Source organism: Sprattus sprattus (genome assembly GCF_963457725.1).
Source record: "Sprattus sprattus genome assembly, chromosome: 15".
Classification (NCBI taxonomy): Eukaryota; Metazoa; Chordata; class Actinopteri; order Clupeiformes; family Clupeidae; genus Sprattus; species Sprattus sprattus.
Window position 1 is genome coordinate 20428081 of NC_137913.1, and position 120922 is coordinate 20549002.

The 120922-nt window shown below is 41.7% G+C and overlaps 3 protein-coding genes across 5 annotated transcripts; 1 reads left to right on the forward strand and 2 right to left on the reverse strand.

Annotated features, from left to right (window-relative positions):
* Nucleotides 1-19573: 19573 nt before the first annotated feature.
* kcnt1b (potassium sodium-activated channel subfamily T member 1b) lies at nt 19574-67331 on the forward strand (the record flags this gene model as incomplete). The annotated part of the gene is made up of 33 exons (XM_080852945.1): nt 19574-19604; nt 20618-20663; nt 21641-21811; nt 39396-39475; nt 42663-42765; nt 43103-43159; nt 43309-43357; nt 44072-44131; nt 44463-44537; nt 48455-48538; nt 49079-49173; nt 51083-51263; nt 51491-51655; nt 52041-52177; nt 52717-52780; nt 52901-53009; nt 53176-53284; nt 55795-55968; nt 56250-56485; nt 57073-57289; nt 59661-59766; nt 60373-60545; nt 61078-61149; nt 61446-61580; nt 61859-61970; nt 62079-62180; nt 62339-62422; nt 62504-62632; nt 63142-63439; nt 64479-64541; nt 65599-65631; nt 66820-66904; nt 67214-67331. 33 exons carry the CDS (start codon nt 19574-19576, stop codon nt 67329-67331), a joined length of 3753 nt encoding a protein of 1250 aa, XP_080709071.1.
* Nucleotides 67332-76305: 8974 nt separating this feature from the next.
* Nucleotides 76306-106817, reverse strand: camsap1b (calmodulin regulated spectrin-associated protein 1b). The gene is made up of 18 exons (XM_080852413.1): nt 106542-106817; nt 105239-105396; nt 97615-97877; nt 92884-93045; nt 90102-90182; nt 87992-88133; nt 86441-86580; nt 86239-86335; nt 85765-85933; nt 84549-84640; nt 84192-84264; nt 81593-83864; nt 80922-81058; nt 80301-80533; nt 79486-79588; nt 79233-79354; nt 78979-79097; nt 76306-78479 (listed from the first exon to the last, which is right to left on the reverse strand). The coding sequence occupies exons 2-18, from the start codon at nt 105393-105395 to the stop codon at nt 78183-78185; spliced, it is 4659 nt and encodes a 1552-aa protein (XP_080708539.1). The 5' UTR covers nt 105396; nt 106542-106817; the 3' UTR covers nt 76306-78182.
* Nucleotides 106818-107353: 536 nt separating this feature from the next.
* Nucleotides 107354-118577, reverse strand: ubac1 (UBA domain containing 1). Of its 3 annotated transcripts, XR_013968917.1 has the most exons (11): nt 118117-118577; nt 117484-117604; nt 117295-117368; nt 117043-117150; nt 114706-114808; nt 114349-114457; nt 113427-113682; nt 112950-113036; nt 112167-112305; nt 111423-111630; nt 107354-107575 (listed from the first exon to the last, which is right to left on the reverse strand). XR_013968917.1 is itself a non-coding variant. In XM_080852871.1 (10 exons), the coding sequence occupies exons 1-10, from the start codon at nt 118252-118254 to the stop codon at nt 111515-111517; spliced, it is 1248 nt and encodes a 415-aa protein (XP_080708997.1). In that variant the 5' UTR covers nt 118255-118577; the 3' UTR covers nt 111236-111514. The 3 variants fall into 3 exon arrangements, 2 of the variants coding, with proteins under 2 accessions (XP_080708997.1, XP_080708996.1); XM_080852871.1 differs by lacking the exon at nt 107354-107575 and having other exon boundaries at nt 111236-111630; nt 117043-117147; XM_080852870.1 differs by lacking the exon at nt 107354-107575 and having other exon boundaries at nt 111236-111630.
* Between the last annotated feature and the right edge of the window lie 2345 nt (nt 118578-120922).

Sequence of the window (120922 nt, forward strand, 5' to 3'; positions counted from 1 at the left end):
GTTACAAGGTTATAACCCACATGTGAACAAGCTAAATAACTTAACAACTCAGTCATGACGCCAATAATGACTATGCACGAGTAATCAGCCCCTCACATTACTAAATACTTGCACTAACAGTGGCTTACTAATGGAGTATGAATTGATCATGAAAGGCTATCATGTTGTATGGATGGATGTGTATGGATTGTTATGACAGTTACAAGTACATATTTCACATAGCTGTGTAAAAGCTTATTTTAATGTATTTGAAGTGCAGACAAATTATTCATGATGTGTTAAAATCTTAATCTGCAACAGTAATAAAACGCAATAGTGCACAGTCACAAAGTTTTCTCTAAACAGGATGGAACTAGACTAAGTGGTTTGTTTTGAGGTACTAGAGTATTTATGTTGCTCTGAAGGAGCTGGAAAGGCCTCTTGTCAGTTCGACCTTGAGAGAGATGAATAAACACAGTCAGAGATAAGAGAAGGAGATATGGAGGAGGTTATCCTTAGGGCTCAAAGTGTCCATGCAGCAAGAATATAGAATGCATTCTTAATTAAAAGGGCTCTTAATTTAAAACATTTATATTTTGCCCCTAGGGTCGGAAATATTTTAATGCTCTAGATTTGCATTTTTTCAAAGTCAAATATTGAAAATACAAAGTACAGACCCAGGGATTTAGACTGGGATTTTAGCACTCAAAACGGTTCCCTCAGCTTTTTCTTGTGCTAAACTGCCAACTCAAAAACCTCAGGCCCAGTCTCTTGCTAGCTGCCCGCGTGATGGACAGCTGTTATATAGAGCCCAAAATAAAAATGTCTCTCTCTCTTTCCCTCTCTCCCTCTCTCTATCTCTCTCTCTTTCCCTCTCTCTCTCTCTCTCTCTCTCTCTCTCTCTCTCCCTCTCTCTCTGTACACTCATAGCCTTTGGGCCCAGGCTAGCACACTCTCTGGTCTCCACAGCTGAAATGTGGGAGAGGGAGAGAGGGAGCGTTACTGAGTGGCTGTCCATTGTTCTAGACGTTCTTTGGTTCTGATTGCGGGCCGAGAGGGGAAGTGTCTGCGTTATGTGACCCCCACCTCCCCTCTGAAGCCGAGGCTGCTTCCTCTCCGACCGAACAGATGCCGTCTCTGAAACCACTCACTTGTTCCCTCATCGCTGGTGATCGCCTTATATAGAATAAGACTATGTAGCGCATCACATGTCATCCCCTTTGACAACACTCTAAGAGCGTAGCTGTTTAGTCAACTATCAAGTCCATAGAGGCCAAGTAATACTTTAAGTATTTTGACTTAATATCAAAGGTGGGATAGATTGATACTGTAATAGTTTACATCTGGGTTAGCACATTGTACATCGATTACTGAGGTTAAGTTAGATCGTGAGAACTCAGATCATCCATTGAGACCTAAGCCATCTTTTCAAACTGGATTCCATTCAAAGCAGAGAACCCCTGGGATAGATTTCCGACTTGGCTTCACTGTTTCCGGAACAAACATGACCTCGCTGGAGGAGTGGAGGTGAGCGAAATTAAACACAAGAAAATACACGAGTGAGCAAGAAAGTCTCTGGGAACAAAAAAAGAAGGCCGTGGGGCAGGGCAGTTTGTGGAGCAATAGAGAAACTTCATTTATTTATCATCTGCACTTCACATCAAAATATAATCCATCGGCCAGACCACGTCCACCAGGCAGCAGGGAACAATGTGGGCCTTGGCACGACAGCAGGCAAAAAAGAATCGCCGTTCAAACTGTATTTGCGACTTGTTTATGACTGAATTTTACTATGGGGGGAGGGAAAACCTCAAGAAGAAAAGGCTTGTACGTGCCATGTGCCCGTCCCAGTTTCTTTTGGGCCGTTTGTTGAGGTAAAGGCTGCAGGAGGGGCAGCTTAAGTGGAGGGATGGGCTCGGTCCGCTCCCCACCCAGAGAAAAAGCCTCCATCAAATCAAACCACAGCTGGAGGAAACCACATGTGGCAGGGCGCTGCGGCCACTGGTCCCTCGCTCACGTCGAGCCAGAGATGCAGGAAAGCTGACACCGTCCCAGCAGGCACCTCTTTAGTGGGTAGAGAGAACCGAATATACAGAAGGGGAGAGAGAGAGAGAGATTTTGGACAACACTCAGAGAGAGAGAGAGAGAGAGAGAGAGAGAGAGAGAGAGAGAGAGAGAGAGAGAGAGAGAGATTTGGGACAACAACACTGAGATCCAACTAAAAGTACAAGGCCAGTGGAGGAACAGGAGAGTTCAGGGATGGAGAGCACAGAATAGACACACAACACAACACACACGCACACACAAATGTACACCCTCACACAAAAACACACAATAGATAAAGCAAGCACTATTATGCAGTTTGACTCATGGACACGTGAGGGAAGTCATTCCTCCATTCAGACAGGTTGCCGAGGCAAACTGAGGATTCATGAGAACAAATAGCAGACATGTCTAGGCCCAGTGCACTCATCTCCATGAAAAAAAAACTTTACAGTAACTTCCTGTTAATGAAGTAATGTCTAATACCTGGATGCTGGCTGGGATCAATGGGGCTCCTAACTGTAAGCACAGAGAGGCATTCAACTGTGGCTACATGTTCATTCTAACCTACGCTTACCCTTACGCTTTAGGGTAGTGGCTGTGCTGCATACCACAGACACACAGCAAATAAGTCTGTGTACCAATGTGGAAATGCTTGTGTGCTTTTTGATAACATCAGCCATTGATTCTTCTCCAGACCTCATCACCCACCTACCTCAGCAATGTGACCCTACTTGTCCCATGTTTCATGTGTCCAGCTGAACAAGACACTGGGAGCACAGACCCCCCCCCCCTCCCCCTTCACTGTGTATTGTGACCATGGCTGAGGTCATACCCATTAGTTCACACGCAAGCTCCTTGCGTCTCCTGGCACTAAAGGCAGCCAGGCAGAAGGGATCTCTTTCAAAGCTGTGCCACTGTGTGTTCTTCATTGATATGCCACTGGCTGCTCGGTGGCACTGAGGCTTTGCATAGCCCTTGGCTACAGGTTTAGCTGGGCAGTGCCATGGCTAGTTTGGAGGCATTCAAGGGCTGCTCTTTGGATATCTTCAACGTTGGCCAACAAAAGCTCAAGCACACTCTCTCATTAAATATACATGAGAGGCTGAATGGAGACTGGGGTTGCAGGAGGAAGTATGATGTAAGAGAAGTGATTGTAAGAGAAGAAAACTGGCAGGTAACAGATCCTGGCACGCACAGGTTAAGGCAAGGAAAAAGATAGAAATAACGAGCCACGACCCATTTCTGAACATGATTCACTGTGAAAACCTGTGATTCATAGGCACTATGAATCACCATATTTTGAGTGCACCACGCAGTTGCCTCATTCATTGACCCTTGCCAACAGTGTCTGTGTCAAGGCTGCCACTGTTTTTTGTGCATTTATAAGAATGCATATCGAGCAGTACTCTAGTTTTTGTATATTGGAAGAAAAAGAAAATTTGTTTCAGCAATGAACTGATGGTAAGATTACTGGTCCAGCGCGCGCACGCGCACAGACACATATGCTCGCAGTCTGTCCATAACAATCTGAGCAAAATTCCATCAAACCTCGGGTACTAATTCTGGCTGTTCAAAAATAGCACGTGGTTACAGCAAGTTTCTCCGCCACTCCATACACAACTTCAAACAGCCTAATCGTGAACAGATGTTGCCGTGGGAGGTTGCATTAAAGTAAAGAAGGGTGTAACAATTTACTAAGGCCCTTTCATATAATTGCACAGGATGGATAGTTGAAAGATATGACGCTCCATGCAGAATACTGTACTACAAAGCAAAGCTTGTTCTCTTAACTGGACACATGAAGCATAGTAATCGCATCTGACTCAAGCATTTGTTTAACTGTTAGACTTCAGAGAAAAAAGCTACAAAGTAATTAAGCGCAGCAGGCGTTTAAGTGACGTAAAACAACAAAGCAGCGGTGCTGCGGTAACATTAATTTGCATACCCTGAGATTTCATCATTAAATGAACATTTTAACATCTGAAATAGCGGTATAATACAAATTCATAGGCGGCAATGTATTAGTTGAATTACTGTTTTAATCACATTAACTCAGGTCTTACTACACGAGGCATGGGTCCAGGGCAACTTGAAAGCAGCAAAAGTCTGGTTGGGAATTCGGGTTACCATTTAGCCTACCTGTAATGTGTCCAAGAAAATGCTCCGTCTGAATTTTCCTCGCCGTATCTCCATTTCCAAAGCAGAACCACGAGCAATGGTCGCTCTGGCCGTCTGATTTCGGCAAAACATGATGATTATGATATTTTTCGCATCCGAGACGTGCCGCAACTCTTTGAGTGTGGGGCTAAACTCCTTATAGCGAAGCACTTGAAAGATTTCCTCTCAGACTTGGCTGAGATTTGATGCGTAAACGAAGGTGTGTTCCCTTTTAGGAGAGTAGTTGAAGGATTTTCTCATATTATTGAGAAACGAGTGGAGAGTCCAACTTCAACCAGCTTTCTGATCTCACATCAGCACTGCTCAGCTCGGATTTCCAAGGGAACCCATGGTGACTGTTCTATTTGACTTTTCCATTGTAAACCTTTCCGAGGTCTGAAGGGCGGCCCCTACCGGTGGCTGTCTATGCAAGACCATGGTTTATATACAGTACGTGTCTTATGATCCTGACTCTTGATCCCCAGGATCACCCCCCCCCCCCATTTCTCTCTCTCTCTCTCTCTCTCTCTCTCTCTCTCTCTCTCTCTCTCTCTCTCTCTCTCTCTCTGTCAAAGGGTATCCGTGTCGACAGTCTTTTGGGGAAGGCACAAAAGGCAACAGGGAAACAAGGCTCTGTTGTTGTGAAATTATTTGTCCTCCACCAAGTGCATAATCCAAACTGAATAAATATAAAGAAAATGACTGATATAAACGAAAACAAAAAGATATGAACAAACAACTGTATACACTCAATAGTACAGTGCACTGAATAAAGACAGTACAGAGCATTGATATAGTTCACTACTTTTATTCAACATTTATATTTTTGTTTAGTGTACATTCGGTATTATGCTCCACTCTCAATCACAGCAAAAGCTGTAGATAAGTAAGGGAATAGGTTAAAACAGTGGATGGTTATTAAGACACGGTGTGTAGTTTTTAGTGGCATCTAATAGTATAAATGGAATATAGTATTCATAATTGTAATTCATTTGAATTAGTGTACAATTACCTGTAACTACGAATATATGTGTTTTTCATTAGCTTTGTTTGTTGTGTGTTTCATTACCTACCTTCGTATCTACATAGGGATCGGGTCGCCTTCCACAGAGTCCACCATGTTGTGCCACCACATTTCTACAGTAGCCCAGATTGGACAAACTAAAAGACTGACTCGAGATATGGCTTTTGCATTTTAATTGCATTTAAAGGCCACCATAGGACACTTGTAAAGGGAAGGGTATTCAGCAGATTGCAATTCAGCAACCTCACCACTAGATGCCACTACAAAATACACACAGTACCTTTAATGAATCACTCATTATCATATGTTTTATACTTAAATTTAAACACAACCACTGCATGTTAATGAATGATCTGGTGATCTTAACTGGTTCTTAACCAATATTGCTAGGAGGGATGCTTGTATATCTCTAGGTTGCCATCTAGTGGTAAGAATATGATGGAGGACATGTCTCTAAAATTCCCATTGCACAAATCTTAGACTATGAATATTTACAGGCTTCCAAAAACTCACTCAGACTTTCCAGATTACTCTGTAAACCTCAAGTAATATTTCAGCTTATAAAACATGTCAATCCTTTTCTGTAAATACTGCCAACCAATTGTTTTGTTATGTTTGTGGTTTAGCATTAACAGATACACAGACTCATTCCTCTGATTGAGAAGTTATTTTTGGATGGGTCTGTGGCTTGTCATTTTGATAGTAATGAGCTTTTCTGTACTCTTTGTTATGTGCTTGACAGCACAAGCCCTTGATTAATCTTTGTTAAATGGACAGTTGTCTATGCATTTTTACAACAGCGTTAGATAAGAGAGAAAAAAAATATCAAATGATTTTCACTAAAATCCAAGGATGTGTAATCCTTTATGAGGACATTAAGATTTATCCAAAACTAACAGCAAAAACTCTAAAACCACTGTGAACTGTTCTGCCACAACCTTTTTTCAGTCATTGCTGCATTACACCTGTTGGTGGAAGTAATGGTAGACTGATGTTTTGCACTGCAGGCCAATCGGCCTGAACTTCTTGTAAGATCTTCACCATGAGGGCTGTACTGATAAAATTCCCCTCCTCCATGCTGAGGTGCTGGAGGGGGGTTTGTTTCCGACTCACGAGTGCATCCAGGATCGCACTGCCCCCATTGTCGTGAATGCCATTCCCATCCAAGTCCACTTTCTTTATGGCCTCGTTGGCCCTCAGCGTTTCCGCGAAAAGCTTTGCCCCATGATCCCCGAGGTTGCACTCATCAAGGACGATGTGAGTGAGCTCGGTGTTCACCTTCAGGCTCTCAAACAGCATGGTCCACATGGTTACGTCAGGGCCGCCGGTCTGTGCCAGAGCAAGATAACGCAGCTGGGAATGGTACCGCATGAAGGTGGCCAGAACACGCAGTCCATCGCCGGTTATGCCGTTTCCACCCAAGTCCAATTCAGAGAGGCGAAAGGCAATGGATGGAGGGCCCTGATGTGGAATAGGAGGTAAAGTCATCATTCCTTGTGCTGCTTGAGGCTGCAGTGACACCCCTGTTTCTCTATTTGTGCTCGTATGCAGGTCAGCCAGTCCCATCAACAGCATTTGAACTCCAGAATCACCCAGCCTGTTCCCAAATAACCTACAAAAGAAAACATTCAGAGTATGGCCTTTTAAGCATTTTTCATCATGTATAAGCAAATAAACAGTTTCACATTTAAAGGTACAGTCCATGATTCTGGTGAAAGGTTGTCGATATTGAGCTCAACAGCCAAACTTAATCGCACCCCTCCTTTCCCTGCTCCTGAAGCACTGTGTTGATTTTTTTCAGAGCACACACAGAACACACAGCTAGAGCAGCAATTTGCTGAATTAGGCAAAACATGTATTGGTTTAGAATCACAGACTGTACCCTTAAATCCAATTCAATCTCTCCGCCAAACTGATTGTGACACTTACAAGAGACTCTGGAGTTGTGGCCTGCTTTGCAACAGCTCCAGTAGGCTGTGGACTCCCACGGGGCTGATGAGGTTCAAGTTGAGATTCATGGTGCTCACCACAGATGGGCTCTGTTTCAGGGCAGTGACCAGGCTCTGCAGCAGGTCATCTGTCAGCCCCGTGTTCCTCAAGACTAGCTCATCCACCTCGTCAGAGGTCTGGAGTACCTCCACCATGGCATTGAGCTATTCATTTAAAACAGAGCAAAATCAGAGCAGAAGCTAAATGAAGAAAATGGATTTCTCCCCAGGGCTTGTGAGGCAACATGGCAAAAAAGAATGATTTTCATATCCACCCACTTAAAGAAACTTTTTGAGGTATGGTTTTATTGGCAACCAGTTTTGGTACAATCCTCAAATTCATTTTGATAGCATATGGTCATTTGAAAGACAGATAAACACATATGTCTTCCACACTAGCCGTCCAAGATATGCCCTATGTAGTTCTGTGTAACGGGCTGGAACACCCTGCAAAAACGGTAGAAAAGCTTTCACACCCATGGCATTGCCATCTATACTGCCAAAAGACACCAGTTAGTTTGTTAGCAAGCTTCTATCAGTGTCAGCTGGGTTGTTGGTGGTGTTTGCATGCCTTTTCGGTAGTTAGCTTACTAATTTTGGAACAGAACTCCGTATTGCTGCTTTAAACTTGGCTGCTTTATGGATGTCTGGGGCGTCATTGCGATTCTGTTTTTAACCCAAAGGTGACATCATTGTAATTTTAAGGCCATTTATTCATTTGACAGAAGTGGTGTAATAAACAGAAAGGTTTCTATCTAGCCTGTTTTTTCACTGGTACATTCTTAAGACTCTGTCTGTTAAGACAGTAGAAGTATCCTGGTGTCCTCCTGAAAGGTAATTGAATACATATGCACTGTTCGGTGAAAATGTCTTCATTGCCCACCTTTTTTTAGTTTCTGAGAGTAATGGGCCTTCAACTGGCATGATATGAGCTTCATTTAATGATCTTTGTTGTTTAGGAATGAATAGGGGCTTTGTCTGTCCTTTCCAGAATAGGCCATTTTAGTCTACAGTTTTCAAACAATGTGTTCCAGAGTCCATTTAGTCTGTCAACAAAGAGGCAAGAGAATAAGCTATTCTAAAATACTGTGCCTTCATAAAGTCAGAGGTTTATTCTTCTGTAGCCTTATCGCTCGTGCTCTCTCTTCATCTGTGTGTGTGTGTGTGTGTGTGTGTGTGTGTGTGTGTGTGTGTGTGTGTGTGTGTGTGTGAGTGTCTGTCTGCTTGTGTGAGATATACAGCATATTGATATTTTGTCCTAACATGTAGTCATTTACCAAGGAGCCTACCTGTTTCTGTAGGTCTTCTTCTTCACTGATTTCCTCTTTATTAACAGTTGACCTATTAGGACCTAAATATACAAACCAAATATTGAATTATCTTGTATGTATGTAGGCACAAACAATGAAAAAAAGTTTTGTGGTAAAAATATTTCCTAAGTGCATTTATCTTTGAAATTAAACTCCAACACACAATTCTTATAACATTTGAGAATGAAAATTAAAATTAAAAAATATATATTTTCCTTGTTTTTCTTTTCATGATGCAAAATCAATAAAATAAATCATATTAACCAATTTCATCATCGGGATTGTTTAGTCCGCTATCGCTCTCCTCACTCAGCTCCAGCTCTGAGGCAGAGCCGTCGGCAGAGTGGCCATGTGAGATTCGCTCCTGGACGGCAATCCTCTCCTGTTCTGAGGGACATTAAAGCAGACGCATCAGCGAGAGAGAGACGGACGAAGAGTGGAGACAAAGATGTTCTTTGTCACTCTATGAAAGACGAGTTTTTATGCCTACAAGCGTTCAAAGAGACATGCAGTGGCCTATAGCCACGTCTCTTTCACCAATGCATTATGTGTAAGCCATATCACATGCGGAAAATTGTACAAATTGACATGAATGTCTTTACTACTCACTGTGTACTTTGAACCAGATTTGTTTGTTTGGGATTGTTTCTAGGCTAGAGCTCATTTCAACACATTCTTCATAGAAGTCTCTTTCACCAGCTTGGCTGTTGCCACCTAATTCTTCCTCCATCTTCTTCGTCTTCCTGCCCTGTTTCTTCTTGGCTCTCTCACATTGCAGTGGACCTTTTAAAACACAACAGTGGTGTACTTGCCAATTTGTTTGGAAATATGTGTTGTGGGAACTATGAGGAATAAATTCAGCCTCTTAACCACATCTAAAGACGGGATAAACAAGTGCACTGGATGTCAAACTCACCAGGTGCCTGGGGCTGAGGTCCCAGTAATGGATGACCTTTGCCCTCTGGCCTGAGATTCTGTGGGTTAAACTGGCTCAGAGATTGTGAGTTAGGAGCATTTGGCTTGTTCTCTATAAGATCTGGTTTGTAGTCTAGACTGGTTGGTCTATTCTCTGGAATGTTCTCTGGGACATTTGGTCTGTTATATTGAAGGCTTTGTCTGTTCTCTGAAATGGTTCTGTTGTTTGTGACATTAAGCCTGTTCTCCAGAATACTTGCTATGTTTTCTGGAATATTCTGTCTGTTCTCTGAAAAGCTGGTTCTGTTGTTTGTGACATTAAGCCTGTTCTCCAGAATACTTGCTATGTTTTCTGAAATATTCTGTCTGTTCTCTAAAATGTTGGTTCTATTGTTTGTGACATTAGGCCTGTTCTCCAGAATACTTGTTATGTTTTCTGGAACATTCTGTCTGTGATCTGTAATGTTTGCTGTACTCTTTGGGACATTTGATCTTGTCTCCAGAAAATCATCTGCATTTCTAATGACATTTTCTCTTCCCTCAGAAACATGTGGCCTATTTTCAGGAACGTTTGACCTGTTCTCTTGAGCCATCAGTCTGTCCCCTGGGAAGTTTTCGTCTTTGTGGGTTTGCGAGACCCCTAAGGCTTTGCTGTTCCTCCTAAGGCAGGACTGCTCTTTGTGGCGCTTGGCTTTTGTCCTCCCCCTCCTGGAACCTTCAAGCTCCTCAGTGTCTGTCGATGTGTGGTTCTCGTCTTTAGAGGGCGCTCTCAACCCTCGTAAAGATCTCTCAGTCCCAATGGGTACAAATAGAGGGGATGAGGGACACGACTCTGGAACATCTACAAACAAATGCACTAAATGGGTAACGGTTTTGCCCAGAAAGCTTTTTTTAGAAAGCAACCATATCGATTACTTTTTCACAGAAAATAGAATTTGCAGATCAACAGAGAACAAATTTGTTCCATACCATTTTTTATGAGGGGCTGTGGAGTGGTGACATATCTTGCATTCACACACCTGAGTAAGAGCAATAGAAACTTATCATATAATGGCATTTCACTGCTGCTCTTTCCAATGTGAAAATGTTTTTCACTGCTGAACCCAACTAAAATCTTGTTCTTCCTGATATCTTGTATTTTAGTGTTGTTTGAGATTAGACACTGACCTATAGCAAGGTTTGCCTCCAGCGAGGCGTGTCAGTTTGAAGCAGCTCTTTCTCCCTTGATGAGCTCCAGGGGTGTAGCGATACTCACAGCAAGAGCTTATTCTTCCTGCCATGATGCCGTTCACGTAGAACGTAGCGCTGAAGGGATAGCCCACGTGCCTTTGGGATTTAAAGTCAAATTGCTCTAGAGGACACACACAAGAAGAAGAAGACTGTACATATACAGACAACAAACAGGGGCTCAGTTGTATATACAGCCGCGGAAAAAATTAAGAGACCACTTCAAAATTATCAGTTTCTCTGGTTTTACTATTTATTGGTATGTGTTAAAGTAAAATGTACATTTTAGTTTTATTCTATAACCTACTGGCAACATTCCTACCAAATTTCAAATAAAAATATTGTCATTTAGATCATTTATTTGCAGAAAAATGACAATTGGTCAAAATAGCAAAAATGATGCAGTGTCTTCAGATCTCGAATAATGCAAAGAAAACAAGCTCATATTCATTTTTAAACTACACAATACTAATGCTTACACTTAGGAAGAGTTCAGAAATCAATATTTGGTGGAATAACCTTGATTTAAAATCACAACTTTCATGTGTCTTGGCATGCTCTCCACCAGTCTTTCACATTGCCGTTGGGTGACTTTATGCTACTCCTGGCGCAAGAATTCAAGCAGCTCGGCTTCTTTACATGGCTTGTGACCATCCAGCTTCCTCTTGATCACATTTCAGAGTTTTTTTTATGGGATTCAGGTCTCGAAATTGGGCTGGCCATGACAGGGTCCTGATCTGGTGATACTCCATCCACACCTTTACTGGCCTGGCTGTGTGGCATGGAGCATTGCCCTGCTGGAAAAAACACTTCTCAGAGTTGGGGAACATTGTCAGAGCAAAAGGGAGCAAGTTTTTCTTCCGGGACAACGTTGTACTTTGCCTGGCTGAGGTTTGTAAAAGACCATAAGGATTGAAAAAGCGGACTGGAGGTTCTTCTAAGTTCGTCTTCTCTGATGAGTCCGATTTCACAGTAGGTGCAAGACTCTCTGGCTTGTAGGCCTCTCCAGGTCTCCGTCTAACCATCAGACGACCATGTGTTGGGCAAAGCTGAAAATTGGACTCATCAGAGAAGACGAACTAGAAGACCCTCCAGTCCGCTTTTTTCAATCCTTATGGTCTTTTACAAACCTCAGCCAGGCAAAGTACAACGTTGTCCCGGAAGAAAAACTTGCTTCCTTTTGCTCTGACAATGTTCCCCAACTCTGAGAAGTGTTTTTTCCAGCAGGGCAATGCTCCATGCCACACAGCCAGGCCAGTAAAGGTGTGGATGGAGTATCACCAGATCAGGACCCTGTCATGGCCAGCCCAATTTTGAGACCTGAATCCTATAAAAAACCTCTGAAATGTGATCAAGAGGAAGATGGATGGTCACAAGCCATGAAAAGAAGCCGAGCTGCTTGAATTCTTGCGCCAGGAGTAGCATAAAGTCACCCAACGGCAATGTGAAAGACTGGTGGAGAGCATGCCAAGACACATGAAAGTTGTGATTTTAAATCAAGGTTATTCCACCAAATATTGATTTCTGAACTCTTCCTAAGTGTAAGCATTAGTATTGTGTAGTTTAAAAATGAATATGAGCTTGTTTTCTTTGCATTATTCGAGATCTGAAGACACTGCATCATTTTTGCTATTTTGACCAATTGTCATTTTTCTGCAAATAAATGATCTAAATGACAATATTTTTATTTGAAATTTGGTAGGAATGTTGCCAGTAGGTTATAGAATAAAACTAAAATGTACATTTTACTTTAACACATACCAATAAATAGTAAAACCAGAGAAACTGATAATTTTGAAGTGGTCTCTTAATTTTTTCCGCGGCTGTATATACTGTATGTGTAAATAAAAAAGCATGGTATGATATTATGATATTAAATCTGTACCTCCATGCCGCAGAGACCCCTTGAAGACACAGAGGTTCTCTCCCCCACATATTTGCTGCAAAACCTTCACCTCATCTTGGGAAGTCTTTTTCAGTCCCTGGCCCATGTAAATCATGGTCACTGTGACATCAGACCTCTGCGTCTCCTTCTGTGTCCTGGTCAGATTCTAATAACAACACGCTGACATTATTATGAACAAAATCTTGTTTGTTTTATTATAACTCAACAGCTCTTTATGGTCAGTGTTTTCATTCATGTGAAATATGTTTTTATTAACTGATTAGATCATTTAAACAACCCCCCCCCCCCCACACACACACACACACACATACACACACACACACACACACACACACACACACACACACACACACACACACACACACACACACACACACACACACAAACACACGCACACTCACACACACAAACCCATCTCTCTCATTTCCTGCTTGGACAGAATCTGTTCACCAGCCTGGCTTCTAACCTGCTTGATATTGCTGTTGGTTCTTTGCATTGTGGATGAGGCATTGGAGCCCCGTCTGCTGTTCAAATAAGGGCACGACTGACTAAGTGTGCTTCTGACCAGCTTTCCAGTGATGGATGGTAAGTACTGCTCACCCAGCTGGCCTCGCTGGGGTAGCAGGCTCATCCTGCCAGCCTGGGAACACAGTATAGTGGACTGTGAAGACTGAAAGAGGCAACTGGTTGGTAGGACAACAAAACACCTAGAGTTGTATTTTTATCAACTAACTGCATTATTGACAATTAAGATATGTATATATTAATTGAGAACAAAACATTTTCAGTAACAAAACAGTTTGCATGTAGGAATTCAAAGGCACTCTACAATGAAGATTTTTAGCCATAAATGACCTTGTTAGAGACAAGCTCAAACAAGCTTGGAGAAGTCACTCCATGCAGACTAATCAATATTTCAATGTTATCTAAATTTACAGACACTACTGAGTCCAATAAGCCATAAAGCTTAAATATTAAATTAACATGTGAGTTTACTAGGGCTTGTTCGGTTTCAGTTGAACATTAAGGGAATGTTAACAGTGTAGTTTCAACACGTTTTAAAGGCTGAGAAGCTACAGACAAGTAACATCATTGGATTCTGGTCTTCAGATGCTGCACCTTGGCCACCATTGGAGGGGAGTCCAGGAGGAGAAATCCCCGATTCATTCCATAGCGGTCCGTGGCCAAAGGGTGAAGGTACAAAGGTTTGGACATTTTCTCTCCTCTTCCAGACAAGGACTGGGTCTATTTTCCAGAATAAGAAACAATTTAGTGAGGGTCATGTTAGGGTCTTGAGAACAGAGGTCAGTTTGATCCATGTTTGAGTTTATGTTTCTATTTATATTCGCTCTGAAGGGACTTGAAGTAATCAGATCTGTTTGTTGTAAAATGCCAAAATATCTGGTGACAAAGTATTCTGTGTCCCAATGAAAACAAAATTAATGGAGATGACATGTAGCCTGCTTTGGTCTAACTGAGGAACTGCCAGAGTTGCCCCCCTACCTCCATGCCTTTGTCTTGAGTTTGGTACTGTCTGAGAACTGCATCCAGATGAAGATTCTGGCTGTAACTTCTGGCTCTTCTCAATGGCCTTTTCTGAGACGAGTCCATTGTGTTCAGTAATCAACGCCTTCACCAGTTTGTCTCAATAATAACCTAGAAAATGAAGCCATCCCCTATCAGACATGCATCCACTAAATGATCCATGTTCTTAATTCTTAACCAAAAGTACTGTGGGTTTTTGCTTGCGCCTGAGCATTGCCATTGTTATTCATGATCTGTAACATAATGACAGATTGGCAGGGTTGAGCTATGGCAACAGAAGGCAAGAAGCAGGCAGCAAACAGGCACAGTATCCAATGGAAAATGCATTATGTATGAGGGCAGCTCTCTATCAGATTTTGTCTGACAGAGAGAAAGAACTAACTTTCTGTATAAAGTTGGCATTTTACGCCCTATAAAAGATAAAATTGAAATGGCAATGTGTTCAGTGTTGTCGAGTAAAACCTACTGTAAACAATTCTGTACGAATCTAAAAGTACTCAGAACATTTACAATCACATGAAAGCATCAGACCAGAAAATTAAGGGCCAAGATTAAAGAATTTTAGTTTCAGACATCAGTGTTGTATTGCGTTGTTTGGAAAAGGTCGGGAACAGAAGCTGCCACTTCCCCAGCTTCACCATCCACATACTGTAGATGCTAACAGAATTGATAACATGCCCAGCAGTCCATTACGTAATCCTCTACATTTATTTAATCAGCATCACCATTTCTCTATAACAGTCTACATATGTCACTGTAGGTTAAAAAGATCAAATAAGCTGAAATTCTTACCTAACGAGGTAAAAACGAGTGTTTTTAAAAGTGTTCTCCTTTCTTGTGTGTTGGGCTGAGTCTTATGTGACATGCCTCCCGGTTGTTGATCTTCTCTTACCCCTGAAGCTCTCACATCAAGGTGACATCCGAGAGGCTGACAGCTTGGAGAGCGGGCCCTGCCTCTGTTACACCAATTATTTATGCATCTGCTAAAAACCTCCTGGCCCTCTGTCCTCTCTAAGAGTTCACGGTTGCCAGGATGAAATACAGCACACCAAGAAATTGTTTTGCTTTCTGTCATATCATGCCCATGCTGCTTTGCTGTAAGGTTGTTTAGTCCCCTCTCTAAATGTGTGCGATTACCACCATTTATACCAATTGCAAGTTAAAGTAAATATGCATGGAAAACTAATTCTAAACACCCAGTGTTCATTTTTTTTTTTTTTAACTACATTCACAAATTGTCGATGCTGATATTCTGTATGCAGAGGCTTTCATAGCTAAAATTAATAAAAAAAATGTCTTAAAATTCATAATTTATAACATAAAGAAATACACCCTCTTCCACCAGACACAGGCTATCCCACCCCCAGCCCCGCCACACACGGTCGTTTCTCAGGCATACATCCAAAAATATTACACTGCTATAGAGGGAACATTCTGTGGGAAAGAGGCCACAGAAGGATCTCACACAACAGATGCAAGACATGCCAGAGATGTGACACGGCCTTGACTACTTCTGAACAGAGCAATTGCAGAACACTTGTGACAGTATTGAGGAGGATCCTGTCTTTCCGGAATATAAAAACCTCACGGCATGATTTTTCACATCATCAACTGAAATCAGAATGTTTATTGAGTACAATACCCCTCACGTTTCAGGAAGAGACATGAGACCTAAAACTTGAAACTTTATTGTCATTGTCTGCAAGACAGCATCAGAACAACATTTCTGCTGTTTTTCTGCATTCTGTTTCTGCTCCAGTGTGTGTATGTTGTAGTGTGTGTGTGTGTGTGGGGGGGGGGGGGGGGGGGGGGGGGGTGTCAGGCCATGTTCAACAATACTGTATGACAGCTTTCGGGAAGAAGCTGGTCTTCAGTCTTGAGGAGCGTGGATGAATGGCATCTGTATTGCCTGCCAGAAGGGAGCAGTTGGAAGAGGTGATGGGCAGGGTGGGCTGGGTCACAAATGATGCTGGAGGCGCTGCCCTGACATCGGGCCTGGCAGATGTCCCCGAATGCCAGCAGCTGTGTCCCAATAATGTTTTGGGCCACCTTGATGACACTATGCAGAGCTTTCTGGTCCTTCCTGGTGCAGCTGGCATACCATGCAGTGATGCAGTATGCCAGGATACTCTCCACAGTGCATCTGTTAAAGTTCATGAGAAGGGTCTGTGGCAGTCTGGCTCATCTCAGCTTCCTTAGAAAGCAGAGGCCTCATTGTGCCTTCCCGATGACAGTGGAGGTGTGAATGGCCCAGGAGAACTCCTCAGTGATGTGCACCCCCAGGAACTTTAAAATGGAGATTTTATCCACTGCCTCTGCGTCAATGAACAGTGGACCGGGACCTGTTCTCCCTGTCTTCATAAAGTCCCCTGAAATGTCTTAAGTCGTCTCGAATTAAACTGTTGGCAGAACACCCGTCTGTGACGTTTCGTAACTCGTACCTGTATGGTGATTTGGGGGATTTTTCCTTGGGGATGGGCCTAAGGGTGGTAGTTTGAAGCACGTCAGGACAACAGCCTAGGTCAGAGAGAGGTTGAAAATGTTGATGAAGACCTCTGTAAACTGGTCTGCGTATGCCTGAAACCCTGGGACGCCATCAGGTCCAGTTGTTTTTCTCGCATTGATGCTGCACAGCACCCTTCTGACCTCATGAGTATCCAGTGTCAGTCCGTGGTGATCTGGTGGCTTTCTGTCCATTTCCCTAATGTTGTTATCTTTGTCGAAACAGGCAAAAACATACATTACCGTTCTCTGCCAGTTGGGGGTAGCTGCATATAGTCAGGCGATCCTTCATTTTATAATAAAAAATTCATGTTTAAAGATATGAATGCACTTAAAATATAACTGGCCATTTAAGATCAGACACGCAAAATTAAACATCATTGCTACATTCTTTTATTGGTTAAATCCTCTAAATTGTATGAATGTTTCATACTGGAGACATTAGGATACTTGCTATCAGTAGAACACCTGTCATCTCAAATACAATAAAGTAATGAAAAGGTCTAACCGGTGGGGGGGTTACTGTTTGAAAAGATGGATGATTATATTTGTAAACAATTGGCCTACCTATCACCGGGCACTTTATATCTGTCAGCTAAGGCTATTCCAATGACTATGCAATGCTGCCTATACAATTTTGAAGGATCGTTTCAAAATCAGCATATTCTACTGCATGCTGATTGATTGACAAACATGTTTGCTCTATATGTTTGGCTGTCTTGTAAGAAAAGGGAAATGATAATACTACTATAGTTAGATTTGAAGCTGTACAAAAAATAAGCCTCTGTCAGTCCATACCCTTAACTAACAAAGTAAAGCACCGAATGAAACGATAGGGATGTTTTCTTTCAGGATTTCAATAATGTTTCCATGTATTTTAAATATTAATGCAGTAGATCTGTGAAATTTCTTCTGACACTAGAAATGACTAACAAATTAATGTGAGAATGACAGGTAAAATTGAAGATGAGGTGAACAATGACACAATCGTTGATTATGCAATATCAGCTCAAAAGCATCAGTCCTCATAAGGTTTCCATTTATAATTAGATTTGACACCTTTGGGAAACGTAACGGAATGCTACCAAAGATTTCTTCCGTGAGTCACATTATAAAAACCATCTGGGACCATTTCACTTTCAGACTCGACACCTGCATCTCATGGTGTGATATTGAGTAATCACGATTAGACAGGACCTTTGCACATCAAACTATCCACCTGACGTTACTCAATTTGACGGTTACTGACAAAAGCTGCCCCCCCCCCCCCACCCTCTAAAACCCTCAGTGGGATGCTCAGCATGGTAGCACTTCAGAATTAGTGCAGTGCAGACAGTTGCACTCAATTCACAATATCTGTCAGGGACTGAGACAGGGACTGTCAAAAAAAGTGACCAATAAGCAAATCTCTGTTTGCAGATGACACAACAAATTACAGCATGGTTTCCATATGCATTTGCTTTGTATAGCTAGACATTTTTTGGCAATGTCAAAAAGGGTGCGTAAACATCAGAAGATACGAGTGTTTGCATGGGTAAGCAAGTTAACACAAAGTACTTTTTCATTTAACATATACTTTTTATTGGATTTAATGGAGTTATATGAATGTATGCATGTGCTTCCATACAACTCCTATCAGAGTGAACACAAGTTAGGATAGTTTATCACTAAAACACAACATGTTTGATTTGTTGCTTGCTATTCTCTCTGTAAAGATGTATTATGTTTTATGACATATTCATCTTTGTGGTTCACAGTAGTGTGTCCTTACTGGTAAATGTACACAATACATACAAACCTAACAGGGTAGCTATGATACATACAACATTGATAGTGGATAAGGTGTAGAGAGAGCATTCAAATATTGTAGAACAGCTTAGTGGGTATATAGTATGCTCATAAGGTAACTATTACAAGGGTAAGTAGAGTGATGGAACATAATACTATGTCGACGGTGGCAATTATTTACATTGCAGGTACATGCTAGCACAGAGTATCGTGTACAATAAGAACATGACAGTGTGGTGGGGGTGGGTAGGTGTGGGTCAAGGAATTACTACAAGTAGATCAGATGGAGAGACTACAGCATCATTTCACAATGAAGATAATCTAGACAAGGAAGGCAATAAGGAGACGAAGTGAGTGGGTAGGGTCCGGCTGCCAAAAGCGTATGTAGGCTACTTAATTGATATGGTGATGAGGACCATTTTTTCCACAGCCATCAGCATTTGCCATCAGAGGTCACACTATAAGAGACGGGAAATATGGTATATTACCATATCTGAAAATCGTGGCCAATGATAGTGAGAAAGAGAAAAAGGCATAATTTACTCCTGGGGCCACATTTGCCCCCATACACATAACCTAGAGACTCTGCCACCTGAGCAAACAACCGTAAGCATCACAGCCTCAATGGCGTCATGTAAATGATCTGCCAGTGTGACTGTGTGCGCATGACAAACCCCCTAAACCATCAATGTGGTCAACAATATGTAGAGTTTTATCCAGCATTATCACTGTGTCTTAATGACTGCGGAGGATGAAGGGTCGCCTGCTTCCCAGGAGGTAGCGCCTAGCTGCTGTCCATAATCGTTGAGTCTGCGTTCATTTTCCAGAAAGCGTACTGTACCTCAGAGTGCCGAACCTTGTCGCTAGGATAAAGCCCGTCGCTGGAAACGCAAATGTTAAGTTCCAGAAGTGACTGAACAGAACCAGGTGCATTAATATTAGGGCGAAAGTAAAAGAGCAGTGAATTGAATCTAGCTGCTACGGTGGCAAGGAAGTTCCGTCTCATTTCCCATGGAATACATCGTACAGCATGTGGCGGTATGGCGACCTTCGTCTTTCACGCAATTGTCCAAGGAGGATGGAGTTTACAAGAGGACATTACAATAGGAATCCTTGCACGGTGACTGGGTTGTGGGCATAAGAAGCATGTGCGACGAGTGTCACAAAAACAAGACGTACGTTTACAATGATGGGACTTAACGTTCACACACAACCAGGTAAGGGATATTCCATGTTTAGTTTATAAACAAATTGATACAGATCCGTTCCAGTAACAATGCTATTGTTTACGACATTTCTAGTCTTGGCATCATTGCCTTATCGTTTCTTCAACATTTGTTTTGAGACTGCTGATACCTGCTGAAATCAGTGTTTTGTTGTTATTTTTTCCACACATCTTTTCCTTCCAAATAGATCTTCCCCACTATGGTCAACTGTTAGGCTGAATCTCAGTGTCATTGTAACTTCAGTTAATTGAAGAAATTAAAAATATTGTCAAGTGTTATTTTTAGAAAGCCTGGGAAGACGTTTAAGTCTTGCTGTGCTCATTACAAACGTCAACCGATTTTGAACAATTTTCCGTTAATGCCCACGCTGAAAACCAAAGAAAACCCCTGGCCCCGTTTCTTATCGTCCTCTCTGTGTGTGCAACTGTGCATGAGCCTTTTCAAACGGGCTTTCACAGTGTCTGGAGTGATTGTCCATATTGAAACACTTCTGCTTTCCCTCCCTGCTCTCTGAGCCCAGCAGACCTTGCCAGTGTCAGTAAATTATGCATTTAAATGTCAAGACAATTTTTTTTAAGGAAACAGCTCACCGACTGGGCTGGCCAAGCTTGTGATGGTTGCGTGGGACTCTTAATATAAATGGGAGATTAGGGTATTCATCTTCTGTCGCACTTAAACCTCAGCAGCTGATACAGAAAGGCAGAGCGGTTTATATGTCAAAACAGTACTTGCACATTATTTGAACTTTCATGTGGAACTTAAATGGAAATCGATTGATGCACTAATGTATGCCTTTTGTCTAAATGTCTAAAAAAAATATCCTTTTTTGCTTCCATACTGTGCATACTGTTACAGAGCGCTGTACTAACAACTGCTGATAATGTTTATTATATGAAAGTGAGCATGTTAAGATAGTATAATGAACTAGACACAGTGTAAACCTGCAACCTTAATCTCTGGTGACACTGTTGAGCACTTTTCCTTTTCTCCTCCCAAACGCCTAGACACAGCCACGGCGCTTCCCCACTTGGCCAGTTCCACTGGTGACAGGTAAAACCAACACATGCCCACGTTCATAGGCTGCAGTGGGATCATGCAGGGCCGGGTTTCCCAAAAGCATCGTAAGCACTAGGTAGTTCGTAGTGTCGTAGAGGCTTATCACTGGTATTACCAGCAGGGAAACATCGAAAACATTGTATTAATAAAAAAAGTAGAGAACAGGCTTATAGTGGATGTTTTGAGTAGGCCTAATATGTTGAAACGTCATGCAACAAACACATCTGAATAAGGTGTAATATTATATCTTTTTTAATCTTTAGCATTTTTCGTGTGTTGCATAGGCCTACTCTGAGAATGTTTATTCTTAATTTATATATGCAGATGTTAAAGGTTGTTCGCCTTTACTCAATTAGCATGTATCACTAATCTATCCTGTTTCAGCACTGTTTTCATTGACAGCGTTCGCTCAGTAGCCTTGAGGGCACGGCGTTCGCGTTACGTGCTTGTTTGGGAAACGCCTGTAATAAAAAAAAATGTTTGTAGAATCACTCGTAGATAACACTGACCGCTACGACATCGTTATTGGGACACCCGGACCCGGTCTCCTCAACATACTTTTGTTTACAGCTGTAGAAGTCCATGGCATTGAACATGTAACAGTTAATTACCAGGATACATTTATTTGTAGCACGGTGCTAGACTGAGAGGAGTGCCTGAGATATTACTCCTCCAGGGATAAGCTTAGACAGTGTGACAGAACAGCAGTTACATAATGCAAGCATGGCTGCAGTATTGCAGTGATTGGTATTTGTATTTACATCAATTGATCGAATTGAAGTTGTCTACAGAAGAAGTACATGTGTGTGGTAATTGTCTTTGCTGCCAAATACATTAATGGATGTAGAGTGCAAACAGATTTAAATCCAACAACACCACCAGAACCAAATGAAAAGTATTGATTGAAAAGCTGTGGCTACTTTTGCTTATGGTAAATCACTGCCTATGTCCTCTCCCTCTTCTCCTGTCAGGGGATCCATGGAGGCCGTTCAGAAGAAAAACAGTAGCGGCAGCACGGGGCTGATCCTGGACATCAGCAACCTCAGGATGGGCGTTGGGGAGTCAGGAGTGCCCCCTCTGCCTCCACGCTACAGATTCAGGGACCTGTTGCTGGGAGACCAGTCCTTCCAGAGCGAAGACAGGTATAGTCTTCATTGCTCTCTGCTGCTAAACAGCCTTTCATCATAGCACGGCCACATACCGATGGCTGGCATTGCTGTTGCTGCGGGAGAGGGAATGGCGCCGCACTGCTTTGTGAGAGAGATAATGTGGCCTGAATAGCTCAAGGCCACTGCGGTCTAGGAGTGGGGTAGTGGCCGCTTGGGAGTTGGAAGACGTATTGTGTTGGTTTTAAGATATGCTGATGTGTGGTTACTAAGAGACTTAGGAGGGTGCGGTATGAGTGTCCCTGGCGAATACTGTGGCCGCCACTGTGTCCCTAGATGTTCCCGTAGCAGTTATTAATTAGTATGACATGCAGACAGTGGCTTGACAGGATGAGTTTGAGATGTACAGAAGATATACGTACATGTACAGTATGTATGCAACTAAATATGGTAGATGCCAGCGTATTTCTTCAGTGTTTATTATCCCATATTATATTCATGTAGCACACTTACAACACAGCGTGAAACACGGCACAAAACCTGTATTCATTGGGTATCATGAGTTCATCATTATTATTATGATTATGATGAGTTTAAATAAGGCTGCTTTGTGCCAACATTTGACCATGAATACACAATTGTGGAGGCTTCTTTCAAACATCATAATGTATAGCTATTTTTAAATGGTTTAAACCTTCCATTCAGGGTGCTGATTTGTATTTGAGAAGGAGGGTGGGTGACAGATAACCGTTAATGGCACAGCTTTTGAAGAGCTTAAGTCAGCTGAATCACTGGGTGAAACCGGTAGAGAAGATAACAAATGTTTAATATTCATTCTGTTTCTTTTCAAAGACACTTGGCATAAACCAGCGTATGTAAAACACTGCAAAAGAAGCCACCCTGTCAAAAACCAGCCCTTTTCCCCTATGATAATACTTAATACCGCAGGCAGTGTAACTACCTCTGAGTGTGTGCTATGATGTAAACACCTCTTTGAATGAAAATACCCTCTGACAGCATTAACATTGCTGGAATAAATACTTGTGACAGTGTGCGGAGCTGTTTGCACAGAAGGCCCCTGTGTGTGTGGTGTAGTGTAGCGCATGAGTGGAGAGAGGCTCTCACCACACAGCCCTCCAGTGCTGCCACTGCTCACTGCAGGTTAATAATGGGTGGCCGCCAGTGCAGCTTCCTGCCCACATGTTTGTGAGGTGGGATTCAATTGTGTTGGTTAGGGATTTTATCCTGTGTTTATTCCCCGGGAGCCAGTAGTATGTGAAAGGGTCTTAAAATAAGGGTGTGTACATAAAGTCATTTGTATTGGAGGACATTCTGTGGCCATGGCCTTCCTGTGGCCTGCTTTGTAGCAAAGTGAAAATGCACATCTCAGCAGAATTGGTCTTCCCTGGGAATTGGTAAGACTTAAGTTCTGCTGAGGACTACTAACGTCAGGCTCCTGCTGCTTAGCGACTGTTGGGCTTACATTTTAATGATTGGTTGTTGCTTTGAAATGACGGGCGGAAAAAAGAAAGCTCTGCACGTTGTTTGCCTATTCAAAATCCACAGAGCATGGGAAAAGTGTCAGATTTTATGGCTGAGTGTCGTGCTAATGTACACTATCTGTTTGTTTGAATGTGACTATGGATGTCACCGATTATAAATGGAATTTCTGACAAGTAGGGAATCATCGGTGTTCACCATTTAATACCCCAGCAAGTACCTCACAACAGACAGACATGAGTGCGTCTGTGTGTGTGGGTGTGTGGGCGGCTAGGTGCTAAGAGGATCATTACAAGGACCTCACAGACTAATGCTCCCTCTCTCCTGCTCTCTCTCTCTCTTTCTCTCTCTGCCTTCCCTTTCAATTTCCCTGTCCACCCCTCCACAAACACACACTCACACACACAAAAACACATACCCTCACAACGAGGGTTTTTAACCTCTCATGGCAGTTTTGCTCTTAGCAGCGAACAAAAAAGAAAAAAAGCGCCATTATTATTTATACTTTCTTCACTCATGCATTTTATAATGCAAGTAATTTCCATCTGGCTATTTGGTCATGCACAACCATCCTGATATATTCAGTTGATTTCATTGCACTGTCTGAAGGGGGCATGTTTATGAGTTCCCTCTAGGCACAGAAGGACTGAAAATGATGTAGATGAACTGAATTGTAGTTTGATCAGATAGAAAGATGAGCTTTTCGCATGACGTAAAACAAACAAACAGACATCTCCTCGGCTCGGTTTTCCAGTGAACAATAACCGTTTGTTCTTTTGCTTTGTGGCAGTGCTGCCTGTGCCTGGGGGAGTAACGAGTTGCTCCGGCCATGATACAGCTGTCAGGCGAACGAGCTGCGTATTGACACTGGCCTGCCTTGCAGGGTGGCACTTCTGCCTATTGTAGTCTAGACCAGTGGTTCTCAACCTTTTTTCAGTGATGTACCCCCTGTGAAATATTTTTTCAGCCAAGTACCCCCTAACCAGCGCAAAGCATTTTTGATTGAAAAGAATATGTAATTCACAGCGCTTATTAAACTGTCAACACTGAATATTGAACATGGAACATTGTTGCATTGAACTGAGTGCGTTTGCAATTACATTTTAGTAAGAACCTTGTGCTTGTGCTTCACTGAAAATCTTTGTCAGTCTTGGTGGCAGGAAGGCAACTGCTGGAATCAAGCTCTTCTCCAGACACAGTCTGTTTCTCTGCTTTGTTGTGATCACAGTCATTGCAGAGAAGGAGGCCTCACATAAATATAAGGAGTAAAAGGGTAGTAGCTGCTCCAAAGCTTTCTCTCCCAGGTCAGGGTGCTCCTGCTTCTCACACATCCAAAACTGTGTAAGTGTTGATTTGACAGGTAGCTTGCTTCCGTATGCTTTGGACAAGAGAAATGGGTATCTCACCAAATCCAGCTGTGTAGATTTCTCCTCCATGTCAGGAAATTAAGACATTCGAACATTTAAATTTCGAATCAAATTGGTCAAATGTCCCACGATGACCAACTTGACAGGAGCTCTGTCCACATCCTCACTAGAGAGAAAATCATCCACCTGAGGAAAGCAGTTGAAATTCCCCTGTTAAATCCCCCTGGCTCTTCTCCACAGCTCTGCTTTCTTCAGGAAACCTCCCACCTTGTCATACAGGTTTAAAATGCTGGTGTCCTTTCCCTGCAGACATATTCAGTTCGTTCAATTTGCTAAATATATCTGCCAGATAGCACATATTTGCAAGCCAGTCTGTGTGGCATGCATGGGGAGATTTGTGCTCAATCAGAAAGGTGTGTACACAGATCGTAATTTCAACAGCCGGTTAAGTATTCTCCCTCGAGAGAGCCATCGCATATCTGTGTGCAGCAGCAGTTGTGTGTGTTCAGCTTCCATGTTTTCGCGAACAAATCGCGCTTATTATAGGCTACAGTTACTTGCCAAAATGATAGAAGACATTCCTCCGTGATTTCCCTAAGAAAAAAATAGTTCTTCACGCAAATGCGTAGCAACCCGCATTCTGACTTCAAGTTTCAATGACTTTCCGTTACGTTCAATTACCGGAATACTTGCGGACTGATATGAAAGATGTGAATTAGAAGCACAAAAGCCGTTGCCAATGACAGCGGATATAAACTTTTCGCAGCAGTGAAAATCAAGGAACTACAAACCTGCGAACGCAGACATTTAACCCACATAGGCTAGCTTTGGCCCATACAAATCAACTGAACATTCTGAATAGCCGTATAATAACTATTTTTAAAGGATTTTTGAATGGAGGCTAATTTGGAATATATCTTTTAAAAATCTCACGTACCCCCTGGACTACCTTCACGTACCCCCAGGGGTACGCGTACCCCCGGTTGAGAACCACTGGTCTAGACTATAGTCGAGATTAGTCACCGCAGAAGACTGAGTGAGGGGGTGGATATGTGCTGCTGGATGGTTCAAGCGAGCGTCCACGCATATTTCACCTAGCTCGTCCGACTAACAAAAGTCCATTTCGCTAAATGCAAAGGCAGTGCAAGACGGAACAGAATCATTTCTGGTACAACTGTATGAGTCATGTGCATGCATGGGTAACCTGTGTTTATTCATACAACAGTACTCATATCCGTGTTTCACATATCCTCTTCTCGTCAATTGTTGCTGCACGATCTCAGTGCTCAGTGGGAGGAGTTGCCCACAGCACTGTAACAAATGGATGCACTGGGCTGTCTTGAAAATTAAATTAATGCAGATCCACTTGGCCAGATCCCCTGCTGTTGTTTCTAATAAGCTTCTAATGAGCCAAGGAGAGAGTGCCGCCGTCGATACCCTGTCAAAAACTCTATCCCCCATTACCAAAATGAAGTTTCCTGTTGTTCCCCTGGTCTAGCACAGTGCCGGTAACTGCTTTGCAATAAAAGTGCTTTAATTTTCCAGGTGCTCGAGTCAAGAAGAGATAAATCACAGGCCTTCTCTACATTAAACCAATTTGTTAAATATTCATGGATAAAGGAGCAGCGTGATGCCTGGCTTTACGGCTGGAGCTGTAAATAACAAAAGGACAGATCTGCCATGGTCTGCCATTGCTACTGCTGCTGCCGCCGCCATGTTTGGGCTCTGGTGATTGCTCATCTGCGACTGACACTGTGTGGAGCCACTTGTAGGCACTTCAGCGTGTAGGATAATAGCCCACTTTGGGATCAGGAGGTTTCCTATCTCCTTCTCATAGGACAAAAGAATGAAACGCAATTAAGATCCTCAAAATATGAAGGAAAGACGTAATCTGCACTGCAACAACCTCAGGAATATCAGCAAGTGGCTTTATGACGCTGATTACGTTATTAGTGTTCAGTGCTGAGATTGATCAGCTCACAGTGATTTTCGTGTTGTTTTGCTTAATGCCTCAATAACTGAACACACACACATATGAGCTGCCTTACACTTATGTAGTCATAGATTTAGGATGAACCTCCATGTTATCAAAATTAACCGCTGTGACCACCATATTCTCACCATAACGACGCCATAATGCAGCTTTCTTACAAAAAGGCTCTTTATGGGTATTGATTCCTGTAACAGCCAGTGTAATGAAATCACATCTGGGAAAGACTTTTTCACTCGAGGGGATGATCTGCTGGAGCGAGGAAGATGTCTACAAACAGATGGCAGACAGCCCTCTAACAATACTGACTAAAATGGAACCCTCTCAGCTGTGGCTGGATGAGTCCAGAATATGGTGAGAGGGATTTTTGTAAACAGAGGTAAAACAAGAGGCCTACAAGTTCAATGCTTTGCCTGTTGGGAGGTGGTGGGCAGTATCGTGTGCTTTTATCCCGTGTGACTCCTACTACAGAGGAGACGGGCCTGTCTTCAGATCAAAGAAAATCTCTGATGCTGCACACAGGAAGCCAGGCATTGATGCCTAGTGGTCCTGGGATTTATAAAAGCTTTATTACAAGAGTGTCAAAGGGATGACGCCCACATGGCCCTCCTAGTAGAGGTAGATAAACCAAGAGATATTGTTAGTATGTCAGACTACATGATCCTCTATGTAGTCACTGTGCCCTCTTGTGGAAGAAAGCAGGACTTTACCGATAGAAAGTAACTTACTAAAACATCACATTAAGGGATAGCTTGTTCTAAAAAGGAAATAGCATCATTGTTGCTGTAGTTGCTAAACTACCCTGCTCATGATTATCTAATGGCCCTCCTTACTCACCGTAAGCTCTTGGCATCGCAAACGTGTGCGCGCCACTGGTTAAAGCCGCGGGATCGCCGGGCTGCGATGACGTCCGGTCCACGCTTGGCTTGGCAGCTCGGGTTTGTGTCTCACTACAAGCCTGTGCAGGCGGCAGGGGAACGACCTTCAGCGCCCCGCCGCGAGGCCACCTGTCTCCTCCCTGCTGTTCACAGACACCAGGCAGCGGCGCACGTGGCCACCAGCCAGGGGGATGGCGCAGGGTGCATCCGCGGTCAGCATCTCTCTCTCTCCTGCACACCGGCACCCCATTGCACTGGTCTCTGACTGCGTTATTAAAAGCCAGATATCAGCAAGGTCCTAGTGAGCAGTGTTTACCAAAGAGCTGGTGATAGGTGCTGCTCTGTACGTCTAGTAACTCTGTCTGGTAACTAGTGTTCCTGGAAATCAGCTGGCAAAGCAATGTGCTAACAACACCCAGGTAATGTGCTTGATACCCAGGGAGCACACATGCTAATAAAATCTTTTGGATGAAAGTGTTAATAAATATAATATCCACTGATATCCCAGCTAATCTATGTCCCAAAAGCCATCTGAATAACCCCATGGGCTGCCCCGTTTCATGTCCTCTTTCAATCACCAGGGGTCAGGAGCTCCTCTGTATCTCTGGTGTTGCCAAGTGCTTGCTCCCTGAGGTGTTTCCTGTGCTCCACCTGCCAATGGAATGAGAATATATTCAAATCACGTCGGCAGCCGAGAAAGTGGATCAATGCAATGCATCTGGTGCCTTGGAATGAGTGCAATTGTAGGTCCTTAGCTTTATTTATGGTTATACATTTGGGGATGGATTGGGTCCGGCAGTGTCTGGTTTGGTTTTTACCATTATTGCTGTGGAAAGTGATTATTGAACAGATTAGGGTATTTGTCTTAGATAAAGTGCAGATGCTGTTTGTCTGTATTGTGAGAGCTAAGGGTTTAGCCAAAGAAGTCAAGAGGCCTTCATTTATAGTATACAAAGCCTGTCTTTTCAATGAAACACTTCACTGTTTATAAACCACAGGAAAGGAAAAGATTGGATGCACTTTATTGTTCCCCGACAGGACATACATTGTCATAATGATACACGACATGAAGAAGCCTACTGGATTACATTTCAGTGTCTTCAATGTGGTTTTTATCTTCTCTAGTTGCTTAATTAAGCCATTGAACCCAAGCTTAAGGATTATACTAATATCCACAAGTATACTGTTGTGTACATTCCAGAGATTAAATTCATTTTGCCAGCACAAATAAACCAAGACAGACACTGAGGATCATTTAATGATGCATTCCCATTGTACTATCAGAATAAGATCACATTATTGCAACATGGTCATCATGAGGGATGCTGATGGATGTATGATAGTGCTTCTTACAGCAGTGTAGAGCTGGATCATGTTGAATGTACACTACAAATAATGAAAATGACTACAGATAACATTGGTTCATAGACAGGCCATAGCTGAATTCTGAAGCTGAATTCACTCTTATGTTTGTAGAACCACACTATGGTGCAGAGGAGGCTTATGGTATGGGGAAGTATCTGTAAAATGTAATTTCCTGGACGATTGTTGAAGCTCATATGACCCGTTTGGACGTCCTTTTAAAAGGTCTTCATGGGCTGCTACGCTTTGGTCAGCCAGGATACATCAGTCCAGGCAACAATTCTTCCAGCCCCCTGTGTCCAATTATTGTATTCCTTTGTGTGGCGCAAAAGCAATGACTTGTTTTATTTCAAAGAGGTGTGATGCCTTGTTTGTTTGTGGAGCGATGAGTTGCGCCTTCTTTTACTGGGTGGAAACCATCTGCCCTGCTCATGTCTGTCTCATTCTCACTAATTGGTCCACATTTATTAAAATCAATTAGGATCCTCAGCTTTTCTTCTCATTTCAGCTGCTCAGGCCGTAACAAGGAAAAAACTGAGAATGAAAAGCACTGTTGAATTGCACAGGAAAGCCTCTCACAGCCCTCCCAGGCTTTTCCAATGGTCTGCACTGCATTAGGACATGCATGTTCTCTCTATCCTCTGTCTGTATTGACAGACTCAGCCAGCTGCCTCCTCTTCTGTCATGCCATTATGAATTTGGCCTAGGGACGCTACGGTCTGACATGTCACTCATTGCACATGGTGTAGTACCTTACTAATGACGCCTACGCCCACCTGCTGCATTGAGTGGGTGAAGTGATGCATGACTAATCATTTTGTTGATTAGTGGTACCTGAATTTACCACAGATTATTCAGTAGGCCTATGTGAAGAAGTTTAGGCTATATTGGAGAGACCAGGTACAATTGAAACACTTTTAGCTTTGCCTTGTTGCAAAAAAAAAAGGCAGATGTCCATTTCACATATACCTCTCGTGTAATTTTCACATTTCGTCTAAATGCAACGAGAGCCATTGGGGACAATTGTAGCATGAGTTTGAAAGGGTAAAGTAACATCAACAAAAAATATTGGTTAAGGGTTTTCTGAAAGTCTGTTGTAGTTCAGAGTTTGTTTCCCAAATGCCAATGAGATAGACTCTATAAACCAATGGTGTCATATTTGCGTCGCAGCGCTCACCATGCTAACAGTATGCTTGTCAATTTACTCGATACAACACTTAACTTTTCTTAATCCAGTATGTTTATATTTCTGTCTGTCGTCAATATTTTGTACGTAGAGCAGGCTGAGCATTTTATGATTAAGCCTATTGTACTTTGTATTGTATATTGTACCAGCTTTATTTGCATGCTGAGTCTGCGCTCGCAAAAGTGGCTTGCCTATTTCACTTGCAACCGACTGCATGCAATGCCTGTTACAATTGTTCCAAGGCGACCTCTCCTAATATTTGATAAACTAATTATAATATAACACATTGTTTGCAGATTATAATTATACTGGCATTTAGATCGGAATTTACTGATCACAACGACCTGCTGTTACCTGTGTTCCTGTCAAAACACATCAATTGTACAGCCTTTGCAGAACTTAAAAGTTACAATTAGACACGAAAGACACGACTTCTGTCTATAACTTTTGACAGGATTTGAGACACAAGCTGACATTTTGAACGTAGCATGCTGATGCCATCACACATGTCTGTGAGTTTTATCTGATTATGTTTGGCACGATTTGAGAAATTAAGCTTGTTTCAATGTTCTCTCCATGCTACAATTTGGACTTAGTTTCCCCAAAAATGTGATGGTGTTAATGCTCATGTGTATTATTTATATATATATATATATACAGCCGCGGAAAAAATTAAGAGACCACTTCAAAATTATCAGTTTCTCTGGTTTTACTATTTATTGGTATGTGTTAAAGTAAAATGTACATTTTAGCTTTATTCTATAACCTACTGGCAACATTCCTACCAAATTTCAAATAAAAATATTGTCATTTAGATCATTTATTTGCAGAAAAATGACAATTGGTCAAAATAGCAAAAATGATGCAGTGTCTTCAGATCTCGAATAATGCAAAGAAAACAAGCTCATATTCATTTTTAAACTACACAATACTAATGCTTACACTTAGGAAGAGTTCAGAAATCAATATTTGGTGGAATAACCTTGATTTAAAATCACAACTTTCATGTGTCTTGGCATGCTCTCCACCAGTCTTTCACATTGCCGTTGGGTGACTTTATGCTACTCCTGGCGCAAGAATTCAAGCAGCTCGGCTTCTTTTCATGGCTTGTGACCATCCATCTTCCTCTTGATCACATTTCAGAGGTTTTTTATGGGATTCAGGTCTCGAAATTGGGCTGGCCATGACAGGGTCCTGATCTGGTGGTACTCCATCCACACCTTTACTGGCCTGGCTGTGTGGCATGGAGCATTGCCCTGCTGGACAAAACATTTCTCAGAGTTGGGGAACATTGTCAGAGCTAAAGGAAGCAAGTTTTTCTACCGGGACAACGTTGTACTTTGCCTGGCTGAGGTTTGTAAAAGACCATAAGGATTGAAAAAAGCCGACTGGAGGGTCTTCTAGTTCGTCTTCTCTGATGAGTCCAATTTTCAGCTTTGCCCAACACATGGTCGTCTGATGGTTAGACGGAGACCTGGAGAGGCCTACAAGCCAGAGAGTCTTGCACTTACTGTGAAATCGGACTCATCAGAGAAGACGAACTTAGAAGAACCTCCAGTCCGCTTTTTCAATCCTTATGGTCTTTTACAAACCTCAGCCAGGCAAAGTACAACGTTGTCCCGGAAGAAAAACTTGCTTCCTTTTGCTCTGACAATGTTCCCCAACTCTGAGAAGTGTTTTTTCCAGCAGGGCAATGCTCCATGCCACACAGCCAGGCCAGTAAAGGTGTGGATGGAGTACCACCAGATCAGGACCCTGTCATGGCCAGCCCAATTTCGAGACCTGAATCCCATAAAAAACCTCTGAAATGTGATCAAGAGGAAGATGGATGGTCACAAGCCATGAAAAGAAGCCGAGCTGCTTGAATTCTTGCGCCAGGAGTAGCATAAAGTCACCCAACGGCAATGTGAAAGACTGGTGGAGAGCATGCCAAGACACATGAAAGTTGTGATTTTAAATCAAGGTTATTCCACCAAATATTGATTTCTGAACTCTTCCTAAGTGTAAGCATTAGTATTGTGTAGTTTAAAAATGAATATGAGCTTGTTTTCTTTGCATTATTCGAGATCTGAAGACACTGCATCATTTTTGCTATTTTGACCAATTGTCATTTTTCTGCAAATAAATGATCTAAATGACAATATTTTTATTTGAAATTTGGTAGGAATGTTGCCAGTAGGTTATAGAATAAAACTAAAATGTACATTTTACTTTAACACATACCAATAAATAGTAAAACCAGAGAAACTGATAATTTTGAAGTGGTCTCTTAATTTTTTCCGCGGCTGTATATATATATATATATATATATATATATATGCTTCTGTCGTCCTATATGTTCCTCAATGCATGAATGACTTGGTGATGTCTTGGCTCCCCTGCATATTTGAAAATCATACATTCGGTTGCATCGCCACGGGGAGTCACTGTGGTATAGGCTCTCCTGTTTCTCGATGAGTTTAGTGTTACGTAATTCATTCGGTCTTCAGCGCCTATGGAGCTGTAGTCTGTGTGGGCGATGCAGTTCTTGAAGCAGACTGTTTGGCTTGTCAGATAGTGTCTCTATTTTGGTCAGCTTCATCACCGTCGTCACACGGTCGGATACAACTGATGTTAAGCCAGCCCCATGCAAGACATTTCAACAGCGTGCTGTAGGACGTTCTTGTCAAGAATAGACTGTCACACACCAGTTTTGATTCTCAGTTCGCTTTAAGTACGCACTGGTCCTGTTTTCTATATTTAGATTATGCCATACATTTTCTTTCTTTCCGCATTCAACTTTAATGTGGCGTATGGGAATGAGTTTGATTACTTGCGACAAAAGCGATGTGAATATTTATTAAAACAATGTATACTGATGCATAACATTAATTGGCATGTGTCTATGCTTTAGATTTTCCCCACATTGTTTCAATAAGTCTGAAACCCTAGTGTTTGCGCTTGCACGGCTCGTTCGTCTTGCGCAGTGTAAAGCATGCAGCGTATATAAAAAAAAAAACAGTAGAGCCCAGAGCAGAGATGCGCTTGAAATTGACAGGCTATTTATGTGCGTCTGGACCTTCGAAGACTAGGAGTATATAATACAATATATACCCTAGACTCATCGGTCTCGTAACTTATGTGATAACAGATTTCTGCGCTCGGCTCTTGATGAGCCATGGGATTGCACTAGGTCCACGGGTCTGATTATCCTTGGCTGGTGTGAAATAGCAGACTGAAGGAATGGCCGGTGCCAAGCTCACTGAGTCGCCCTCGGAGATCGACACAGACGTTAGGACCGATACCCAGAAAGCGCCGGATCATACATGGGTCCATCCATCGATGCCTCTTCGAACCATGGGCTCGTTGGGGAGTGATGCTGGTCAAAGGTACTGCAGACCCTTATCCAACTGTATGTATCGGTTTTGGCATCGATCCGTTTGTGTTTCCAAAGCGATCCCACGAACCGAGATAAATCATTGAATTAGTAATTATAGCGCAATAAAACAGCAACCTGTCAACTGTTGTAACGCAGCACTATTTTAGGAATATTCACCCTTCTTTAATCTTGAAAAGAAATTGAGCAGCGTGTCGCATACTGTGTTTGTCATTTCTTGCATTTGATATAATTATGCATTACCACTGACTGTTTTATGGACTTGGGAAATGCAAATACTAATGTGAGGTTATAGTCTAAACTGCCTTCGACTTTCACTCTTTTACATAAATACGAGGGTACTGCAGTTTTCTTTTAGCTCTGCACCAGTGCGAACCGTGGTGGTGGGATTAGCAGCATTTGAGACCCCTTTTCCCATTCTTATTTCAGGCTGTACACATATGTAATTTAATATTATGTCAAAAAGCAAATGACAATAACTATAATTTATTTTTCATGCGTGCGTATTTATTAAGCAATTTGATGGACGAACGCTATATATTTTAGAGCCGTGTTACGAGTAGGTTGGCAGGTGTGTGTCGGTGAGAGATATGTTGTGGGCGGGAAATGTTTCACGCTGCTGGTGTGTGCAGGATCCAACTGGCATGTGCGCCTTATCAAAACAATCTGTAATGAGAGCATTCACTTTTAATGCCCATTTCGCATGCTCTCGTGCTTGTCTCTGGACTGGACCAAGCAGAGAGCTTCTTATGAAGTGCTTATCAGTTAAGGAGCCTCTTGCCATACTAGTCATCCAACATTTTCTGCTTCTTTCTGTACAACCTAAGTCACCAATTTCCAATAGCCTATAAAACTAATCTCAGATGCGCATCCGCACTCTTGATCTGATTAAAGGGCTGTGAAAGCTTTGGATGGATGGATGTGAACTGAGCACATGCATAGAGGGAATATCTCCAGAGTGCATTTCTAGCTCAGTGAATGCCTCTCATGTCTCATGAAAGGCATTATTGAAGTAGCCTATCCGTGTCTATCACAATCAAATATGAATACTGAACTCATACTATTGTTATGTCAAATAATGCTGAGTTCAGTGCTCTGCCCCCATCCATTCCCAACTCTCTCCTGTGCCAGTGGTCTTCAACCAGGTTGCCAGGATCTCTGTCTGGCCTGTAGAAAATGAATGGTGTAATTGAAGGTCCTGTAATGATGCGCCATTATGCAACTCCACCAGGCAACTGGCACCTGTTTGAGTCTTAGGTTATGTCCTTACATGTCCAGTCAGTACAACACAGTAGGGGTCGGAATTGTCGGAGAGGCAACAATACAATGCTATCATGATATTTGGGCCACAAAACAGAATTATTGTGATTCTTTACGTTCTACAATACACCAAGTATTGCGATTCGATTCTGCAAACACATTTCTTCTATGTATTATGTTTCGTATATTAGGGGAGTCTCTGCAGCCATATACGCGCAGTCAATTTGTTATTGACTCTGATTTCATTTCTAATTTCCACTGTGACCCAAGAGAAGCATGAGGTGTTGTGCCATCTTGTGGACTTCAGAAGCTGTGTTATCAGAAAAGTTGCGCGTACCAAAATAATATTAAAATCAAATATTCAATACATACATTTTGCAATACGTGTCACCACTGTATCATAATAAAAGAGCCAAGAATAATTGCTTTACTACACTGTATCCAGTTTTGCCCACCTCTATTGTACAATATGCTTTTACAGCCACAACCAAACCCACCTACAGAATACATATCCTTCTGAGGTGGGTTTTGCTCAAGGTTTCCTTTTAAGAGATGTGTCAGCTTTTTTTCACCTCAGTGTCCATCCAACCCTTACCAACCAATACCATGGTTCATAATGTTCAAGGTCAGAATGTTCTCCCATCCAAGGGGAGCATCAGGGACAGCTGGAAGCACATGTTTTCTACTGTGTCTATGTTGGACACATTGTCCACATGAGAGAATTTTTAAAGCCTGAATATACCTCATGTATCATCCCACATCATATATGCACAGTCCTTCTATACAAGTATCTCCAAAGAACGTGGCTTATTATTATTTGAAGGCAATTAACCATAATCTCTTTGCACACGTAGAGCACATAGTTTCCTCTTTGCATGACACTCATAAGCATCGGTAATGCCTCTTTTGTAGACCTCTACAGTGATCTCTCTAGATCTCTAAAGTGTGACAGTATTTTGTCCACTACTGTGCGGTTTTCCATTCTGGAGCCAGAAGCAAACTGGTGCTGACATGAGTGCGGTGGGGCTGACTATCACACTCCCGTTGACTTTATAAATCCCTCGCCCCTGAGAGTTTAGTCACTGTGCCTTTGCCTCAGACAGAAGACACGCCAAAGTCGCTTGCTACATTTTACCTTTCCTAGTATTTTGTCTGATCAGATATCTTGATGCTCTAGGCAAGAATATGTTGTTCCCAATAGTGATATATCAATATACATGGGGCCGTATTCACAAAGCATTTTATCTTACCACTAAGAGTGCTCCTAACTCGCGCTAAAACATTTTACGTAGGAGTAATTTCTTAAAAGTGATTCACAACGCCTCTGAGACTTACTCATACTAAGGATAATACCAACTCCTAAGCTTAAGATAAAAGCACCGTTGCTATGGATGACGTCGATTCTCATGCACGAGTTTAGAAGGGGTGAGGACGGTGATTGGTTGTTGGCAGGCTCTCTCATTAAAAACTCATTTGTGACATCCCTCTAACAATCCCACTATATCAACTGAAAATAAGAGAATAAGCTAGGCTTCAAATTAAGTCATATTAAATAGTTATGGACAGTGCAGTTAGCAGAATGCACACGCATGATGACAAGTTTGTGCATCCAACGGGAATGACACTTTGCACGTTAAGAGAAAAAGAAAGCGATCAATATAAAATATGGCAATTGCATGTAATCAAGGCAGTAATAATTAAAGCACCCAGCAAACTGTTAGGCTATTATATTTCCAGCCCTTGACCACTTCAAATATCAGCACATACGGCCCTTCAAGCGAAACGAACGTGAAACGTAGCCTAAGCGAAAGCCTACTGGTCCCAGGACCAATAGCCACTGTCACCCCAGCGGCATCCAGCTGGTAAGTTCTCAAAAACCTGGCTGCAGACCGCTCTCCGTTGAAATGCACGAGTCATCGGTACATCCAGGCCACGGTGGGCGAAAACGTCCTCATCTTTTGATGGGGCAATTATTGTAATGTGTGTCCCGTCACTGGACATTCCTGTGATCGCCATGGAATTTACTTTGATCTTGTGTAATTGGCGATTGTCCAAAGGCAACTGGATAAACTGTTGGATGATGTGGGGTCTACAGTGCGTTGATAGTTTGATGAATTAAACGGCTGACTGATGATTCCCAGTGTCGTCATTTGCGTTTTCCGCGAAGCCAAATAGGCTATCTTTATGTTTCCAAACATTTCACTTCGGGACACATCGTTGTTTAAAGGCGTCATTGCATCCCGCACTAATTCTACGACAATACTAATACCTTCACTGTTTAAGCAATGTCTTTTATCAATTCCAAGTCGGCTGCAGCCATCTTACGATTTTTTGTGAATAAGTCTTAGTGACTTAGGAGTCCTCATGAGGAGTTTTAAGCTGTCTTAGACTTAGGTGCTACTTTTAGGGATAAAATACTTTGTGAATTGCTCTTAGTAAAAAAAAATAGGAGTCCTAAATTTAAGACTGACACGTCCATTATTTTTAGGAGTTTCTCCTAAATTCGCCACTTATGAGCTACTTTTAGCCCTAAGATTCTTTGTGAATACGGCCCCTGATGATTATTCATTATTCTAATATTTGAACCCATTTAAAACAATCAGGTAGGAAAGGTTTCACTACAAGATAATTTGCTGCTTGATTACCAATTGAATAGCACAACGGTGTTATTTCATCAGTGGGTGTGATTAAAAGCTTGGTTGAGCGCTTTCCAATACAGTGGAAAAGCTCATGTTCCTTCAAACAAAGACGTATTGATGGTTTCTGTAGAGGTGGCATATTCCATATGCAGACAGCTCTTACATAAACTAGATTTAGGTGAGAGTATTTGTAGTAATTTTACCAGCAGAGATGACAGAAGTTCAATACGAGCGATATTGAGAGGAGTGTTTTTGCCACAAGAGACGCAGCAGGCAGGAATCCACTAAAACAGAAATAAGGATATACAGTACAGCTGCTATTTCCTGATTTTGATCTTAAATCAGTGCATGGCCGCTGAGACAGGAGGGGGCGGAGGTGAAAAGCAAGCTGTCATTTGTTTTTAGTAAGTGTCACTGATCCATCACTGTTCGTGAGCTCTGCATTGAAAGAGATTGTATCCACATTTCAGGGACTACTCCCATATGGGATCATAACTTGTTGTGATTTGGTAGACCTGACTGGCTTGAAAAGTGCATACAAGCCCGTTATTATAAATACACACACGTTAATTTTGTGTTTTATTCTTCCACTGGCTTCATGGACTATATGAACTTTAAGATCAGTTGCAATAAACAATGCTGTGCTTGCTGAAGATATCTACTTTTGTTCTCCAAACATGGTTGTTTGTTTCATTGTATGATGTAATGCAGATAATCTACCAGGGAAAAGATTCCAATCAGTAACATAAATGCTTCCAAGGCACTCATCCACCTGGATGACAATTCTATACCCTGGTGGCTCAGTCACTCTCAGCACACACACACACACACACACACACACACTCACACACGCAAAAAAAGTGAGAGTCATCTTCTCGAAAGTATCCACAAACACACTCAGTATTCAATCAAGCGAGGGAGACAGATAAAGAGACCATTCCATTCAGCTCTTTCTCCATCTCTCTCAGTTCCTTCCCTCTGGCTGGCGAGCCTGTGTGCCTGACAAAAAGCCTTAATTGTACCCTTTACCCCTAAGCAAACCAAACTCACTAGACCAGAACTTTTAAGTCCTGCCCTTGTGGGACCCATGTACCCATGTTCTTTGCCTTTATTTAGATAGGACTGATGTCAGACCGGGATCAGGGGGAGAGAGAGATTAGGAAATTATCGTGAGTCACATTTGAATCCAGGTATCCCCTTCGGCACTTGGATCCGTATATGATTAGGATGCTACCAGGTGCATCACAGCACCCCCTGCACCCATATTGTTAATGTGTCCTTACCTCTCTGGTGTGTTCAGCTAATCAAGAGTAGCCTTAGTGAGTGGTAGTGGTAGACCATGGACAGAGGGAAAACATGAACTACAGGGGTCCCCCAGGAGCAGGAATGGGAAGCACTGGACTAGACCACAGCCCCTCAGGGACACATATACATGTAGACAGGTATGCATGAACACACCCACTCACATCAACCACACACCACCCTACCCACACTCACACATCAACCAAACACCCACCTACACACACACACACACAAACACACCAACATCAATCACACACACACACACACCCCTCTACCCACACTCACAAATCAACCAAACATCCACTTACCCCCCCCCCCCCCCCCCCCCCCACACACACACACACACACACCCACACACACACACACACACACCCACATCAACCGCACATCCACCTTCCCACATACACCCACATCAACCACACATAACCTACCCACACACACAAACACACATTACCCAGTGCCCTCTATTCTTTAACAGGTGTTGTAACTCCTGATGTTTGTGCCGTACTCTGGTGAATGGAGCCAGGAGCCACTACAAACTGTTCTGCTTAGTAATTTTCAAGCTTGACTGAGTATATTTTTTATTTTGTTGATTACATACTTAGAAGTGTATGCTGTTACATATTGAACAAATACAATCATGCAGTAACACGTTTCAACTGTGCAATGTGTTTGCTATTATTTTGACATTGTTTTACAAATGTATTATTTTCCAGGAGACCTGATGGACAATTTCATTATGTTTTTTCTTGTTTGACAGGGTTCAGGTGGAGTTTTATGTAAATGAAAACACCTTTAAGGAAAGGCTGAAGCTATTTTTCATCAAAAACCAAAGGTCAAGTAAGTAAAACTGATTTTTTTTTTCAAAAGTGAAAGTAAGAAAATCATTATGTGGTTTTACCATTTATAAGGTAGTGTTTTAAAGTTTTTAGTGGTAGCTTTTTATTTGTACTGATTTTGTATTTTCATTTTTAATTCATTTGGTGGCGCACCTGTAATTCCCACTAGTCACCCAGACCATTCATTCAATACCTATTAACAAAGTACAACAGTTAGCTAGCTAGCTAGTTTTTATCAGTACCAGTTGTGCTATTGTTGCCATTTTCCAGAGAAGTTGAATGTGAGCTAGTTAGCGCACTAGAGTAACACACTCTGCAATGCCTTTTTAACAACATATTCAATACAAAATAAATAAAAGATTAACATTTTAGAAACTGAGCCAACTAACCCCTTAAAGTCACTGTGATTTATTTATCTCAGAACCATGGTCCAATAAATCAACAGAGAAGTTTGAGTCAGAGAGTAAAGGGTGCTGGGAAGAAGATTAGAAAAACAAAGGCGGTAGCCTCGAGCAATAAAAACGGAGTCACAGTAAGAGTTATAATTTATGTGAGGCTCCAAATCTTCGTCCTGCTCCCTCTCAGGTCCACCCATTAACAAATCCCTTGTGAAAGTGTGAGAGCAGACATGCAGTGAGCTAAGGCCGTGCCTCTTCTTGCATCACCCTTAAAAGCCTTGCGCTCTTAAATGCCCTGGTGGACGGGAAATAGTTCAAGTGCAATAACTGCTCATAGTGCCCCAGTTGATAGCAAGCTCAAATATCCTAATGGCACTCCCCTCCCACCAGCTGTGAAGGGAGAGCCGTGGCCTGAGCTGTGTAATGACTGTAGTAGCGGACTCCAGCTCTCACAGCTCTGTCTGTACACAGCGCTGTCCAGAGTGCTGAAGCTGTGGGATGGGTGGAGCTGCAGCCTAACCCTGTCTATTAAGCCCAATATCATTGTGTCTTTGGCAATGTATTGACAGTTTCAAGAAACCTTTTAATCAGCTTGCTGACAGAATATGCAAATAATTTACTAAATGACGATGATAATGTTGTTGTTTATTTTGTCCTTTTCTGTTTCTACTTCTCTTTGCAGTACAGTACAGTGACCTGGGAGTGTGTTTTTTTTTAATTCAAGATATGTAGTCTCTTCACATAACATGCAGTTGGTCTACTTACCCATACGGTTCGGTATACATAGCAGAATGATTTTACTATTTGAGTCTGGCAAAAGTCAGAACATGTCAAAAGTTAAAAGCATCAAAAGTCCAACATGTCAACCTCAAAAGTCCAACATGTCAACATTCCAGCATGTCAGCTGGTATGTTTAGATGATGAAGATTTTGAAGGAGATCGTTTTGAATGCAGTGAATGGATTAGCTTAGGTTGCATCTTTCTGTAATGTTCCTTTCAGCTAGAGTGGATTGCTTTTGTTATACAAGGTGTTGTAGAATGTAGCACATGGCCAAACATAATTTGTAATTGTTGCACAGCTGTTGGCTGATGGCAGGTGTCCTAAAAAAAAGAACTAGAACCTTTAGAAAACCAGGCAGAGGGAAATGCTGTCCTTTGGATTCTAAAACGATATTGAATAATGAATAAATGTACAGTATGAACTATTTCCTATACAGTAAGGGTAAAGATAAGGACAGAGACAGTGCGGTGTACAGTAGTGATACTTGCTTTGACTATTTGGCTTCTTACTCCAGGCACTAGCCAAGACCAGTTACTATATAAAATGCCATTATTATGCAGAGTCCAGAAGTGATTTAGGGCCTGGGCTCAGTATAAGTGACATAGTACCTTGGGGTTTAAAGCAAATTGGTCCGAGGAACTATGTGACCTTTCCATCACCAAATATGCAACCCAGCCTTCCTGTGCTATAGGATGTTTTGAGCAGCAGACCTGCGTCTTCATAGTTTCAGGGCACTAGTTTCCACAGCCCCATCTGGTTCACAGCCAAACCAATAATTTGATTATTAACATTTCCTCAAGCCACCGGCTTTTCCCCCCATTAGTTTTATTTCAGAAGTCGTTTGCTAGCTTATTTCAGGCTTGGTTAAAAATGCCCACTGGGGTTAAGTATGTATGGATTATAGTGGTGATTTAGAAACAGAGAGAGAGGCATGTGCATGAAGGTGTCTTTTTATGCACAATATCCGATGCAGTCAGATATGTTGGGCCATGGTTAAGGTAGCATTTTGAAAGCTCAAGAGCTAGAACACTGCTTGTGTTTTTCATCCTCCAGTTTCCCAAACCTTGTCAATGCATCTGTCTTTGCTGCACAGAGAATATGGCACAATAATAACAGGTTTTGCTCGTCTTTAAAAATAGATCTATAGTGGAATATATTCCAAGCAGAAAATGGCTGGTTGTCATAGGAAACTAAAGGAGTCCTATTTCACTGGGTGTAGACAAAACTCAAACGACCAAGGCATCACATCATAATGGCATATTTGCCTTGATTTTATAAGTATCTAATAAAACTGAGAGTGGTGAGCTTTACAGCAATTTGTGTTAGACTATCTTATCAGAACCTCATCAACACGGTCTCTGGCCACTTCAAAGAGCCACATAATCTTTTTGATATGTGCTGTAGGGCCTACCAGCCTTCAGGTTTTTTTTGCATTATTGAAGCAGAAATCGGTTTTCTCCAGATATCGGAAGAAAGCGCTTTGGGATGTATAGACCAATTGTCAATTGGTCAATAAACAATTAAAATGAGTGAGGTGACAACCATACAATACATCACACACTAACCATAAATAACCACATAGACGCACATGTCTATGTGGTTATTTATGGTTAGTGTGTGATGTATTGTATGGTTGTGCCAATATCAGTTTTCTGCAGCATATTTGACACACTATTGCAGGCAGCTGCTCACCTCACTCATTTTAATTGTTTATTATTACTATTTTTATGTTTAATTGTTGTCTCTGATAGAATTCTGTAAAGAACCATGTGCGCTCCTCAAGTCATTCCTCAAACGCTCTTTGTCTCTTTATAATTATTATGATTATGATTATTATCATAGCACTTAGCACTTAGTGACTGGAATTCTCAAGTGTTGTTTTTTTTAAAAGGTAATTTCAGGCCGTGGCTGAAAGGCCACTTGGTTGTTGACATTTTGACGGTAAATCAAATACAAATCCCCATGGGTCTAGATGAAAGCGCTTTTGTCTGCTCTCTTCTATGTTCTAGGCCTCAGAATACGACTCTTGAACCTGTCCTTGAAGCTGCTGACATGCCTTCTGTACATAGTGAGAGTGTCACTGGATGATCCCGATGAGGTCACACGTGCAAGGTGCTGCAAAATAAATGTCCACATACACATAATATGCAATGTCATGGTCAGGGTGTTCCTGGGACACAGGTTGTATTTATGTTGGGGAGGGGTTCCAAACTAAATGTTGATGCAAAGTTTATAAAAGTTGTCAAAGTTATGTTTAGCCATAGACATGATATAGCGACACAGACATGAGAGATATGCAGAGATTATGATTCATCATCAGACTAAACAGCAAGTTATGTTTGAACTGTGCCACAGTCACCATGGAAACCCTCTCTTAGATTATCAAGCTTTTTATATTAGAATGGGCTTCTATGCCCTCATTTTCACTGTAATTAATTTGTCTGTGCAGCAGAAACAGCACGCAATCCAACAACACAGCAACCTTTGATCCTTCAAATATAAACTGGTAAGTCCCAGAAACAGGGCTCCCTGTAAAATCCTCCTTTGTCTCTGACTGCTTTATGATAGCAATACACCTACTAATACATGTGTAAACTAAGTCCAGTCTTTCTTTGTTTGCTGTTGTTTTTTCTTTTCTTTTTTTCTTGTCGGAAGGGAATTAATCATCTGGGTAAACAGAAGAACACCTGTGTGGGCTATTCAGGTAAGAGAACTGTTACAAAGAATGAACTGACTCAGTAATGAACTGGACAGCAAACACTGGGAATTGGCAATGCACAATAATTACACTGAGGCGTTCAATTCCCGCCAGAAAGCTCTAGAAGGTTATTAAGGTTATTCCATTGGGGCTGGGGAAGTCTCACTTTATTATCACCTTAAATCACTGACATAGAGATTGAATGCATTCTGGGAACCAATTACCTGCGTGCATTGAATTCACTCTTACTGTTACTGACTGATCATGGCTCTGATCCAGGCCTCTGTAAATCACTCTCATGACTCATGTGGTGTTAGGAGCCTTAACACTGTCCTTATATCACTGCTGTGTGTGATACAACAAAACATTCATTAGTTAAGTTCTCAATTACTCTGCCCCTCCAGCCCTCTCAATCTGGTTGAGATGAAAGAGGCCTTGAAGTAGTCTCCTGGTGGAAATGGTTCTCATGTGTTCTCGTGTGGGTGTGTTATTCGTAGCCTGCTCTCTTAAGCAATGGTATTGATGTTCATCACTGTGTGCCATTAAAGTCACTTATTATTGCTAATGTATTTGTCATAAGCCCCAGGGAAGTAATTACTTAACCTCCCTTTCAATACCCCCTCTCTCTCGCTCTCCCTCTCTTCCTCCTCTCTCTCTCCCTCCCTCCCTCTCTCTGATACTCTCTCTGTCTACCCCCCCCCCCCCAATCTCCTGGTATAGGTGACAGTGGCCTTAATTAGTTTCCTAGAGGCAATGCTCCTCACATATCTAAGTTACAAGGTGAGGCCCATCTCGATGAACTGTTTCATTATGCTGTAATTATGATGAAACTAAATCCCAGATGGATTTATTTTATTGAAAAGTCGGCATATTTAGATTGGTCCAAGCATGAACTGAAATCAACTGAAATGTAAACATTAGTTTGAATTAGTTTAAATTCAGTGTTAAGTAACTGACATAGTATGTTGTGACTCTTTAGTTGGCCATTTACAACCCAGTTTAATTTTGAGAGAAGTTATATTCCAGTTTTGTTGTTGAGGGTTTGGTTAGTCTTACTTCCGTATCAGGCATTGGTGGTGTGATGCTGACTCTTTGTCTTGACGTCTTAAAGGGAAACATCTGGGAGCAGATGTTTCAGATCTCCTTCATCTTGGAAATGATCAACACAGTGCCATTTATAATTACAGTAAGTTTACAGACAGATTGACACTTCAAAACACTTCACTTCAGCCTTTGTTGCATTAGCTGCATCTATTATTTTAACTAGTGCAGTGCCCGTAGGAATTATGCATTCTGTATTGTTAGCAGACGTAGGTGTAGCTGTTGGGTAGTGTAATAGCAAGACATATTTGCACTCCACATGTATGTAGCCTACTGTACTGTATGACTTTGATGATGCTAGCTTTGACAGCCCACTCTCAGACAGATCGTAAGCTAATAATGTCCTTACAATGGGAACACAGTTTAAATACTCTGACTGGAGATGGCGTTACTATCCCCCACCCGAATTCAGTGCAGAACTGGGAGGATAACATGACGACGTGGCCCAACATAATTTACAGCGAGATTTGCGCGTATTTTCGTGGACTCCATAGAAACAGATGGGAAAGCAATGGACAATCTGAAAGCCTCCGAGGCTTATCAATATAAGCTACCATTTGTAGCGGTGTAGTACTCCACTCTTGCGTTGTGATTTGATTGGCACCCAGCCGTTTATTCATACACTCTGACAGGTTTAATGAACACAGAGCAAAGGCGATCACACACAGTATCTTCGGAATGACAACCTCTCCCAGCCAGGGTAAATGCAGACTGAGGTATATAATATTGCAATAATGAGAAAACAAAATACACACGAATTACAACATATACAGCCGCGGAAAAAATTAAGAGACCACTTCAAAATGATCAGTTTCTCTGGTTTTACTATTTATTGGTATGTGTTAAAGTAAAATGTACATTTTGGTTTTATTCTATAACCTACTGGCAACATTCCTACCAAATTTAAAATAAAAATATTGTCATTTAGATCATTTATTTGCAGAAAAATGACAATTGGTCAAAATAGCAAAAAAGATGCAGTGTCTTCAGATCTCGAGTAATGCAAAGAAAACAAGCTCATATTCATTTTTAAACTACACAATACTAATGCTTACACTTAGGAAGAGTTCAGAAATCAATATTTGGTGGAATAACCTTGATTTAAAATGACAACTTTCATGTGTCTTGGCATGCTCTCCACCAGTCTTTCACATTGCCGTTGGGTGACTTTATGCTACTCCTGGCGCAAGAATTCAAGCAGCTCGGCTTCTTTTCATGGCTTGTGACCATCCATCTTCCTCTTGATCACATTTCAGAGGTTTTTTATGGGATTCAGGTCTCGAAATTGGGCTGGCCATGACAGGGTCCTGATCTGGTGGTACTCCATCCACACCTTTACTGGCCTGGCTGTGTGGCATGGAGCATTGCCCTGCTGGAAAAAACATTTCTCAGAGTTGGGGAACATTGTCAGAGCTAAAGGAAGCAAGTTTTTCTTCCGGGACAACGTTGTACTCTGCCTGGCTGAGGTTTGTAAAAGACCATAAGGATTGAAAAAAGCGGACTGGAGGGTCTTCTAGTTCGTCTTCTCTGATGAGTCAAATTTTCAGCTTTGCCCTACACATGGTCGTCTGATGGTTAGACGGAGACCTGGAGAGGCCTACAAGCCAGAGAGTCTTGCACCTACTGTGAAATCGGACTCATCAGAGATGACGAACTTAGAAGAACCTCCAGTCCGTTTTTTCAATCCTTATGGTCTTTTACAAACCTCAGCCAGGCAGAGTACAACGTTGTCCCGGAAGAAAAACTTGCTTCCTTTTGCTCTGACAATGTTCCCCAACTCTGAGAAGTGTTTTTTCCAGCAGGGCAATGCTCCATGCCACACAGCCAGGCCAGTAAAGGTGTGGATGGAGTACCACCAGATCAGGACCCTGTCATGGCCAGCCCAATTTCGAGACCTGAATCCCATAAAAAACCTCTGAAATGTGATCAAGAGGAAGATGGATGGTCACAAGCCATGAAAAGAAGCCGAGCTACTTGAATTCTTGCGCCAGGAGTAGCATAAAGTCACCCAACGGCAATGTGAAAGACTGGTGGAGAGCATGCCAAGACACATGAAAGTTGTGATTTTAAATCAAGGTTATTCCACCAAATATTGATTTCTGAACTCTTCCTAAGTGTAAGCATTAGTATTGTGTAGTTTAAAAATGAATATGAGCTTGTTTTCTTTGCATTACTCGAGATCTGAAGACACTGCATCTTTTTTGCTATTTTGACCAATTGTCATTTTTCTGCAAATAAATGATCTAAATGACAATATTTTTATTTGAAATTTGGTAGGAATGTTGCCAGTAGGTTATAGAATAAAACAAAAATGTACATTTTACTTTAACACATACCAATAAATAGTAAAACCAGAGAAACTGATAATTTTGAAGTGGTCTCTTAATTTTTTCCGCGGCTGTACATCGGACACTAATACATCGGAAAACCTCTCTCATTGCGTCAGTAGATGAATGAACGCATGGTCAGTGGTCTAGGCTCTAGGCTAACCACACGACTGTTCTATGACTATAACATCATTCACGTTGCGCGGGTCCGCCCCTCTTTCTCTGAATTACTACAGTACCCATAAAGCAACGAGAACAGGTAAGAGACATTTTTGTAAGTAGGTAGGCTATTAGTGACCTTCAGGTTTTAGGGGGGAGGGGTGAATAGGGGTCATTCCATTCCATAAAACATAGGTCCCTAACTTTCAAAGAATACGTCCCTATGCAACTTTCAAAATGAATCAGTTCGATGCACGTCAATAGGCTAGCTAATTTCACAGCAATTAACGTAAACGGGTTAAATTTACTTACAGATGAGCAGGCCTACTCCAGACGTCGAAGTGTGTGTTCATCGAAGTGTGTGTTCCTCATGAATAGCCTACACTATAGAATGCTTTACGCCCAAATCGCTGGTCTACGTCACAATGGATTGGCTCCCGTTGAAATGCATTGGGTTTAGAAATCGCGTTGCTAAACCCAATGCATTTCAATGCACGGCAAACGGTAAAATACAAATATCTCGCAAACTATGATTTCAAAAATCTTCAAAATCAAGGATGCACAGGTTCATGACATGCGTAAGCTACATGCGAAATCTCATAACTAACGTAACTACCATCAGGGAGATACGCCCTAGACTGACAGACACACAGAGATTTCTGGATTTATAGATAGATGCTTTACCCCATAGCTTGTGTTCAAAACAGCTCTTTTATTTATGTTTCTGAGCCTCATTAGAATTTCACGCTTTAAGCAGAGTGATTAGCTGTTTGATGAAATACTGTGAAAAGATGAACAAATAAATTATACATCAATTTTTTTGTACATGTTCTTGCAACTGGTTCTACTTTTCTCTTTTCTTTTTGTTTTGCATGTTGTTATTGTCATCTCCAGAAGGATGTTAAGGATGTTATCTTATAGTTTGACCAACGTGACTATATATATTAGCATCTCCTTTCGGATGCACAGCACCATCGTTTACTCAAGTCAAGTAAAGTCACATTTATCTGTATAGTACAAAAACAACAGGAGTTGTACTACAGTGTATTCCAGTCGAGGTTAAATGATTTAAAGTAAACATAGACAAGAACAAAAAACAGAAAAACACAAAAAACATTTACATTTCCCTAAAGGTTCTAAACTGACAGAATTACATGCAGTCCTAAAATCCTCTCTTAACCTTTGTAGTCTGTTGTGTGTCCTAGTGTGTGTCCCTGCCAGTCATAATAGATTGCGCTGAGATTCAGGGGTTATTAATGAGTCCTGAGAGATAATGACAGTTGTAGTGGAAAGGGCATCAGGGTAATGGATTCAGCAGGTTAATGAATTCGTTTTGCCACATTCAATCTCAAATATCTTCTTCAGATGCCCTCTGGGGACTTTCACATGTCCAGTATATAGATCAATCATGTTATATATGCGTCTGTTGGTCATTTCACAAAAATGTCCTATGCTGCTTTTTAAGTGTGTGTGTGAGTGGCATATGACATTAAAACACTTTCTCTCTGCTCTACAGATCTTCTGGCCTCCACTGAGAAACATATTTGTCCCTGTGTTCCTCAACTGCTGGCTTGCCAAGTGCGCTTTGGAAAACATGATTGTAAGTGCTTTTATGGCAATGACCTTTTGTTTTTTATCTGGATCACAGGTTATTAATGAAAGTAGCTTGTGGGAGATTGTTTTTGGAAAACCACCTGTTTGTTTTCCTAATGAGGCGGCCAGCCAGGGGTCATGATCAACTTGGCAGGAAAGCACCGCAGGAACCTATGTGTCTATGTTCCAGCAATAGCACATCATTAGATGTCAGACCTGACAGTGATGCCCAGTGGTGGGTTTTGTGTGGGCTTTTCACAAAGCCAATTAAAAGACAAAAAAATTAAGAGAGAGACAGTTGTACCAGTAAATCCATCCTAATCTACAAGCCCCTTGAGGATGTATTGAAGTCAAATTAAAACCGATTTTGTGTTATAAGAGCACTGTGGCATATAACACATTGTACGTTGACAGAGGAAAGTGAGCTTAACACTCCATACAATTCTTACCAGTAGCCATGTCTTGAATGCAGTGTAGTTAATTGGCAGATTGTGCTTAGACAGCCCCAGAAATGAAACCCCTGGCCTTTTCTCCTCTCCACCACCAGAATGATCTTCACCGTGCCATACAGCGCACCCACTCTGCCATGTTCAACCAGGTGCTCATCCTCGTCTGCACCCTGCTCTGCTTGGTTTTCACCGGGTGAGTCCCGTCATCGGAAATCAAGATCACCCGCCTCCGCAGCCAGCCTTCAAATTGTATTACATTCTCTTGTAAATCCAGTCAATCCTTTGCAAAACAGTGAACAGAGGGGACATGGAAATCAATTAGGTTTTTCTTAATCTCATTTGGTGTGACAGCCAGGCCAGGGCCTTGGCCATTGTTCTTTGTCACAGAATAGTTGAAAGAGCTCCCATTGAAACACTTGACATTGTCCGTTATCAAATCACTGTGTTATGGGTGTGGAAGTATTCTATCGTTTGCTAATATCGTTGCCATATCTGGTCACTGCATAACACTCAACATACAGTGGATTAGCCAACTCCAGAATGACCAAAGGTTTCTGTCAAAAAATGTAGTCGTGTCAGATGTCAGAAGTACAACTGTGTAATGCTGGTTTTGCCATAGTATTGTCTGAACAAAGTTTTGACATTGCCAATTCTATGGCATTCTAGGCTGTGGGTTGGGGTTGTCCATGCTCTCTGCATGCCTCTCTCTTCAGCAGTTTGATGCCTCAGGTTGTCAGCTGCCTGAGTGGCTCCCCTGTTAGCACCAACTGCCTCTTTTTGACACCTCAAGACTCTTTCTAGCTTTCCGTACTATCGTACTCTCTGCCTTTTGGGGTACTTATGGTATTGGTGAGATTGTGTTAAAACTAGGCTGTTGATCAAGCCTCAAAGAAGTATCATAACACTGCACTTGTTGGATATTACATGGCAAATTAGCCATGTGTCTAATATAGCTGGTGTAACCATGGCAACCTTAATACCTTGTGTAGCCATGGCAGCAGTTCTTAATGGAAATGAAGCAAGGCAGTGGGCTGAATTCAGTTTAATGATAAGGAATCTCTGTACAGCCATGCAGAAATTAAATGCAGGTGTATAGAAAACGCCGAAGGGTATTCTCAGGATAGATAGTGGGACAGCTCGCTTTCATTTTCAGAATGTCTCCCTTAAAGTGAAATTCCCATGTGGGTGATAGTATGCAGTTAAGTAGCCTGAGCCTGTTTGAGCTTTTTTGAAAGTGTTCCTTTAACTACATTTGCTATTGTAATATATTCATCAGTGTTGGGTGATAGAACTGGGTTGAAATGAGAAGACTACTTTGTAGTTGGTGATTTCTGAGGCAAGAAAATGTGTCAACTACAAAGGGAACGTCAGTTCAATGTTGTCGCTTATTAACACACTGTTGTTAGTTTATGATTACACGCCTGATTATTAAAAATAGTGAGACCACTGCCCTGGACTAGAACCGTGAAACTAATATGGCATATAGAAAGTAGGTGACAGACTGGTCAGTGGTAGATCAGTTTAAATAGGACACTGCTGCTTGAATCTAGAAACAGAATTGAACATTAGAGTCAGCTTTCATGTATTCTGCAGTGTAGTGAAGTGAGTGCCTCTTAAGATGCATAACATACATAATAACCTACTTCTTAACCTCCCTACTATAACATATCTTCTTCAGGGGTGGACTATTCTCAGCTTCAGTCGAGCTGTTTAAGCCCCATTTTCTTTTGTTACTTAGTACTGGATTTGTTTTTTGGGAGAGGGAGGAGTGGCCCCCAATGTTGAGCTGAAACCTTCATCAGTCTACCCTGACTGCAGTATGTCTTAATATGATTGTGTCTCCAAAATTGTTTACTTAACATGTATGTACCATGATATAAATGTTATATATATATAAGTATACACAGACATTTAAGAATATTATTGATTAAAAAAGATTATTGCTGACATCTCCCACCCTGAAATTGCCAACGACACTGATTCTCATTAAAGGCATTGTTATTCTGTGCATGACAGGTGAGCAAGCCATTCTTGACTCATACTATGCTATTGAATGCTACTATTATACTCATACCATGGTCTTTGGCTGTTACATCTCATAGTGCCTGTGGAATACAGCACCTGGAGAGAGCGGGGAAGAGCCTGACCCTGTTTGACTCAGTGTATTTCTGCATCGTTACCTTTTCCACGGTGGGCTTCGGGGACGTCACCCCTCGGATCTGGCCTTCCCAGCTGCTGGTTGTCATTATGATCTGTGTGGCACTGGTAGTTCTCCCCTTGCAGGTAACACAGCCCCCGCACTGACTGTAGCGACAAGCCTCATTATTTTTGCCAGGTTTTATTCTGCAACCAACCGTTATGAAAAGGTTTCTATGCTAAAGAAATCACCAAATGAATTGGTGGAATGACAATTTCTCTATGTTTAAGGATCTTTTCTATCTGATACATTTTTATATTAAAACAACACGTATACTCAGAAGTATATTCTATAAGTTTTGTGTTTGTATCAGTTTGAGGAACTTGCCTACCTGTGGATGGAGCGTCAGAAATCAGGGGGAAACTACAGCAGGCACCGAGCCCAGACTGAAAAACACGTGGTGCTGTGTGTCAGCTCTCTCAAGATCGACCTCCTCATGGACTTCCTCAATGAGTTCTATGCTCATCCCAGACTGCAGGTACACAGCAGTATAAGTACACAAAGATTGCTGTTGTATAAAGTTGAACACATCTAGCTGCTCTTTAAATCAAGTATGGTTTGTTAGGAGTTCACAAGTACCAGTAGAGAGATGAAAACAGTTTGTATTGTTTTTTTTTGTGTGCCTTTTTTGAACTTCTTGTTTACAAGTAAAGATGAAAAGACAAAAGTTAGTTCATTTTTAATAATGGTCTAATAGGAAAAAGTCAGGTTGAAGGTTGTAAATTTCCACCTTCACAAAGCCTTTTCTGTATATGTAAATGTCGATATGTGGAAGAGGTATAAAGTGTGGACTTTCCCCGAAACTCAAGCTTTGTTAAAACCCATGTAAAACCAGTCATGTTTTAATATCTTTCCTCCTCCAGGATTACTACGTGGTCATACTGTGCCCCACGGAGATGGACATCCAGGTGCGTCGCGTGCTGCAGATCCCCCTCTGGTCTCAGCGGGTCATCTATCTCCAGGGCTCAGCACTGAAGGACACGGACCTGATGAGAGCAAAGCAAGTCATTCATCACATGACTCGCAACCTTTGATTCACTTAAATGCTGAGCTGATGTCACATTCACTGAGTGCTTTTTGATTGTGGCATTAATACAATGAGAGGACTTGAAAAGGGGCCCTACATTGGAAGGCAATTACTCACCTGTTTTGAACAGCTGGCTGCCAGAGTACCACCTGTCTTATAACCATCCATTTAATTTTAACACACACTCAAACACACAAATATACACACACACACACACACACACACACACACACACACAGACACACACACACACACACACAGACACACACAGACACACAGACACACAGACATACAGACACACACACACACACGCCCACACTCACACACACACATACACACACACACACACACACACACACACACACACACATACAAACACACAGACATACACAAACACAAACACGCACATATATTCAACCTCCATTTAAAGTAATAACTGATGAATGGATATGTCTAAATATATCCTTTTCAGTGGAAAGAAGGTCACTCTCTGAATCTCTCTGTATCTGCAGGATGGATGATGCTGAGTCCTGCTTCATTCTCAGCAGCAGGAATGAGGTGGACCGCACAGCTGCGGTACGTATGACAATCAATACAGCCAACCGATAGTGAGCTTGGTTGTGAAAATGGTATTTAAATCCCAAGCTCAGTGCAGTTAGTGGTTTATTAAGGAGAGCGTTTGATTGATTACCCCAGGATCATCAGACGATCCTGAGGGCTTGGGCCGTGAAGGACTTTGCCCCGAATTGTCCGCTGTTTGTCCAGATCCTCAAACCGGAAAACAAATTCCATGTGAAATTTGCCGGTGAGTCCTCAGTAACCGCATGTAATAATAGGCTTTTGTCATGTGATTTAGTCATGTTATATGTGTGTGCGCAACTGTTTTAGTGTCTCTACCAAAATAGCCAGTATATCTATACTTGTTTGTTTGTGTGTGTGTGTGTTTGTGTTTATCTGTGTGTGGGTGTTAGATCACGTGGTGTGTGAAGAGGAGTTTAGGTACGCCATGCTGGCCCTGAACTGTGTGTGTCCAGCCACATCCACTCTGGTGACCCTCCTTGTTCACACGTCGCGTGGACAGTGAGTATATATCAGTCACACACAGTTGAGAATAATATTATATTTCTTAATTTGCAAAGTTCATCTTTTATTATGCCTCTCATTATGCCAGTGTCATGTGTAAACATCCATTTATTTCAGTTTACATTCAAATGTATTCAATTGGCAGAAGCTTTTATCCAAAGAGCTCTTTTTTCTACTTGAAAGGTTTATATTTTGTCAGCAGAAGTGCTCTCTAGACACTGCAGGCAACCCCTCTTAGCTATGGAGTTTCAAAATTCTAAAATAAATGTCAAATGATTCACTACTGTGAAGAGTGTTACGTTTATTTACAGACAAGACTAGAATGTGCCCTTACAAATCGCTCGCCATTTGTGAACATCCCTACATTTATTTGGGAATTTCTGACACTTTCCGCCATGATTCACTTATATTTTTTTTTCAAAAGGACATTGTATGGCCAATAATCTGACCTGCCAACTCAAACAGGTTGCTTTCAAGATATGCTTATATAGTCTTATATTAAAGTAGCTAAAATATAAATTGCACTAAGCCTACTCAGTCAAGTAAAAGAAGTTAGACAGAAAATCTTCAGCCAATATATTTCTATAATACAACATAACAGGCCTATTTTTAAAACTGTGTTATGTGTTATGTTCCATCATGAAGGAGAATTCCATTTTTCCATCCGTTTGTGCTGTAACTAGACCGCCTGTACATCAAACACAAAATACATGGGCTTCAGTCACTACTTACTTTCTGGTAATGGCCAGAGATGCCATAGTACCCTTGCGAGAATGTATCCTCTATCCCTTCTTTCCCTTTATTTATCATCTTTGAGAATCTCACTGATTGATTTGGACTAACATGACATGAAAATAGGCTTTATGTCAGGATATCAGGATACCTGCCATTCGTCAGTCTGTAAACACACCTTTTACATTTGTGAATCGCTTGACATTTATATGTGAATCGGGAAATACATTTGTGAATTGTGTGACATTTATTTATGAATTTTGAAGCTATTCGAACTCCATACTTATTTGACCTGTGGTATAGCTGATTATTTCTGACACAGAAGAATGATAAAAAAAAATCACTCTTCGCTGTTTCATTAACGCTGCATAGTTTAGCCCGGTTTAGTGGATCTGACAGCAGCCAGAGAGTGTTGATGGCTGACTGATGTCTGGTCAGCTGTGTTTGCTGTCTGAATCTCCAGAGAGTTATCAGAGGAAGGGGATTTACAGGGTTATGGATATTAAAGCGCCTCTTCTCAGCGCATCCAATCAATACTAAATGTATCTTTCCAGAGGAAAGAATCTCTCCTCGCTTAAGTATACAGTAACACAAGGCATGCATGGGGAAAATTAGCAATGGTGTTTTAAACACTATTGGAGCCAGTGGTCCTGAGGACTCATCCTGACTTGTATGCCAATCTCTGACTATATAAAGATATCTTGCCTTGTCACTGCTTGAACACTGAATCCATGTTTGTACAGCGGTGCCGCTGGCTCTGCTGTGCATTCATATGAGTATAATTGGCAGCATTCGAAGGTGGGAGACAGAACTGCACTTTTTCTGCTCCTGTTACTATAGCGCAGATTCCCAGTGGTCATCCAGGGCATCAGCAGGTGTAGGTGAGCACACTGGGAGTGAATGAGTGGCACCCAAGCAGCAGGTCTGGAGTCGTGTAAGGTCGAATCTCTTCAGGTGATTCTGAAGATGGCAGCTATAGCCTTCTTTTCAATCAGATAAGAAGGGCTTCTCTAATGCTGTTTATGGCTCCCTGTGACTGCCCGTGGCAAGTTCAAGCCCTTGATGCTTATCTACAAAGCAGGCACCAGTCCTCTGCAACACTCATCCGAGATATCCAAGCTCAAATTTAGTAGGTCACTATGATCTGATAATGAAATAGAGATTGCCATCCCAGTGCGCTATACAGTGTCAGGCAAGAAGCTTCTCCTTTGTGGTCCAAAGCTTGTGAAATTACTAAACCCCCTCTGGTTAGTCTGATGAATCCTTTGCAGGCTCAGTTTCCCCACAGTCACCCCCACATCTGTCAGGCTTCAGGCTTCTCTAGTCGTAAAGAATATTTTCATTTGTTACACAATCCTCTTTTGTATAGTTTGATTTTGTGCAGCTGGTGATTGAGACTTCTACCCACCACTATAAGTTTTAGAACACTAGAATTGGTTGAACTGAAGCGTTCTGTTGCAGCGCTAGTTACACATCCAGCTGATGTTGTTTGTTTCTACTTCAGCCATTTGCTTGTGGTCTACTCGACTGCACTTGGGTCAGCACTTGGGATAAAATCATCAGCCAATTAAAGAAACGAAAATGTAAACATTTACCACAGTTAAACCACAGCACATTGCTTGTTTTAATTTTATTACATTTTCAGTCGGACTTGAGGAAGCAGGTGCGACCATGGGAGCTTTTGTAGTCGTGACCTTCACCTCTGCATTAACTCTCCAGATGTTTCCTCAAGTACTTCTAGGTGGCCTGTAGTTGTTCTCTGATTTTCTTCTCAGGTCAGTTGATCCTTCTCCTTGCAGGGAGGGGCAGCTCTCTCCGGAGCAGTGGCAGAGGACATACGGCCGTTGCTCAGGCAACGAGGTCTACCACATCCGCCTGTGTGACAGCAAGTTCTTCGGGGAGTATGACAACAAGAGCTTCACCTACGCTTCCTTTCACGCCCACAAGAAGTGAGGCTATGCTGACAACAGATTCATACCTCATCCTGTTTCATGGCTTAACTCATTGTTTAATAACACATTAATGTTATGAGTGTTCACAGAGCCATATGTTTCATGAACAACCTTTCCCTTCTCTTTCAATACTTTTATCTGTTTAAATCCATTGCAGTTATGCAGATTCATTTGTATAGCCTGACATCCTTCAATGACATGTTCTGATGTCCCTAGAGAGGTCCTATGTGGGTCGCCTTCTAACTGCATGGACCCGCGATGTTTGCGTGGGGGTTTAGGTACGGCGTGTGCCTGATCGGTGTCAAACGGGAGGAGAACAAAAGTATCCTGCTGAACCCGGGCCCGCGCCACATCATGGCTGCCACGGACACCTGTTACTACATCAACATCACCAAGGAGGAGAACTCCGCTTTCATCTTCAAAGAGGAAGAGAAGCACAACAAGGGCCTCGCGTCGGTAGGGCTGTACGACGCCCCCTCACGCCTGCCCGTCCAGAGCATCATCGCCAGTATGGGTGAGTGTGTGTGCGTGTTTGTGTGTGTGAGACAGAGAAAGTGACAGGAGAGAGTGCCACCTAGTGTCACTAAGATGAGGGCATTCAGATGGGAAATACATATTTTCACAACTGTTTTGTTCCTTTTTTGCAACTCTACTGCATAAATATTTCAATGGTTTTAGTTGTCATTCTGACAGCATTATAATAAATTCATACACCAAAACACTGTTAGGTCGTTTGTTGTTTTTCATTTCAATTATACATGACCAGCTATTCCACATATTTTTCAGACGTTTGGAAAAGGGAAAACAAACTTAACGACCACAGTATGTTTGTATTTACAGACTTTGCAAGCAGTCTTTTAATGTCTACACCTTTGTTCTTTCCCTCTGCATCTTGCGTTGACTGAATCCAGTGCCAGCAAGAGAAATTCATAACTCTTGCAGATTGTTTTATTATGCCAGGACATAACGAGCTCAGTGAAATAGGCTGCGGGAGGGTGGAAATCCTGAGAGCCCTCTTAACTTGATTCATTCTTGAGACCTTGGATCAGCAACAATATTGCATTTTTTGTATTTTACAGTCTTGCCCCTTTGCTGTCGCAGGGACAGTTGCCATAGATCTGCAGAACCCTGTGCCTGCGGAGGACAGCAACAAGCTGGGGGTGCCCACGGAGAACGGGGCAGGGAGCCGACGACCCAGCATCGCCCCGGTGCTGGAGATCGCCGACTCCTCGGCCATCCTGCCCTGTGACTTCCTCGCTGAACCGCTGGAGGACGAAACACCCCCCTCAGACGACGACGAAGGCCTTCCCACCATAGAGTGAGTCGTCCCAATTACACTACTCAGATATTACACTCAGGTTACCCTATAGTGTTTGCATTATACAGACAGAGAGATTAGTAATACATACAGCATAATATTTATGTGCTAATTATGAGAGCTAGAGAAGGCTTGCAAGATGCACTGAAATGTCAAGAGGAAGCCTAGTGTATCCTGGGAAACTGCTGGTCCAGCTCTCCGTCTTGATGAACCCTATAAACAGAAAAAGCTTTTGCCAGGAGGGAATGTTTCCTCTTTCACACTCAGTGCACACTCCCCCCCCCCCCCCCCCCCCCCCCCCCCCCCACCCCCCGTGTTTCTAGCAGATCATCTGTCATTTTGAGAAACTCTTGTTGTGGTGGTTTTCTTCGTAATCGCATCAGTTTAATGAGTGTCAGAGCTGGATGTTAGGGGTGAAAGCTTTGGCCACATGATTTGTGGTTTGGTTTACCCTTCCACTGGTTCTTCAAGGTCGTTGGTTGTCCCTGTAGCGAAGGGAGAAAACACTCGTCACTAACTGCGTCATTAAAGAGCAATACTCGTTAGTATGACAGTCAGATACCATATTCAACTGTAATGAAGGTCACACGCGTTTCCCTTTGGGCACACTCATACGCTTCACGCATCCTATGAAATCCCTCATGCATATTCTACATCGTGTTTTACCCATCACAGGGTGACCCCCTCATGCACCATAGGCCAACAGCCTGTAGACACAATCCCACTTCTGACACCACACCAAATAAATGGAGAAAGCCGCTTCCCTGCCAGGGCACCTGGGGTAATAACCTTTCACTCTGACCATATCAGCAAAGAGCCATCTGGGGTAATAAACCTTCACTCCGACAACATCAGCAAAGAGCCAGGCTTGTTGATGGAGTAGTTAGTAAGGATGACAGTAGTGATGTGTGATGTCATATTCTCTGCCTCTTTACATTATAAATTCAGTCATAGCATTTGTCAAAACAAGCACACAAAAAATGTGATCATTGTTTTTTTAGGGGCTTCAAGCAATCATCAGAACCTAAATATTGATAAAACAAGAAATATGATTCCAGTCACTCACTGGTCTCACACCAACAGACACAAAAGTTTCAGTAGTTGAATTTGTTATTTGGATTGGATTGAATTGGCTGCTTTTGTTTTCTAATCTAGAATCCTTGTGCTAGACAACCACCAGAGAATGGGGTGGGTGTGAGTGCTTCAGTGTGGTGCAGTATGCTCTCTTAATGACTCATTATCTAAAGTCCTTTCCTGCATCTCCTTTCCTTAGCTTACAAAGTTGGTTGTTTTGGCAAAACGATTAAAACTAAACTGCTCCACTTTGTCCTTGGTGAAGAGTGCAAAATGAATCACAAAGTGCAAAACTAGACACAAAGGCTTTGGCTGCTGTTGGACAACAGAGATATTTATTACTCCCAAACCAAGACCATCAACACAATAGGACACCATCTGCTAAGCTGGCTGCGTCTCTCCACTGCACTACGACTCTGACCAACACATTAAGCTTCTGCAGCAATTCAACACTGGCGCTTGAGGGTTTCTTGACAGATCCGCGTGGCGACTTGGTGTGACCCAATAGCAACGTTGTTAGAGCAGGCTTGTCAGGACGCTCCCAGACTGACTGCCCCAGAAAATTTCACACAAACAGCTATAACCAGAATGCTGGACAGCAGGACGCAATTGGAGAAAAAAAGGTGTCACATCAAATCAGAGAATCTGAAGGGAGTTTGCTTTGACTGCAATACATGGTGGCAGCCCTGCCCCAAAGGTCTACAGAGAGGCAGGAGAAGAGCCATGGTGACAGGAAAAGTAGTCAGTTCACATGCAGATATGGCAGATACTGCATCAGCAACCTTGTATCCAGAAATGTCTTAAAAGGGCTCTCAATCTACAGTCTCTGGCCCTGAGAGTCCCCAGGGTGAACCTTCTCATCAGACTCGCTTTACTGCCAACAAAATGCAAGCCATTGTATGTATTCATAAAAAGGGCTTGGGATTTTCCCCAGAGTGGCTGACACAGGTTTTCTAGTCTTTAATGAGCCTCCAGTTTGCACCTCTCCCTCCACGTGCTTCCACTAATATGCCCTATAGGGAGACGGTGACTGTAAAATGGGTTTCATGTAGTGGGGGAAAAAATACACCTTCCTCTACTAATGTGGGTCCACAGCGCCTACCTGTGGTGAAACTTGATCACTGCAGTCAAGTCTTTAACGGGCTTCATCTCTGCTTGCAAAAACGTGGATGAAGTCATAGGATGAAATGCAATAGGAATGCATGTCGATGAATGAAAGAGAATAACTGAAAAGAAGCTGAAAAATGCATCTGTGAACTGATGACAGTTTGTACCTTCTTAATTTTCTGCACCTCAGTTACGTGAAAGGATATCCACCCAATTCGCCGTACATTGGGAGCTCGCCAACCCTCTGCCACCTTCTTCATCAAAAGGCTCCATTCTGTTGCCTGCGACTTGACAAGGTGAGCCACCCACCACATTGTTCTCAATCACCACAATGAAAGCAGCCTTGGGTTTTGTAAGGATAGACTGTAAAAGAGTACACTCAGAAATAATTCAATCCACTGCTCAAGCCAAGCAAGAGAGGACAAATTAGAAACTTAGAAGACTTAAATGTACAACAAAAAACAGAGAGGTGGTGGTGGTCTTACAGCATTTACCACAGCACAGTCATTTAGCGATGTGCTGTTCACTGTCCTAGTTCTTGCACAGCTAACCTACTTGACACCCATAATGGCAGACTGAATAGCGTTTGGGTGGACCATTAGCATTTGTTGTTTGAGTAAACAAAACAGATTCCAATTATATCCCTGTCCCAGCAGAATAGAAATTTTGAATATGAAGGACTGATAACTACATTTAAATGAATCCACAGAGCACCATTAAAATAAATTGGTCACCTGTCTTTCCCTTTACCAGCCAGCCTAACTCCCAGTCCATAATATAGACATAATGACAGACCCCTGATTATAAACCAAGTAACAAAACAAGATAATTGTATGTAACTGTCTTTGCCAGGTGTTTTCTGTGCTGTAAAATGGAGTTTCTGTCTCATTCTCTCCCTGCAGGGTTGCAAGCACAACAGCTTTGAGGATGCCAAAGCGTACGGCTTTAAGAACAAACTCATAATTGTGTCCGCCGAGACGGCAGGGAACGGCCTGTACAACTTCCTTGTGCCGTTGAGGGCCTATTACAGGCCAAAGAAAGAGCTCAACCCCATTGTGCTGCTCCTGGATAACCCGTAAGAGAGTCATCGTACTCTCACTGCTGATACAGGGCTTAGAAAATGAGTCTAGCAACTCTTCAGGGGGTGGTCATGAAAAGAAAGCTTCTTAGTGCATATTGCTTTTGTGAGACTAACTGTGAAGTGTTTAGAGTTTGGTGCAGAGTTGGGGGGACCAGTTGACTTCATCATTAACTCTTTGTTTTGTCATCAACTCTTAGCTATTTATGAGTCCACATTATGCCATTAGTTCAGTCAGTGTAGAATTATTGATCTTGCATGTATGTTGAAGGGCGTATTGTCACCTGTGTGATGACTAATGTGCCCATTGAAGGTTGCCTATCCACAGATAAGAACTAGCAAGGTCTGAACATATTTGAATAATACCCTTTCATACACAGTTCAGCTACATATTCAGGAGGAGTATCCATGGCAACCCCATAGGCAAAATGGGCAGTTAATCATTATTTTCATAAGGGGTTTGGCAATGCTCCATAAATACTAGGTGAATGTGTTGAAATCTCAGCTCCTACCTTATGTTCCCTTGCAGGCCTGATCATCACTTCCTGGAAGCCATCTGTTGTTTCCCCATGGTATATTTCATGGTTGGAAGTATTGACAAGTATGTGTGTCTTAATTGTGTTTAAAAACATTTCCACTGTTATTTGTACTATTACTACCTATTATAATTTAATTACATTTTTGCTACTATCACAATTTGTGTTTAAGCATTAGTTGAAGCATCTGTTGTAATAGCTAGTGCAGTTGTTCCATCAGTAATATGAGTGTTTCTGCTAATGGTTATAGTGTTAGCAGCTGATACTATTTTCAAACTGTAGCATAGCATTGCTCCGTGTTGGTGGCACATATTGGAGGCTTGAGCACTGAATGTTGATTCACACTTGGTGTCATTGGCAGCCTGGATAACCTGCTCCAGTGTGGGATCATCTATGCTGATAACCTGGTGGTGGTGGATAAGGAGAGCACCATGAGTGCCGAGGAGGATTACATGGCCGACGCCAAGACCATTGTCAACGTACAGACTATGTTCAGGTAGGGTAACTGAAGACTGTTCTCCATAGCTCAAACTCAACGCTATGTAGTCTACTACATGGTTCGATGCTAAGACTACTGTCAACATAGGCCTACAGACCCTGTTCAGGTAGCGTCATTGTAAACGCTGTGTAGTTCTACTGAGCTGAGAATGTAACTAATCATTGTAATCAGTGATCACTCTTACAGTGATGTAAGATGTGTTTATCCCCACATCTCTCTCTCTCCCTCTCTTTCTCTGCTCTGCTTCCTTCTTTTCTTTTCTTTTCAAACCTCAGGCTGTTCCCCAGTCTCAGCATTATCACTGAGCTCACCCATCCTTCCAACATGAGATTCATGCAGTTCAGAGCCAAAGACTGTTACTCTCTTGCCCTCTCTAAACTGGAGAAGGTAAATTATGAATGCTGAACACAACCCCTGTGTTCAGTCATGTAATGAGTTTCTCCTCATTCTATGGTAATTTAGCTGGTGTATTAATGATTTTTGCTTTTTTTACAGATAGAGCGTGATAAAGGTTCAAATCTGGCCTTCATGTTTCGTCTGCCATTTGCTGGAGGAAGGGTGTTCAGTATTAGTATGCTGGATACACTTCTATACCAGGTTAGTGAGAAAATAATGTTGTGCTAATTGGTATACACACCGGTATTGCCAATTCATACATCTAAGGGACTGAATGAATTTGTGCAGTACATTTCTGTGTTGTCTTTAACTTCCTCTTTGACATTTCCCATGACCATGTGTCCTGGTATTTTGTGCAGTCCTTTGTCAAAGACTACATGATCACCATCGCTAGACTTCTCTTAGGGCTGGACACTACACCAGGCTCGGGATATCTCTGTGTGGTAAGGGCAAGAGCATGACATGAGTTTCTCTCATGCACAGTATTCCAGGTTTCTTTAAGGGTCTGTGTGTGTGTGTTTTAGATGAAGGTCACTGAGGAAGACCTTTGGATCCGGACGTATGGAAGATTGTTCCAGAAGCTGTGTTCCTCCAGTGCAGAGATTCCTATAGGGATTTACCGCACTGAGTGCCACATGTTCTCCACCTCAGAGGTAAGAAAGGCCCTACAAAAAACAACACTCTCATTTTACTTTTCATTTATGCCTGTGTTTTTTCTTTATTGTACTTTAGGCACAGGCCATTTCAGTGATTAGGGGTCTCATTCTGTGGCTTGGTGGAAGACATTTGTTTCTGATTATGTGTTCAGGCAGTACATTCATTTCCTCTGAAGATGCGTTTTATTCACAGCAAATCCAGTTATATAGCAATTTCCCATCATGGCGGAATGAATAAGTGGCTGTGACATTGGTTATTATTATTTCATGATTGAAAGAAGCTGTCTGCTGGCACATCCCTGGTCTGGGTTTGCTCAGATGTGCTGGTGCCACACTTCCTGCTGCTGTCGCTTTGGTGTTGAAAAAACAAACAGTTTGAATCGGCTTAAGACAATAGTTGGAAATATGTAACACCTCCAGATGTTGCTAACAGTTCTGCGCCATACCTCTGGTAAACCTTTAACTGCACTGTAATATTCAGTTGGGCGTCACCGTTTCCTCTCCAGTCTCAAGTGTCGGTGAACCTGGAGGAGTGCGAGGAGTCTCGGGACCGCGCAGAGTCATGGGGGAAGGGGAAGACCTCGCACCGCTACTCGACGGGCAGCGACTCGGAGCACCCACTGCTGCGCAAGAAGAGCATGCAGTGGGCACGGAGGCTGAGCCGCAAGAGCAGCAAGCCCCCGAGCCGCACCGAGCGCATCAGCCAGCAGCGCCTCAACATGTACCGACGCTCTGAGAGGCAGGAGCTCTCCGAGCTGGTCAAAAACCGCATGAAGCACCTTGGCCTGCCCACTGTCGGATATGGTAATCTAAAGAGGAACACACCATGACTAAAGCTTTATTTCATTATTACAATTTCAAATATTAAATTGTAATTAAATGTTGTAAAATATTAACTGGTAATAAGGAAATAAACCAGATTAGATCGTTTTGCCTCATAGTTTATTTCACTGTGGCATTTTAATCACTCTTCAAACATTGATTTGTAGATTTAAAATGCAATATATATCTTTTAACATTGCCTCATCACTCATCGTTGCGTTACATTCACCCCCATTACATCTTCACTTCACTTTTTCACACATTTCCTTGTCCATCCATGATTAGAGATCAGAGTAAACTGCTAGCTGATAATGAGATTTAGGATTTTATCAGACTACAGACATCATGTTTACTTCAGAAAGTTGATAATTGTAATCATTTTAGCCTAAACAATATACTGAAGAGAAGATTAATACCCTGCAATTTTCATCATTTTATTCTATTTCTTTCTTTGGGAGGACCAGTTTTGAATAACTTTTAGATTACCTTCATAATGACCATATTGATCAACTATTATATTTCTAATCGAAGGAGTAGTATAGTTTATTACATGTAACTCATGAAGTACGGAGCATTATTAGTAGTAGAGAAGCAAAAGACAGCAGATTAGACGATTTTAAAACCAGTGCTTCCCTCTTCACCGTGTGCTGTTTGTTCTTGCTTATGATTTATTTCACCGTGGCCTTTTTAGCACTAAGACCCTCTCGCTTGGCACAGTCTTTTAACATCTCCAGCTTTATGGCATGTTGTGTTTTCTAAACAAGAAAAAAGAGTACACACATCCAACATATTGGTAATTCATAAGTGTCAAAACGACTTAAAGCATGTGCAGTATTTACTGAGTGTGCCAAGCGTGTCGGTTTTAATCCAATCTCGGCATGACATTTCTAGCATTCTGTCCTCTTTCTGTCTTTTTTCTTTGTTATTCACTGTTCACTGTAAAATGTCTGTTGCTTGGCTGACCTTTTCTCTCCTTCTCTCTTCTGCTTCTTGTTTCTCCCTCTTTTCCCCTCTCCCTCAGAGGACGTAGCTAATTTAACCGCAAGTGATGTGATGAATCGTGTTAATCTAGGATATTTGCAAGGTAATACCTTCCAAAGCCACGGCACTGGGGTGCACCAGTCAGAAATGTTGTGTGTGACACTTTTCTATGTTGTTTGACCCCCTGCTGACAGAGACCACAAATACCTTCATAGAACCAGTATGTCCAGTATCCCTTCAATTAACCCCAGTCTTTCATTTTAAATCCACAGTAATCTGATACTTCAGATATGTAAAGTATGGAGATAGCTTGATGAAGCAGTGGTAAATGGTGGGAACACTTATGCGAGCAATTAAAGCATTCTTCTCTGCACTTCAAACTTTATACTCATTAATGAGCATTTTGATTGCATTATTTATTTTTAGTCATGCAGATTATGCCTCATTGTGGTTGTCAAATATCACTTTAGAAAATACAAATTTGCAACTTGCAGAAAAAACTGCAACTCATGTTTGAAGATGGAGTGTGTTGGCTCCTCTTTTTGGTAATAATACAATTGGCTCGTCTAATTGTCTTGTTAGATGACTTCCCATTTATTGCTTCACTTCCCTTGGAGCCTTGAGCTCGTTATGAACTCCTCAAGCAACCAGATGTGATGGCTTGATGATGATGATGAAAGTAAACAGAGGGTTGAAGAGATAACAAGATGGTATCTGGAAAATCTGCATCACTAAAAATGAGCTCTCAGAAAGAAACCTCCTTTAAAATACAATTCTTAACCCCTTTCGGTCAATCTGAAGAGATAGGCTGTGTAGCATCAAATGCAGAAGAGTTACCACTTTGATACAAACACATAAGGACACTAACACACACATAACAGAGGAACCGGTAAGCCTTTCACTAAGCTTCATTTCTGACCCTCCCAAAATGTCATAGTGCCAGTGATCCTTTACCTACGTGCTTTAATCCCCATGGAGGACACTCCTGAAACGGGTCGGTGCAGGTGACGTGTACATACCTGGGTTTTAGACCAGGGTTTGAGAGAGCATGGTTTTTCAGGAAGACCTTCTCAGATCTTTCAGAACAGTGCTATTCAACATTATTGCTCCATTTAGGCTAACGATATATTTGTATTTCCTCTGTTTGGTACTGACTTAAGGTACTGACATGACAAAGGTTACTTACTTGACAGGTACTTGCTGAATGTACCGTCACTCGCAGTACGGACATGACGAGGGTCTGACTGCAGGATGTTTGGTCGGAGTGGAGCAGAACACATTGTGTCTGTTTGAAAGGACACAGCCAAACTCTAGTTTACTGGTCACACACTGGAACACATGCTCATTAGCACCTAACATGTGACGCACTACACACCTTTCCTAGTTGTGAGATTTCAAGCGGATGAGTGTTGTGACTTGCGTGGGTCAGATGGAAGAGAGCGTCTAATAACTCCAAGGTTATGGGCTCATCCCTGCACAAACACTGCTGTATTTTACACTGCCAGTGCACTGCGTACAAACAGAACAAGCTGTTTTATAGAGCACTACACACACACACACACACACACACTCTGCTCACATGTGTACATGGTAAACGTGTCCTGGTATGTGCCCTTACAAAGCTCACACTGAATGTCTTTTGCTTCACTCTGATTGGTTGAGCCTGGTCGACAAGCTTGACTAGGTCACCTGACGAATGCTGCAAGCATGCCTTTATGTTTTTTCTTGTCAGTCGCACTTGTCTGTTCAAAATTGGGAGCTGTGTGTTGGCATGGCAACCTGGCGACTTGGTGACGTTGTGGAATTGGCGAGTGACTGGGGTGTCGGTTTTTCGGGGATGTGAATTTGGGCGGGGGGGGTGGGGCTCTTGTTTCTGTTGTTGGATGCGGACCTTGTCTGCATGCCTCTCAGCGCATGGGAGATCTTGCAGCTGCATGGGCGTCCTGTTTCAAGCTGTGCCCTGTCAGTAATGGTCAGTCCTTCTCTCTTTTTCACTTGGCTTGGCACACGTTAAGTGGCAAACACAGGTGGGTTCAGAGCAGTAAAGTCATTTCCAGTAATGCCAGTTTTGTTTATCTCCACTCCCCACCACTCTCCCACCTTGCCAAGCCACATCTATATAATTCCCAGGTCACCCAGCTTCAGTTCAACCACAACCACAAATATATAGACATACACGTAGACATGCACACACATACACACACACAAACACAAGCGCACACACACTTACATGTCCTTGAACAAACATGATACTTCTTTGCCCACATTGGATTAAGTTATAGAGTGATGTTCTGTATTTAATGTTGAATGCTGGTGTTGGAAAGTAAGGATAAATAACAAATAGATGTCTTTCCTATTCCTGACCATTGGTTCTTTTTCAGACGAGATGAACGATCAACAGAACACTCTTTCGTACGTGCTGATCAACCCTGCACCAGACACGGTCCTCGAGCTGAACGACATTGTGTATGTACCATAGCTAGATTTATCCGCCACTTTAGCCCTGTAACTAAAGCTGCACAAGCCTCAATCAAACATGGGTCATGCCTCGATTTAGCAGCAATAACGCGTTCGTATGAACCCTTTAAAACCTCTCTACCTAATCAGTTTGTAGTTTGGTGACTCATGTAAGTGTATAGTGAGTCATGCTCATGCAAGCAGGTAAAAAAGTGGCAGACAACCAAAAAGTGCTCTTTGATGTGTTGACGTCCTGTGTAATTATGGGTGTATTTATTCTTTTTTCCCCTTTTCTTTTTTTATTTATTTTTTATTTAGTTACATAATTCGCTCTGACCCATTGGCGCACATGCCTGATGACCTGCCAGGCGGGCAGCCAAGTGCCAAGGTACACCAAGAGTACAGCACTAAGACCCACGATGAGACTGATCTCTGAAGGTTGCTAAAATACCCCCAACCAGTCCCCCCCCTCCCTCCACCACCACCACCTCAACCCTGTCGAAACCCCCACAGCCCACCCAGTGTTTCCATAGAGACCCGCCACAGAGCCTTGTTCACTCCCTTCTACAACACTAAAATACCCTGCCCTAAGCCCCCAGTACCAATGGCCATGAGGCACACATCCCAGCTCCAAACCTCACCTGTTCTTCTCCCCCATCTGCTGAAAAGGGGACCTGCTGCTACTGGAGAAGAAGAGGAGAGGCCAACCATTTAGTGTCAATGCCAGCCATCCCATACACAGGTCACATGATTCACACTCCATACTATATACAGTGTACTTACTGAGGATGATCAACCCCATACTATACTCACACCACACATACTACAATACTCACACCACACATGTTCAACCCCATACAATACTCACACCACACATGTTCAACCTCATACAATACTCACACCATACATACTCAACCCCATACAATACTCACACCACACATACTACAATACTCACACCACACATGTTCAACCTCATACAATACTCACACCACACATACTCAACCCCATACAATACTCACACCACACACACTCAACCCGATATAATACTCACACCACACATGTTCAACCTCATACAATACTCACACCACACATACTCAACCCCATACAATACTCACACCACACATACTACAATACTCACACCACACATACTCAACCCGATATAATACTCACATCACACATGTTCAACCCCATACAATACTCACATCCCACTCTGAACCCATGCAATGCATATTCCTACCCAAAATTGCTACAGCATTTACACCCCATCCCACACAGTCTAATACCACACACATATCAAACCACCCTCCATACAGTACTAACACAGCACAATGTATACTATACAGTACTCATGCTACCCCTCTTGATGATGTACAGTAGTACCCAGGTCACATACATTTCATACGACAAGCTAAAAGCTTTTATAGGCATGCGGCTAACACTGGCCTCCAAAGGCTAATGGCAGTTACTTTTCAAAGGAAGAAGAAACACTTTCTAGACCCATTTATCACTTTCATATGAACAGTTCTGGATGGTAAGGGGTTTGAAGGCCCAAATTGGGCAGTGGAGTTCTTTGCTCCAGTACATTTGCTGGGACTTGAGTCACTGAATCAGTGAGGTCTATAGGGGAAGACATAGCATATCAAAGTACATAAATGGAAAAGAATCAGTGAAATGACAAGTGAAGTTTTATTCAAAAAGGCCATTTTCAGTTATTTTTGACCCATTTCACAGATTTCTGTCAATTTAGTAAAGCACAAGTCTTTTAAGAGATTTCAAATCTGCACTTTGAGTCGGTTGAAAATCTATATGAATGTCTCATATTGCAGAACGGTCCCTTATTGCAAAAAATAATAATAATTGAAACTGGGAGATAAGAAAAGGTACTCCTGAAAATCAGTCAAGGCAAGGCTTTTATTTTTGCGCACAGTTCACTTGCAAATATAATGCTGCTACTTTCTCCAACATTCTCCAACTCCAGCTTATTAAAGTTCTTAATTTGGCTGATATAATGCACGATTGTAAACAAAAAATAGGTCTTATTTACAATCAAAATCCTAATAACAGATTGATTGGTTTTGCCCAGCTCCCTTTAGAAAGACGGGAACTGAATCATAGCAGTAGAAAGGCAGTCGAAACATGGGGACTTGCGGAAAAGCTCTGTGGCACAACAGACCATAGAAATATAACTTGCATGCCCAGTGGTCCGAATGCTGTCTGCGTCAGGCTGATTATCTTTCCCCGCAGTGCTGGGCAGTGAGCATGCTGCCCGCTGCTCACCCTGGAGAGTGAGTGTCAGAAGGCCACACTCCCAGGCAGATGGACCAAACAGGACTCTCTATCACTGCAGAAGAGAGACCACTCCTCCGCTCGAGCCAATGCCAGCTCTCTTCATGTGTGTAGGACTGCAGACACATGTGGAGTGGACAGTTTTCTTACCTCATAGGTTACAGGCTGGTGTATGGTACTTTGTATCGGAAAAAAAAAAGAAAGAAAAAAAAACGTTCCTACACATGTGGGGAGAGAAACATTAAGGGCACTGGAAAGGAGAACCAGATCTTCCCTTGTTATTTTTTAAGAATGAATTTGTGAAGTTGTGATGTAGAAGGTTGATGATGTGGATTACATCCAGATCATCAGCTCTATGAAGTGCACTGGTTATATGTGTAAATACTGTCGTGTACAGTTATGTAAATGCTTTGGGTAACACTAGAAATTTGATCAACTTTGATCAAATTGGTAAGCATTTATTTCTTTCAATGTCCATTATAAGCTGTTCTTATAACTATAGTTTGTGATTTTATTCATTGTATATATTCATGAGATTAATTATGTGATCTATGTATGTATGTATGCTTATTTAAATATAATTTCAGTGTTAATTATAGGACATGAAAGGCATTTTAAAAACTCTTGCACTAAGCTCTACCATGAAAAAAAAGGAGTGAAAATTACCCTTTAAGCTAAGAGCACTGGATGTGTATTTTCAATCAATCAAAAGACGCACCAATATAATATAAAAAACGCTCTGATGGAATCATGCTAGACTCTTTAAATGTTTTAAGAGGCCATGGAGGGGAACTATAGGTTAGGAAATGTGAGTGAGGAACCTTTTTTAACAGAACAGTTCAGCAAAGACATCATCTGATGTCTGGACTGGGGATGACTTGAATATCAGACTTTCTGAAACGGTGAATGTGCTTCTATTTCTGTGTGTCTCATTACACAAGTACTTCAGTTATGTGCAGAATAATACCTGCTACCCTCCTACTTCTTTCAAACTGGTGTCTGTTTAGTTTTATTTGCTTCACAAGCCTTAAATGCATATTTTCCCCATCAAACTTTGCCAAAACTACTTCTCTCCTAGGGGGTACACACTAGATTGCCCTTTGCCGGAGATCAAGTGAAGCCTTTTTGGGCAACTGCCATATCCAGTACTGCATGTTGTAGTTGATCAGTAGTCCTTGAGGGTGATTCTGATGTTTCCAAACGTTAGAAGATAACAGTGGCAGCATGTGTGCAGGACAGATAGCCAAGTACAAAAACCTGATGGAAATTCTCTAAGGCCATTCCACCTAGTATGCCATGGAGCATGCCGCATGAACTAATATAGTGCCAAAGCATCAGGTGTGGCCTTTGGTGAGGGCTCTGTAGTTCATTGAAAGCTAAGCCATTTTGCTCAAAAGCATCCTCTAACTATTAAGGCCAGTACTCCACTGAAAGCTCACCAGTGTCTCTCCTCGTGTTCCATTTGTCATAAAGGGTGTGCATCTACAGCATGTTTTGAGGTATAGCTTGCTTTTTTTTGTTGTACAATTCTGTATCACGATCAAGAGGTGATATTATACATCGCCTTTTTTGAAGTACCTTGTGAGTCTATGAGTAGAAATAGTTCACATGGACCTTGCATGTCCATTTGTTGCCAAAATGATCAAAATGATACATTTATAATTACCTATTTATGTTGTTTATTTGTCTTGTTACATTTTTAAATGTCCAGAAAACAACTGTGTCAAAATTAATTTTGTACAATTTCTTATCTGACGTATGTGATCCTCTGACATGCGAGACTGAATTAATAAACGCTGCATGCAGCTAAAAAACTGTTTGAGTGTGAGAGGAAGCATGTTTCATCTTGCAGCCTGACTATGTGAAAAGGTAAGTATCACCGATGGTATATGGCACTAAGGCTCTGCAGTACACTTGTCATAAAGCACATTTACAATCACATTAACTGTTCATGAGAGACTTAATACATGTGTGCCGTGATTTGTGGTGACATTCCTAAGTAAATAAAGGTTAAAACTATTATTTTCAAACTTCTCAATACCATATTCACCTGCAAAACTGAAGAACTATCTGTAGTCATTTTGCTTACTCTTACATATTCTGTTTAAAATAGTTAACTTTCAGTGCAAAACCAGACACAATTTAGATCACTGTGGATGGAAATATGCTGTATTTTGACAGACAATGAAACTATACACAATAAGACAGATCATTCTGATTTTAGCAGAAACTTGTTCTTTTTTATTTTTATATAGCCTTGTCACCGTCAATACAAAAGTGGTCATATTTGCATTAGACTGTGCGCGCCTATAGGAAAATATTAATGTAGTTGTGTAAATGTTTCCACTATTACTGTTGAATATGTAGGCAAGGCAAGGGAGAATGTTCCAGTGTGTGAAATGTGAAGTTCACTAACTACAGAGGACACCATGGATCAGCATTAGGGCTACAGTAGACTTCTACTAGCAATATTAAATATTTTGTTTTGCTTACTGTACTTGAAATGAAAACTATCAAGTTATTTGTGTTTTTTAGTTTGTTGTATTCTGAGTGGCAAAGTAGGCACTACACAACTGTAGTTAAGGCAGCATGAGTCAATTTTGGGTGAAGTATGTGTTTTGGTGGGCGTAATGTATTTTTCACAAAAGGTGCTCAGGTGTGTATTTGTAAAGCACACTGTGAACATGGAATTGAGACATGGAAGTGTGAAAATATTTGTAAAAAAAAAAACGAATTGATAATATTATTTTTAAATGATCAGGATCGCCTCTTATTTCAACTGAAACTTTTTTCTGTTCAAGTGACTCTGCCTCCATCTCTCTCTGGTCCAGCGTCCACGGTTCTCCACCACCTCATGCAGGAGGTCAATGAAGACGTACTCATTGTCCCGCAGAAGGCTCTCGTCTCCAGGGGAACCGGGTTTTGGAAGGACAGAAGCTCCCGTTGTGATTTTGTCGGCCTGTGAGCCCTCTCGCTTAGTTCTGCTCGATTCCTTGGGTCGTCGCTTCGATTGGCTTGTCCCGGTTCTGGACTTTTCCCTTTTCACTTTAGATGATGACTCTTCTTCTGTTTTCTGAGTTGTGATGTCCATTTCTAGCCTCATGCCATTGCTGCTGTCAGCCATACCTCGAGTAGTTTCAAACATGTGTAGTGTGGATTGATCAGGTTCTATTATCTTCTGAGTTGTAATGCACATTTCTAATCTCTCATTGCTGCCATCAGCCATACCTCGAGTAGTTTCAAACATGTTTAGTATGGATTGATCAGGTTCTTCTATCTTCTGAGTTGTGATGCCCATTTCTAATCTCTCATTGCTGCCGTCAGCCATACCTTGAGTAGTTTCAAACATGTTTAGTGTGGATTGATCAGGTTCTTCTATCTTCTGAGTTGTGATTCCCATTTCTAACCTCTCATTGCTGCCGTCAGCCATACCTTCAGCGGTTTCAAGTCTCAGTGTGTTCCGTATCGATTGATCAGGTTCTTCTATCTTCTGAGTTGTGATGCCCATTTCTATCCTCTCAATGCTGCTGTGAGTCATGCCTTCAGTAGTTTCAAGTCTTGGTGTGTTCAGTATGGATTGATCAGGTTCTGCATCAATCACGTTGTAATGTAGGTGATCACTGTCAGGTAGGGTGCCATCACCTTTCCATGTCTCATCATCTAGGCCAAGACCAGGACTTTCTTCAGCTACTCTTGCTTTATCTGTACCACCCAATGGCACGTCCACTGAAAGTGATTCAGGGTCATTGGTTGGAGAACCACCTGATGGACTGACTGGTTGGAAATTCACATTAGAAATCTCTTGCTTCCCAAGCCTTAATTCAGCCTGAAGTTTCTGGAAAAAACTTACGTCAATCACCTCATCTTGTTTAGCCTGTTGCCTTGCCCACTGGATGGCTGTAGGGGGCCACGTTTTCACTCTAACAAATTTCCTCTGTATTTTCTCTGTGAGGTGAGTTTTACCTTCATTGTCATGGCCATGATCCTTACAACATTCTGTGGGTGGTTTAATTCCAATAGTAAGATAGGGAAAGTCCTCTTCTGTGTTCTCTACTAAGTCAGTGTGTTTTTCAGCGCCATATAGAAGGTCTGGGTTGTGTTCTTCTGTGTGTTCAGTTCCATTTCCTGTGACCGCTGCAACATGTGTTCCTCCATCTTCTGATCTGTTTGTCTCTGAGCTCAGATGCAGACCTTTCTCTCTTTCGCCTTTAGAAAGTGTGGTTGTTTCCTTGGTAAGGACTTCAGACCTGCACATCACTGGACCAGCAGATTTTGCTCGGCCTGTGACTAGGTTTCTAGTAATTGCTTCAGAGTTCATTGGCTCCTTCTTCTGTGCAAATCCTGTCTGATGGAGGTTTGACCCTACAGATTGAGCTGTTGCATGTGGCACAACCCGTTTCTTTTTTAGTTTTCGATGGTACAGAAATGACAGTACACAGACCACACACACCAGGATGCACAAGACCACTGTAAACAACAAAGGGAGCAGAAAATATCTGTAAAGTCGTGAACATGGGCCTCCTTTAAGTGCCATAAACACAAGCATTTGCAAGAGCAAAATTCAATTGAACAAGAATGATTTTAAAGGTGAGAAACTTTCAGGAGTGAAAAAGCTCAAAATTGCTTACCTATCAAACAAATGAGAGCAGCGAGTCCAATAACCGGTTTTCCCACGGAACCTGGAGTGTTGACAGAGGGTGTGTGGGGGAACAGTGTGAGAGTGGTAGCCCTAAACGCAGTGACTGATAAGTCAGTTGTTGACCCTCCCGTGATGGTGGGACGGGGTGATGGACATGACACCCTCAAAACAGGTATATTTTGTAAAGGGGCTGGAGTGTTGCAAGTCACTGCCATCTCATTCTCCAGTCGAGATGCAGACTTCAAACCTACAGACAAGAATAACTATTTAGCAAGTAGGCTATATCACAGAAGCTAATATAAGGTGGTGTATGGGACGCCACCGGATATATAATAATAATAATAGGCTATAGTGGAACTGATAAAGTATAAATTACAAATACTTTTAACAAGAAATAAGCAGTCTTGGCCAGAATGTCTCAGTCGATCTGCCGTTGTAATTCCATCCTAGACGGACCGTGTCCGACGCAAATAATTGATCACTGTAGACTACATTTTGATAAACTAAATTAAATAATATACAAAAATATAATCCCCTCCCCCCATACACTTTTACCATTCAAGATCAATCAGTTCGGTGTCATTTCATTTTTAGAATGAAAACCTGCAGTGACAACAAGCTTTATTGGAGAATTCTGTCCATGCCCGTTTTTAGACTTAAATAGGCTACCATTAACTGACCTTGCAGGAATTCGACGAAGTACTCAAAGTCCGGTTTTCCACAGGAGCAATCCCAGGGATTCCCTTCTAGGTGTATTGTTGTATCACTGATTGTTTGGAATGCTTCTGGATTCACATACATCAAAGCGTTGTCTGACAAATCCAGAACTTGCAAATTTCTCAGATCGCTGAAGCTCCCCAGAGAAACGGTGTGGATAAGGTTTCCTGACAGGTTGAGGCTCACAAGGCCGGAAAAATCTGACAAATCAGTCAAGTCTATGTTCTCGATGATGTTGTGGGATAAGGTGATATTCTTCAGAACTTCAGGATGGCTAAACCACACAGGGGACACTTTTTCCAATTGGTTTTGGCTGAGCTCTAGAACTTCAAGTTGTTGAAATTTGCTCAGAGCTCCAGGTAAAATAGCAGTGGTTGCTGTACTACTCAGTATTAGACTAGTCACAGACGATAGAGTTTCACTGGTGAAGACAGTTGAGTTGAGTTCTCCCACACGCGTGGCAAAAAAAAGTATTGATTTCAAGTTCTCAGGAAAACCTTGAATGATACAACATTTAACATAGCTGTTTAATGACCAAATTATATCCACAATTCAATAACAATTGTATTGGAGACATTTAATGGCTTGGACTACTTAGATTAAAATCGATCAGAGAGTAGATTCCATTCCCTTGAAGATATGGTTTTGTTATTCTTAATATAACTTGTGCTTGCAAAGGTTGTCTAGACTCCAGATCAACAATACATTGCAATTATTCACTATGAAATTGCTGGGACTGTTAATGTCTTCTAGGGTGTCACAAAGACTTCAGCTCATTCAATGGGACTCTACAACTCTATTTCCATATTATCCTTTTAGAGCATTCCTAAAGCTATTTTTTAGCTACATTCATAGCAAAGTCCCAAAAATAATACCAGTTACATCTCTTAAATGTAAAAGTTCTTGCTGTGTACTGTGTAGGCTAGTGAAAAAAGAGAACTGATTACATATAAAAGGTGATAAACTTTGCATGATATTGTTGAACCCCCCCAAAAAACAACTTACTTTGTGGTATGCTTGCACAGACATAGACGCCTTTCACTTTTTGACAGTTACAACATGCCAGCTTTACACAGGCAGCCATCAATAGAACACCAAACGAAGCTGTGAGAATATAATAAGCAAATTAAACATATTTGAAATGTTTCTCCTCTCTTCACCTCTGACAATCCCGGAAGAACAAAGTCTTACCCAACATGATGAGTAGAATTCAGAATTTCACAGCAGCCTCAAATAGAATGTGTTCAGAACAACCGTCCTCTGTAGACTACCTAATACTCACCACATGCTGAGAATGGATCACTGGTTGTCATGAAGCGTTTGTCATTTGTTTTTCACCATGGGATACAGTGACTTCCACCTACGACTGGTGTTCCAGTTGGTTGATGAAGAGGATAGTTGGGATGGGACCAGCAAGGAGGCCAACACCACACAGAAAACATAACCTCTGTAGTAGCATAATGCTAGAAACAGAGGACAGTTCCTGCTTCCACTGCAAATCATTTATTGTACTATGGGAAGATGTCTGTAGTATCAAGATCAACCCCATTTCCAGGGCACTATAGAAATGATAAACACCGAAGCTAAAATGTATGCGCATAACTATAAAAAATTGTCTCGAGAGGTACTGCTTAAATAGCATAAGCAACTTAACATGAATGGCAACCCAAAGCATGGAGAAAAAAAACTAAAAAACTAAAAAAAAATCAAAGGGTGTAAATGGTTTTATTGACAACATATTTATTGATTTTCAGTGTCTCTTTTTAAAATAAATAAGTGGTATGATAAAGAAACTTTTAAAATGACCAAGCATGAAAAGCACAGTATTAAAAATGGTGATGGATTTCAATACAATCTTTTAGTGAGTATAAAACAATTAATATACAAAACTCCTATTTAAAAAGTAAACAAAATGCAGCAACACATTAGAATCAAGTTTTCTAAAGCCTTTTTTGGAACCCGTAGTTTGAGAGCTCCTGGAGAACCTTCAGCTAGCTCTTGTCAGTACTACGTCTTAGTGTTTGGTCTGTTAGAAACCTATTTATGTTAAAGTTTCACTTCTGTTCCTGTTTCGTCAAGTGTTTTTATCCAGATGCAAGTCATGACAGTACTAGAATTATTTGAGTGGACCAAATTACTGTAAAAACAAAAAACAGCAAATCATTTTAAAATATACTCAAAATGTCTCATATACATGTAAATCTGGTCTGAGTGCCTCAATGACTCATGTGCTACTCTGCACACATTGACAGACTGAATAAACCACTTATAGTTCCACTACATTTCTTGAAACAGGCCTAGATTAGTGAGCTTGCAGTGAAAATCCCTCATGTCACTTAGTCAGCGTGTATAAAGTGCTTGTGCGACACTTCCATTTGTTCGAGGCCGGCATGTGGCTTCTACAAAGCAAAATAAACAAAATAAAGACAAAAACAAAAATGAAAGAACAAAAAAAAAGACAAAAAAAAATAAAATAAGGGATAGATGCAACAGTGTTGACATAGTTACGGAATGTTCTACGTGCCAGGAAATAACTCCACGACAATGGCAAGTTAAAAGAATTATGAATATATTGGGTACTGTCATTCAGTTTTATAGCCACATACTCCTTGGAATAGAGCATGCTGCTCTTTCAAGAGAGGGAGACAGACACAGCAAGAGAAAGAGCATTGACATTACTTCTGCTTAGATTGCATGATAAAAGCACTAGGACATGATGATGAAGTGCACCATTTTACAGGACAGAGTCCAGTGAAGTAACACATCTATCTAACATTAGATCAATGAAAATAAATATAAAACGGAATAAAACAAAACAAACCGACAAACAAACAAACAATCAAACAGCATCTGACATTTGTACCAAGGCCTATTGTCGGACCCTAAAAGAGCTTCATACAGCTGTGCTACGGCTGACAAGCTTCTTAAAGCACTGAATAAATAAGACGACAGCATCACCAAGAGTGAGGGCGAACGTACTGATGCCTAGGCTCTCCCAGGACATTTTCAAGCAGCATGTTTTAGAGATAGAAAGAGGAAGGGAGAGAGAGAAAGAAAGAAAGAAAGAAAGAGAGATAGTGGAGCGAGTCGCCCAACTATTTCGTTTACTGATGAGTTCAGGATTGTGGGATTTGCTGCCCCCACCTCCGTCGAGGAGGTGCGGCAAGTGCGTCTGGGTGTAATGAGCAGTCCCTTTTTGTCCGCATTACTCTGTACAGTGAAGAGACAAATCCACAGTTTTTCCACAGAACAGAGCAGTTCAATACTCTAGGCCCCCTCTTCCCCTTTTTAGTGTGTCGGATAACTGGGCACGGGGTGAGAGAGTCGGCAAGACCAAAACAATTTGTGCCAAAAGCAATAAATACTTCAAGTAACAAGGAACCTATCGACGTGGAGAAAAAGTCATGACCATTATTGACACCACAAAAAAATACCACGACATGCTAACCAGTCTGCAGTGGAAGAACAAAAAAAAAAAAAAACAATAACCCTTTATCAGATCAGATGTCAGATGGAGAGCCAGTAGGTGCAGACATTCTCACAAGCATCAACAAACATCATTCTAGTCACCTCTCATCTGTCAACAGTATATGAGGGACAAGTACAGGAGTCCTCCTCCTCCTCCACATCAAATGTCCAGTATGTTCATTTCCCGGTCCGCTTGGGTCCGGTGGATCTCTTGACCTGCCATAGGTGGTTGTGAATTGTCAGGGCATCCACGCTAACGGACACGGTCTTGGCCGGGATGTGATTGAACTGTTTGCGGTCTGAGCTGTACTTGTAGAGCTTGTCGATCATCTTCTTGCTGATGCTCCTTGGCCCCGTGCCAGTGATTTTGTGGATTTCCTCCGTGTCTGGCAAGAAGGAGTAGAGGGCCCGGAATTGGCAGCCTCCATCACGGAATAGAATCATCAGGTGGTTTGACTCGCATTTCTCCAGCTCCTGGAAGAAGAGATGGAGACGGAGGAGGGTGAGGAGAACTTTCAGCTGAGCACATGTTAGGTTTACCTTTTAGCAGGGGAGTGATGCATCTGATAGGGGCTTACTGGAGTCAGCCACTGGAGACAAACTAACCGATCAGTATCGGAAAATAAATCCAGACAGGACACCGTCACGCAGTAGACTATACATTATCTTGCTTAGGTTATGGTTACCTGCCAAAACGAGACGCTCCTCAAAAATACCTTTTTTTAATGGATTTGTTATCATTTTGTGACTTCCGCTAAGAAAAACAATGTTCTTCATGCAAATAAAACTTGCTTCAAGTAACAAAGAATTTCCGTTACGTTAAGTGAATGGACTTTTTGCGTAGTGCTATGAAAGATGTGAATTAATAGCACAAAACCTGCAGTGGTCAATAGAAGAAATATCAGCCCTCCAAACTTTGGGTTGGTCCATTCAAATTAATGGAACCTTTTGCAACATTCTGAGACACTCTTACCTCAAGGATGGAGTTCTTCACTGGTTCGTTGACCTTTCCAGCTAAACAGCAGTGGGCAATGGCATTGTGAATAATCGGCTTATTGGACTTTGCACTTGGCTCCTTAAAGAGTTTTGGGCCTGGAAAAGAATGAAAAGGAAACATTAGGCCACAACCATTCAAAGTTAACACATGACTGCCAGTAAGCAGAAATACAATTCACTCATCGATACACACAAAGTAAACAATCAAACGTGTGCAGTCACAGTCTTTACCGGTGTACTCTGCCATGGACGTAGATGTGATGGAGGATGCTGTGGATCCGTTGTCCCAATCCCTCTCTGTTGCACGACTGGAATTACGACTAAGGCCTGGGAATGAGTCCACAGACTCGCCTCTGAGAGAGAAGACAAAAACAGAACACAGGGGAATTATTAACATTTTAAACCCCAGAACTAGTCATAATCATGTGTAGACAGTACAAACAGTTCAACTTGAAGACACAATCCCATAGACGGGCCAACTCACCGCTGAGATCCAGCACCGCCTGAATTGACACTGTCACCTCCTGTGGTAGCTACAGAGGCCAAAGAGAGGCTGGAGCCAGACTGGGCATTGATCAGATTATCATCTGCAAAAGTTACAACAGACATTTTACCTAAAAATGGGTACGAAATCTTATAAAAACAACATGGGTTGAATTGGTGGAAATGAATTATAGGTCACAGACAGGACTGCAAAAACAAAGACACATTCTTTATGAATGCTGTTCTACCAAATGCACTTGCATCTGCTTTTGGGAGACTTGACCTGAGGGCACGGTGGCCCAGAGCTGACCCCAACTGAGTGAATCACTAAGGAAATAATTCTGTACATAGACAGTGTGGGACACAAACACTTAACTACAGTACTCTTGTACTGACTGGGCAATTAGCATAATGGGAAATCTAAGCAACATCAGCATGATTCAGCAACCCTGGCTTTAATTTGCAAATGTACAATAACTTGTTACATCATCATTCCTTGACTTATGCACTCGAAAACCTTTTATTTATTTAGTACATTTTGCTTAGCTGTATGTTTTTTTAAACTGTGTATGGTAACTGAATTCCATACAAGCTGTATGTTTACACAGCTCAACCAGTGGAGCACAGAAATTGAGATGCCAAGGTTACCTTTGTCGTATGCAATTCACAACAGTGGAGCAGTCTTCAGAAAGTTCATGAATAATTAACTCTGGCCTTCGTTTCATTTGCAGCATGGCTTTCACAGAGAGCTAGTGAACAGTGCGCTAATGACATGTTTTCCCTGGCAGAAGGAGTGCAGAGAGAAAGAGTGCTTACTGGCAGGGGAGCACTTGGAGAAGCCATCACTGACAGACTCGTCATGGAATACAGATTTGGGCCGATACTTCTTGGATTTGGGCCTTGGCTTGGGCTTGGGCCTTGGCTGGGCCTGGCCCTGTCCCTGCTCCTCAAGCAACTCCTCCTGCTTCCTCCTCAGGTACTCCTGCTTGATGAGCTCCCGTCGGGCCTTCTCCTCCTCCTTCCTGATGCGGTCCGACTCAGCTTTGCGCCTGCAAAGTGCACAACATCCGTGACCGACAATTCTATCCATACTTGCAGCACAAGAACACTTTCCTCGTGGACCTTGACACTTTCCCAAACTATGCATAATGTACCATAGGGTCGGATCCATTCTGAACATGTTCTCCCTATGTGTATGTGATTTATGTATGTATGTCTGTGAGTTTGTAGTGTATAAGCTACTACCGATGACCTAAATTTCCCTCGGGATTAATAAAGTATCCATTCATCTATCCATCTATCAATCTATTTACCACTGGACGTCCCGATGGATAACCCCCAACATAAGCAACAAACACCCTTTCTTATGAGAAATACAGAAAGGCTATACCTTCTTTGCACCCCCTTTTTTTTAACAGAATTTCTACAGTACAGTACCTGGCCTCATCTCTCTTCTGCTCACTGTCGACTTCCAGCTGCAGCTTGCGTAGTCGAGTCTCCTCGGCCTTCTTCTGCTGCTTGAGGAGGAATGCAGCTCGTTTCTTGGCCAGCTCTTCCTCAGCCTTTTGTTCATCCTGAAAATGAAACAATTCTGCTTAGAGCATGTATAAAACCATTAAATGCATTCTATAAATGTACATGAGAATAGTGGGGATAAACCAGCAAAGCGCAAGCAAAACAGCCGAGAGAGTGCACTGAACAAAGGCAAAACAGCCGAGAGAGTTTCATTCAAAAGTCTCTAATATAGTTTGTATTAAGTTCAATGTTTTATGCTCATTCAGTGACATTAAGGCAGTGTATTGCACTGAGACAAAATCGGATCAAACATTTACATTACATTTACATTTAGTAATTTAGCAGACGCTTTTATCCAAAGCGACTTACAATGAATTTTTTATTTACATCAGGAGCAGTTATAGTATATTAGGGGTTCAGTGTCTTGCTCAAGGACACTTACACATTTGGTAAGGAGGAGTGGGGAATCGAACCAGCAATATTCCAATTATTAAACGCCTCCTCTACCTCCTGTACCACTGTGGCCCCCTGAAAACGGAATCAAAGCATCAATTTTGTAAGAGCAAATTTAATCCACAGAATGGAGCACCAACCGTAAAAAAGAAGCCCATGCCAGCTCCATCGAGTAAGATGGAGCTCCCTTCTTCCGTCTCTCCGGTCAAGTCTGACAGGTCCACCGCAATGAGGTTGGCTCTGAGTCTCGAGTCTTCTTCGAAGGTCATTTCCTCGTTTCCGTCCGTGTCTTCAGCAGTGTGGTCCAAATCTGTCAAAGCGCCAGGGAAGCCCTTGTCGAAGGACATGCCCAGTGGGACCTTTGAGGCAGCCTTCCGGAGGTTGGCCTCTTCGTGGAGCTGGAAGGGCGGGATGCTCCTCAGGTTCCCGGCATCCTGTGCCATGAAATCCTCAGGATCTGCTCTGGGGGTCCTGCCCCCAGGGCTGGTGCCTCTCTGGGTAGGGGTGGTGCCCCTAATCCCCAGCCTGCCCTGCTCCTTGGCAAGTTTGAGCTCTGAGGGTTTAGAGCGGCTGCCTCGAGCGGAGCTCAGCTTTGGAGGCTTTCTCACGGTCCCGCTCGTCGCAGGTAGCGTCTCAAAGTGGACTGCCTGTGGGAATTTTTCCTCGGGCGAGTCCTCCTGGTCGGCCAGTGGAGACGCAGGCACCCCGGGCTGCGGCGACATGATGTTCTGCTTCATCAGTCGCTCCTGCTGCACGGACAGCTGCATCATCTGCTGCTGGATGCTGCCAATGGCGTCGTTCAGCAACTCAATGGAGCGGTTGCATTCGTTCAGATCCAGCTCCTCTTCCACCACCAAGCCCTTTGATTCAATTACAGGAGATACGGGCGAGCTACTGCTACTCACCCACTCCAGAGTCCCTTTCTCCTCCGCTACCTTCGCCACCTCCTTTGCCCCGGCTCGGAGCGCATCCACACAGGCATCGTCTTTAGACGCGGCCTCTCTTGCTCTCTCACCGTTGAGCCTTTTGCCGTCCTTCAACCAGTGGTCCGACTTGATGGGCTGAGGAAGCGTGTCACTCTTGCCCTTCCTCACGATGTGCAAGAAGGCCACCTTGCCCAGCTTGAGCCGCTGGCGCGCCGACAGCACCTCCATCTTCCTCTTCTGCGTCTCAATGGCGCGACGCTTCTCCTCAAGCTGCATGCGCAGCTGCACCAGCTCCGAGGCCAGCACGTTGGCGGAGTCCTTGCCCTGCGGCGGCGTAGGGCTCTGGTCTCGCTTGCTTCTCCAGGAGGTGACGACGGGAAGCGAGTAGCTGTTCTCCGAGCCGTCCGGAGTGGTTCTCTGGGAGCTGCTAGCCGAGCGCAGATCCTGGTTGCTCCCGAAGCGGGCATGGTGCAGCTTCCGCTCGGCGAAGCTGGTCATACGCACACTGCCACTGGCCACGCTACTGGCCGCCGAGTGGACACTGCTGAGGCCGGGGCTGGAGCAACGGCTGTCCGGACCGCCACCGCCGCCGTCCTTGTCCTCGTGCTCCTTCACACTCATGTCCTCGCGCAGCTTGGCGGACTCCTGATCCTCATAGTCCAGGTGCTGCTTGTCCGGGTAAAGATCGTCCTTGTTGAGCTCCAGGTCCTGCATGTCGGCTAAGTCCATGGTGTCAGAGTCTGACTGCATCTCCCAAGCCTGCTCGGGCTGCTTGTCATCTTGCACCGAGGAGTGCAGGAAGAAGCCCGGGGAGCGGTCGGTGGGGGAGAGATCCGCACTGCTGGCAGCTATCGGCTTGAAGGCTTGGCTCGAGGCCACCAGTGGACTCTCAGCCTGACTGCCGTTAGTCTCTGCAGCTTGGGCAACAAACTCAGCACTGGAGTTGGGGGTGAAGGTCCGGTTAAGGCTATGAGTGGGTCTCCGTCTGGGGAAGGATGCGGACTGCTCTACTCCTCCCCCAGCTACTCCCCCGACTACTCTACGGGCGGTGGAGCTTCTGTGCACCTCCCCTGACTCCTCCTCTTTATTCAGATTAACAGACTTCTCCTTTGCCGGTTTCAGGGCAGCAGGCATCAAGGGTTCCATGTAGAAACCCCCATCTGAGGCCTGGTCATCCTCTCTCAACCAGGAATTGGTTATCGTCACAGGGGCACCTCTCTGGCTCTCCGCTCCGGCATTGGCCAAGACTGTGTCGTCACTGGTTATGAGAGTCAGGCGCTGTTCGTCCTCCTCCACCATGTTGACGTTTCCCAGCAGCCCGTGGCCGTTGACACGTCTGGGGATGCCCTGGTGCTTTGGGGTGATGCTCTGGGCCAGGCTGTCCTCGCTGATGGAGCAGGTGAGGCTGCCACTGTCGCCTGAGTGCATGTCCACATCACAGTCGGTGGCCGAGTGGAGGAGGAAGCGGTTCATCTGGGAGAGTGGTCTGCCGTGGAGAAGTTAATCAGAGGGTTAGTCTCGCAGGCCCAGATGTATATTACTATACTTTTGTCCTACTCAAAAGTTGATTTGCCTGAACAGGCCAAAATGTCATTGTAAATTGTGTACACAATGTGGCTCCCTAGAAAATTAAGTTTGAACATTCAAAACTAATTTCATTTTCATAGTTTTAAAGCGCAGGGAAAGTAGTATGTCTTGAATGTGTGATGACCAACTTGCCTTTTACTTTTATTGTTAAACAAACCGAACAAAGCATTGTTTTGGTTAGTTATTTCCCTTTTTAGAGAATAAGCAGTTGCAATAATCAGTATACCTCTGTCTCTTCTCAGCCCAGCCGGCTCCTCTTTGGCTGTCTTGTGTGAAGGAGTTGGAGCGAATTCGACTGCCTGAGGGGGGGGAAAGAACACAGACACTGAAAACACAGACACTTCAGGGCACCTCTTCAGACCCCATTTCCAGAGGAAAATCATCTTGGCTGGGCAATCTCACAGTAAGCGGTGCCACAGAGGAAAAGTCTGTCTACAGAGTTGCAGTTTTTGTATACATGCATTTCAAATCACAAATTGCAGCAGGTTAATCAAAGCCGGTACTAATTCTTAAAGATTTTAGAGGTATCTGATGGAGGGTGATTGTGGGGGTGTATCACAGCTAGGATTAGAGACAGTCTTACCCAGCATGTCTTCACCTTGCTGGGGCTTCTGCTGCCTCTGTCTCAAGGGTAGGAGAGGGTGTGGGAGACTGAAGCTGGGACTACCTTTAACACTGCAACACAATAAACAACCATCAGAAACATGAACAGACAGTTCCCAAGAGCTAAGAAAAGGTTCAAGATTCAAGATTTGGAATATTCATTGGAAAGGACCCTTATAAAGTTAAAATGTGCAAGACCTGCTAATTAAGCAAATATGAGTCACAGATTTGAAAAACAAATCTAACCTGCCAGCACACATCAGTCTTTCCCATTTTTGACTGATCCTGGGGGCCCAATCTTTTGACACGGAACTTCTGACCACTTAAATAATGAGGCTCACTGAAAAACCTCAGGGGAGTGTGTGTTCTGTAATGCCGCCAACCCTGTTCAATCAGAGTGGCTTATTTAGGCCACACACGACAAAGTCCTTATAGGCAAGTATCGCCACTCGGCTGCCATCTTGGCAACATCTCTGTGCAGCTATTTCGGGGTAAAGAAGATCAGGCTCCTATCTCACTGAATGGGGTGAAATCCCACTGAACTCCATATAGGATGGTCAGACAGTCTTCAAAGTACATCACTTGAATCCGCTTCAGTTATGCCATTTCCAAGAATGTGAATACAAGGGCAGGACTTCCAGCTACAAATCCACCATGTTTACTGTTATGGATGCACCCCCCAACCCCCACCCGATTCCCCATTCATTTTCCCATCAGTGATTTGCCGTTCCCTTAAATTGTCTCTCCACACAACCACTTATAGATTTGCTTCTGAGAACATTTCAATTCATCAACACAATACTAAAAACTAATTTGGGTTTTATCGTAAGAACTGAAGAGATGTTTCTCTGTCTCTTTATCGTTTCATAGTTTGTTTTGGGGGGAAATAAATATAGAAAAAAATTTAAAAAAAAGAGACTGACTACACCACTAGAGGGCCTGCTTGAGCAGTTCAGAAAATGCTGCTCTACTTTTAGAGAATAAATCTATGTTAACCCCGTCAGTGACATTTGAACAGATTTGAACAGGTCTAAAGTTAAAACACCAGAGGTCGTCAATCATTTTAATCAATCAGTATTTTGCACAATCCAGTAAACACTCAGAACCTCTACCAAAATAAATCCACCACAACTCATACCTCAAGGAGAATTGAGGGGGGTGGGGGGCACACAAACAGAACAGCACAGAGGACTTACGGAGAGTTAGACTCTTCAGGGTGCAGGAGGTACCTGTTACACGGGTCTGCGCTGTTCTGGACAGGAAGCGCTGGGTCAGCCACGCCAGGTGTGACCAGGAAGCTGCGCTTGGTGGCGTTGGATATGGGGACAGAGGGGCGTTGACTCTTAGGCTGAGACAATGCTCGGGCTGTGTTGTGACAGACCAGACAACGATTGAGGTTAAAAGCACACATTGATCAAATAAACTGATAAACGTCCTAAATTTAGCCACAATCAGGTTTTATAATGTGTTCATTTGTATAGCTATGTTATATGACACCCTCTATGTGCCAGACACAAAAAAAACAAGGATAGGCCTACTTTGCAGGAATGTTTGAGCAAAGCAAAACCTATTTGTCAATATTACCAAAAAGCATGAATGGCCCCACAGAGCAACTCTAGATATCAGGATATGATATGATATGAATATGACAAAACATTGCACTCCCTCACCATCTTTGGATTCTTGGACGTCCCTTGGCTGAACAAATTCTGGTTTGACAATCTCAAACCACCAGAAGAGTTCGGCGATGAAGACCATGACATTATGCTGGGAAATTAATGAAGAAGCTTTAGTATTGCTGTATCAAAGACCGTCAAGAGGTGTCTACAAGAGAGAGCAGGGTCAGAGGGCAGAAAAGGATGATAAACTTACTTTGAGCACAAGTGGTGCATAGAGCATGTCCTCTAGTGTCAGATAAAAGCCTTTGTTAAGGTACTCATTGGCAAACTCCCTCAGGAGCTGGATATTATACAGACTGTCAGCTATCGAGGTCACTTCCTTTAAGCAGATATCTGGGTAAAGAAAGAGGAGAGAGACGGATCAAAACAAGAAAGAACATTGAGTCAGCCGCATAACTCTTTCAGTTCAGTTCAAACCCATCCATACACTGATACACTGACAGTAAAAGAAGCTCATAACAGAGGAGGTGAAAGCAATGCATGTCACCATGAAATCTGTGTGTATGCTGAGTAATAAACAGCCATAGTACTATTGATCTAGAGACCAAAACTTTCAGTGTCCCAGAGACCACACTACAATGATATTATTCCTATAAATACATTAGCTGATTACTTCATTTTAAAACACCTCTTGCCCCACGAAGGAATAGGATAAAGAATTCCTCAAATTGGTAATCCTTGTTAGATAATCGGGGCAGATATTTTCTTCATCTGTTTATTTTCATGTCAATTGCGTGTACCACCCCGACACACCTCCTTTGTGAGCCAAATCAATAGCAATTTTTCCTGATTCTTTCCACAAAATGTCCTCATTTGCCTAGACAATCGTCGTCGGACCTAGAAAGCCTTGAAAAAATAATTGGATCTTTCTGAGTCTACACCTAAGCTTAAAAAAACAAGCTTGGGATGTAAAACAAACAAGGACTGATAGGTGAACATACACTACAAGTTGCAACAGCCTAGGCTCATGTATTTAATGTAGTTGCAATAGTAGACTAATGTATATCTATTCTTTCAAACAGTCAAATAAATCCTCCCTACAGCTCTTCTGTTTTCATTCATGAAATTCAACTTCAGTCCGCTTGTGGTTGCATTGTGTCAAAAAAATGAAACTACCCGTTTGCTTCTTTGATTTCGTCTTTTTTGCAGCTGAAAGGTGACCCTCACAGATAATAGGTAATAAGTTGTCAGTTTTGTAGCCTATATTTTAGTTAGAATTTTAAGCTTATGATTGTAAATGCAGCTTGCCAATGCAAACACCTGAAAAAAATGTCCTATCTTCCTGCCTGTTTCTGAAACCAACTTAAGATTGATTCAAAGAAGAGATCAAGTGCAGTGCATTCAAAGAATTCATGTTGTCGGAGCATATTTTTTTTTAACAACGGTAAAAAAAAAGCATTACGCATAAAAAACATTAAAACATCTGCCCTCATTCTCTTTTGTCATAGACACTCATTATCGTATCTGCCCCATTGACCCCTACAACAAACCTGCATTCAGATCTCAGAGCCGCTTTTGCTTTGGCTGTTTGCTCTGACTGTCTGCCAGGCAGAGACATGATTCGGCAGTTACCATCTAATCAGATTTAGACTATCACTGGCCATGATGCAAATCTGCAGAAGCCATACAATGGAACTGCCACTCCTAGTGCAGTCAAAGGGAAAATGATTCAGCACCCAGTGCAATGGACAACACTGCCTGTTCTGATGAGAAATAAAACCCCAAAAGAACTGTGTTTATGTACCGTCTAGCTTCATCACATTGGGGCAGTAATAATGGACCACGGTCAGCAACGCTGCTCCATCGCACACATCTCTCATCAGGTCCTCCACCAGGGGAAAGTAGGGCATCTGTCGGCCTGAGGCGTGGTCCCGTCGATACCGCACCTAAACCAGAACGGACGGAAGGACACACTTTCACTGAGGCCAGAGCACACAGCGTTTAGCCACTGCCATCTCATCTGACACAGGGGGGTGTCCGATTAAGATGAAAGGGCAACTGGATGGGATCGTGGTACACAGCACATTTGGTTTCTTTGCAGCTATGACAGGGCTTGCCCGTTATGGATTGATGTTAAAAAAAAAGAAAAGTGCACAGAAGTGACTGGTAATGAACTGACACGACTAGAGACTATTCACTCTTTTTTTCTTATCTATGTTTGCCCAACGTGAAAGGAGAAACGATACTGAGGCACAGTAGGTGTCTAGTAGTAATTTGGAAAAGCTTTTTTTCAATTTTATTCTAACTCTTATCTGAAACATCTAACCAAACAGACACCCTATGTCATAGCCAGTGTAGCAAAACAGAAAAGTAACATGTGCTCTTAAACATTTCAAAAAAGTGTGCTGACTTACTAAAGCAATAAACCTATACATAACACATTTTTACAGTCTGAACTTTAAATTACAATGAATTGTTCATCACGTAGGCCACCAGTTGTTAGGTATAAAGCGATATCATTCTTTTTAATTAAAAAATGCCTTTTTGACTGTCAACTAAAACATAAGATGTTTAATCTGGCAGCCCAGTTCTTTACTTGAATAATCTTACTGTCAGACTGTAAAAATAAGGATTTCAGCAAGAAAGCACAGAGAGAAAAAAAAAACATGAAAAAATAAGTTCAAGTGAACAACAAAACAAGTTATAGCTCATATTAGACACAAATGTGAGGGCTAGTCGTGACAAGTGGGTACTTCACCAGTGTATTTTCAGAAATGCTTTGAATAAAAAAAATATGAAAAATAAATAAATAAATAAAACGTGAGTGATTTGAACCGAGTCAACAATACTGAATGAGGGTGTGTAATGGATATGTTCAGTGAGGAGGGAAAAAAAACTACTATTTTCACATGCACTTCTGTGTCACAATCAAAGACCCTAAGAGCCAAATGACCAGATATCACAGCTCAGGTAGACACACACAGCTATCTATTATCTGTCCCTTTAAGACCAGAGAACCAGAGGCAGATGACCTTTCAGCTTAAACACCAAATGGATGGCCACACATTAACTGACAGAATCTGTCTAAAATCACAGCTAACATACACCGACAGATGGCTACAACAAGCCTGAACTACACAGGCCTACAAATGACGTAATGGTAATGAAGACTGATGTACTGTACCACGCGTGACAGTTCCACAGGCTCCAACATGCAGTGGGCCAGAGCAAGCATGAAATCAGGCTGAATGACAGACAGTCATGACAGACACGTGGGGGGGAAAGAAAACAAAACACTGAGAACGAAGAAAAGGAACCAAAAATAAATAAATAAATAAAACAAATGTTGCCACACCATTGTGGACACAAATACAGAGAGAGGCCCCACCCCACAACTCTCAAAATAAGGGATCCAAAGCGCTGCCAGCCAAAAATGTGCTTGTGGTGGTGGGTGTACAAATATGGACAAATACATCACTACGTGCGGAGGTGGAGAGGAGGAACTAGCAGCCAACTTACAGGTACTAGTTTCCAATACCATTTTGAGGGAGACTATCCAAGTAGCAAGGAAGAGGGAGGTATTGGAAGGGAAGGGAAGAGACATGAAGAGGAGCAGATAGTGTCAGAGAGAATTGAACAGGCAGGGCTGATTTGCGTTCAGAGATAAAAGAGCAGATTTGAGAGTGGCTTCATTCGGTTAGATGCAAAATATGCCTACAAACAGCGGCAGAGGAAAGAGTTGTCAAATATTAGTATATTTGCTAGGGATATTCAGCTGAGCAACGTGGAAGGGGGGTTTGTTATTTGTTTTTATAAGAGTGAAACAACAGTGTTCAGCCCCCAAGGTCTGTGAAATAGTCAGTAAGACAAAACAGTACTACTGCAGCAGTTGTATGAGACAGCTTTTGTGTTACCTTTTGGTGACTGGGTGACTCCAGAAGATGCTGTTTTACTTTGACTTCCTTCTCAGAGATCTCCCTCATTTTCATGTTGACCTGTAACCAAAACAGAACTCTAACTATAGTCAAACATCTCTTACTCAGTCAAAACATCCCATTTCACAGTCAATTCAATTTTACTTCACTAAAAACAAGGTTCCATGCCAGGGAAAAAATAAAACCACACACATCCCACATGAATTATCCAGGGACTAACCTACAGAATCCACTACGCTTAGTTTCCCCCTTAAAGTACTTCCCTTCACCAACAAAACACAATGTTCACATTAAATCCAGGGGGTGACAATCAGTAGCCTATAACTGATACAGCTTTAATAATAAGTGAAAAAAAATTACATTCTGTCACAAATGTCATAATGCAGGGAAGCCAAGTCCTGCACTGTGACCACTTTAAACCCAACTGGGCAACTTTGACGCAGTCTGACCAACAGTCTGTTTTCTAGCATTGATGCAGTCAGCCAAATTGAAATTCCCACCATCAAAACTTAAGAGTCTGTGAAGTGATCAGGGCCTCACTTTCAAGTCATCAACTGTACTGTACACGGAGTGTGTTAATGCAACAGGCCATTCAACACCAGGCATCTCCTGCATGCCATCCTGATTTCAAAGATAAGCTAATTATACCCAGGCTAGATCAGGGCAGACTAATTTTAAACCAGACAGTCTCTGCAACCCAACCTGGTAATCCAGCTGTCTCCATACATTTCCATGTTGTTGTGCTGTTTATTTCCCCCCCTACGTGTGTGCGTGTGTGCGTGTGCGTGTGTGTGTGTGTATGTGTGTGTGTGTGTGTGTGGGGGGGGGGGGGGGGGGGTTCCAACAGAAGAGCAATGGGTGGTAGTCGTCAATATGTTGAAGGTTTTTCAGCACAAATGACTGGAAGAATGGAATGGAAATGAATGGAAGTTTTCCTGTACCATCTTAAAAATTTTAAGAAATAATGTCTGGAATGGTGAAAACTCAGTTCAGTGCAGTGTCTTCCTTATTTTGATCAGTATTAAGATTTCATTTCACATGATAACTCATTCAGTGTTTGAGTTTTTTTTTTTTTTTTTTGTGTGTGCAGACATGGTCCCATAATGCTAGACCCTCAGAGCATTTATTTAATAGAATTATTATTATTATTATTATTATTATTAATAATAAAGACGCATATTCAGCTTATTATTATTATAATATAACCTTTATTTTGTGTTCTTTACTTTATCTATTAGTATATTTACTATAAATGTAAAGTCAGACAAGCTGTATTTTTAGATCATCTTTAGTAAATTTGTATGTTTTAAGTACTATGCAAGGATGTATTCAGTTGAAAAGATAGGGATGTAGGGATGTGACGTGACACTGGAAAGTTCATTGTTTGAGTTGATGCCAAAACTGAGTTGCTTGAGTGTTTATTTCAGTATGCTACAATAACTGGGAAAAGGTTAACCGTGTCTTGAACAGGGGTGTAGTGGATGAGGCTAAGATGGTATAACTATTCCCCCTGGGCAAGCATTGCGTTTCCTCAGATTTGGACATTGAGACGTACATGAGAACTGTTTAGACTCAATATTCATTTTTCCATGTTTAACAATTCCCACTACCACTGATCTTATACAGTGCTCACTGTCTTAATTTCTGGCTCATGTTAGTAATATGCCCCATATATTAGGCCTGTAGCATTAGACTATATATTAAGCTTGCTAAGAAGGTAACAGTTTAGTCATGAATAATAAACTGTGTGAAATGTCAGCATTGGGACTATTTTTCTATTCATATTCTCAATTCTTGGTTTCCCCTTTAATTGGTTTTCCCTATCTTTTTGACAAAAGGCTCTCTTTTTGTCCTCTTGGCTTGAGATGAGCTAAGCATGCCACAGACTGGCTGAGAGGGAGTTTGAGCTTTTAGGGAGGAGCAAAAGTGCACTGCTGCAAAGGAAATGAGTGCGCTGGGTTTATACTATAAGACAAGACGAGAGCATCATTGCAAAACAGAATGAGGCACATTAACAGTTTTATCTCGATTATCTAGTCTCATAATTGTTGGAAGCTAAAATCATTAGTGAAAATAAAATGTGATTATTGCCCAGCCCTAGGATATAATGCCATTTTCTCTCCTTTGGTGCTTGTTCTTATTCTTGTAATTGTGTTTATAGGCTGAATAGGTTGTGTACATATCTTCTTTTCAATTTAACATCAATCCTTTACATAGCCCTACTTCAACAAAAGATTGCAAAAACATTTTCCCTTGTACGCAGTCTGATATCCTAACTTGGCTTCTGATCTTAAGCTTGACCTTGATGTAAAAACACTTGTATTAAGTAGAGGGCTAATAGGATTGGTCTTGGTGAACAGTATTATGCAACATGTGGCTCAATACTGGAGAATGGGTTTTAAGTCCCATCTATGCTCTACTAGCTTGTTGCAAAGCAGGTTAAGAAAATCTATGAAAGCCTTGTTTTAAAACCGGTGGGTGTTTAGCCCTTTAAAATTCTTTGTTACAGTGTGTTGCGAAGGGAGAGAGCGGTCACCTGTACAACTAGCGTGACCGTGACTCCTCTTCCGTCGCTACACAGTGATCAAAGGTATGGACAGAGCAGCTAGAAAGTCTAAGGTGCACTGACATTTAACTCAAAGCCAAGATGTGTTTTTACAGTAAAGTGCAAAAGTGTCAAAATGTCCCTATGAACTACAAGTCAAATCCTAAACAAAGCTAACGGTGGCCATCAGCAAGAGTCTACGGTCCCCTTGCTTACCTTGTTGATCCAGAAGACCATGGCATCCTCAATGTCAAACGGCAGCTCCTTGGAGGCACTGAAGGTGGAGAAGCGCTTCACACAGGCCACCACCCGCTCAATGCTGATCATCTCCACAGTGTAGGCCATCATGAGGGCATCGATCATCGGTATGTGAGCACTCTAGAAGGGAGTAGAAAAAACAAACATGTGTAATCAGTCACATATTTATCTACTGCATAGATTTCAATACAAATACTTCTGACTAGTAAACCTAGAGTTATCAGTCTGCTTAAGGGCTCAAACCCAAGTCAGGGAGAAAAGTTAAGTGCAATGCAACCCTGTATGGACTATTGAGATGTCCCTTTATGTATAGGGCTTGACCTTGCTTAATTGGGGATTGTTTGTTAAAAGGGTGTAGACTTTGGGTTTATTTCGAAGCCACTGGACCAGCCTATAACCAATCTGCATTGGGATTGCACTACTTCCTACTACACTATCAGCAGTGCAAGCTGATACATCAGGCTTTTCACAAACTCAGTTGGCAGTAAGGCAACAATCTCTTTGCCCTTGATGAATCATTTTACACATCCCTCTTGCTCCAGCTTCAATTCTTCCATGTTTGCTAGCATTGCTACTACGACGTTTCGTGTAACTTGAGCACTGCCGCTTGTAGTGCCAATTTAGCTGGTCAGAGTAAAAAAAGATGTAAATGTTGTCACTGTGACTGATCATTGGGCCCTTATTTAATAAATGAGCACTGTGGGTTTTTACGTGCAACACAGAAGGGCATTGCGTAAAGCTTTTTTGATTACTAGCACACATTAATTTGGTAATTTCATTACATGCGCACAAACCTAAGCTCCTTTGAGGACGGACTGAAGCCTCATTTGGGTGTGTCTGATCAAAACAAAACTGTGACATTTCACCAATCATTTAACTAATTTATCACCAATCATTTCAAGTGCTCAATAACCTTGCTAGCTTGTTGAATTCAACTAAGCTCAGGTGTCAGGAGGACGTTAAATGCCCACAGGTATTTTAACTACTATATATGCACAAACAGAAATAATAACAAAACCCGGGCAGCTGTGTTAATTGCATACATTTTTTTAAAGCGTTAAATATTTAAAGTGTATAACAAAAATTAACGTGTCAATTTTGACAGCACTATTTTAACAGCATAGAACTCAGTTTAAACCACTGTTCAATGTGCCATTCCTCCATTTAAAATAGCCTAACGTTCCTCAGTATAGAGGCAAATAATATAGGCCTAAAGTGACGGCGTGTAATTTTCTATAAAACTGTCTACAATATTCTATACAATAATTAAATTAAACTCTTGATTTGTTTTTACTGTTCATTAATTATGTTTTGTTGTGGACACAGGCTACAGCAACTAACTACAAGTTGACATTTCACAGCGGGTATGTCCGAGAGTTAAGTAACGTTGCTTGAATTAGTAGTCACATAAAGCTATTTTTGTGTAAAATACAACTAGGCAGCCTATGGTAGTAATCATTTTTCAATGTCTCCATGATGTATAAGAACCATGAGAAGCCTCATCAGATGCTTAGTCTACTTTTCATGTACATCATGTCATTGCAAATCTATCTTATTACTCTCTATGTTCTGCATAAAACTACTACAAATGTAGAATGAAACCGGATTATTAGAGATGACCCGAGGCAGACCATACATTTATGACAAGGTCCTTCCTTGTCATTCACTTTTCAACGTCACACACCTCCACTCTCTGTCCTATGGCTTGTTGGTCACCTGGTTTGTGTTAAACATGGAAGCGCTAAAAGGGAATTAAATCAAGGTAGATGCCAAAACAACACATCTGATAGATTCCAAAGTTTCCTAATATCATCTTTGCTTGGTTTATCCACCATTTGAGATTATTCACTTTGCTCTGGATATCAATGGATTCAATGGCACACCCACAAATGAATATGCCATTTCACCTGTCCCGAAAAGGCTTCCATCTACTCTAGCATCCCATGATGGCATGTGAGCAAATAACAAATCAACTGCTCCCTTTGAAGTTGTGCCATTTGCCTACATGACAAGTGTAAGACACAGTTCGATGCCCTTTCAAATGAGGGCCTGTCGTCGCTTGCTGTTAGTGCTTTCTAGAACTCTATGAACACAAAATGTCCCACCTGTGTCAATACTGAACTTGGGAGCATTGATTGTTGAATTCACACAGGCTAAGCCCTAACTCAAACCAGTTCATTCAAGTTCTGAGCACCTCGGAAACTCTTTGAGGCCTAATTCTGTCATGGCATCATTCCCAGAACATACAGTCTGTCATCTGATCTCGTGTCACATGGGTTCTAAAAGTATACAAATGTACAAGATCTTACCAACACCCTGTATACAGATTTTTTTCACTAGAAAGGGAACCTATTTTAAAAACAAAATTACAATTTATAGCAACAGGCAAACTATTTCTTCATGACTCCCAAAATTTAGATAGACAGGACTAATTTCTTGCTTTTGCATTTCTCTCTTAGCTCCCTGAAAAAGTAACATCAAAAAGACACAGAATCCCCTGTTCAGCCCTACGTCATCCATTACATCTCTTTCATGCCCTCAAGCGCAAGTGGCACAACCAGACAGGCACACCCTCCTTTCCCTCCATCAAACAAGTAGCAAGTAGTATCTTGGCAGTTCCCGTGACCTTATTTCATTCACAAGTCTATGCCGTGTTTGCATAGAATACTAGGATGTCTGTAATGTCATAAGTCTATTCCTCAAATTTACTACGGTCGAATACCTCATGGCTTACATTAGTGGACTGTACAATATTAAGGGCATTTTTTTTTAAAGAACGGAGGGGTTTGTGACTGGTATCTGCTTCAACAGCACATTTTAGTATCAAATGCTGGGGCTGCAGCTTGAACAGGTAATGGCAATGATTAAGACAGCCTTTGGACATCACATAGCTGAAGAGCTAAAAGCCGGGGTGAAACCATGACACATCATCAGAGGGGCAACTGGGCTGTCCATGCAGCCATCCAATAACTGATCGATGGCCATGTCCTGAAATAGGACAGTGAGTGAATACTGTGTCATTACCAAGTAGGTCAGAACTTTCAATCCATGCTGATCTTTACCGAACCATATCTACAGTTAGTCATCTTGTAAATAGTGATTCAAATTCCTTATGAAAATACGTTTACCTGAACATTTGTTTTGAATGTGTCTGGCAATTCATTTTCAGACTAATCTATACTAACCATGCAAGTCTATCATAAAATACAGCATAACAACATACTGTAGTCTTAACAGGGAAATCGTGCCGTTACCGTAGATATTATCTTCATCAAAAAAAATAAAACAGCCTCATCCTCAGTTCATGCACTTTGCATCTCAAAAGGTTACATTACACGGAAGCTGGCAGTTACACTCAGTTCAAACCTGTTACACTGCCCAGTACTTCCAGAACATTCCTGGTGCCTGTTCAAAAAAATGTTTTGCCCTTTTCCCCCTCACACATAATGTGTGCACAGACAGTGTTCAATGCAAGCTTTAAGCCAGAGACATACCAATTCGACATCAAAGAACTAGAGCCGACATCAGAGGCAAAGGGTGCATCGGATAACAGTGGGGGCACCCATCCCACTTTGTCCCAACCCACCATTCTTGGCCCCGGACATCCATCTGGACTCCCAGATGGCTGACGATTTGGAAATTATAAATATTTATAGGTCCACCCCAGAGATTTGAAATGCCAACATGATAAGATTTTCAGGGCTAAGCACCATAAATCAATTAGAAAAAGAAGTCATCACATTAATGTAATTATATCCGAATCACATGCTGGCAATAACCACCTTCATAGGGACCTTCCTGTGGAAACTACCTTTCATTTTAATATCTGAATCTCAGAGACCAAGGCTGCCATGTGCCGCCACTCTTCACTTGACTTCCATTACACATTACTTAATATTATATATATATATCTCACATTAGAGTTGATATAGACCAAATAAAATAAAAAAGCTCCCATATCTACTTCTGTAATGAATATGTTGACACAATTAAAGCTTACATTTTGCCTTTGTGCATTAATTTTACAAGGTTTCATAGAGAAATATCTGGTCCATTAACGGCAAAAGCTGGAATATACAAGACCCTTTGTCCAGCTCCGGGTGGCCAGAAACGTGAAAATTCCTCCCCAATCCCTCCCTTCCTCTTCCATCCAACCAATAACTTCCATTCTCATTGGCTGGCATCATAGAATCTGGAATTCAACTCATGTGAGCTTTTGAGTGTTTAGGATAATGCTTGCAAAATATATTGTAACACTGTCTAGATTTTTCAACAAGGCTGGCTTACAGAAGCCAGACAGTTGTTTTGCAGCAAACTTGAGACACAATTTAAAAAAAATACAAACTGCAGCTTTAAATGGCGTTTTAAAAACATTAATGTGAGTAGACAAGATGACACCTAAATCCACTTTATCTTATGCTCCTGGGGATTTAAAAAGGCAATCCAGCATACAAAACAGCATAACTACGGTTTCTGTTTGTTACTCTTGCTTCAAATGTGACATTTTATTGTGATATTTATCTTTGGTAATGTGGTCCAACTGGTTCAATAAGTAGACTCTCTCCAGTTTATTTACACCACTTTGCACTTCTGCACAACAGGAATGCAGACTTTTACGTGGTGTGTCCTAGACGGTTTAAATCGAGCGTTACAGCATCATGGTGCCAAGTGGTTTGTCCTGAAGCTCACCATTTTGATGGGCATGCCGCTGAGGTCCGACTCGGTGACCGGCGTGTCGTCGCTCTCCATCACGTAGATGCCCTTGCGAGACAGCGCCTGGATGACTGACAGGTGCGACTGCAGCGAGGCCACCTGGTCTCCCTTGAGGATGAGGCAGCAGACCCGGCAGTAGAGCTCGCAGGAGAGCAGCAGCCGAATCACAGGTGGCTTGATGTGCTCCTGGTCATACTGGTCTGTGTAGAAGGGGTCCCGCAAGTCCTCTGGGATATTGTCTGGAGAAAGAGAGAGAGAGAGCGAGAGAGAGAAAGGGGGGTTTAACATCCAAGAATGGTAAACAAAGTGTATTGCTTCAAATTATACTGTTTCACAGTACAACCACAATAGAAAAAAACCTAGTATGCATTACATGGCTTTAAAAAAGGAAGCTCACACCTGAAGAAACTATGGAATGAGAAATCACAGCCAATTTCACAGGACGTAAAGTCATCGGTCATCTATTTCTATTTTTTCACCCTGACATCATTTCACATTCCTGCATTTCCATGCATAATCTTTCACTTTAGCATCCAGCCCTAATCTACACACATGACATTCAAGACTGAGCAGCAGAATCACACCCTCTCTGTCACAAAATGAACAAAAAAACCTGTTGAAATGCTAAAATATATTCACAGACATTACGAGAGCATTATCCAGACAGATATTTGCATCCATAGCCCAGAGCTCCTAGCTGTTAATCGCACCTTCCAAAGCTGCACTCCACAGTGAGTCAGGGGGCATGACCTGCCAGCTCTAACAAATCAGCTTAAACTGTGCTGGAGACAAACAACGTGTCAAAGCCCTGAAAATCTCAATCGTGTGTTGTAGGGTAGCTCATGAGGCTGAAGGGAGAGGATGCACTGGTGTGGTGAGGTGCAAAGACCCATCTTGGATGAGGTTGGAGTCCCTTTCACTCCCGGGTGTGTGTGATAGGGTTGACTGGGCGTGGTTCCACAAAGGGATGGGCTAGTAGACACACTCACTCTCAAACAAACACACACACACACACACACACACACACACACACACACACACACACACACACACACACACGTGTCTCACCCAGGATAAACTGCAGCAATCTTTCCAAGGGGTGTCATTCAGCTGAGTGATGGAAAAAGCTAAAAGTCAAGGCGTTGTTGTCTGTACTAGTGAAACGCAACATGCCCAGACACCTGCTTCCTACATGGGCTGGATATTCAAATAAATGAGACAATGTGCAGCTTCACAAAGGCGAAATGATTTATGGATTCATATGGTCACTAACTTATGCTACACTGCTACACTAACTTATGTCACAAATGACGCAGAATGAATAAATATGTTGAATGTAGAATAGAGCAATGTAATAGAGTGCGATTTAAAACTGGTATTCATTAACAACAGAAGTTCTTAGTTCTTCTTTCAATAGAAAACAATAGGACCTGATTTGATATTCATGCACCACTCAAAAGAAGCAAATATAGAGGAATAGCTGGCAGTCCTTCAGCAGATAATCAACGATAATTGAGTTTACCGGACGTCCCACTGTAGGCTTGGCAGAAGCTCATTTATGATTCTTAAAGAAATTGATTCTTTGAACCATGATTAGTGCAAATAAGAATACCCTAGAGATGATACAGGGTTGTGCCAATAACGTCTGATTTAGACTTGGTCCTGGGTGGCTAACTTCTTAAATTAGGCCAAAATGACTGTCATTCACAGTAAAAACCTCATCCTTGAATCCATGAATATGTTCAAAATCCTCACTGAACACCATGCTCAAATTGTGCAATAAATTGTAGATTGCACACAAGATGCAGATTCTTAGTAAATGGAAATGTGCATGTTTGTTCTGAAAGGTTTGCATACCCTGAGGCTTTATTTACTATACTGTCTTTTGCAGCCATAATGCGGGTCATAATCCGTTAAAAAGCCTTTATTAAGGGCAAATTGGCCTGTCACATACAATAGGTACAGACAACAGGACGGACAGAGGTCAAGAGAAGCAGGGCAACTCTTGAGAAATGCAGAGAGCCCTGGATAATTTGTCCTCCACAATGGCCGATTACTGTCTGCCTGAAAGCACGGCTTTCACATGGAACATCTTGGAAATCCAAGGGCCTACTTTATCGTCTGATTTTGGAGATGTAAACCACAATCAAGTTTATTATTTGGATAACTTTTGAATCATTCACAGAATGTCACAAGCCATTATGTTGTTGTTCCTACTACTAAATATTGGCTTTCTTGAGTGTAGACTGTGTGAAAATGGCGACACTCACTTCACCAAACAGTGCCTTCATTCTAACTATTAAAACAAGATTATACTGCAACTGTAAGTAGCCCAACTACATGTCTCTGTCATGCACTGCCTATATACAGTGCACAGCCATGACATGAGCATTTCCAATCAAATATTCATTAGACACACAACTGGTGGATTAAAATTAGGTCACTGGTCTCACACATGACAGGTTATTGCAGCCAGTGATGACAGACTGAGCTGTGTGTCTCACAAGGGGGGGAAGCCAGGAAACAAAACAAGGGTCTCCATGGCCAGCCGGAGCCTGAGATGAGGAGACATAGCTGCTAAAACAGCAAAACTGAAAGAGGCTTGGGATTTCAGTGGATATTAGGCAATAACTGAAGGCAATAACTGTGTTCTTGTGTGTGGTCTGTTGAGGGACAGATCCTGGCCATATATCCATAGTCAAACCAAACAAAAATAGGTCAATTTGATTGCAGATGGAACAGACTACACCATAACACCACCCAGCATTGAATTGCACTAGCCAGCTTTATTCACTGATCTAAGAGAAAAATACTTTATAGTCACCTGGTGGCTGATTTTATTTTGGTACTCCAGTTTGAACATAATTCCAAGCTCCTGCTGACAAACCTCACAACAATTTGATGCTGCCATCATCATATTCCCTATGGGTAAGCCAGGGCATTACTCCAAAATGTTTGCTTGATACGGACACGAGTGATACAATTTGGGCAAAAAAAAAAGTTAAAAGTAATTCCGCAGGTTGGAGAAAATAAATAAATAAACCATCTGATGTCTGCAGCTTGAACTTCGATTCAATCAAATGGGGGTTCTGTTTGACTAGTAAGTGTGGTTTGCTAACTCACAAATGTTGTAGTGACTAGTTTTGATAGTGGCTGGTGCCATGCTGTTGATTAGCCCATAGCTAATCAGCTCTGCAACTCAAATAGCCTAAGGTAGACAAATCTTTATGTTTTATCTCTCTAAAGTGATGCACACATTCAGAATAGCCTGCTCTTATTTCTGCTCTGTTGGCGCAGAAGCACAAATATTTTAGATGCTTCTCAACATATGTACATGCTGCACCCAACAATATCAGACCCAAGTAACTCATTTTGTAAATGTGAAACATTTCTCTCTATATTATCATTAAACTAAAATCCTATGCTATGGACAGACAACTTTTTAAATGTATTTTTTTTCCGTTCCAGTGTTTCCCCTACAATGATATTAGGGTGGCGGCCCGCCCCCCCGCCCCCCCAGAAGGTCAAGTAAAAAAAAAAAATGTTTTTTTGTTTTTATAAATATAGCGCCAGATCACAAAATAAGTCATTTAAGGTTACCTTTACCATAAAACATGTAAAATTATACTTATTGACTGCTGTCATTACAAAGAAACACATGAAAATCATAATTCATTTAAGTGTTTGTGTCCGTGTCCGCCGTTGCGGCGCGCCGCGCCCCTGCCGCCGTCCCCCTCCCCCCCCCAAGCTGTAAACCTAGGGAAACACTGCGTTCCATATATTATTATTCCAGGAATGCAATGTGTTTATAATAATATAATACAAATAATAATAATTTAATCCATTGCATGTTTGGATTTGTAATACAGTCTATTCAATAAACTGTAAAAATGTTGTATGGGGGCAGACAGGGCCACAATGACATTCCAAACGGATTGGCCATTACCTTTGACAGTGGAAGATAGGGGCTTACCTGTGACAACTATCTGGCCACTGACTTTCGAAAGAAACAAACAATGTCACTCCAAACTAAATAGAAGTTTTGTAACCAAACTACATGAAACTGATAGCCTGACGATGTCATACTCATAATTCTAGTCAGAATATGAGTCTGAGACAGAACCATTGGGCTGTGATTATGGGGTGTGTTTCAACGAACCAGGAAAGAAAATTCCTCTTCGCTGAATTGGATACCTAACCAATCAGAGCAACGTAGTATTATTACCATCTGATAGATTAAACTTTTACCTGATCCCGTAGGAGGGACGGCAAAAACATCTTTTCAATCGACAAATGCCTTGATCGCGTTTCTCTGTTCCTCTTTCAAAATGAATGCGCTGTCAATATCTGTTGAGATATGCCTGCTCACGTTACTTAATTAGCACTCAAGGCTAGAAGCTACCATTTGTTTTAATGTCTTTTTTGTCTACACGTTAGCATAACCTTTCAATAATGGTCTAGAGTGCTTCAGTTAAGACCTACAATCCTCTGCAACATTGGTGTTGCGTATACACAACTAACCGAGTCAATGTAGACATAAAAAAAGTCGTGTAGATAGCTTAAATCATATCAAATATGTCCCACTAAGCTCCCGAGACGGCGCCATCTTTGTTCGATGTATATTCTATCTATCATCAGGTCATCTGTCCATCAACGTATAAAGCCCGCCCTTACAATTTGATTGGTTTAGATTGCTTTCTCAACTTTTTCGAAACGTTTAATCCCTCCCAACTAGCTCGACTCCAGACTGAATCTCCCAGACCAAAAATGTTGTGGGCGGAGTTCAGGCTGGTATCCAGGCTATGAAACTGATGAATGCTTTGTATGCTATGTAGCCAATTCTTCTATTCTTCAATGTTCATAGCTAAAAGGTCTTCACAACACCAAGTATGTCTCAGCTACTCTGAAAATAGGTTTTTGTGGGTTTGCATTTAACCCCAAATTATAATAACATTCTCACAACTCTCAGTTTACGGTTGCTGAGTTTGTGTAAAATAATAGCATATTATGTAGCACATTAGGATCAGTGTTTTTAATACAGCAAAGGGGCCTGACAGGCCTCATACTTCAGAAAGCTAATCAAACCTTTTTTAACCTCATAAATTCATATACCAGGCCTCTAAAGGCATTTAATGTCTACACTGTACGTATTTCTCTTTAACACTCCATTTTGAAACAATGCTATTAGATAACAATTTGATTATTAGACTACATCACCAGGAAAAGAAATATAACCTAAAGGCTACGGGGAATCAGCCAGAACAATTTTCTAACATTTACCACAAAACATTGCGCCTCTGTGTTTCATTTACAGAAGATTGATTTGAACAATTAGGCTACTTTCTACCAAACAGATTACAAATTCGACTTAGCCATTGATAATGAGCTTAACCTAGAATGAACACAGCAATACAACTCATTAATACACTGCTCAAATCAGACTACAGCATAAACCCAACTATCAAACCCCAAGAACAAGGGTGATCTTAGTGCTGCTTTCCCTGTTTCCAAAGTGTAATACAACCAGTCATGTATAAATTGGGGAAACAATCATCATTATTTGTTCACTGTCGCTGATTAAATCGACTGTTCAGGTACCAAAACATGTCAACAAAGGACACTGGTGTTTCCAGGACAAAACAGTTGAATGCTGCTTCCGCACTGGCATAGCACCACTGCTGAGTGCCCATCGAGATGTCAGTCAACAATCACCCACCACTGGATTTCAATTTTACCTTTTCCTTTCTCAAGAAATCTCCATGTTCTTGGATCTGGCCCAGGATTTCAGAGTTACTACAGTGGGTTACAGATTAGGCCTAAATGTGCTAGAGGCTCCTCTGATTAGCCTACCACATTTAGCCCAAACAGCATCTGACAGTTTGATAAATTATAATCAGATGCACCAATAATAGAAGGCTTTAAAAGTCAGAGACGGGGATTCTCTTCAAAATAATTACTGAGGTCACATGCCGACAGGTTGTTGTATTGCCTCTTATTTTTCTGATGAATGAAATGTTTGAAACGCCTTACACTACAACAATTCGATCTCCATGAAAGACCTTTAACCATTCCACTCCCTGATAAGATAGGTAGGTATACTCATTGATTATTGTGATCAAACACTCTTATACCAAACACAGTGGGAAAAAATCATTTTAAATGATATGTGCAAGGTCTTATAATCTGCCAACAACCGATCAGATAGTTAGAATGCATTAATGAAGAGCTGAGTCAACGTGAAGACTATTGGGCCACAAGCTGAATTTGTACGGACAAACCAATGTTGGGAGCACCAGAATTAAGCATCTAAAAGTTGAAGACTGGTTTAGTGTTTTTTCAACAACCTTGCATTGCAAATTTGAAAAGATAGGAACAGCCTTAGTGAAATGAGCTGTCTTCGTACACAACAGACAATAAACAGGGCAGAATTGTACTACCTGTGCCTGGAACTTGAACTACGCAACTCCAAAGAACACCGCATATTTACCATAGAAGTGCAACATCACATCTCTCCATCAACAGTGACTCAGCGTACAGATTTGACTGCAAGTCAAAGGTGCAGCCATCACTCCTGCAATTTCATTTCTGAGCAGTTAATTTGACCAACCAGCTGGCTGACCATCACACAATCTTTCATGTTGGCTGACAGTTGCAATTCCCTCATACTCCCAAGGTTTGAAACTAACTGTACAGGAACCATAATAAAATCATTACATTTACCTTAACCATTCACTGTGGCATATATGAAATATTAAGAAAAATTAAAAGCCGAACTAAGGAAGACATGCATTTAGAGATCAATTAGCAGCCTATATTTCTGCTTCAGTTAGTTCAGGAACATTTTCATCATTGTAGTGCAGTGCCCTCTTCAATATATAGCCAGAAATCATTCTGTCTGTTGCAGTCAAGTTTGTCTCTTCCTATCCCTTTTTTAAAGAAAACATATTATTTGAAACGTTTTCCTTGTGCATAAGTTCTAAATGTACTCCAAATTCAACTTAGAAAAAGGTTATCGTCAAGCTAGCCATGAAAATAAAGTTTCATGAGGATACAAAACATCTATGCCTATGTCTTTAGTGACGCCCGTTCACTCCACTTCTTGTTGTGTCGTTTATGATAACAGTGGATTAAGGCACTCAGGGCTGGGTTAAGGTTGTGCACAATAATTGCTGACTGTCAGTCTGCAGAGTTGGGAAGCCCGCGGTTCCTGCTTACAGCCAACATTGATTCTGCCAGCCAAGCAAATGGAACAAATGCTGTTGATCCTCACGTACAAACCCAGGCTCAATGGACACAGCCTGCACTACTCCCACCCCTTACTAATACATTACATGCTGGCTTGTTTACATGTTTTACTTGTGATAAAACACAGAACAATCTTATATAGATAGACATGCTAAATAATGTACATGATTTTTGAAATGACACGTAGACCAAGAAATACCTAAACCTTCCAACTAATACCACTGCAGCAACTGCTTGTTTACGTTTCCATAGCCGCCCTCTGGAAAACAATGGCAAATGGGTGCCGAGATGAGCATGTAGCCTATTCCTGTTAGACAAGATGACAGCAAGGAAATATTAAATTTGGGCAACTTACCAATGCCGTAGGCTTTGGCGAATAACCATCGTAGGTTCGCAGCTATTTTAGCTCTTGCGGAGTCGTACATTTCCAGAGGAACCACCTCCGTCACCTCCCCAGCTAGATCCATTTTTCTTCTTGCGCTGTCCCCGCCAGCACCCAAATCCATATCCATCCTGCAAAGACTCAGCGTTTTTATCTTATCGAAATCGCATTGTAAACATCTCTTTTCACTCCCGACTGCATACCCATGCAAGACAAGTTGAGTAACTGCTTAAGCCAATTAAAAGTAACTGGTTAGGTAGGACAAGCTGTCCTTTATGCAAACAGAGCAACTGACGTTTATCTAAAATGTTAGCTAGCTTACTTGTCTATGAACAACATAACGTAACACCATAGACAGCGAACATATGATGAATTAAACAAGTAACAGACACGTTTACGAACGTCAATGAGTCAGACGAAAAAACGTTTTAAATTATGACAGCATCTTCATCTACCAAGCTCGTTAACCGGATAGCTAGACGGCCTACCGCAGGGCTTGTTTCAGCGGGTAAACAGTAGTGGCTTCAGACCACTAACAGCTAATGTTAGCTAGCTAACACTGATTGGCCTTTGGATCATTCATCCGTCATTCTTGTAACATTTAACACCTGGCTAGCGGCTGAAATAAGTCATCGCTAACGTTAGAATCGTTCTATAGCTCACGTTAGTTATCTATAGTTACTAACTATAGTAACTGGCTAACGATGTAAAAAAAAATATTACCATTAGTTGGTGCACTAAGATATAAATCCTGTTAAACCCATTTTGTACCCTTGATATCTAGCTAACAGTTAGGTATCCACCATCAAGCGTAGATTCCCAGAGACCGTTCTGTTTAAGAAATGACGTTAGCTAGGCTAACGGCTAGACAGCGAATTAATTTGACAGCACCCCGTTTGTCTATCTACCTGCTTAGGATCTAAATAGAGATAGCTAATATTGCTCATCTAATCTTTAGATAACACGTTAGTTACCTATCGCTATCTTTTGACATCAAACTATAATAACGTTGGCTAACGTATCTACCTGGGTATCAGGGAGACCTAGCGGAATTGTATAACAGAGTAAGGAATGTTTGCACCACAATTAGCCAACGTTAAGATTTTTCCACAAATAGAATGACTCTGAAAAGTAGATACATTGCGTTGTAGCTAACGTTACCTTTATATGAATGAGGTACGATAACTAATAGCTAAGTTAGCTAGCTATTGCTAGCGAATGTCGTTTCTCAAGCAATGCCAAGCAAGTACCATCAGATACAAAAGGTTAACATTACCTTCAGTGACGTGTAATATCCACAGGCCACACTTTGGCGATTCCAAATGAATCAAAAATCAAGAAATTTGAATAAAAACACAGGCAAAACATGAGGACTCAATTATTATCCAAAGACAAGAGAGCACGATGGCAAGATTCCTAGCGTAGTGTGCTAGCAATGAATGTATCCTCCCCAGCAACAAACGCCCGTGCGATCCAGCAACTGTATGACTATCGCTTCAAGGGAGCAGTCAGTGTAAGCACCGAGGTATACATCAGCGAGATAACCGCACAAATATGTTATGGTTCCAGCACGGCCATTGTCATCTAGCCGCTCCATTACGCTATATTTCTATAAGAGATAGGCATAACGGTGCCCATGATGAGGTTGGGGTCTCAATCAATAAAATGATGCTTTCCTTTTCCAATCTGAATTTACGTTAGTCTCCGCAAGGGGCAGTGCGTCCAACTTGTAGCGTACTGTGTGTTTGGTGGGTGTGGCGTGGCTGGTGGTCTTGTGGATTCACACTTTCAACAATATAATGCAAACCCCACATCCCCAGAAAATATTTTCAAGCATTATACATTAGTTCTTCGCTGACATCAGCACTGGTTATTTCACCTGAATATCTGCTCTCGAAGGCAGTTAATGTTTCTGTTTGGCATCCCTACACATATAAATTATGTGATAAGCGGCCATTAACCTTAAGGCAAAAAGAGAAGCTTATAAAACCTAAAACAATCTGAGATATTGACAAGGTTGAGAAACAACAGACCACATAAAAACTGAATCCAAATGTTTTTTTTATTATTATTATTGTTATTATCATTTTCATTTATTTTGATAATTTATATTAAAACAATTTGTTACAAGGCTTTTCACATTTTAAGAAGTGTGGAGATTGTGTACGATTTCAACCAATAGAGGCATGAGGCAGATATCTGTGGGGAAATGTGATATTAAAGTTAGAGGCTACACCAGCTAGGTCACTTCAGGGAGCCCTCCATAGCTCTAGATGTTGAAGCAGCGGGTTTCACTACAGAGAAGATGACCTGTGACAACAGAAGGGTCACTGCATCAGAACTTGATTATCAGACATGTGACGACAACACACAAGAGGTGCAGTCATGCATCCTGAAAGGACTACATTCTCCAAACAAGATGAGCATTCAAGACATCACCTAAGTGATCAGTATATTCAGCATTTTTTATTCTATTTTGCATGGCAATCTATTTCTGATGAAACTAAGTATAAGGTTCAAATCTTCAACTTGACGGGTAAAATTTATCTGGGATGCAAATATATATCATTGTGTTATACGTTGCATAGGCCTCAATTACTTGGCGTTTTTCCTATGACTTTAAGACTGCTTGACTTTGAAAGACAAGATAAGCCTAGCCAACTAAGCAAATGTATAAACTGCATTGTCATGAAGACAGTCTAATATTGTAATCAAGTGATTCAGATTTTATGAGCAATGGCCAATAATTGAAACAGATCCCAGTGATGCCACCAAAATGACAAACCTTTCTGAAACACAAAATAAAAATGTCTGAGGCATAATTAATTCCTGTCAATGACCCTACACAGTGAGACACATAAGAACAAAGATATCTCAACACAGCATTAAGAAACCTGCTATTGGGGAAATGATCCTGTTTGCAACGTGATTTTTAGACTTTTATTTTTGGCTTAAGAGAGACACACAACCCCCCACCCCCACATAACAACTGAAACAAAAACAACATCCACCTAAATAAATTCAGTATTTGATCTTAATCAGAGGCAAAGTTTTACTCCCATCAAAAAATTCCAACTAATAAAATCAAAATAGAGATTTCCCCAACAGACCCGTTGAAATTCCCTGTCACATCAACACTGCATTCAAATATTGAATAAAACACTCCAAACTTGGCATTAATTCATAGGTCATGTACCCCTACTCACAATACCAATGCTGAAAGTCACTCCCAAACTGGTGGCCGAATATCATTTTCAACAGACTTCAAAATGTTCACATCGAAATTGTTCTTCACTGTGCAAATATACATAAATATTTAATTCTACTCTTTAACATCCAACCAAACTCTTTTGTTAGTTCTGCACAAGAGCACCTCTGTTGACTTTAGCCATTTCTTATTTAAAAATTAAATTAAATTAAATAATAATAAAAAAAAGAACACACACATTATAATATGAATTTCTTTTGCTTAATTTGTATAAATAGTAAGCTTTGGACATCATGCAAACAAGTATTATTTGACAGTACACGGAGTAAACCTGAAAGTCTAGTAGGTACACACTACATATATTAAGTAAAATATTATTGAAACCAAACTTTAATGCTCTATTTCAATCTCCAAAAACCCATTATAAACACCCTGTACACTACTCAGCATGTGAGCATTAGCCATAGATGAAATATGATCCTTTATCAGCAGCAGACAGAGATTTCAGTGGTGAAGTGCCGTGAGAAACAATATGATGGACACTGCGGACATGTTACAAATAAATACCATAATACATCATGACTGACATAAAACAGAATACTAGACACACTAGATCACAACTCATGGATCACGTTTCTATAAAGGCAAGGTAAATGGTTACCGTGGTAAAGGCTTTTTCATATGCCTCGCTGCCTGGTTGATATAATGGCAAGCTACCAATATGATCAGTTGTAAGGCTTCACAAAGCACTTCCACTCCGACTTTGTGTTCAAGAAGTTACACTACAAAGCATTATGAATCACACCATGAAACAAATAAGAAGCTCCTTCATCATTCAGATAAGTCCACAGAATTCCCAGGACTACAGCCAGAGCCTGAAGCCAGTTCAATCAAAACCAGCACCTCACTAGCAATGCAGTCAGTTCCTTTTCTTTTCCATGACTTAAAGCAATTATCACACACACACCCCCTTCCCCACACCTTGACAGATGACAAGAACAACCACCCCATGTCACTTCACAAAGTGAAGCATTCACTCAATGAATAAATACATGAATGGACCAACCTAATGAACCATCTGACCGAATTTCATCACCAAAGCCTCATCTATAGCCAAGCAAACTTAGATTCATTGGAGGAACAAAAATCACTTTTTTTTCTTTCTTTTACATTCACTATAAATAACCAATAATATCACACATACTAAAACTATCCTTCCTAGAAGTCTTAGTCTCGATAAGGGGCATGACTTTTAAACCATCTATTTTAATAATATTTTGCCTAAAAAGGTAAAGTATTTCTGCAATATATTGATATGTAAACACATCACATGACACTGAACTTTATTTAGGACTGTAAAAAGAGAATATTGACAGCCAGTAGTTTTTCTGCCATAAAAACTATGTTTTGTTAAGTGTATGTTTGGGTGAAAGTTCCAAGGTTAATAGTGTTCACTGATCATTTCTGTAACGTTCTACAGTTAAAAAGCATGTTAAAACTAAGCACAGTGTAGGGTCAGTCTTTACTTATAATCATAAATGTGCAACACACAAAAACTGCTTTTTTGAGGTGTAAACTTGAATGGGATAAAATAATATGCTGCTGTCAGAAGAAAACACCACTGAAAACATTGTAACACAATGTGACAATTACATAATATAGTTTTTTAAAAAGAACAGATGAATGTAACTACCGGTATTCCATTTTTACCTTTCAAAATAAAAGAGTTACCAATAGTTTTGTCTATGCAATGTGCTGCAACCACACAACTGAGTGAACTGTACCTTCTACAGAACAAAACTGATCACATAATTTATACTGAAACCACATTATTTATATGCATAGCACATCTTTTATGTCCTGATCTCACAAATACACTTAGAGCAATGGTTTCATTTGACATATATAGCCCTTGTTACTCATAATATGTTCCCATTTTCTGATGTCCAGAAAGTTTCCAGCTCAGCTCTACCTGACATAATGTCAGTGTAATTTCAATTTGACTACAGTCTAAACAGACAGGCCACGGATGGACTACAGATCACCATGATGATATGTTAATGAAAGTCAAGGTATGCAATTCAAAAGGTCAAAGGTGCATTTATTAAGAAAACATTTGCATTGTGTAGTTTTTAAATGGTGTTATAGCGTCCCTGAAGCTTAACTGGCAGAGTGAAGCACCAGCATGGTAATAGGTTATTCTTCCAGGGAGCACCCATACTGATCAAATGTTTGCCTTCCATGTACTGCAAGTTGCTTTGGATAAAAGTGTCTGCTAAATAAACAAACATAGTCACATCAGACTTGGCCATGATTATAATTATTATTAATTTTTTTTTTTTTTTACAAAAACGGTTCATAAAACATTGGAGGGCATAATTGTTTTAACAGATTTTAAAAAAGTTCATTTCAAATGACTGGGCAACTGTATTGTATTTGTAACTATTAGACCTAATTAGTCACTAGAAACTGCACTGGACATCAGTGTTAACCGGCCATTTTTACCTCTAATTGAACCTTCTGATACAGGTTCTTTTGACAACATTTAAAAGACTTTAGAGTGCATAGCTGATATTGTTGGGGGGCATACTACACTACTAAATTAAGCCAAATACTACTGAATACAGTACTGGAAAAAATGAACAGCTGATATGGGAAATGTGGCGTTTTCATCTGACAGCAACCATATTTCAGAATTTCTCTCTCCCCTCACCGGCCATCCCCCCCCCCCCCCCACCCCCTCACACACACTCTCTCTCACACACACACACACACACACACACACACACACACACACACACACACACACACACACACACACACACACACACACACACACACACACACACACACACAGAGTAACAGATCTTTTTAAAATATATATATATAAAAAAAACGAAATGTCAAGAACGTGTGCAGAATCTCTGTGGACTATGCAACTTTTATCACCTTATTACTGTTACATTCATCCCCTCCTCCTGTGACTCTTGAGAGTTTGCAGATGCAGATGCCCCTTCACCCACACAGACCGAAGTGTGCCTTTATGTGCGGTTGAGTGTTTGAAAAATTCGGGAAATCTGAAGCATCACCGGCCCCGTTTCAGGGTCGTTCATCCACTGTGTGCTGTTCAGTGGATTCTCCAGCATGTCCTCAAAAGCTGCCAAGAAACAAATAAAAAAAGAAGGCATACACAAAAGTCTATGTCATAACTGTCTCATATAATTACTCCTAAATTCTCAGCATTAAAGCTCACACATATAAATGTGAAGCCTGCCCAATCATTTATTTATTTAATGCAGTCAAACTACTCTTGGGGAGAATAGTGAAGTGAAGAGCAAATAAAGACATGAAGGTCACAAATCTACAACCAGGAATGCTGACAAAAAAAGATAAGCAATTTATCTACAGTGAAACATTGCCCCATTCATCAGTAATCTAGCATTCCACTTGCTCTGTGCTACAACAATTAGTCCAGCACTTGCTTTGTTAATCCACAGGGCACATCCAGGACAGTGCACAGGAGAGTAAATGTGCAGAAGCTTGAAGGCCACGTGTTAAGCTATAAGGGCGGAAATCGGTCAGTCAATACAATTACCTGAAAGCACCGCGCTGCAGGCGATGGTATGAGTCAATTCAAGGGGTAATGGTACACTTCGAAAAAAGAATTTGGATGTTGAAAAGCATTACGCTTACCTAATAGAGTTTTTGGATTTGTTAGACCGAGCTGGACCACAGGATTTTCAAGTATGGCTTGAAACAGAGGGCTGTTGGTGTCAATTCCCTTGTCCAGGTCCTCAGGTGAAGGCTTCCTGTCCCCAAGCAGCCACTCACACTGCACAAAACACATGACATGTAGGTGACTGTGCGGATAAATGGTTTCCACCTTATTATCAGTCTGTCAAATCTATTACTATTTCAGTGTAATTTTGGGTGATTAAGAGGGCACCTTAAGTTGTAAATGTAACTGTGTTTTAACCCATTCTGGGACCATAACATATTTTTCAACAGTGCCTATGACTGTTTCCCACCTAAAGTCATTAACAGTGCAACTGCCTGATAGCTGTTGTACAAGGACAGCTAACGCTTCTCTGAGAGATTAAGCACAATGCAATGGGGTACCTCTGTAGGATGTTTAATAACTCTTTTTAGAAAATAGTCTCAAGAAAGAAAAACTCTTCAAATGTGGTCCTATCAACCTCAATTGCTTAATTTGGCTTTTCTTCTCACATGTGCACTTTGCATCATGAAGGGTGTAATTTGGTTCCATTAACAACATTGGTGAGGATTTACTTTGTTGCACTCCAAGGGTCCGAAGGAGCCATAAGTTAAGGACCCTCCTCAGTGGCATCCCCTAAACCACCTTTTGATTTCTCAGGAGCAGCGTAGTAGCAGCATGAGTTTCTGCACTTCAGTCACTCTAGATTTTTCTCCAGTTGTCTTGTGGAGTGTTTTAGTCCAGCACAACAGTCCACCTACCGCAGCATCCTGCTGGTTATTATTGACCCGAAGGGCATCAATCACCTCCTTTTCATCAAAGCCCATCTCCATCAGTGCAATGACAGCCTGGAGAGAGTAAGAATGATACAAGCTCCTTTAAGATTAGTTTCTTTCATAAACACACTCCTCCACGCTACAGCTTCTGTTAAACACAAAAGACCTACATATGCTTTGCGATCTAAATGGAATTGTTCCAAATAAGGCATGTATTACAAATGTGGTGTTTTACCAGCAAACCAAGTAACCATTTAGACGCAAAGGTGAATGAACACTAGTCTGCAGGCTGGCTTGAGCATTACCAACATGCTCCTTCAGGTCTACTCTCTATTGTCCCGTGCCTTTCTTCTGCGCCACTTGTGCATTGTGTAATTCACAGTACATTCAGTATCTGAGATCCATGAGAAATACTAGGTTTAGGCACATTCATCTCTAATAGTATCACATCCACCCCCTCACCCGTGAGTCAGGCCTGAACTCTCGTTTCCGCCGGATCCTCTTGAAGATCTCAGTGAGCTCGTCCTGCTTGGCCTCCTCTGTGCTGGAGGGCTCAGTGGTCCGGGAGAGGAGTCCTGAGGCTGTGGCACCCAGGGCCGTAGCAGCAGCACCAGCACCAGCAGACGCCCCCGGGATATCCTGGTTCACCAGAGGGGCGTCAGCAGTGGGGTCATCCACATGCTCGATCAGCCACTCCATGGCCTGGGTAACTGACATGCTGGACAGAAAAAGGCAGGCCGATATTGCATTTTGAATTCTACGACTTGGTATAAGATGGCTATGCCTCTTGACAATACACCAAGCAACTGATAACACAATGAAGCCGAATATTCCACATGGTATGTAATTAAAATGTCCCTCTAAAGGTTCAGTGCATCAGTACATTAAGCAAAGTAAGTAAAATGAATCACTGAAAATACCCATATGTTTTCACACTTAGATTCTGGTTAATAGAGCACATGTAGTACAATCTTTTCTAATATTGTTAGTCAATAATTGGTCCTTGAGCTGTAGACAGCTGCCAAAAGTCACCCAAGACACATCAGCTTGTACAGTTAAAGGTACAGTCTGCAATTCCAGCGAAAGGTGGTTGATATTTCAGTTCAACAGCCAATGAAATTACACCCCTCCCTTCTGTGCTCTTGAAACAACATGTTGATTGGCTCGGTCCTGGCCACTTGTCTATGGACACTGGAGTCTTTTTGAGCACACACAATGATCAGACAGATATAGGACCATTAGGAGCAATTTGCTGAATTTGACAAAAAGTGTATTCAATAAGTATCACAGATGGTACCTTTAAACTCTAGACAAATGCATGAGGGGGTTGCGGCGCTCATCTCACTGCTCATCACTGTCATATGTTAAACAGAGGGCAACTCACTGGGTTAGGCGGAGGGCCTTCACCGCTCTGCTCTCAGGGAAGCCCATCTCAGTGAGCTGCTGCAAGGCCGACTCATCCACGCGGTCTTCTTCATCCTCATCCAACATGGCTGCCGGGGGACCACAAGACATGTCATCATGAAACTGTTCTTCCCAAGGAGCGAGTGTTGTCTTGTTTGTATTATTTTGTCTTTATTGTATGTGTTGTGCATGTGCTTACAACCATCTGATCAAAGGAATAATTGCGGAAATCTTGCAAAGGTGTGTAAATCCTTTTGGTGTTTACATTCAAAACTATATGTGCAAAACTTCTACTTAATTTTTTTTTATGTTCAGCTGTGGGTGGAATTCTACTGACCGTTGGCCTTCTTGAAAAGCTCAACCGCATCTGGGTTCAAAGCAAGGAGTTTCTGTGCCACTTCAATGAGCGAAACAAGGATCTTCCTGAGCTCTGTCTGAAACTTTTTGTAATCATTCAACAACAGACAAATAAACAGATAGAACATTTAGCATGTTCATATGTGTACATATTCCACGCAGGATGAAGGGTTTAGAGGCAAACACTTTATTGGTTTGCATGACCCTCTCAGAAAGTATTACAGTTTTTCTCCATTGCTTTGGATCATTTCACGAAACCGAAATGACATTCTCAAAACAACACATGCAAACCTCCAAACCACTGGGCACTTGTTCACAAAAGATTGGAATTTCTCATTCCTTTAATCAAATTTGCAATTGCATTAGAACATTCTTGTAAATGACAAGTACAATTGCCTACAGTTTGCACAAATTTCCAATGATTTAGCACATCTTTGAAAATGGTTAGGTTCAATTGCCTTCAGTTAGCCCAATTACCAATTGAATATATCTTGCTGGTCTAAACTGACTGTTGCTTCTCAGTCAAGTCGTTGTTCTCTGCAAAACATGTTGGCATAATTTCCTTGTGTACATCATCAACTGCACAATAGTTTACTCCACTGTCAAAATCCTTCAGGCACAAAATACCATGAAAAACGTCATGGTATATACAGTAGTATGGATCTCTTTAATCATCGACTTAATTTTCAGGTGCAACTAGAACTTTACTAATCAAAAGGGGAGATTCACACATCCGATCACCAATCACACAGTAAGTTTAGTTAGCTGACAGGTCCTTTCCAGGAGTATAAATGCTTCCATCAAATACCTAGAGCTTGACCAAGTTCTGTACAATTTATGAAGATGGAAGCACCTGGCCAGGGAAACAACCAATGGCAACAGCCTGCTCAAAAAAGAGAAGGAAGAAGAAGAGGCGCAAGGCTGGATGTCCCAGGCCAGCGCATGGGCAACATCACCATGTGTGCTGCCATTTCAGAGAATGGTGTAGTCACCCACATTCCCAGTGTTGGCCCATACAACACCCAGAAGCTCCTGGTGTTCTCTTATCCCTCTACATGAGGGGGGTTTGTAGGGCCTCACTTGCCTACATTTGTCATTGTGTGGGACAATGTTAGCTTCCACCGAGGCCCGCTCATTAGGGCGTGGTTTTGCTGCCCACCCAACAATGCTGATGGTGCTCTTATCACCTTACTCCTACACCTCAATCTTATCAAGGAGTTTTTTTCTGCATGGAGGTGGAGGGTCTACGAGCATCGGGCTCTAAACCAGAGGTCCCTTCTCCAGGCAATGGATGCTGCTTGTGTCGATGTCACAGCAGATCAGTGTAAGCATGCAGCATGCATGCCAATTCTTTCCCCGTTGCATAGCAAGGGAGAACATCAGATGTGATGTTGATGAAAATCTGTGGCCAGACAGACATGAGTGCGAGGATGAGCAGGAGAGTGAGGACGAAAACTCAACTCCAGCTTTGCTTTACTTTCCTTCCCTAATGTATGTGTTGTTGCAGTAGTGTATGCTATACATCATTTTAGTTTTGATGTGCTTATTGTTTGACAGTATATTGTGCTGTACACATTTTCTGTTTCTGTTTGGCAATTACTGTAACAATTACTGTAACACATTCCATGTCAGTTCATCTTTTTTCTGTTTGATACAAATAGTATTCTGGGAAGAAAACATCTACTACAGTAACCATTCAGTGTCAATGGACTGAGCCAAGATTGAAATATGCACAAGGGATATTTCTATGGTCCACTGCCATACTGACAAAACATCTAAACGTTTTGACCTGCAGTGTTTAAACAATGCTAAAGGAACTTTTCATTTTGGGGGCACTGACTATTTGTATGAGAAAAGGAATTCGTTTTGACTGATGAGTTGTCTGTTTTGGGAGAGATATGACCTTTTGCAGGTGTGCTGTAGTGTTTTGCTAAACCATCTAGCTTATTTTGGCAAATGTATTTAAAGCTTTGAGCATGTCCTTTTTATTTTCGAGAGATGAGCCACAGCAATCGAGAAGGAACTTTTCATTTTGGGGGCACTGACTATTTATATGAGAAAATGATTTGGTTTTGAAGCTTGAGTAAACTGTTTTGGGTGAGATGACCTTTTAAAGGTGATATATGTAGTTGTGCTGAACCATATAGGCTATTTTTAAGATCTTTGAGAATGTCATTTCTGTTTTGTGAAATGATCCAATGCAATGGAGAAAAACTGTAATCAAGGACTGACTTAAGATTGAACTTTTTGATTCAGACGCACAGGTGTAACAAAATCAGCATTCATGTACTATAATTCTCTGCAACAGCGTACTCACATCCCGAATGTTGTGCTGAGTAACTGTGCGATCTGTGTGTCGGGTAGATAGGTTAGCTGTGGCTTTAAGAATGGAATCTTTGTCTGGGGCCTTGCTTTCTTGCTTCTTCTAGAGATGAAAGAACATACCACTAAGATCCACATACTGAGGCAATACAACGTGACAGGCACAAGGAAGATTGTTAAAATGATTTAAAGACATTTTCACAGTGTACTACTGTATAGGTAAAGATCCGTCATTATTTCTACATACCTTCTCCTCAGATGCAATGTCTACCATTTTGGGTGGCAGTGGAGGAGGTCTTTTCTTTATCAGCAAAAGCACATCTGGCGAGAACACACAATATCTTAGGTCTAATGTGTGTCAAATATGCACCAATGGTTACATGAACACACGGATAGAGGGATAGATGAATATACAGATAATGCATCTTGACAATACCTTTGTCTTTAAGGTTCTCATCTGCTACGGTTTTGGTTTCTGTAAGGATCCTCTCTGATGCAGCATGAATGAGCTTTTGATGTGTGAGAACCTTGGGATCTTCAAGACTTCCATGAACACACTAGGAAAAGAGGTAAAGGAAAGTCCAATAGCATTAGCCTACTTTACTTGCTGGTATAGTAAAATAATATTTTGGATGCATGAGATTTTGGGGCATTCAGCCAGTGCATTGAATGGGAATAGGTGTATTATTTCAACATCAGGCTTCCCGCTTGCTTGGCCACAATGCAATATGCTGGCCTACGTCTGCTGTCCAACACGGGTATGAGATTTGAAGACAGAGTTGGACCGTACAAGTTAGGTCGTTCAAGGGAACTGCTAGCCTATCCACAAAGTTATAAATAACACTCCAAACAAGGTTGCTATTAATACTTTAGAAACAAACCGGGCCGTTTCAAATGGGCCTAAGACCATTAACGTTAGGGTCTAACTACAATGTTGACGTTTACCGTTACGAGCCTAGGTTACAAGGCTTGCTAGCTACCTAGATACCTGTCAATATCAGAACGTTACGTCGAGAATGAGAGTAACGTTGATGTCAGCGTTAACACCATCCAAATAGATGTAACTTACGTGTTTCAGGCATCTTTCTTTAAGTTTTTCAATAGTGGTATCTTCTGTAACTTCCTCCAACCATTCCGCACCCTCCATGGTGCATATATGAATCTTTAAAACTTTTCCAGCAAAGATCTTTTCCTCTTGCACAAACATAGCTGCACTGACGTTCGTTTGAGCTAGCTAATGTTAGCTAGCTATCTCAACAGGGTTGGACTGATATGTCAATCTTAGCTTGTAGCCTGCTGGACTAGCCTGCTAGCGACAGCGGTAACTGTTACTATCCCACACCCTGACTGTTAGCTATAGGTATCTACTCGAAAAAAGGAAAGAACACAACAGGAGCTTGCGTCGATTACAGTACGACTACTGTCCGATTGTTCTCTATCGGTGCACCAATAGATGACTTCATATCAATGATCGTGGGTTTTACACTCCTCCAAGGAGGCAGCTGCAGTAGGAGGCACTATCATCACCACTGTCCCGTGCATAGACATAAACGTTCATATGGTACATCCCGTGAATATCAGTTTAAGGTGACAACAAAGCGTATATCCGCCTGGCAAATACTGTGTGTCATTTCATATTAAAAGTCTTAGGGGAACATTCATTTTGGAAAATAAGCACTCACTAGCATATAGTTTTATCTGACTAAAATGGACCTACTTTAATGACCTTTTCTTCCCGGTAACTATTTCATGCTGCGTAAAACACACTGGCTGAATAAAATATTGTGCTAAATGGTTTTGCTTATTTACAAATCAGGCTAATTGTAGTGTTCCACTGTTAACTTAATTGTACACCTACCAGATATACCAGACCATAACAACTCTGGCCCTATCTTTTCGGCTCTTGCATGGATTGTTAGGTACAGAGCGATAAAACAAAACGGCTCTGGGCTAGTTCAATCACATACTCTACAATGAAAATATAATGTCGTTTGATTTTTAAAAGAATACAAGAGCAATCTTCGGAACAGCACAACTGAAACCCATTTCTGTATTCCAGACAGGTTGGCCAATCTCTCAACGAGTGCGTTAAGGAACATTATGTTTAAATCTACCTAAATATTCGGATCTACCTGTCCTGTAGCTTATGTTTTTTGGTAGGCGTCTTTCAGAAACCGACATTGAACTTAGAAATATCCTAGGCCTAATACATTTATGATAAAGTTAATTTGGTAAATATATGATTCACACATTCAAAACAAATGTATATGAATATTAGGACTGTTTAACGATAGTTCAAACGACTTTTATTTTAAAGCAATGTGGACGTGAAAGTTATGCTGACTGCTGTCGATGCACATAGGTTTGTTTTGTCAGAGGCGAGTGAAATTTGAACCATGAACCAACAAACTGAAGTAGCCTATCTAGGTTATGTAGCCTATGCCTGAAAGAAAATGTTTTATTGTTGTAGGCCTACGATTTGGAAAGGAAACGCCAATGCAAACAGCATAGAATTTCCTACGTGTGCCCTCAAAGACTAATAATGAATTTGTATGAAATTAAAAGGAATATGGCTGTGTTGTATATTTATAGCTAGCCATAAAAATGCAATGCATTTAAAAGGCTTATTATTTGCTTATTCAAAAATATATTCACTGCCCTGTTAAAAATCGAACCTAATTTCATGGAGAGCGGCAGTATCCCGACAAAGTAAAACGCTGTTGTGGGAACAGAGTTGTCTCACCAGTCACCACTTGAGGGAGCCAAATATCTGTTTAAGAACAAGGGCTTGTCTTTCTAGACGTTGCAGTCAATGAGAGGAACCTTGTAGGCCCTCGCGACCTTGTTGGAGGAAACAGTAGGAATATTGCATAAATATAGCTGAAAGCAGCGACGAGGGGGCCAAGCAGCCTAGCAGGGCTTAGTTGCCGTAAAAACGTCATGTCACTATGTTAAAGTGCCATTATGCAGTAATTGTACTTCAGGGTTAGGGTTAGGATAAGCAGTTTTACCTTAAAATAACTTTTAATATGGAGAATCGCCTCTGTGCCATACCAGGGTCCGTAGGCAAATTACTGGGTTATGTAGGTTTGCATAAAGCCGCCCGTTTTTTACTGTCTGCCGAACTAGTAAGTAGCTTATTTGCTGTCTTGCTTTGCCTTGTGTTGCACTTGCTTGATGTTTGACTGTGTTAGACAGTTGTTGACTAACTAGTTTGTCATAGTGTCAAATTAAGCATATTTCAAGAGATTTCGCTAGTTTTTGCTGCTAGCATCTTGTTTACTATAAGCAATTGATCGATAACGATTAGCAATTGTTATGCTGCTTTAATCGCTAAGCTGCGTATTCATACACAGCTTATTTCATGTCACAGGTTAATTAATATCCTTCCTACGTAAAAGACTATCTGATAGACATAGGAAAACCAAGACTGGCAATGCCTGTAACGTCATCATTCACTTACATTGCACTTAAAATCCCAGGAAGTTGTCCCCCTGGGAGGGACCAAGGTGGGACAAATAACTGTTTTGCACCATGTAAGTGAATTGGAGTCCATAACTTTGGTTAAGTTTAGACTGTTGTCATATAAGCATGAAGTAAGTCAGGGTTAGCTGTATAGTTCCTAGACTATCCTAATCTATGATGTTTGCTGTGGTATTTTATTGCATAAATATATATATTTTTTAAAAATGTATTTTGGGGGGATTTCTTGGATACGGGTTGTACAAAGTCATAGTCAGTCAACACAGGACGCCTTATCATGGATGCCACTCAGATACTTCTAGGTCATTTCACTCAAGCAAAAAAGACAATCTGAACATGCGTCTATAGGTTGACACGACAAGTTGCCATGTTTCAGCCCCGTTGGTCTGTAG

Coding starts and splice junctions, on each gene's coding strand:
- ubac1 (XM_080852870.1), bottom strand. CDS start 118,254: ATGTTTGTGCAAGAGGAAAAGATCTTTGCTGGAAAAGTTTTAAAGATT. Junction 117,369..117,483: donor TGAGAACCTTAAAGACAAAG/GTATTGTCAAGA, acceptor TGTTCTCGCCAG/ATGTGCTTTTGCTGATAAAG. Junction 112,306..112,949: donor ATAACCAGCAGGATGCTGCG/GTAGGTGGACTG, acceptor TGTTTTGTGCAG/TGTGAGTGGCTGCTTGGGGA.
- camsap1b (XM_080852413.1), bottom strand. CDS start 105,395: ATGGATATGGATTTGGGTGCTGGCGGGGACAGCGCAAGAAGAAAAATG. Junction 86,336..86,440: donor ATGCACCACTTGTGCTCAAA/GTAAGTTTATCA, acceptor TTAATTTCCCAG/CATAATGTCATGGTCTTCAT. Junction 84,641..85,764: donor CCTGAAGAGTCTAACTCTCC/GTAAGTCCTCTG, acceptor ATTGTGTTGCAG/TGTTAAAGGTAGTCCCAGCT.